The sequence below is a fragment of the Xyrauchen texanus genome, chromosome 44 (assembly GCF_025860055.1).
Source record: "Xyrauchen texanus isolate HMW12.3.18 chromosome 44, RBS_HiC_50CHRs, whole genome shotgun sequence".
Classification (NCBI taxonomy): Eukaryota; Metazoa; Chordata; class Actinopteri; order Cypriniformes; family Catostomidae; genus Xyrauchen; species Xyrauchen texanus.
In genome coordinates, this window is record NC_068319.1 from 28,177,459 (window position 1) to 28,278,439 (window position 100,981).

Here is a 100,981-nt window from a genome sequence, read left to right on the forward strand (position 1 = left end):
ATTAAAGGAACAGTTTACCCTGAAGTGAGTTTTGGGAGAACTATTCCTTTAATGTGGAAAAATAAAAAAACCTCCAAAGTGAGATGGACTCTGTTTTCATGGTTTTTTTTTTTACTTCATATTGATACCATCCTCCATAATCTTAAAGTAGTTTATGCAGCATTTTATACTTAAATCAAACAGCTTGATGTTAAATCTTGTAATACATCTCTAACATTGGTCTTAATTTTGTACTTTGTACCTAAAACAATCATTCAATGAGAGTGATTTCACTGTTTTGGGGTGCAGGTTTATCTAAACATCAGAGGTATCCATTAGGAATTAAATTTTACAACAACATTTACTATTGAGTTTTACAAGACATATCGACGCATGACGTGAGGTACAATGACAAAAAAAATCTATGTCTAGGTAGTCAAGTACAATTACTTTTATTCAAAACTAACACTGCACTTAAAATGTTCGGAGCCCCTTAAAGGACAAGGAGGGAATTTATTTTCTGAAATAGTTTTATGTTCCCCCACAATACCTTTATCCATCCCTTATGAAAATGAACCATGGTTTTATTACAGTAACTATGCTATCTGTAGTAAAACCTTAGTAACCCCAAACTTTATCATGGTTTTAATACAGGAACTATAGTTGAACAATAGTATTTGTAGTAAAAACCATAGTATCCAAAATATGTACAGTGACTTTACTACAATAACTTCTGTATTGTTTAACTATGGTATTTTCAGTAAAACCATAATAAACAACATTTACTGTGATTTTACTACAGTAACTGTAGTTCAACTATAGTTTTACTACAAATGCATATTAATCACAAAATTGACCATGGTTTTACTACAATAACTAGTTCAGCTCTATTATTTCAAGTAAAACCATAGTAACTACGACATTTACTGTGATTTTACTACAGTAAATATAGATCAACTACAACAGTAACCATGGTTGCACTATAGTCAGCCTGCATCTAACTATGTAAACATTTATTGTTGTAAGACCCATGGTTTAAAAACCTTGGCACATGTACCACAAATTAACCATGGTCGTACTATAGTAAAAATAGAATTAGGTTTTTTTTTTTTCCCCCATAGTTTTGGTTTTCCTGTATTATTGCTACGGTTTTAACATAAATATAATGTTGAAAATATTGTTAATGTGGTAAAAACCATGGTACATTTCATGGTTATTGTTTAACTACAAAAACAATACTTAGTAAAACAATATTACATTTTGTGGCTGCTATGGTTTTACTACAAATACCTTCAACTATGCAATTAAACTTTAATTAAATTATCATTAGGGATGGATAAAGGTATTGTGAGGGAACACAAAACAATTTAAACAATTTCAGAAAATAAATTCCCCTGTCCTCTAAGGGGCTCTGATAACATGCAAGTTTCCTGACATTAGTATGTCATATGCAACACATTAATGCTGCATATAAAACATTAAGAATGTAGGCATGTTAAAATTCAAAGATGGGGTTTTAGTGTAAAAATACAAGCACCTGGGAACCTCAGCTCCAGCAGAATAGCAACACATGCTAACCATTGGATTTTACCCAACAATCCACTGTCATAAGCCCAGTTCTTTGCTGTCAAACACTCCCAATCAGTTCTAATTGGCTGAAAGATGTGATGATTTTATAATGGCTCCTTTCCTCTTCAGTTAACTCCATGTTACCAGGTCTTACTACAACGGCCACATTTACTCCAGCATCCTCTGCTGCCTTTGCCTCTGTAAAGGAGACACTAACTATATTAATTTCACACTTTACATTTAATATAGTATGTAAATAATTCTAATCATATTCAAGGCATTAGCATGTACCCACCTCGTGTGACATCGGTTAAGAACATGATTTCTTCTGGTTGGCAGCCGATCCTCTCTGCGATGCACTCATAGCTTTTACTTTCTACTTTGGCACCAATGTTGGTATCAAAGTGACCATTAAAAAGCTGAGAGAGACATTTAAATAGAAGTTCAACGCTTACAAAACTTCATCGATACATGAACATTTCCTTTGATGTTTTAAATCATTATCAAGCAAATGTTTTTCTTACATCTAACAGATCACCTTCAACAGAATAGCCAAACAGCAGTTTCTGTGCTTCCACACTTCCTGAGGAATAGATGTAGACCTTCAGACCATGATGTCTCCAACTTCTGATGGCTGGAACCACATCCTGGTACACCCTTTTAGAGAGAAAAAAAAAAAAAGCAAACCAATAGTCATCATAACCTAGCCAATTAATAATGCTCAAACTGCATGATTTACCACCACATAAAATCAGTAGTCAATCCATTGTCGAGATTCCCTCATCATTGATTCAGACACATGAGGGGCTATGCATAAGAATAGATGAGGTTACTTACTCGCCTTTGATTCTGCCTGTCAGATAGGCGGCTCTCCACATGTGGCCCTGCAGTTGTTTAAGTGCAGTGGTTTTCCGGTCCGCATCCATCTGCCAAAGCACATTCTCCACAACCTCACGAATGGCCTTCTCCTCATCTGTGTGTACTGTCTGATCAACTGCATGGACCGCACATGCTTTATGTTGCCTCACATCTTCTTCAGCCTAAAAATAGAGACACTTCTTTCAGTTTGAAAATTCCAGTTCTGTCACTTGGGGTGTATTTTCACTGTGGAGAAACCATTTCTTTAAAGTCAATGTGAAATTACTTTCTTGCCGTCTTTATGTGGGAAATTCATTGATTTGTGTTGTTCCAAAGAAACAAAAAAATTTTTTAATTAGGGATATCCCATTACGATACTAGTTTCGGAATGCTCAGATTTGTAAAAATGCTCAGATACCAAAAACCGACATCCTCTGGCATGCGAATGTCATACTGTTGACATTCAGCATGCAAATTAAAATTACATTACGTCCTTGTGTGACTATTAAACCACAAAGGGTTCAATTTAATGAGATACATATATATATATATTTTGCATGTGCTGTGCGCTTCAAAGTGAATTTGTGGAGCCATTGTTGTGCCGACACCAACTGCTCATACATGGAAAACACAATCATGAGCATTGCACGCTCTGTTGTTTGTATCAGATGAGAGCAGACAGAGTGCTAATTCACTTTGGAGCGCGCAGCACATACAAACTACATCTTTATTTAATGAAATAGCAGCCTTCTGCGGTTTAATAATACATTTGGAGGATGTTTCATTCAGAAGTGATCCTCTCTAGGCACTATTCTCTTTGAAGACTTTCCCATCCACTGTTAAAGCTTTGGAGGGCTGAAAGGTGTGGGCCTCTAAAATTAAGTTAATTTGGAGCTCACATTTTAAAGGAGTAGTTCACCCAAAAACCTTCAAGCCATCCCAGATGTGTATGACTTTCCTTCTTCGGCAGAACCGAAGTGAAAATTTTTATAAGGACATTTCTGCTCTTTTTGTCCATACAATGCAAGTAAACAAATGCCATTAGACTGCTGGCAAAAAATTAATTGTTGTATTTTCATTTGATTAAAGATTTAATTGGTTTATTTAAACACAATTTTGATGATAATGTTTAAATAAACTGCAAACAAAAACTAAATGGGTATCGGTATCAGCGAGTCCTAAAAAGAACTATCTGTACTTGTACTTGTTCTCAAAAATATCAATGGGACATCCCCAATCAAAATGTAATTACTTGCTCTGCTTTTTTTCCTCCCAAATCCCCACCTAGCTCCATTCCAGTATGGAACAGCAACTTTTCATAATCCAATCAATTCCCCATAAATATAATTCCCATAAAATATAGTCCTGATAAAAATTCCTGCCTTGCATTTTTCTTATCACATATCCAGTTCACTGGAACGCCAGATTACAGAAGTAAAATGGGTTGCAAAAGGCATTTCATGTTGACTTTAATAGATCTGATTTCATATAATAATATAGTAATATTGTGGTTGGGTAATTATCTTAACCATTCTTCTATATATCGGTTTTACTGATATATCAGCGCCGATAGTTGCTTTATGGAACATTTACAGAATTTTTTTATATAATTCCTTATTTTAAGGTAATAAAAAATAAGCACTCCGAAGAGATGTTGTTGGTAAGTAAATAATGTTAATCATAACTTTAAACTGACGTTATCGGATAACTGTTGATCTCCTATTGATGAATTACTGCTCATTCAGTTTTTATTAGCCTATATGACCATGTTTACTTTAAAGTGTTTATATTGTAATGCATTGTAGATAAGTGTGCCTATTTTGTTTCCCTTATTTGTTTGAGAGAGCACACACATTTCAAAATAAGAGACCCCGGGCTTCTTTACTCTCCTGCATTGTGGATCAAATCTTATTTTTGTTTTTATGTTATGGCTATTATTGGGATTTTGGCAGCAAATTAACATGCATCTGCGATTTTATTCATTTTGGACTCTTGTAGCCTCTATGTCTGCACTTGTCACAGTAAGGACGGACGTTTTTTTAACATTCAATAAATCGATTTAAAAAACTACCGGCCGATCTGATCTGATATCTGCCATTTCCACCAGCTTTGTTATCAGTATCAGCCTTTATTTTCAATGTTCCTATGGTGTTACAAATGAACTGAAGTACAATTTAGCCTCTTAATTGATTGAGTTCATAAAACCTGCATGCACGTTCAATATAAAATATTTTTTTATTTTATATTTATAGAAGCAAAAGGCTGCTTAACATAGTTTTAGATGAAGTACAGCATGTCACCATAGGACATGTAAACTTTTCAAAAGTATTTTATGTAACCTATCCATACACCAGTGTTAGATGATTCACGTACATTATGGCACTCCAAGGTACTCCAAAATAGCATAGTACTAGCATATTACATGTCCACAAATCATTGTAAAATGTCCCAAAAACAGACCAGATGTACCATGGTAATTTTAGTTAGTGACTTTTACATCCCTAAAGAGAAAATGTTTCTCTTTTGCTAAGATATCTTGAGATGGACTAAAACGCAGTGTGGCTGTTTCCCATACCATTGTAAAACATGTAAAAAAAGATTCAGAACAATATATTTTACACTGACACCCAAGGCCTATTTGATATTTAAATATATTATTGGATAATTACGTCAGCATAGTTGTCTGGCCCATAATTTTGTGTTTTGATAGATGTTGACCTGTTTTTTAAGTAGATGTACATCTTGTTTACATTCATCCTCTTCCCAGTGAGCAGACAGATGCTCCTCCAGATTCTCTCTGATGTATGGAAATAAGATGTCCTGCGAGCAAGAGCAAAATTCTCGTACTGCATTCCGCACACACATAAATCATGAATCTGATTTTCAATGTTATTATTTCAATGATGGGCTCTTACCTTAACAAACGTGATGGGCGTCGTGGTTCCTTCGATATCCAGGAGAAAGACTCTAGTATTTTCTGGTATCGCTATCGCTGTCATTTTCATCAATGGCAAACGATATATGTGTCAGTTGAAATCGTGTTTAATTGAATTATGTCAGATGAGCAGCTCAGATTTTGACAAATGAATCAAAAACAGCATTCAGGCTAGTGGCGAGCTAACACATGGGGCGGTTAGAGGGTTGCCAGATCCTATTCATCACACTCCCCCGCTTTATCTGTCAATTTTATTGTAAGTATATTTAATAAATGCTATTTCATTGGGTATTTCATTGTTTACATGCTTATTTTACAACTTAAATTTTTATTTAAATGTGTCTGCTATATCACTCCATATGGAACAGCTCTAAATTTAAATGAAACAGTGTAAACAGTTAATGGAAACACAAAGCTCTAATGTTTGATTGAAACAGATGTATTGAATTTACAAAAACATATTATTTCTAAAGCATCTCTAGAATATTAAAGCAACGCATACAGGAATGGTTCTGTGCGACAACATATATATATACATACATATTTATTTTTTTTACATCTGGCAACACTGGCTGGGAAGGGCTGTTAAGAGAGGAAATGAATCAGGATGGATTGCATTCAGTTTTATCCATCCCATAAAATCCATTAAAAAGTCATAACAATTTTAGTGTCCGAATCGTTGACTATTTTTGATGTCTGCGTTTGAGTGTGAGTGTGAGTGAGAGAGAGAGAGAGAGAGAGAGAGAGAGAGAGAGAGAGAGAGAGAGAGAAAGGGGTCAACTATTGTGTTACGACAGTATGTCACCATTTGCGGATAACAAACAAATGAAAAGGGAGAGCCGTAAACCGACACTTGTTTTCTGTGTCTTCTCTTATAAAACATAGATGTTATTATTGTAAACACCACACATAGTTAATTCCAAAAGTGTTGTTTTGTGATAAACAAGTCGAAGATTAGCGGACAGGCGGTTTATTAATTAAGTGATGAGCTGTTTTCTCACAAAAGTTTCTTAAGCACAATGAAGCATCTCCACCATAGACATCCTCGCCAGTTTACCGCCAAAAGAATGTCTGTGGGACGGGACTGCTGTGTTATGCATTGCTATGCTAACTTTGTTTGTTGTTAGCATTTTATTGTGATAAAATCGTATACTAACCTTTCTGTGTAAAGTTATATCCAATTATACACGTGTTACCATAGCGACGTAACGCTAAACATAAAAATTATGATTTAAACAACTTTACAGCTCAACTGATACACAAGTTTTAAAAGAATAATTAATTCTAAGCTTCACATTTCTGCATTTAAGCCCTCAAAAGTTGGCCCCATTTAATTCCATTGTAAGTGCCTTCACGTAAACTCGATTTATTTTTAAAGAAAAAGGAGGGATGAGTCTATATATACATCTATAGTGGTAATCAACATCATGCCAAAAATTCTGTCAATTGAGCTTAACTTTCGATGGAGCTGAAATATTCCTTTAAATTTTGCATATTGATAATGAAGCCTTTTTTAAGTTGTTGTATTGTAACATTATTTTCATGCCAGTTACAGGGGCGTCGGACTGGGGGGTAAAGGGTACCGAGTACCCAGGGCCTGAGGCAGGGGGGGCCCCTTAGAAGTCAGTTTTCTATACATAAATATTTGGTACGGGGGCCCAGCAAGATGGTTTGTACCCAGGGCCCAAAATTTGGTGCTACGCCCCTGGCCAGTTAAGCACATTTCTCCCTGCATTTCTACATTACCGTAATGCAAAACGTTCCTGTAATGTGGAAAATGTATTATTTAAATTGTGAAGTATGTATACTATTCATGTAAGTATATGTTGTACCAAAGTCACTCAAGCAAGTCTGTCCACTGTCGGTCATTTTGGAATGCTCTTGGGAGGCTATTTCCAGTCATGCCAGTGCAGCTCCTATCTACTTGAATGGAGAAAGACCAAAATCTCAAAAACGGTTGGTCAAGATTACGATCAAAGAACATATTTCAAATCAGCAATAAAATCTGACAATAGTGGTATCATAAATTATTATTCTTTGCCTCATAGTACGCTTAAAAAAAGCGCAATTTTCCCAGCTTGTATTGTTAATGCGCAACGCTCTCTAGAGTTGATTAATAAGTGATGTCTGTATTTAAAAGGTGATTGGCTCTTTTATCTGTAAGGTAGGACTTCCTTTCTACATCTGTTGACCATTGGGCACTCAGAGCGCCTTGGTTGAGCCTTCCAATTTTTCCCATTCATTTTAGCAGAAGTGGCCAATCTGTTTGTACTGTATTTATCAGAATCAGAATGAGCTTTTTTGCCAAGTACGCTTACACACACAAGGAATTTGTCATGGTGACAGAAGCTTCCAGTGCAAGAGAATGCAACGGTTCGAAGAGGAAGTGTGCTGGATTTATGGGGACAAGAGTGATTTTACTAGCCCTTTTTGTCATTCTGGATGTGTACAGTTCTAGCAAGGTGTGTAGGGAAGCATCAATAATCCTCTCAGCAGTCCGAGCTATCCTTTGAAGTCTTCTGATGTCTGACTTGGTAGCTGAACCAAACCAGACTGTTATAGAAGAGCAGAAGACAGACTCAATCTTCGAGTAAAACTGTATCAGCAGTGCCTGTGGCAGGTTAAGCTTCCTCAACTGGTGAAGGAAGCACAACCTCTGCTGGGCCATTTCCAAAATCAATGTCAGAGTCATTGTGGGTCTCCCACTTCAGCTCCTGTGAGATGGTAGTGCCCAGGGACCAGAATGACTCAACTGCTGCCACAGTGCTGTTCAGAATGGTGAGCGGGGTCAATGTCGGGGTGTTCCTCCAAATTCCACAATAATCTCCACTGTGCATCTCTTCTGCACCAAGTTGTTTTGACTGCACCAGTGAGCCAGCTGTTCAGCCTCCCTTCTGTATGCAGGCTCATTGTCATCTTGGATGAGGCCGATGACAGTAGTGTCATCTGCGAACTTCAGGAGCTTTACAAAGGGGTCCTTGGCAGTGCAGTCATTTGTGTAGGTAGAAGAGTAATGGGGAGAGTACCAGTGATGATTGTACATGTGCTGGAGGATTTATGTATTTAAATAGATGATTTACAGTATTTTTGAGAATATAAATAGGAATTACCACAAAACTCAAAATTAAACTACAATATTTACTGTAGTCTGATGTGCCATAGTTTCTAGTTTGGTATTATAATATATATATAATTTCATTTATATTATATTACATTCAATGTATATTTTATTTCAGATTCTTTCATTCTCTTGCTAATCATGTTTTTGTATTCGTTTAAATAAGCCCCGCCCATTCCCATTTTCTGCATGCTGACGACAAATTGCGTCACTGATCTCTCCGTCCGCCATTTTACTCAACGCGGCACTTTATCTGTGTGGAAGTCTTCGACCTTTTATAACCGGTGTCATACAGTATTTCAACCCTTGAACGTCGGATCAAACACCATATTCTCCAAAATGCAGATAGAAGAACAGACTGACTTCAGCACCGACGAGTTTCCAGAGGGATCCAAAATAAACGCGAGTAAAAATCAGCAGGATGACGGGTGAGTGTTGAGGACGGAGGCCTTCACAGCCTCTCAATATAGTAGTCAACGGAGCGATTGCAGTACACACGGCTTCCTTGATGTTTCTCACAATACACTAAACTTTTGTCATTATTTACTCCTCTATTTTTCCGTGAAACACATAATGAGGTCTTAAGCAGAGTATCCGAATTGTTGTGCTCTATACAATGTAAGAGAATTACGAGTGAAGCAGTCGAGCTGCAAAAAAGGAAAGACAAATAAAAGCACCGTAAAAGTATACGATACCAATACTGCGATAACATAGTGTTAGAGGCACGAAAATGCCTACACAATTACACCTTATTTCGCTTTATATTTTAATTCAGGATGTTCCCCTAAACCAATTAACCACTTTTAAAGTACACATTTTTAACAGACACATATTCAACCCTTGTGCGTCAATAAGTTACTCGGAGATCCTTCGAGGACAAAAACGTCCACGTCAAAAACTGCCATATTTTATATTAAAATTACTTTCCACTTTCAATTAGTTAATTTTCTTACCAACATCAGTCCTGATCATAACTACTAAATGTTCATGATCGTTCAGGATTTTAACCCTTTAAATGCCATATAATGCCACTATTGTTTTTTAAACATGCACACACATTTCTTAATTTACACATACAAAACTCACTCTGAAATCCATAACTACACAATTTTAGCTGCATCATTTATTCAATTGGCCTGCAGTGCTCTATAATAGGGGCAGTGTTGGCTCAGCGGTTAAGGCTCTGGGTTACTGACCAGAAGGTCAGGGGTTCAAGCCCCAACACCACCAAGACACCCCTGTTGGGCCCTTTGAGCAAAACCTATCTGCTCCAGGGGTGCAGTATCGTGGCCCTGCACTCTGACCCCAGCTTAGCTGGGATATGAAAAATAAATAATTTCACCATGTATATGCAGAAATGTATGTATAATGTGTGACATTATACAGAAAATATGGGAAAAGCATGTGTTTACTCCATAAGCTAAACTTGAGAAAAATGGGGCCATCTGGTGGAACATAAAAAAATGTTTTAAGCCAGGGCTCCGAAATGAAAGCATAATAGAATTCATGATTTTATGCTTTAATGGCACTGGGATCAAATAGTGCCGTTTTAACGGGTTTCAATTGGGACATTTTTGTCCTGAAGATCCTGAGCGTAACTATGTTGTGCACACAGTGTGTTATAGGTCGGAAAAAAATTAAATTCTCCCAAAAATGCACACCTTTGGCAAAATTTATGCCCTTGGCATCGAGCCAAAATTATCACAACAAGTACTTGGCATACACCAATAGCAGATGTGTAGTATCACTATTTATAGTGATGCTTTGATTATTCACTGATTTATTTTCTGTTTGTTTTTGTGTAGGAAAATGTTTATTGGTGGACTCAGTTGGGAAACCAGCAAGAAAGACCTTATGGACTATCTGTCCAAGTTTGGAGAAGTCCTGGACTGCACTATCAAAACTGACCCCATGACTGGACGCTCCAGAGGCTTTGGTTTTGTGCTCTTCAGAGATGCTGAGAGTGTTGATCGGGTAAATGTTCTCTCACGGTTATATTAAAGTGCTGTCATACCTTTGACTACATGTTTACAGCATGTGCTTTTTGTTTAGGTTTTGGAGCTGAAGGAACACAAGCTGGATGGCAAACTGATTGATCCCAAGAGAGCCAAAGCCATGCAGGGGAAGGAACCCCCTAAGAAGGTTTTTGTCGGTGGTCTAAGTCCAGACATTTCTGAGGAACAGGTCCGAGAATACTTTGGGGCCTATGGTGATGTGAGTAACTTTGACAAGAATTTATCTCCTTTTGAACATTTATGAAGTCCTTGACTGGCCTCCAACAATTCTGATGGGAATGATTTTTTTATTTAATCATACGAACAGATTTGTTTATTTGTGTCTTTTTGCTTTCCAAAGATTGAGAACATTGAGCTACCCATTGACACCAAAACCAACGAGAGGCGTGGATTCTGCTTTATAACATATGTTTTAGAGGAGCCAGTTCAGAAACTTCTAGAGAACAGATATCATCAAATTGGATCAGGAAAGGTATGTTCACATTATCATAATATCTAACTTGATAGGGAAAGATTGTCGAGCCAAACTTTGATTTTGGCTAGAGAGAGCCTTTGTCTGAAAGTTTAAAAAAGATAGATAGTCAAGTTAAACCTTCAGATACAATCTTAAGAAAGATTGATGCATAGATTTTGTATTGTAAACTAATGCCATGAAATGGCTTGGCCTTGTTGAATCAAGGAGCATTCCGTTAACCCTTTTAAACATTCTGTCAATGTAATTGTAAAATTGATCATTTTGGTCTTTGTTTAGGCTGTCAAGCCAACATAATTTGTATGTAAAACTATACTTTAGCTCACTTTATTATTAACATATTTTAATTTATATTATTTCAGAAATACATGGCTAGAAAAGCAGTGATCGACCGATATGGGTTATTTAATTGCCGATATCTAGAGAGCAGGGTGGCTGATGCAATGCCGATATATCATGTAATTTAATATAGTAAATAACATAAAAATAAAATTGCAAAAAAAAAAAAAAGACTCTTATTTAGCACTATATTTACTCTATTTCACACATTAACTTTTGTAAAAAAAAAAAAAAGTCAAAAATTTTTATTAGTAATCAAAATGTTGTAAATTATTTGTATATTTGAAATTGATAATATATTAGGAAGAAGGAATTAACATTACACATAGTAGTCCAGCAACCATGTTGGCAATCACATTTTCGCAAACCAAATGCACATGCAGTTCATAGTGAATAAGACATTTGCTTTTACTTTGAAGTTGCACTCGTGTGGATCTCCTGACACTAAACGGCCTGGATTGTCATTGACTGGCCTTCATGATTTGTGAATCAGAGGAACTTTTGATCCTGATGTTTTTGATCATGGCTGATGGCATACACCAGGGGTGCCCACACTTTTTTGTGTGATCTACTTTTAAATGACCAAATCAAGATCTACCAACTAAAAAAACACAGTTTCATTTAAAATAAGAAAATGCTTGTTGGGACCACTGCATGTATCCCTACATGGAATTCATCTTCTAATTAATAAAAAATATATAAAAATGTTCAATGTTGATATCATTCAGTTTTAAAACTAAACCCAAAACACCTACAGAACAATAGATTACAATAGCCAGGGCATTTACCTTATTCTGATGACTTGCACTGAATGGAATCAGGCAGTTTTGCTTAATCCAGGCAGTGGTATTGCAATTTCGCGCTCTGTTCTCAGAAGTCCTTGGAAGGCGCGTATGCGCAAACCTAGTTGTCATGGCAACTGAATAAATAAAACCTTGCCTGGTCAATATTTACTCGTCAAGTGCAAGTCAGACAGAAACTAAAAGAAGGAAAGACATTATATTTATAAAAATTTAACGAAAGTACGTTAAAATTGTGCGATCTACCAGCATTGCCTTTGCGATTGACTGGTAGATTGCGATCGACGTATTGGGCACCACTGGCATACACGCTTCAGGGGAAGATAGTCGATGAGCACTCGACGCAGTTGTGTAGTAGTGTTGTAAGGGGTGTGAATTTATGAAGTTAATATTAGAGGTAATATTTGAAAAAGATCCAGGTCAAAAGTCTGCTCGTACTTGCGGCCATACGTATAAACATTTATATTAGGTGGGCATATGCAAAATCCTAAGAAAAATAGGTGAGCATAAGGCATATGCCTGCGTATGCTCTAGACTACTCTACTGGTTCAACAGGAAGAAAATGCTGAATTTTCGTGAGGCTCGTGATTAACGTCTTTTTAAATTAGATATCTGGATATTTGCAGATGGGTGATTATTGATATTTGCCATTTATCATTAGAAAAGTTACAGGGACCTGTTGAGGAGAGACTGTTAGAATATGTGCTTCAGAGGAAGATTTGAGTGCTCAGGTGCTGGATCTGTTGAAGTTGTGTGAGGTTTGTTTATTACATCTGTTTAAACTAGATATGTTCATATTTGCAGACAGTATATAACATTAATTTGATAGATATTTGCATTTTTATCATTAGAAAGGCAGGTAAAATTAAAGGAAACTGTTGAGGAGGGAGAGAGAGAGAATGAAACGGGCGAGCACTTGAACCGTATGAGCTGAAACGTGTCTGCCGCAGTTCTGATATGCGTACTGTTTAAATAACACTGTGTTGCACACCCGCCTATTATTGTAGTAACACTTTGGCTCGTAACAACAAAACAAACCTTTACTGGTTGTTTACACGTCTCAGTCTCTTCACATGCAAGCATGCAATTTTTTTTTTTACACCCTCAAGAAACAAATCGGCCAAAGGGGAAATTTATTGGCCTGTGCTATATTGGTCGACCACCTTAGAAAAGTGCAAATGTTGGCAGGGCAAGTACAAATCTGAGAAAATCTTTACCATTGAGCCCTGCACAATGTTGCTTAATTTTTTCACTAGCAAAATCATTGTGAATATTCTATATATCAACCATTCGTGCATGTAAGTATTGTTGTTTGCCTCTATTTTCAGTGTGAAATCAAAGTTGCCCAGCCTAAAGAAGTTTACAGACAGCAGCAGAACAGAGGGGACCGGGGCTTTGGAGGAGGAAGAGGAAGAGGAGGCCGTGGAAGAGGAGGTAAATTTAGATTACTGCTCCCACTCGATTGCTAATACATCCAGTTGTTTTGAAACTAATAAGGATTCTTTAAATGTTTCCGAGCAGGACAGAGTTATAATCAAGGGTACGACAACTACTACGGCCAGAACTATGGAGGCTATGGCAGTGAATACAACCAGAGCTATAATGGATACCCTAGCTATGACTATTCAGGATACAACTATCAAAATTATGGATATGGCCAAGGCTATGATGATTTCAATGGTACGTCTAGACACATTTTCATTACCTACATGTATTTTCGCCATATCAAATAGCCAAGGTTAATTATAATCTGCAAATGCAGATGTCCCTTTGTACTTGCTTTGATGCATTCTTGCATTACTGTGCATCGATGGTTAACTCTAATTGTGTGCCACTAAAAGCAATGTTGCTTTTTACAGTATAGTTTAACTTGCTTATCAAGAATCCCTTCATGTTGTTGCTCCACCATGACTGTTGACCAGAAAAACAAAAATTGACTGTAGACGGCTTAAGCCCGAAACATACTCCACACAAGTGTGTGAAGGCAGATGCGAGCACTTGGCTACCGCATTGCAAACACGTGATTTCAGTTGACATTTAGCTGACACTTTTATACAAAGCGACTTACAAAATGAGGAACAAAAGCAATTTGTCATACAAAACCCTATATCTAAATCTATATAGAGAGAGAGAGAGAGAGAGAGAGAGAGAGAGAGAGAATGTAATAAGGAATTCGACCTACCAGACTCAGATTCACCACAAAAAAAAAAAAAAAGCGACTTAAATCAGCTGTTTGGGAGCATTTAAATGACTGACTGAAGACAATGGATCTAAATTAAGCAGACAGAATTCATCGAAACATTCTCTGGATGGGATGCTTCCACTAGTCTTCTAACAACAAACTAGTAAGTTTAATATTTTTAGCTGTGGTGATTTTAAAGCGATTAATTAAAATATGCTACTTTTTGTCATGTTTAAGTGTAGAGGAAGTTTTGGCACTTATGTTGATGGCTGCTATAGTGCCCCTTGTGGCAATGTTGATAATGCAATCCGTACTTCCATTGCGTTTGTTTAGCAACCTAACTGATTTAGACTTGCTTAGAGTTATTTATCGTGTGTTTCAGGCCTAACACTGAAATGCAGTTTTGAGATCTTATTGTTGCACCTTTATTTTTAGGTCAACAAAGCAGTTATGGCAAGGCCTCACGGGAGGGCGGAAACCATCAGAACAGCTACCAGCCGTATTGATGAAATGACTAAAAATGTTCATATTAATGGGTAAGAATACTACTTTTCTACCTTCTGGCTCGACACCTTAATGTTAAAGATCAATAGACACTAAAAATATCAATGTACCTCAGTTGAAGACATGTCTATAGATCTTTAATGGCTAAAGTTTGTGTAGCCATTTTGCCTTTTTAGCATGGCAGAAAAACGTAAGCGTTTTTCTGTAGGTTTTCCTTTTCCTCCTCCTGCTTTTAACAGGTGATCATAATGGAATAAAATAGAGACTTGATAGCAATGCTAACAGGTAAAGTACTGCTAAGGGGTACAGAGTAAGGGCGCCTCTCCTTAATTTTCCTTTCTTTCCCTAATTCTGATTATTGTACCTTGTTTGTACCTGCCAGCGGGGACTTCATTGCAGGCCGTGTGTCACCCGAGCACGACATTCTCTGGGCGTCGCACATAGCGGGCAGAGAGCACGGCATGCACAAGAAAGCACTGTCCAGTGGTATGGTCTCTTCCAACTTCCTGTACCAGCGTAAAACAAACAAAAGGAGATTTCCCTCATTTTGCTTAAATTGTCGGTTCTTTTAACAGTTTAAATTGTGTTTTTTACAGGTATTTATTAATGTAACCTAAAAGTGATTGATAACTGCTTTTTTGTATTCTCTTTCAATTTTAGTGCTCTTGTATTTCAGTTGTGGAGCTTCAGTGAAATTATTTTTGGGGTTTTGTCTTTAAAACAGTCACCTCCATTGTAAATTGCATAAACTCATAATGCTTGCTTTTTCTTTAGAGCCCCTAGAGAACTTCAAATGGGTACACCTCCACTTTCCCTTAAACTTAGTTTTTAAAGATCATATGTATAGCGGGTTTATGAAGCCATTAAAAGCTGTTGCAAATCTGTATTAGACGGGTTAACTGATTGGCTGTGTTAATTACCTCCAAATTTTCAGTATACAATGCATTTGGATTCGCTCCTTAATGATCAGATTGTCGACTAACCACGTGGAGCTGTAGCTTTTGTTGGCTTATGAGCTGTTGTGTGATTTCTTAAGTTAAACATATGATCTTTAATTTTTAATGGTGATTTTCCTAGTTTAAAATTGGCAGCTCAAGAAGTTAAACAAACATGGACGTGCTGTTTTGGTCTATAAATCGGAATAATTCATCTTGTGTATCTTCTCTTTTAGGTCGGCATGCTGGCTTGAGTGTTTGACATTGTTCCTCGGAGGCAGCGTGTGGAATCCTGTCCTTAAACAACAATTAAAAAAGTTATTTGGTCCTCTGGAGAAACTTTGTGTCTAACCTTGTAAATAGCGAGGCGTTTTGTTTCAAAGTTTGGCTTATTCTGTGCTTCATTCTGATCAAACCTGTAGGTTTTGTGCTGTGTTCTTAAGTCTTGTTTAGTTAAGTGTCCTTTATTTTGTATTTTAGTTATTTCCTGCAGTTGATTTGGATAATGGGATTAAAAAAAAATATGGGGACAATATATCTTGTCATGTTTTTCTTTCACTTCTATGAGTAATGGCAGAGTATTTAACAGAGATGGGCCACTTCTATTCAATTGAATGGGAGAAATTGGAACGCCCAATTGATGTAGAACGGAAGTCTCGCCTTATAGATTAAAGAGCCAATCACCTGTCAAATAGAGACACCGGCTGTCAATGAACTGTTACGCGCATGCGCATTAGCCATACCAGACGATTTTTTTTTTTTTTTGGGGGGGGTAATAAGAGGTTAAAAATAACAATGATACACGTTTTCAGATTTTTCTGCCTATTTAAAATATGCCATTTGGTCGTAGTCTTGTCCAACCGTTTTTGAGAATTCGCTGATACCCCATTCAAGTAGATAGGAGCTGCACCGGCATGACAGGAAATCGCTTTGGTTATGCTTTATATGCCAACACCTCTGCTTTCAAATAGTAAGTGCAAACTCTGAGAATGTGTTCAAATCATAAATATATTTGCACACAATTTGAATTGTACAGATAGCTTAAAGGTGCATTCGAAAGGGGTTTAGTACATACACGTTTACATAAAAATAATGGTTGTTAAAAAAAAGCGACCCAAATAACTAAAAATGCTGCCTGCCTAGCCAGCGAAGATGGTTTAAAATGTAGCCAATGAGCGCTCGAGTAGCGTAACGTCCCTTGATGACCTCATCGCGTCAAGCTTCCGCCCCGCCGACATTTTGTGAATGGACGCCTTTACAGTTGTCAGGCTTTAAGCAAACGGAAAGGAAGGCGATTCTGACTGTAATAATCCCGATTTACAACCTATTTAACATTCATTTTAACCCAACAAATTTACGCAGCAAGAAGTCATTTATATTCGCGCGTTTTCGCCTCTAGTTGATCAAATATGACAGAGGAGCAGACTCCGGGCGAAGATCCGATGAAGAAGACTGAGGAAGATGATGGAGAGGCTCTGGGTGAAGAGCAGATCACGGAGGTCGGTGGGTCTGATGATGGGGGGCAAGGACAGACGGAGGGCTCAAAGATAGATGCCAGTAAAAATGAAGAAGATGAGGGGTGAGTCACGGCTGATTACCTGGTGATTACAGTCATAATTAACAACATCATTAATTTCTCAGTTCACTGTTCATTTGAGAGTCCATTCAAACATAAAGACCGCAGACGTGTTTTCTGTTCATTAAATGTTCAACACCAGTTAAGAACAATCGACAGCATTTGTGGCATAATATTGAGAACCACAAAATATAATTTCGATTCGTATCCACTGACCGGTGATATATCGATGCTTGCACCACGTTTATTTAAAAATCGCTGATACACTAAGGCACTTACGATTGAAGTGAAAGGAGCCAGTTCATTAATGCTATTCAAAAGTGCATCAAGATGACGTAATCATTATACACGTTAACATGATTTTAGTGTGATAAAATATCTATTCTATACGATTTTAGTGTGAAAATAAAATCGGTAAGGGTTTTAGCGCGTCAAGCTCTCCTTTTGAAAGATGCTAGTGATGTCAGATTCTTGAACGAGTTGTTCTTTTAAGCCGAATCCCAGCAAGTAACCGGTCGAGCCGGTTCAAACAACCGAACTTTAGTTCCGGGTTGATGACGCAAGACGCACAGCCAAAGTAGCACGCTCCGTGCTCTGCACCGAATGAGCCAATGGCTGTGTCTTGTTTGGAAGGCTGCGTGCTAGATAGGACCCGTCCTTTGAAGGCTGCAGTATACCGAGTGTCCTCCATTAAACAAGCCTCTTTTAAACGAGACAGGACAAACGGAATGTAACATTGCTATGACATGGTTACTATGACAGCATGCAACACTTTAACAAGCGCAAGTGCTTTGACAGAGAAGGTAACAAAGTCCCTCTGGAAGGGAATGCATGAGGTAAAACTAAGGAGGATTATAATGATGTAAAGAGAAAAGAAAATAGATTTTACTGTTGTATTTTAGTCTACTATTTAATTCTAACTATATATTAATATAATTATGCATATTATGTTTTTATTACTTTGTTAGCTACCATTTTCTCCCAATTTAGAATGCCCAATTCCAACTATTTGGTAGGTCCTTGTGGTGGCGCGGTTACTCACCTCAATCGGGGTGGCGGAGGACAAGTCTTAGTTGCATCTGCTTCTGAGAGAGTCAATCTGCACATCTTATCACGTGGCTCGTTTTGCATAACACCACAGAGACTCCCTCTGCGATCCATGCACAACTTACCACGCACTACATTGAGTGAAACACTAATCGCTACCATGAGGAGGTTACCCCATGTGACTCTACCCTTCCTAGCAACCAGGCCAATTTGGTTGCTTAGGAGACCTGGCTGGTTTCACTCAGCACACCCTGGATTCGAAATCACGACTCCAGGGGTGGTAGTCAGAGTCAATATCGCTGAGCTGCCCAGGCCCCCCTAGCATTTTACTTAAAATGTTTTGTAAAAAAAAAATATAAAAATAATCCTCATTAGAAAGTATTTTAGCCATTTTGTGTTTGTATTTTTAGGCCTTATTGTGTAGTTTGGGAGACATTTGCATACATTTTAATTTAAATAAAGTATCTGTAAGTGACCACATACAAAGCAGAATTAAAAACACACTCAGTTTTAATATTTTAAATACAACAAAGCAAAATATTAAAACAGTATATATAACATGTCAAAACCAAGAGACTTGGCATTTACAAGTGCCTATAAAATGTAGATTGTTTGTCATTACTAAACAATCAGCATAAACAAAATGCAAAAACAAAAGGTGCTCAGACAATCGATTGCACATGGACAATGATATTTTCCTGATTTCAGGGGAGGTTTGCATTTAGGAAAACAAGCTGTCTAAGGGCTAGTCCACACTAATAAGTTTTCACTTGAAAAAGCATCTTATTCTCTCCGTTTTGGCCACACTGAAATGGCGTTTTTGTCCGTGAAAACTGAGCTTTTTGAAAAGCACTCCAAAATGGATAAATTTGAAAACGCCGTTTTCGCATTGTAGTGTGGACTGTGAAAACGGATGCTTTGGAAAACGATGACGCATTTTTAGTCATGTGATCTATCCAATCAAGATGGCAGATACTCACTTTGATAGCGTTGTTAAAAAATAAATGTCACTTTGTACAACCTTCACATTGCATTCCTTCAAAGGCGAAGGGAAGTTTACTCGGAATTGGTGTCCGGCGACGGAACACGAGGACAATTGCTTTTCAGACCGTACATGCAAAGGGGATTTTCCGCATGAGCGATTTAAGCGTTTTCATACGTTTCAGTGTGGACGAACAACTTTTGGAAAATGCTTGAAAACGTTAGTGTGGACGGAGAGCGTATTGAAACAAAAACGCCGTTTTCAAATGTATCCGGATTAATGTAGACGTAGTCTAAATTTGTTGGGTTTCAGCCTGTTCCTCCTCTGAAATGATTTGCCCAGTTTTTGAAAATATTCTCTCTGCAGGCACACTATGCAAAGCCTCCTCTTCATAATGTCCATTAAACCTTCATAAACCATTTGCCGTGCTTTCCACCAAGCGAGTGTATCCTCAGTCCTTGGAATCAGGGACTCTGCCAAGTAAATCCTCATTGCAGCCATTGCTACTGATGTGGAGTTCCTGAAATTGAATGAATCGACCACCTTCTTGTCAAAGTCCCCCCCCAAACTGAATGTTGATCAGAAGAGGGGGTGGGAAGCCTAGTACTGTGAGCATGTGTTTCATTCACCTGCTTGCTGGATTTGAGTGCTGGAGCTGCAGTAGCACTTTTGCAGGCCTCATCTGCTGCAGCTGGATTGTGAAAGGCCTTCTGCTTAAATCTTGGGTCAAGCAGGGTTGCCTCTGCCAACAGGCTGTGGAAACATTTTTGCATGTCAGCAGCCAATGAAGTCATCATTGCCGAAACAGAGTCTTGCACGGTCAAACTTTCCTGCTGTTTCTGGTTGACTTTTTGCAGCCCCCTCACAATTAGAATAACGTAAGATGCTGTCACGTACCTGTGACGATTAGAAGCAAAGAAAACCATAGTCAAATTGTATTTAGAAAAACTGATATTTTCAACTTTGACAGACAATGTTTAAGTTGCAAAACAAAACAAAAATTATAGTATGAAGCTGAAATTATAGTCAAATATACAAACCTTTCTGCATTGATTTCAGCTGTTACTACTTCGAATTGCTTCAGTATCTTGCAGCCATTGTTCAGCTGGGGCTGACAAGGGCAGGTGTGTCAATTATGGCATCATTTTGCTGCCAAAATCTTTACAGTATGTAAAAAGAGTTCCACCTTGTTGCTACACCCTGTTTGGCTTTAACTCTTCAAGGCCCTACCTGAGTACCTGAGTTGATCTGAGATGCTCTGATGCAGTAGTGCTCCTGGGAATGTGATCAAGAATAGATTTGACCTTTGCCACAGCCCCCTGAATGTGTTTTAAACCTCCCCTCACTACCTGGTTTATAGTGTGGGCAAAGCAAGGCAAGTGTCTCCTTCCAGCTTTCTGAATTGCAGCTTTAATGTTGCTAGCATTATCAGATACACATGCAACAATTTTATCTGCAATGCCCCATTCTCCCCAAATTCTCTGGAGTCCTGCTTCCAGGTTGTCAGCTGTGTGTCTTTCTATAAATGAAAAACAATCCAGTAGAGAGGATGATGGTTTAAGATCCGGATCAGTGTAATGGCAGGTCTCAGCCATAAAAATGGTTGTTGTTAAAGATGTCCAACAGTCTGTTGTCAGACAAACAGCAGAAGCACTGCTCACTTTGACCATCAGCTCTGCTCTAACTGAGTTGTACATCTGTGGCAACAGTGTTGCTGATATGGTCTTTATGTTTGGAAGAATGTAAGATGGATCAAGTGCCTTTGTGTAAGCTCTAAATCCTTTGTCCTCAACAATTGTAAAGGGTTGCAAATCAAGAGCAATAATTTGTATGAGCTCTTCATCCACTTTACTCTTAATCGCGGTTACAATAAGGCACATGCAATGGAAGTGAAAGGGGCCGGTTCATTAATGTTATAATACACACGGTTTCAAAAGTGAAGCTATTGATATGCATATTTGAATATCTGGTTCAGCTGAGGCTTTATTCCTAACCTATTTAGCCACAGTAATGAATAAACACCTAGGATTTTTGTGGTTATTTTACATGAGTTTCCTAAAATATGCTGACCAGGCAGCTTTTAGTACCTGTCTGTGGCTATTCTTCCACTTGCGCTCCATTTTCCAAGCTGCTCTCTTGAGAGCTTGATTGTGATCATTGTACCATGGTGCAGGGCTTTTTTCTTTAATTTCATTACTCAAAGGGGGGTGACACTATCAAGAGTGCTAGAGAAGACTATGTTTATGTTTTCTGTTATTTCATCAAGTTCTTCTAGGCTTTGGGGTATGAGATAGATCAGGAAGATTAATTGTGAAGCTATCTTTAGTGGTCGAAAGAATAGTTTTACCTGAACTATAGCGTGGTGTCATTTGAGTAACATTAGCTGATCGCAGCATACAAGAAACGAGGTAATGATCCGAGATGTCATTGCTCTGCGGTAGAATTTCTATAGTATCAATATCAACTCCATATGACGGAATTAAATCTAGCATATGATTATAGTGCTGAGTTGGTCCTATCACATTCTGTCTGACTCCAAGAGAGTTGAGAATATCAGAATGTGTCGAATCCATGTACTAACACACAAACACACACACACACACACACACACACACACACTATCATATCTGCTATATAAACAGCATCAAAATAATTAGAGCACCATTTACTTGCTAAAAAATCTCTGGAATTATTATATTGAATTTATTGCTACACTTGAGAATTATCTGAAAATGAACACATTTGGCATTGACAGGCTTTTATTTGTGCTTAATGGATAAAACAACAGCTACATGCTCGGATTTATGGCTGCTATACATTTGAACTGCCACAAGGTGACACTGTTTTCAACACGCCTGATGCTTAAAATCTTTTACCGGAACGATCAATGAAAAGCGTCAAAGCTTTAAGAGTCATTATTTCTCCATCACTCCTGTATCCAATTGCAAGTTCTGACATTTGGGAAAGACAATTGGTGCTTCCACCCCTGTAAAGCAGTGTCGTTCTCAGTTAATTTACTGTTGCTAAGTGATAGAGATTGCATGCGCAGTGGAAAACATTGCGAAAAACGCTGACACTTGTGTGTGAATTTCTGTGGCTGGACATGACATGGTAAACAACACAATGCTCTGTCGAGTGTGTCGTCAATTCCCCACTATTTCTGACTCGACGAGTGTTTTTGTCACTGGAACCAGTAATTTTAGGAAAGAACCCACGACAAATCCCTGCATCACAAAAAATGCATTGGTGCCCAGTCTGTAGCGTCTTTACCAGAATGAACACCAATTGCAAAAAACATCCTAAAAATGAACCAAGCACAAAAAGAAAATGAAAAAACTTTTTAGAACAGCATACTATGTTGCAAAAAATGAATTACCGTTGGCAAAATTTAGCAGTCCTTGGTTCCACTTACCACAATGACCATGCTTGCAGAGCGTTTATTGGAGCAATAGAACAAACCTCAAGAGACCAGATTGAAAAGGAAATTCAAGAAAGCAAGTTTTTGTGAATCGTTGCAGATGGCAATAAAGACACTGATGTCATAGAACAGGAGTTGGTTCAAGTCAGGTATGTGAGCGATAATGGTGACATATCCACATACGTGATCAAATGTCAGCCAGTCAAGAGCTCAAATGCTGCAGGTGTTTTAGAAGCTATCGATGAGGCAGTGAACACCATGGGTATCAGGGAAGATACGTGGAAGGAGAAAGTAGTGTGTGCGAACTTTGATGGAGCTACAATGATGATAGGTGAGAAAACAGGAGTAGCTGGGAGGCTGAAACAAAGGATACCCCACATCATAACAATCCACTGTGTGGCACACAAATTAGAGCTAGCTGTACTGGATAATGTTAAAGGCTGTGAGTACCTGGTAAAATTTTAGGACACACTGAAAACCATCTTTAAGATGTACTACTATTCTCCAAAGAAGTGAAGAGACCTGACTGAAATAAGTGAACTACTTAGTGAGAAAGTTGCACATTTCAGTGGCCTTAAAAGCACACGGTGGCTCCCAAGCAGGGCACAGACAAAGACACCATTGGTGCAGAGTTTCTTGGAGTTTCAAAGTTTTTGACCATTCCACTCTTCCCCACCCCAGAAAAGAGCTGGCAAATTATGGGGATGAAGAGGTGGATTATCTTGTCACACATTTTGCCAGTTTGCTAAATGAGGAAGAGAAGGAGAAAATTCCACAAGAATGGATAAATCTAAAAATCCTTTCAGAGCACCGGGGTAGCAAGCTAGATTGCTTGTACAAAGATCTGAGAATCCAGAACACCTATCATATATCTTGTTGTTGATTTAAATTAATGCTGACCCTAAGTCCATCAACAGCAATCTGTGAGAGAGGATTTTCCTGCATGAACCGAGTGAAAACATCATATCGTACTTCTCTACATTCTGAAACTCTGAATGACCTCATGCAACTCTCTATAAATGGTGAATCGGTTGAATCTTTTTGCCCTGACAAGGCAGTTAGTTCCTGGATGTTTTCTGGAAGAGGTTCAAGACACCTGGAACATAAAACCCCAGCAAGAACAACGAGCAAAGAAGTGGAGACTGATGCACAGGAGGAGAAAGCTAATGACGGAGATGCTATGCCCTCAACATCGAGTGGCATTTTCTCATCTGTGACTTCAGTTGATATCTCAAAGTCAGAATCTGACACGGACTGATTAATGGTCCATACTGTACACACAAGTTCATAGAAATTTCAGTTTCTGTTAGAACCAGCTGCATATTTGTATTGATGATTCTAATTTGATTAATTTATATCTGATTATTGATATTTGAGTTTTGAAAAAGTTTTTGATTGATGTTTTGACTCCTAACCAATTTTCTACCTTAAAAGATTTTCTTTTTTTATTTGGGCTACTAAAATCTGAAGAGTGCCTGCCCGAAGGGTTACCAGAGATTTAGAAATTTTGCGAGCCCTGGTTTATAACAATAACCTGGGGGAGTAGATTAATTTAAACTTGTATATTCATCTGGTTTAACCCAGGTTTCAGTCAGACAGAGCACATCCAAATTATGATCTGTAATAATTTCATTCACGATTTGGTAGAAAGATATCTAATGTTTAGTAGCCCTATCTTCATATGAAGTTTATCTTTAATTCAAGTTTGACCTTCATAAAAAAAATTCTAAATGATTTAGTGAGAGTTTTGTGTTTGGTAGTTCGGGGAACAGGCACAGTCTCTGTGATATCTAGGTGATACAGTCTCTATGTGTTGTAGTGTATGTGACCTGTGTGACGTCTCATGTCAGCTAGCAGATGTTTGGATTAACCAGATTGTCTGCTTCCAGACCTGATTTGTAAAATCATCACACATTTGAATTGCACGGATTTTTTTCCAGTTTCATTTGAATTGTTAGTTAAAATAAATAAAAAATAAAGTTCTAAGTTTGAAATCAAGGCGTCTTGCTTTATGTTGGCTAAACCCTAACCCTGCATAGTGCAAATTACCCATAGTACCATCTAGCGTCCAACCAGCTGTTCCACAAAATAACTGTGTGAATGAAATGTGACCTAATATCTTACAACTAAATTGAACAAAATAGAGATCTGAATCCTTTAAAGTCCAGATACAAGTTGAAAAATGTTTGCAAAAAGACTAAACAAAAAGGCTTCTTTTCAACTGATGACGAATACTGGAATTACTGTTAATTTTGCTGCTACATTATCCAGTATACTAGTTAAGAATAAAGTTTTTCTTAATAAGCTATACATTTACATTAAAATAATGTGTAGTTAGAGGTTGGTGTTTCATTACATATTAAAGAGCATACTCCATTAGTTCCACACAATAATGTAAAGATTTTCTAAATTGATTATGCAAAGAACAACAAAACTGGTAACAGATCAGGATCAGTATTGGCCGATACGGAGATTTCCTATATCAGAATCGGATCGGAAGAGAAAAAGTGGTATTGGTGCATCCCTATTTACTAGTCTTGAATAATTACTTAAGAACTTGAACCCTTTCTTCCATAATTAACATATTAGTTAGGATTAGGTTAGTGTTATTATTTATTGTGGTATTGAAGCTGGTATTGAGAATCGGTTTGTGTCACAGGCGTTCCTTAGTCCTGTTGTTTAATGAGAGAATCTAACTTTTTTTCATGGTATGCCTCCCTATACTGGTACATTTGATCAAACAAGCCTATACTTTTTTTTTATACATTTAAAAAAAATATGAGATTTTAATATTTGTGTTGGAATGTACTCTTAAAAATAAACATCTGTTTATGGGAACTCAAAAAGCTTTATACATATGAAACTAAATCAGCCTGTGATCCGGGCTGTCCCACACACAAGATATTCTGTGAATCACCATCATCACCTGCTAGTGTCCATTCTCACGTCAGTCTTTTCTTTTACAGGAAAATGTTTGTCGGTGGGTTAAGTTGGGACACAACCAAGAAAGACCTGAAGGATTACTTCTCCAAATTTGGGGAGGTGGTCGACTGCACTTTAAAACTGGATCCTTTGACTGGCCGGTCCAGAGGATTTGGCTTTATTCTGTTTAAAGATGCCGAAAGTGTGGAAAAGGTAATCTGTGCAGATAGTTTTTTTTATAGTGAGCAATATTGCAAAATATAAAACCTAGTGAGCTTCCTATTCAGGCAGCATTTTAAGGTATCTCAGATATGCTCCAGAGATGCAACAAAGCAATTGCCTGTTTAATCTTGATAAATTTTTTCCCTTTCAAAGGTGATCACCCAAAAAGATCACAAACTGAATGGAAAAGTTATTGACCCTAAGAAAGCAAAAGCCATGAAGTCCAAAGAGCCTGTGAGGAAGATATTTGTTGGAGGTCTTTCCCCAGATACGCCAGAAGAGAAGCTCAGAGAGTACTTTGACGCTTATGGAGAGGTATGGTTTATATTCGATAACATTTTTTATGTATTCTAAGCTAAAATGACACAATGTGTGTTTGAGATTTGCTTGTTTTCTGTGGATTTTGCCCAGGTGGAATCCATTGAGCTGCCAATGGAGAATAAAACCAATAAAAGACGAGGTTTCTGTTTCATAATGTTTAAAGCGGAGGAACCAGTCAAGAAAATTATGGAGAAGAAGTACCATAACATTGGTCTAAGCAAGGTAGGATCTTACACAGATAATTCGGCCATTAGACATTTTAACGTAAAAAAAAAAATAACTTTCTGCAAAATTTGGAAAAATGGATTTGGAACTTTGGAACTTGTGTTTTTTGCTTTTAGACAATTAAAATGCCTTATAATGACAGAGACATTGACTAGATGTATTTATAGGTAGAATAGTCTTTATGCAGAACGTTCAGATCAGATTTACTAGAAAATACGCAATGAGAGGCAGTGTGCTACCATGATTTTACCATGGGAAAAGGCGTTCTTAGTCATGATGTAAAGGAGAGTACAATAAATTGGAATAAACAATTCTTCCATCAATTAAAATACAATTGGTCATTCCTAACAGTAGGCTTTTCATGATTGCCAAGTATTTCTCAACTGGTTTTACTCATTTCACCAAGCTGAGGATTATAATTATCAAAACATTTAATACAATCGTCAGAACAATGTTATTTTCCTAAAAATAACCTTTTCTCTGAGTACATATTCATGGCAGGTTAATGAGATTCATTCTAAAATGCTTCTCTTTGCTTCTGTGAATATAATTGTTTTGTATTTTTGTATTTGTAATGTGTGCAGTGTGAGATCAAGGTGGCCATGTCAAAGGAGCAGTACCAACAGCAGCAGCAGTGGGGTGGGAGAGGAGGATACTCCTATAGATCCAGAGGGAGAGGAGGTACCACATGACGATTATACCCCATTTAAATATCTAGCTGTCTCCAAATAAGGCCCGATATACAGATTAAGTCTACATACATGCAGAAGTTTATATCGGTGGGCACACAGCTGTCCTGTTAGCCAATTATACCAGTGGGCGTTTAATTCCAAGTCTGCAATCTGCCATGCCTATTCAAACGGTGTGTTCCAATGAGGGGGGTCAAAACAGGATAGAAAATTGCCTATTACTTCTAAATTATTATGTTTCATGTAAAACCCTGATAACATTATAAGTGGACCTCCGAGAACAGTACACACACACACACAAAAAAAAAAGGCAGTTCATGACCCCTTTAAAATACATCCACAGAGAGTGCTGTATTACACTTATAGCAGTTATATAATTTGTATTTATTTATTTATTTATTTAATTTTAACTACTTTTAATCAAACTTAACACTCAATTGGTACCTCAATTCAAATTCAGGATTAAACTGGTATTTTCTCTGTATTCTGTTTTGAATAGTGCACAAACCTGCATACTATACATTTCTTCAACATTCTTATGGAGCTAAGTTTGGAATTCCAAAGTTTGGAATCAGAATTTTATTCATTTGAATTCTAGGCATTTGAAGATTTTTGTGGCCTATTTTATAAATTTGTGTTTTTAAACAGCAGCTTAGATTTTTTAGGTGGAATTGCTGTAAATATACAGATTATAATATTATAGGTTTACATTTTCAGAATAACCCTATAACGCCGCCTGATACACTATTTTCTAAAGCCGAAAATCCTGTTGTCTGTAAATTACTAGATTACCACTCCAGATCCAAAATGGTGCTATTTTTGTCACATAGCCCAACTTTTACGGCACATGGACATTGGAGAAACCGGTGTGCATGTCTACCATTGACAGACACTGCTAAAATATACGATTAATGCAACAACCAAGCTGCATGATGATCTGCATGAGAAGCTACGCAAACTCGGCTTGCTGTGGAGATCAGGCCTCCAGTCCTTGCGTCGCCTGATGCCGGTGACCGGTGGAGGGGACGTGGTAAGCATAGAGACTGCTGCGTCTATGTTTTCACAGAGACGTGGCTCAGCGACAGAGTTCTGGACGCCGCCATTCAGCTAGACGGGCTAGCCTCGTTTCGTGCTGACAGAAATGCAGCTCTGTGCGGTAAGATTCGGTGGTGGTGGCTTGTGTGTTTACATCAACACGGAATGGTGCAATAACTCTATGCTAGTCTCTGGTTACTGCTCATCACTGGTGGAGCTTGTGACTGTTAGATGCAGACCTTTTTTTTTACCACGGGAATTCACTGTTATTATATAAGGGCCAAACTGTCCCAGGCCATCAGAGAGGCAAAGCGCGCACACGCCCAGATAATCCACAGTCACTTCCAGGACAGCGGCGACACACGGCACATGTGGCAGGCCTCCAGGCCATCACCAACTACAGGACAACATCAGTTGCCTGTGACAAAGATGCCTCGATTCCAGATGCGCTGAACAACTTCTACGCTCGGTTTGAGTCGCAGAACGACGTGGTGGAGAGGAAGACCAGTCCTCCACCCAACTACCAGTTGCTCTGTCTTACTACAGCTGATGTGAGGAAAACTCTACATAGAGTCAACCCACGAAAAGCTGCTGGACCAGACAACATTCCTGGCAGGGTGCTCAGAGAATGTGCAGACCAGCTGGCAGATGTTCTTACCCATCATCTCACACCCATCATCATGAAGTGCTTCGAGAGGCTCATCATGAGGCACATTAAGACCCAGCTGCCCCCTCACTAGACCCACTGCAGTTTGCGTATCGTCCCAACCGTTCAACAGACGATGCCATCACCACCCTCCATCTGGCCCTCACGCACCTAGATAAAAAGGACACATATGTTCGAATGCTGTTCATAGACTTCAGCTCAGCATTCAACACAATCATTCCTCAGCACCTGATTGGAAAGCTGAACCTGCTGGGCCTGGACACCTCCCTCTGCAACTGGATCCTGGACTTCCTGACTGGGAGACCTCAGTCAGTCTGGATCGGGAACAGCATCTCCTCCACCACCACCACCACCACACTGAGCACTGGGGCTCAGTCCACTGCTGTTCACTCTGCTGACTCACGACTGTGCAGCAATGCACAGCTCGAACCACATCATTAAGTTCGCAATGACACGACCGTGGTGGGTCTCATCAGCAAGAATGACGAGTCACTTTATACCTGGCTGCAACCTCAATAACTCTGTGGCAGGGCGGAGGGCGGTGCCGGAGTTCATGATCATACACACCCGGTCCCGTATTAGGCTAATCAACCCTCCGAGGTATAAAGGTCGGCTGCAGGGTGTCGTGCGGGAGAGAGAGATCGTTAACGGACATGTCCGTCGTGTGTGTTTGTGTCTTCTTTTAAGTTTACTATTATTTATATTGAAAAGCTGGTTCTCGTCGCCTCCTTTCCATTGAACACCTTTACACTGGTGCCGAAGCCCGGGAAGGAGGAGGGATACGCCGTAGTCGAGTTCTCACCACTACCGTCCACCCCAACGGAGCAGCCGCGGCCATCTGCCAGGGGACGAGGAGCCCAGCCGCCTGAAGAGTACGATGGCCGCCGACCGCGAGGGGAGAAGGGGCTCCTAACCGACCGCCTGAAGCGGTCGGGGCCGCTGCCAGGGGCGGAGGAGTTCCCTACCAGCCGCTGAAACGCGGCAGGGTTTAAGACCGCGAGCGGGGAGGGGCTCACTGCCGACCACCTGGAGCGAGAGAACCGCTGCCAGGGGCGGGGGAGACCCCTTCTGTTCCCCAAGAATGCGGCGGGGCGTTCCGTCCGCCAGGGGCTGGAGGACTGCCTCTGATCTGCCCGGACAGGCTCTGCTGTCGTCCGATAGAGGGTGGAGGAGTGGCCGAGGAACAAGCTGCGGCATATCGGAGAACTGGCGAGTAGAACTCTCCTCTCTCTCTCTCTCTCTCACTGTCGCTCTGCGTTGGCCTTTACCCTCTTTTAAATTTTAGTGTTTTGGGGGGGTACTACACTGTTACAGGAAGTACCCTCCATTTAAATTATTTCTGTTTCCCTCCCCTTGTCCCCTCCCTCGTCCAGGTAGATGGGGATGACCTGCTGGCAGACAGCGTAGAAGGCGTGCCCTCCCCCAGGGAAAGGGGGGGAGGGGGGGTGTACATCAGGCCAGGAGCTCCCCAGGCCGGGAGCTCCCAGGGCAGAGGGCGGGGCCGGGTCGTGATCATACACACTCGGCCCGTATTAGGCTAATCAAGCCTCCGAGGTATAAAGGTCGACTGCAGGGTGTCGTGCGGGAGAGAGACCGTCATGTGTGTGTTTGTGTCTTCTTTTAAGTTTACTATTAACTATTATTTATATTGAAAAGCCGGTTCTCGCCTCCTCCTTTCCATTGAACACCTTTACAAACTCTTATGACCATAGAACACTATCTCATAGTATGTTATGTTTACATTTGTCATTTTTAGAAACTGTAATCTTTTTGCACTACTGTGTACTGGTCTCTCACTGTGCCTATTTTACTGTTCATTTTTAGTCATTTATTGCTCTGTCACTTTCTTTTTGCACACATTTGCACGTGCACTTTATATAGGTATGTTATTTAGTCTGTGTAGTCTCATGTGGTTCTGTGTTTGTCTTATGTTTTTTTATGTAGCACCATGGTCCTGGAGGAACATTGTCTTGTTTCACTGTGTACTGTGTTAACTGTATATGGTTGAACGACAATAAAAACCACTTGACTTGAAGTCAAATGACAAAATTCTGATTCAAATAATTTATGTTCTAGCTCCATAAATCCTTTTATATATTTACTTGTGGTTACCTCAACTGTTGTTCTGTCTTGTCAAATTAATTTGGTGTTTATTTTCAGGTCCCAATCAAAATTGGAACCAGGGATACGGAAATTACTGGAATCAAGGTTATGGAAATTACGGAAACTATGGCTACAACAATCAAGGCTATGGTGGATACGGGGGCTATGATTACTCGGGTTACAACAACTACTACGGATATGGTGACTACAGCAGTATGTAATACTGTTTGTGAACGCAGAGAGAAAACTAAGGATATATTGTATCATGGATTGTCAGTACTCTACCTGGACTATGACAATTGTGCACTAAATTATGAGAGCAGAATGCACATGCTTGTATCATATATGCCTTGCGCTTTGAGATCAACCTCTAGATAATTGCTGCAATTGCTTATGTCTTACAGGGAAGGCTTGCTTACACAAAGCTATATTGTACATATGTATTATAATAAGGATGGTGCTAAATAGAAAGGGATGTCTGGAAAACACCTTTGTCAAAGTGCCTTTGAATCCATTGGACAGTAACTGAATATGTAAATGTGTAGGCCATGCAAAAATGACCACTGGCCAGTGGCCAGTTTTATAAAATAATAAACAACTTTCAAACATTCACTCCACAAATTTTTGTCTCTCACCATATTTTCAGAATACAGTATTTTGCAAAATGTTTGAATACAATTAACGTAAGTATCTTACAAGTATCACGTCAAACTAAGAGATTTATCTTTCAAAATTGGCTCATTAATTCCATTCTGAGGGTTTATTCTGTAATCATACATGGCTGAACTTCTTTTTATTGGTCTTTCTCAGACATATTCTCCAACAACCGTACGCTAACATATTTAACAGTCGTCATTTGCATTGTTTCTGTTTTCTGCTCCCATCTCTTAGATCAGCAGAGCGGTTACGGCAAATCACCACGGCGCGGTGGCCATCAAAACAGTTACAAGCCATACTAACGTTTAAACGCTACCAGAAACACGCAGGTACGTCATTGCATTGCTTACTGCAGTAAGCCATAGTTTATAAAACAAATCATATTTGATCTTTTTGTTCGTTGCTTAATTTTTGTTTTTCACAGCACCCTGATGTGCTTTACAGTAGTGGTAACATAGAGACCTCGGTCTTTTGGCAATAATGTAACAGCTGGTTTTTGGGGGTTTCTTGCCATTTTGTAACTGTAAAAAATAACAGGTACAGTACTGCTAAATGGGTACCAGAAAATATGGATTTACAACCAAAGAAAACCGAAGAATGTTGTCTCCTAACTCTGACATATACCTTGTTTGTACCTGCCAGCGGGGACTTCCTTGCAGGCCATGAGCTGACTTCCCGATTGTCTCACGCCCGCTCATTGCGGACAGGGTACGAGAGGCGTACGCTCTCGAATTCTCCCATTTGGTATGGTCTTCCAACATCCTGTATACGAATTGTACAACAACTACAGCAACAAAAACCATAAAAAGGACACCTCAAGCTTTTGTCTTTTATTTTTAAAGGAATAGTTTACCTAAAAATTTTAATTCTCTCATCATTTATTCACTCCCATGTCATTCCAAACATATATGACTTTCTTCAAAGTCCCCGTCAAGGCAAGTCAATCCACTTGGCGGCCATCTTTGGAACATTCCCGGGCAGCTATTTTCTATGCATACAAGCGGCATAAAAGTACAGCTCCTATCTACTTGAATGGGGAAAGACAGAAATCTCCAAAACAATTATGATCGAAGAACATATTTCAAATCAGCTGTTAAATTTGACAAGAATAGTACGATAAATTGTGCTTCTTTAGCTCAGATCACACACACACCAAAAAGTTTTTCAGGCTGGTCCAGCTAACATTCACGAGTTGACTGACAGGTAATGTCTGTATCTAAAAGTTGATTGGCTCTTTTACCTTTAAGGCGGGACTTATCCACCATATTGTTATTCCAATTCCTCCCGTTCATTTTAATACAAGTGGTCCATCTCTGCTAAACTGTCTTTGTTTTCTTCCATGGCACATACAATTACTCAAAAAGCTTCAAAAAGGATGCATAATATATTTAAAGTAGGGCTGTCAATCGATTAACATTTTTAATCGAATTCATTCGCATAAAAATGTTTTCTGAGAAATCCCTCAAATAACAATATTTCAATATTTAATGAATAAATAACTACAAATAGTTATATTTAAATTAGAAATAAAATTTGTATTATAAAAAGAAATACAGATAATTTAAATGGATTACATTATTTTGGCACATAAGTGAAGCATTCAAAAATACAATACAAAAAGTGGCTTTAGAATGCAATATATTGTTTATTTCCATATTATTGAACATAAGCCAATCATTGGCCTCCAGTTCACAGCAATCCATTTTGCAACGGAATTTGTCAATCAGTCCGAGATTTATTAAAAATGCTTGTCTAAGGATGCATCAGTGTACACCTGCATCAGCCGTAAGCTTTTGGAGCATCTCACTTTGGTTTGTTGCGTCATAAAGGTTCAGTTTTTAGGATGCTGTGTCAAGCTAAAGAAGTTTGAAACTTAGAACACGTTTTGAGATCACTGTGTTCAGATTTGCACTCCATCAAGCTGTGTTTGAATGCAAGAATGTGTTCTTATCTTGTGTTGTCTGCTCTCAGTAAGTGTGGTTTGTTCTCTGTGTAAGCTGCGTGTTGCCTATACATCTGGAATTCCGCCTACTGCCCCCTGGAGAAAACAAGTGGTACTACAAGCTTGAATTACTCAGATGGTAGGAATATTCCGTATTGCGGTCAGGGAACATGAATAACTGCGTAAATGTTTTTAACCCATTATTTTATGTAAAATTAAATTGACAGCCCTAATTGAAAGAAGTCCATATGACTCGTGCGCTGTATTTCAAGTATTCTGAAGCCATACGATAGCTTTGTGTGAGGAACAGACCAAAATGGATTCACTTATATACTAAAAATATGACATTCTGATTAATTAATTGTAATTAATCACATGTCATTGTTTGTTGAAAAAGTCCCCCAAATAAAGATAATTATTATTTAAGATAAACAAAGTTGTAAAAAAGAATTTACTTAAATAATCGTATATAGGCTAACAAGACTTGGAGACTAATAGTTCTGACTTGTTTTACATATAGTTATGAAATAATATATATGAATTTACATATGTTGTCATTTGTGACAGCTTAAGGCCGTTGATTTAGTGGAAAAACAAAAGGTTTTCTGTAAAAAGTGTATTAGAAAGTAATTTGAAAGTATTTAAAATGTAATTACTTTTTTGATGAAATAATCAGTAAATTCAGGTATCTGATTACAATTTTAGAGTAGTAAGTTGTAGACAATTACTGTTTTTGTGTAACTTACCAAACACTGCTTGAATTATCCTATGGTAGAAAAGTAAGTTTATATGTATATATGGTTGGATATAAAATGGGTTTGAACTGTTGCCACAGTTGCTGACAGGTTAAAAAACACTATTCTTAAGGGGAAATTCAAGCATTACAGATGTTATATTTGCAGTCAAAACGATGTTACACCAGTCTAGGTTTTTGTGCCTGTTTTAGATGGGTTTAAAATTCAAAATTGATTTTTTTGGAGACCACACAATTTGTAAAAATTCTAAATTTAAATGCACAATCCAGAAATAATACTTTCCAAATAATGTAGAATGGTTGGCACTTCTAAGAACATGTAATATTTATTTTTAATTAATTGTCATTTTCAGCATGATCGTAGTAAAAGCAGCACTTAGAGAACATGTAAAGAGAAAACCATCCAAAATGTTTTGAAACCTGCTGACTTTGATCTCTAAGATATTGGTATATCCATCAAGGAAGCATTATGGATTGAATTAAGATTGAAATCACACAATGCGTGAGCTAGCGGCACCCTCTAGCGGCTGTGTGCGGAACAAGCTGAACAGCGCATCAATATAAGATGATCCAACGTTTATCAAATTACAATTCACATCGCAAGTTGGGGTTGTTCGCTATGCTACAGTCTTTGAAAATATTCCTGCTTTTTTTGTCCTTTTGCTGATCACATGCCTATTAATTATGTTAATTCAATGATTATTGCACTACGTTAACACATCAAATCAACAACCCTAGTCTGAATTATTGGTTTATGGATCAAACCGATTTGGTTTTCACGTTCAGTCGCAGAGGTTAACAGCTCAGAGGAAGGGGATATTATTAGAGAATAAAGACTTTATCTCACAAATGATTCACATCGACCACATTTATGATCTTTTTGCATCCTTTTTGATGCTTAAAAGCTTCAGTACCTGTTTATTGTAATTGCATAAAAAAAGAGGGACCAACAGTCTTTAGAATTTCTCTTTTTCTGTTCTACGGAAGAAAGTAAATCATTCAGCTTTGGAATGACGTGATGGTGAGTAAATGATCACAACATTTTCTTTTTGGGGTGAACTATTCCTTTAAGCTTTCTCTTAAATCTTCTTGGGATTGGTTTTATGTAATAATATATTTTAATGTAATGCCATTTTTTACAGGCACCAAGTAATGGTAAAATATGGCGAGAGCCAGAAAATAAAATTAACTGTTTACTTTTTGAAGGATACGGCTTTCTCTGGACTTTCTCCAGTGTTAATATATGCACTTCTAATCTTACCTGTAATGCTTGCTTTTTCTTATTTGTAGCCCGTGTAGCTGTAATTTCCTGTAGTCCATGAGCTTAAAGCCGGTTTGTACTTGGATGCCGCTGTGCTGGAGAAGTGCTTTTTTATATTTGTATTGTGTGATTTTCTACTGACAGTGGTGGAAAAAGCGTCACCTGTAAATATTGTTAATTTCATCTAACAAATTCTCTTTTTTTAACCTTTCGAAATCTGGGAAAGAACATATTGTATATGGGAACGTTGCTTGTAATGCTTTCCTTTTGTGTTTTAATTTTCATCCAATTGAAGGTTGTGCATTAATGTTATGAATTATCAAACATGTCTATTGCACTTAAGTGTATTATCTAAAGGAATTTAATTAATTGCACATTATAATTCTATTTGAAAGCCATTTCTTATCCATTTATTGACATTTTAAAGAATTGGGATTCCTTTTACATTTAATGAGTTTATTTTTTTTCTAAAACATGATTAATATTTTCTTTTTTGTTTTTCAGATGGAATGACGGAGAAAGTCAAGTAAAGAAGAGAAACCAAGAAGGTGATACATTTGAAATACGGAGTCAGTTTATCAGGACTTTTTGCCACATTTATAGTCATAAGCTACAGTCTTTGGTCGCCAGTTAATTTACCATGTCATTCAAAGCCAGACATTTCATTGAAGTGTGCACCCTAAAGAATATTTCAAGTGTTGGATGATGAACTTTTCCTGAACTACTGTTTTTGTGTTGAATTTGTTTGCCATTTGTTATATTAATGCTTGTGTTGTTGTATAATTCCCTTATGTGTAGCTCTCATACATGTCTGCCTTGAGTAAAATAACTCAATTGTTAGAATTTAGTATGGGCGGCGGTGGCTCAGGTGGTAGAGCGGGTTGTCCACTAATCACAGGGTTGGCGTTTCGATTCCCAGCCCACATGACTCCACATGCCGAAGTGTCCTTGGGCAAGACACTGGACCCCAAGTTGCTCCCAATGGCAGGCTAGCGCCTTGCATGACGGCTCTGCTGTCAATGGTGTGTGAGTGTGTATGTGAATGAGACACAATGTAAAGCACTTTATAGAACCGCTAAGGTTAAAAGGTGCTATAGAAGTACAGACCATTTACCATTTGAAAAATACAATGGATAAAAAATAAAGTGTATTAACTTTAAGTCTTTCATTTCATCATTGATTAAAGGAATAGTGAACCCAACATTGAAAATTGTCATTATTTACTCTATTTTGTTCCAACCCTGAATATCTTTTATAAAAGAGCAACTTTCTGGCCTTGGTATTTTTTGATACATATTAAAAGTGAAATGGGCACTGGGGCAGTCAAGTATCATTAATACATGCCTTTTGATACTTTGTTTCAGATTTGCCTCAGTGCTCACTGGCGTCAAACCTTATGCAACTCATCTAATGACACCATATTTGATTTGAGAACTACAACAAAGAGGAAGATTTTAAGTGAATAACAGCTAAGAGTTCAAATAACGAGGAGTCGTATTGAATACTTTTGCCTTTATTGTGTTTTTGAGCAGTGTGACCATTCTTCAAAATCTCTTTTTGGTTCTACAAAAGAAAGCCAGTCATTTGTGTCTGAAACAAAAGTCAATTTGACTTTTTGGGTCAACTATACATTTAACGGGATTTTCCGGGTTCAGTATGAGCTCAATCGACATTTGTAGCATGTTGATTACCACAAAGAATTATTTCAACTCGTCCTAGATCACAATGGTCATAAACAAGTCCATAACTATCAAAATACAGTCTTTGTTAAGTAGAGTCGTCGAGTGACGGCATGCGGCAGGGCTGGACTGGTAATTTGGCCAAGGTGGATTTTGGGCCGTCACACTTTGTTGCCGATCAGGGGCGGACTGGCCATCGGGAGAACCGAGCGGGCTGGTGGTTCGGACGCGAAACTTGCCGAATGGGCTGCTATAAGCGTTATGCAGACCGGAACACAAAACAGCGCTGCGATATGCAGAAAAGGACAGTGAACGGTTGCCATGTAAAATCCCGGGCCGATTTCTCTTCCCAGCCCTGCCATGCGGGGTTCAGACATATGAACGGCGAGCTCTGCGCACTTTGCTAGTTTTAACACTATTAATGTCATAGAGTGTATCGAATCTCACCTGTTTGTTCCATAACTGTTCTGACACCCCCGTGGAGGCCCCGAGCCCGGGAGTCAATTTTGTCAGATATATGAGGCAAATTCGGCAAGAAATGTTTAACATGTCGGCAATGCTGACGAAGGTCATTACTGACTTGGAGGATCTTGCTGTAATATGTCACGGCCATGGAGGTGAAATTCACTGAGGTGGTTACAATAGTGGTGCAGGTCGAGATACGGATCGATTATCTGGAGTCATCGGAAAGGGAATTATCTGCTAGTCCGTTAGCGACCAAGGTGGATTTGGAGCATGTCTGGGAGAAGTTGGAGGACATGGAGAATCGTAGCCAGCGGAATAACGTCCGAATTCCTGAGGCGGAAGTGGGTCAGGATATGGTGAAATTCCTGGACGGGCTCTTTCAGTGTCTGATGCAAGTGTTTCAAAAGTATAGCCACAAGACGTAAACATAATACATGTTAGCATGACTCTAGTGTGATAACATCTGTTCTACAGGGACTCTGACGTGATTTCAGTGTGATAACTTTGTGGGTTTACCGGTTGCGTAGATCTGAAAACGAGGTTGTGATATTGGATATAGCTTTAAATCGATAAGGTTAGTAAGTGATTTTATCACACTGAAATCATGTCAACATGTATATTATTTACATCTTGTGGCTACACTTTTGAAACTATGTGTATTTGAATGTTTACGGACGCCCCATTCACTTCTAATGTAAGTGGCATATTGTAACGTGATTTTTGGTTTAATTATTTTCAGCCAACGAGTCAGTTTGGAGGTGATTTTAGTCTTGTGTGTTATTCTAATACTTATGCAACAAATGCTGACCATTGAGTTGAACCCAGAACATTCCTTTAAATGCTTCACTTCCAATCTGTTTTACAATATAATTACAGGCCAATCAGTATTTCCAGAACAGTTATCACAGTGGTACACAACGTTACATTCAAGAGCTTGAATTAAACTTTAAAAGCAGATTCCACATTAAACCCAGAGCATATATTTTAGCAGGTTTATATTCAGTATCCTGAGTACAAAGTGATTTTAACAGTAGTTTAAAGCTTGAAATTGCATTGCAGGAGTCACATTTTCATAAACTTTACAACCTTTCAGTCATACGGAGGACTCAAAGGTCTACTGGAGGTGTGCAACGTTATAATTCCCTTATAATATTTTTGATTAAATATAATGATTGAAATACTTCTGATTCGCTTGGGATGAAAGTGTCATGTCACAGTGGTTAATCTCGAGCTACAACTATAAATACTTGGTGAAACTTATTTTATAATTACAATGAATTCTGCAGTGTTTTGGCCAATCAGAACGATACATATCAGATCAAGCATATGTACATAAACTCTATTGACATTCTTCACAGATTTATATATTATATCCTATTAAATGTTTTGGACACCGATGAATAGCACTTTATACATACATTCATCCAGATCTAAAGCTACTTTATATGTAAAAAAGCCATCCATTTATTCTTTACAAGGAAATGGATCAATTGTACAATAACATTGGTTCATATTATGTGGGAATAACACCTGTTGCTAACAGAATGATTAACACAACAATGGCGAGCACCACCACACCGATTATAATCATCATCTTAGTGTTTTTCCACCACATCTTTCTGGCGACACGCGTAGACGTCTTTTGAAAAGAGTCAGCCTGGACGAGGGCACATAATTACAGAAATGATCAACTGTCAAAATATTGAACATCTTTTGTTTTTTCACATGTATAATCAACTGGGATCATGTTAGCTTTATTAGCTATTATAAAAGATTAGATTATTTAGGAAAGGCGTCAGAGGCTCACCGTGGCCTGAAGGTCATCCGTTTTGCCGATTAGGTCATCTAACCTCTCGCCTCTTTCCAGTACTTTGTTGATGTTGTCTTTGAGAATCACTTGAACATCATTGACTTGATCCTGAACTTGACTCAGTTTACTAGGTGCCTGTGCCTCTGTGTTGTGGTTAGCCTATGTGAATTTGTTAGCAGATGAGTAAACAGTCAGGGACAACAGAATAATAATATGTTTATCAAATGTAAGATAAGCAAGCGAAGTTGCCAAATCTTTTTATGCTTTTGTGTCAAGTATGGAAACCGATTTATGCCACATAGAAAAATAAACATAATAATTATTAGATATTGAATTACAATAATGAGATACTAGGTCATAATTTTTAGACAGAAATCTAAATTATGAGAATAAAAAGTCAGAATTATGAGTTATTTAATAATTATGACTTATCTCTTAATTTTGACTTTTTATTTCAACATTTTGTTTTTGTGTCAAAGGGTGTATGGAAGTCAATTTCTGTCACATAGAAAGAAAAACATAATTATGAGATACTAAATTATAATATGTCATAATATTTCGATAAAAGTCATAATTCTGACTTTAATCTCATAATTTTTACTTTTAACTCATAATTTTGATTTTTCTCTCATAATCTTTACTTTTTATTTCAACATTTTGTTTTTTGTGTCAAAGGGAGTATGAAAGTCGATTTATGCCACATAGAAGAAAAAAAAACATAATTATGAGATAAAAGTCCATTTTTGTACATAAGCCAAAATACCACACATGCCACATATATAATTATGACTTTTTATCTTGAAATAATGACTTTATCTCAGAATGTTTACTTAATATTTCAACATAATGAGATTTATCAATTATGTAAATTATGAACTTTTAATCTGATCATTTTTATTTACCAAAGCACTTTTTCATGTGGCAGAATTGGGCTTCCATACACCACAATGGAATACTTCAACAAAAATGAAAATTCTGTCTCTACACAAGTCTTTCCTAACCCAGAATTTGTGTAACTCATTTCTGAAGAATCTTCACACAGCTTTTTCCCATTCAACAAATGGAATATCAGTTCATTGTGCCATAACTGTCAAGCTCCAAATAGGACAAACATAATAATGTAACAATCATACAGTAAAGACCAGAAATGTATCTAGTTTTCTGTTCAGTGTTGGGTGTAATCTGATTGCAAAGTAAATATTTACTGTATATAATTATGTTTTAGCCAACAAAGTAGTGTAATGCATTACATTTTAAATGATTGTAATCAGATTACACTTTCAATTTATTACATTTGTTTTAAGTACATTTCTAGGGTTACACATATTTCTAAAATAATAATATTGATGTAGAAAACATTTGAAACAGATTTAATATTCATAAACAGAATTATATTCATATGTATGTCTATTTGTGTTTGTGAGCGTTGAAGCATGTGCAACAATGAATAAGGAGGAAATAGAGAAAATGTTTTAAAAATGTAATTTAAAGGTAAAGTAATTAGTAATGTGGTTACTTTTCCCACTTAAGTAATCAGTAAATAAATCTCACTACAGTTTTAGAGAAGTATTTGACAATTTGTAGTGGATTACTTTTTTCAAAGTAATTTACCAAACACTGTTTATGTTACATTTCATTACTTTTTCAATTTCTGAATGCTTACTTGAATTAAAAACTTAAAGTTTTTCACTGTTTTCTTCATTTTCACTATTGTTTTTATTTGTTCTATTGCTTGTCATTTGTTTATTTGTTCTTATTTTATTACTGACTGTTCTCCTGTCTTGAATAATTACTGAAATTAGTTAGTATTTTGTTCAAAATTGGTACAGAGAATCGTCAAGTTGCTTTAATATGCAAGCAAAATGGACATTATAACCGAGGCCGCGTCCACACTAAGTTTGAAACTTACGTTTTCAGTTTTCTAACTTCATTGTTTTTTAAAGTATGTGGTCATTGAGAGCGTTTTCGGTGGAGGAAAACGGCATTCCAGTGTTGATGAGAGGTGTAAATGTTGCAAAATCAATGTTTTTTCAAACAACAGACAGATTGTTGTGGACATGGCCTGAAAAATGCCAAAGTCTTTCTAGCAAGTCAGTCCACTGTCCATGTTTGGAATGCTCCCGGGAGTCAATTTCCAGTCATGCCAGCACAGCACCTATCTACTTGAATGGGGAAAGACTGAAATCTCCAAAACGGTTGGTCAAGATTACGATTACGAACATTTCAAATCAGCAGTAAAATCTGACAACACTAGTATCATAAATTGTGCTTCTTCACCACAGAATACGCAAAAAACAAAATATATATATAATTTTCCTGGCTTGTATAGCTAATGCACATTCTCAGGTTGATTGACAGGATGTCTGTATCTAAAACGTGATTGGCTCTTTTACCTGTAAGTCGGGATTTCCAATTTCTCCCATTAATTGTAATAGAAGTGGCCCATCTCTGCTAAACAGTCTTTGAATATACCCAAATTAATCAGAATTGAAAATGAATCAAAATCAGGAGCTTGTGAATTGGAATCAAATTGGGAAATCTGAATTGATACCCAGCCCTAAAGACAAATAATGACATAAATGTGCATAAATTAATATTTTCTTCTCTCTTGTAGTCATGTTTGGACATTTACAGCCCCTGGTCAACATTGACTTTCATTGTATGGAAAAGAGCAGTATAAACATCCCGCCTATCATCTCATTTTGTGTTCCGCAGATTCGCAGAATAAGAAAGTCATGAAGGCCTTTGAATGACATGAAGGTAAGTACATTTTTGTTTTTGGGTGAACTACTCCTTAAAGGTTTGGTGGCAACACAAGAAAACCAAGTGAACAGATAGTATTTGTAATAATTACGAGGGTGGATCTTCCAAATTAATCTAAAAACCAATGACTCATCCTGTTTACTGATAGCCCAATGCTTTATCTACAGTAGATTTGAAAGTGTTCAGACAGAACCTCCCTATTTGTTAAAGGCATACATTTTTATAAAGTTAAGCCATAAGGTGGGATAATATTTTTGGTTAGACAGAATAACCACAGAAAACGTCACTGTATACATTGGCATTTCTTTATTGAGTTTTCTGTGCCATTTCACCACCATTTCCTTTAAATGCAGGCCATGGACTTCCTGACTAAGTCATATGTTGCTGAGTCCAAAGATCTAGATGAAGCCGTACAACGTTAAAAAAAAGGTGATGTCATGATACTATAAAACTCTTAAACTGAACTGAATGTGTTAGTTGATGTAACTCTTCACCTTTAAACACTCACATCGCATCAACTGGTTGGTCTAACCCTTGAACAAATAACCATTTAAATAAACATTTCACTAACAAACATCTCCGACTCTCTGGTGTACTTACCATACTGGTACTTGTTAGTAACTTCTTCAAATTCCTAAATGTAATTGCTGGTGTTTTTCAAAAGTTCACTCCAAGATTGTAACCATTTCTTATAGAGAATACAGTTTATAGAGGCAACTTCTCATTCCTATGCGCTTCAGCTCGACTTCAAGAGAACAGGATGAAACATTACAGAACTAATTTGCAAACAAAGCTTCCCCTCCCAGTCAGATTGCACATTAACCACAAACTGACAACGCAAGACTTCCGATTGTCTATTCATGAGCCTGTCACATGGACCAACCCACTAGCTGCTTTGCAAGCATTGAATTGGCAAAGAGCACAGTATTTGATTAGGGTTGTTAACAAGCGTAGAGCAGAGCTAGGTAGTAAAATAAAAATAAAAGTGCTAGTAAAAATAGCTGAGCACTTGTTTTTGCGGTGGGTGAAATGACTGGGTTTGGCGGTTTGTAATAAGTACATTTCTGTTGGGTCATGAGTTTGAGGTCAGCAGTTTCCGTTTTCTAAACTACATTCATTGATGTCTTTTCTGGAGGACATACAATGGCAAATTAGTAGACAGTTGACAGGTGGTACACCATTCAGAAATAAATTGATAATGCCAATTCCTGATTATAAAGTGATATGTAAACAGAACTTGAATTTAAGGAAGTAGAATTCAAATGGAATAAAATTCAAAATAGATGAATCTAACTGCTTATATTAAAACATTAGCTAGAAAATATTATATATTATAATATATTTATATTTGTTTGTTTATTTAGTTTTTAATTGAGATATACAGATAGACTCATAAATAGCATACTCTCTATGTCAATATGTGATTGTTATTGATTGGTTATTATAGTGCAATATCAGTATTATTACCATTGTAATGAAAACTAAATTCAATGATTGAAATAAAAGGCACTGTACTGAATGTTATTATTATTATTATTTTAAACAATATTGGCAAGCATTGAGTCAGAGATTAATTAGCAGAGATGGGCCACTTGTATTAAAATGAATGGCTCAACCAAAGGAGCTCTGAGTGCCCAACGGTCAACGGATGTAGAAAGGAAGTCCCGCCTTACAGTTAGAAGAGCCAATCATCTTTTAGATACAGCCATCACCTGTCAATCAACTCTAGAGTACGCATGCGCATTAGCTATACAAGCAGGGATATATATATATATATATATATATATATATATATATATATAGATAGATAGATGATAGATAGATAGATAGATAGATAGATAGATAGATAGATAGATAGATAGATATTAAAAACTCCGTTTTTGAGAGTTTGGTCTTCTCAAGAGCTGCACTAGCATTACTGGAAATAGCCCCTCGAGAGCGTTCCAAAGACACTTTTGCACTATTCTACTTCATTTGGAAGTTTAAGTAGTACGAGTAGTATGTTAACCACTGATCTATATATAGATATGTGATGTTAACACAAAAAATTGTAAAATAATAATAATCCATGTGTTGTAATCACAAACAGCTGATTGGGTCATCCTGTTCAGCGCTGAGAAAAGTAACGTTTACACATGACACCGTCATCTACTTGCCGCTTCAGCAGCAGTCTGGACAATGATTTATACTTTGAACTATAAACACTGACAAACTTTAACACCCAGTGGAGATTTAAAACAAGACTATTATTATTTCAACCCACCGTATCTGACCAATTAGAAACAACTTCCGGGCCGCTAACCCACGTAAATACACATGTTACGTGGCCATTCCCGCTGATATATTTCTACGAATGATATTCATTGAGAAAATTAGTGTTGTGCTACCCTCTAGCGGCCACTGTAACACTCCAACATGAACGTCCCGTTAGAAAAAAAACGCCAGACAGTTTTATATATTTCACACTCAGTTAGCATTTGAGAGTGTTTTAATTAAACAATGGGACATTTTGTTTTCAGGTCACGTCTGTTTATCTCTTTGATTGACAGAAGAGTTGCTTCTGATTGGCTGAAGCGAAACTTGATCTGAAAACACGCCCACTAAAGTTCCTAAATACTTTAGCTCTACTGTAAAAATCACACTAGACGCCAAATTTTTTGAAGTTTCATTTGTTGTAAAGTTGAAGTTTGGTGCAGTCTGCATTCATCATGAATCCTTCTGGATATAACAAACCAAGGAAGACTTTCCTTTTCACATCTGAATCTGTCGGAGAAGGACATTCAGGTGAGTCCATACAGTATGACACAGTTTCATTTAATACATGTTGACATTAGCAGATAACACTATATTACTATTTTTCATGTTGTATTAATGTATTTATGACTTTAATACAAACATGATTATGTATGCAAATGCATGTAATCTAGTGATAAACACCCTTAATGATGCCGTACATGTCTTGACATGCCTCTACAGTCAGTGTTATTTAAGATCAAGTAATCACGCCCTCATACGATTCATAATAACTATCTTTATTCATGACAGATAAAATGTGTGATCAGATCAGTGATGCTGTTCTGGATGCTTATCTTACACAGGACCCTGACTCCAAAGTAGCCTGTGGTATGTAATAACATGATAATTAATGACAAATTGTGAACATGTGAACATCTCTCTTCATTTACTCACCCTCATGCCATCCCAGATGTGTACAACTTTCTTTCTTTAGCTGAACACAAAATAATTTTTTTAGAAGAATATCTTAGCTCTGTTGGTCCATTCAATGCAAGTCTACAGGATCCAAAACTTTGAAACACAAAAAAGCACATAAAGACAGCATAAACGTCTCCAGTGGTTAAATCCATGACTTAAGAAGTGATATGATAGGTGTGGGTGAGAGACAGATCACTATTTAAAGGTAAAGCGTGTAATTTCTGCACTACTAGTGGCACCAATCAGAATTACAAAAATAAAGTATGTTTTCAAACAACCGTTACCAACGCCCGTTAGACTCCTCACAGCCTTTCGCAGTCTCTGATTCCCTATGAACAAATGGGCCATACCAAATAAAAGGTGATAAACCTTTATCGTCGTAATGAACAAGACCACTATAAAATTTACAAACCAGACAGAAAGCGTGGCAGAGGAAACGGGTCGTCCGATAACATCGCCGGATTTAATGGCAGCTGGGTGTGCTGTGCGAGGGATTCAGCACATGGGGTAATATGGATCTTCTTGTAACTAAGTGTAATGACAACACTGTTTCTGACCATTTTGGCACCCTAGACAAGATCACTGTTGTTGATGTGGGGAAGGCAGCTGTGTATTAGCGACACGTCTACCATGGATGTTCATATTAACTACTGAACAAGTAGTCATAATACTTAATCTGGCTATAAGTTCAGCCAGAAGGATGGGTGGAGCTGAGCAGGCTGCTCAAAATATAAACATCATTGTTTTCATAGTGCCTGGCAGGCTCAGTGTTTATACATTTGGTACACGAATGGCTTACTTTTAGCTGTCAATGTACAATAAACTGAATATTAAAACATATTTTGACTTTGATAAGTTATACATACTTCACCTTTAAGTCCTTTTTACTATAAATTCTCCTTATTGCCCAGTAGGTGGCGATGTGCTCAGAAAATGCTAAAAAGCAAAAGAAGAAGAACACTTATGAGAGTAGAGCGCTTATGAGGGGTGTTTGAAAGTGGATATTTATAGTAAAAAAAAAAAAGCAATTTTATCATATCATGAAATATCAGTATTTTGTCATTTTTATACAAAGGCACATTTTGTTCAGGTAATTTGATGTAACACTGAGAAAACATTTTGAAAGTCTTGACTCAAAAATTCATAAAAATATTACCTTGAAAATAAACTCTTGAAAACATTTTTTATATTAATTAAGTTTTTTACACTCATGTATTCAGTGTGCAAGAAAAGTATTTTAATACCTATAAATTTATGTTTAAACAACAGGACATTATTAAAGTCATTTAATTGTATTTAAATATATATATATATATATATATATATATATATATATATATATATATATATATATATATATATATATATATATATAAATACAATTAAATTACTTTAATAATGTCCTGTTAAACATAAATGAAATATTAAAATACTATATATATATCCATATATATATATATATATATATATATATATATATATATATATATATATATATATATATATATAATTATTATTATTTTTTTTATATAATATTTATCTCAACAATGTGTCTAACCAACATGGACTCAAAGATTACATTTCTACAAACTTGACACGTTTTAAACTAGATTTCTCATTTTTATCACCTCGGAGAACCTTATTTGTCAATAGCACTGATATTACTGTTTAATTTTATGCAATCTTTACACAATGTCGTTATAATTTCTGGAACAGAGTGTGTGTCAAAGACTGGTATGATCCTTCTGTGTGGTGAAGTGACATCAAAAGCTGTTGTGGATCTTCAGAAAGTGGTTCGAGAGACTATCAAGAGTATCGGATATGACAACTCATCGAAGGGTAACATTCCATCCATCCATCCATCCATCCATCCATCCATCCATCCATCCATCCATCCATCCATCCATCCATTCATTTCCATGCATACATACGTAAGTTTAAAGTCTGTTTCTCTCATGTCACCCCTCCAGGTTTTGACTATAAGACGTGTAATGTGCTGGTGTCTCTGCAGCCTCAGTGTGCTGAGATCAGTGACTGTGTGTTTGAAGGCAGAGATATGGAGGACATTGGTGCAGGGGATCAGGTTAGAAAAAAACTGCCCTGGGGAAATAATTTGCCCAACATAATTTTTCATGTTTTAGTTCATGTTTATATAAGGAAGTTACCAAATGTTAAGGATAAGGTGGACGCAGTTGTAAGTATCTGCCATTTAATAAAACATTGATAATCCAATAATCAGTACATAGGGGAGGTATGTGTCCCTCTCGATTGTACATTAATATTGGTAGTTAAAATCGAGCTACTGCAGGCTTTTGCATAGTCAAGCTACAGTCTATATCGAATATTAAAAGGAAGGACATCAACTGAGAAAGTGGTGGTCAAGGCCAATAGAGTGCAACGGTGCCTACCCAACCGTCTTGGTTCCTTAAGTATTTTCCCATTCATTTCTTAAATAGGGATTTCATAAAATCCTTCAAAAAAGAGTTCTAAGCCATGAACCAAACCAACCAGCTCCGAGCTAAATCACAACAACAAAAGTTTTGATTTGAAGCAAAAAAGTATTTGAAAATTTGACAAAAAGAAAAAGGTACAAGACAGTGTACTTATCGTCTTAAACGAGGGAATGAACTACAATCCCATGAGACGTAATCGAATTAAACAAATATTAAACTATGCATTTAAAGTTATTGATTATGAGTGTAGAATCAATATAGTTTAATTTTATTGCAAAATATTTGGAAATACATGTTTAGTTTGAGAGTGTAGGAAGTCCGACTCGATTGGGTCATTCACGGTGTCACGGAAGTGTGCGGTCACTGCAGAACTTTTTTGGCACTCTTTGCTGGCTGCGATTCTCTCATTGGTGGATCTTTCTCTTCAGGATCATGGGTAGTGTAGTTTTTTTAACAGGAGTTCCACTATTAAACAAGTTGAAATAACATGGATTGATGGCTTGAACAGATCATTTAGCAACCTCGGAGCTCTTAGTAGGTCTGTTTTTAAAGGTTAACAATCTATCTTTTATTGGTGGTGGTGGCGTAGTGGGCTAAAGCACATAACTGGTAATCAGAATGTCGTAAGTCGTTTTGGATAAAAGCGTCTGCCAAATGCATAAATGTAAATGTAAATCTTTTACAAATTTGCCTATGGAAAATATGAATGAGATTTTTACTTCCAGAACTGACTCTGTTGCTCTTTATTGTCTGGGTTTGGATTTTTCTAAACAGCACAAGTTAGATTGTATTCTAAAAATGTACAAAAGGTGATATATGTTCTGTCTGGATATAATTTTCCAACAGGGTTTAATGTTTGGTTATGCCACTGATGAAACAGTAGAGTGTATGCCTCTCACCATTCTTCTAGCTCACAAACTCAATGCCAAGATGAAGGAACTTTCAAAGACTGGAGTTTGTCCTTGGATTCTCCCAGATTCAAAAACACAGGTGAAAGGTTCCTTTCAAACTACAGGTGTTCAAAGAAGTAAATTACTAATCACCCAATATAATTCTCCTGTATGTTGTTATCTCTGTAATTTAATAGGGCAGGAAATGGCAGATAATGTTGAAGTTTTTAATCATTAACCGCAGCTGTAATGCACTTGCACAGGTGACAGTGGAATATCGAGATAATATGGGTGCGATGGAACCTCTCCGCGTTCATACCGTGGTCATCTCTGTTCAGCACACGCCTGATATCACCCTAGCGGACATCCGTCAGAGTCTGATGGAGAAAGTTGTGAAGGCGGTTATACCTGCAGAATACCTGGATGACAAGACAGTTTACCACCTGCTGCCGAGTGGGAAGTTCCTCTTTGGTGGTCCACAAGTAAGAAAGTGGAACACCCCACTGAAATACTAGAATAAGTTAAATGAAAGTGAATGGGGAAGGGGTGTGTCAAGCTCCAAAATGACAAAAAAACAACATAAAAGTATCATACAAGTGGTCCAAAAGTGGACTTGTGTGCTATATTTCAAGTCTTCTTAGAAAAACAAGTTATGTGTGAAAGTAACAGACTAAAAGTCATATTTCATTGATAATCTAACCCACCAGTGAGTTATAAAATACCATGATCAAGTGAGTTGAGCATGAACTGTCCAATTTGTAAATTAATTGTTAAAACCATGGGTCTGGAACCTTTTGCTTGTGAGCCAGATATGGCTCTTTCAGTGATTGCTGATGTCTCGATGAGGAAAAACAAACCAACAAAACAAAAACACAATTCTACGTCAAGGTTATTAGGTTTACATTTATAATTGTTTTTACATCTAAATGTGTATTGGTAACTTTCCACCTGTTGTCGTTGGAGGATAATTGCGTGACGCAAAAGGGGCCACTGGAAGAAGTTGGAGGCGTTAAATGTTTGGATTGAGGGGATATTATATACCCTTTTTGTGACCACTTCGTTATTTTAATTGCTTTTTTATTTAGTTTGAAATGCATAGTAATGTAGAAATATCTTTGGTTTAACCTTTCACGTTTCAATAAATGTAATTAATTTTGAAAGCAAAATTGACCGGCGAAAGTGAAGTGCATGAAAAAAATAATCACCTATCCCTTGGCAATGGGGTTGACTGTCAAGGGATGTAACTGGATATTACAATATTTTTTCAATAAAAATATTTCCCTAGCAAATATTTCCCTAGCAGAGACTTGACAAAGAATGATTTGTTTACGAATTGGACAACGCTAAATTTAGATGGGAAAATTATGCCGAAATTATTGGGTTAATTTATTTGATCTAATTATTAGTGGTGCTTGCCACTTGACGATACAACACGCAGAAAAATTGTTACATTAAAGGAGGGACCTGAGCTCTTTGACTTGGTTCAGTAAGCAACCTCTTAGCAACCACCCAGAACACCTTGGTAACCACTTACCAACACCCTAGCATCCACCTAGAACACCCTAGTAACCACCTAGTGACAGAGACACTTCATCCAGAAATGTGTGCATTGTCCTGTGACCCAAATATATGATGTAATAACAACAACTTAAAAAAATTATTAACTCTGGTTTTGTTATATATATTACAAATATATTTAACCAAACGGAACAAATTTCGTGGTGTACACCAATGAGCCAAAATGTATGACCACTCACAGGTGAAGCGAATAACGTTGATCATCTCCTAACAAGGCCACATGTCAAGGTCTGGGTAGATTAGATGGTAAGTGAACAATCAGTTCTTGTAGTCAACATGTTGAATGCAGGAGAAGTGGGCAGGAGTAAAGACCTGAACGACATTGACAAGGGACAAATTGTTATAGCCAGACAACTGGGTCAGAGCATCTCTGAAATGGCAAGGCTTGTGGCGTGCTCCCGGTCAGCAGTACCTACCAACAGTGGTCTGAGGAGGGACAAACTACAAACCAGCGACAGGTTGTTGGGCAACCAAGGCTCATCAATGGCAACGAAGGCTATACCATCTGGTCTGAACCAACTGAAGGCCTACAATGGTTATGTGAGCTGGTCTGATGAGTCTTGTTTACTTTTACATCACAGGGATGACCCTGTACATGTGCGCTGTTTAACTGAGGTAGTGATGGCACCAGGATGCACTGGCAAGACGACAAGCCAGTGGAGGGAGTGTGATGCACTGGGCAATGTTCTGCGGGGAAACCCTGGGTCAGGCCATTCATGTGGACGTCAATTTTATACATGCCAACTCCCTAAACGTTGTTGCAGACCAGGTACACCCCTTCATGGTATTGGGATTCCCTGATAGCAGTTGCTTCTTTTAGCAGGATAATACGCCCTGCTACACTGCACACATTGTTCGGGAATAGTTTGAGAAACATGATGAAGAGTTCAAGGTGTTGTCCTAGCCTCCAAATTCCCCAAATCTCAATCCGATTGAGGATCTGTGGGATGTGCTGGACTAACAAGTCCGATCCACGCTGCTCCACCTTGCAACTTAAAGGACTTGAAGGATCTGCTGCTACTGTCTTGGTGCCAGATACAGCAGGAAATCTTCAGGGGTCTTGTAGAGTCCATGCCTTGGCGGGTTGCTAATGTTTTGGTGGCACACAGAGGACACACAACATATTACGCAGGTGTTCATAATGTTTTGGCTCATCTGTGTATATTGCACTTACAGTTGAATAGAGCTGACCAATTTACGGTTCTCCGCCATTTTTAAATATAACGTCTCCTCAGCCCCGCTTCATTTTGGGATAGTACATGTCCAGTGGATGCACACTTTAGAATCTCTACTACATCCGGGCATTTCTCGCCTACTTTTTTATGAATACTGAGGATTTGGACACCCTAGTCCATTGGCATACCCCTTTTGGCATACTATAGTAGGCAAGTATGCATATTCGAATGCACAGCCACTAAGAGCACCTTAGAAACTGCATAGCTTCATGGCACCACTGAATAAATACATTAAATCAACAGCTTTAGTAAAAATCTAGAATAACACTTACTAGTAATTTTTGTAGTGTTTATGAGCATTACACAATCATATTTGTGTGTGACTGCATTAGCTGTTTTTAATTAATGAAATTAATGCTGCTGTCTTCTTCAGGGAGATGCTGGTTTAACTGGCAGGAAGATCATTGTGGACACATATGGTGGTTGGGGTGGTCATGGTGGAGGAGCGTTCTCTGGAAAAGATTACTCTAAAGTGGATCGCTCTGGAGCTTATGCTGCCCGCTGGGTCGCCAAATCACTCGTCAAAGCCAAACTGTGTCGCAGAGTTTTGGTTCAGGTAAGAATGTTATTGATTGGTATCTTAGATCCCCACGGCCACCACCATTGTGTCCTTGAGCAAGGCACTTAACTCCAGGTTGCTCTGGGAAAATTGTCCCTGTAATAAGTGCTCTGTAAGTCGCTTTGGATTAAAGCGTCTGCCAAATGCGTAAATGTAAATATTAACTGTTGGCATTTACGAGAGATTTTTAAATCAGAGATTAGCTGGCTTTGTCTATGACTGTGTTGTTAATATTTAGTTTTTGTTACAGGTCTCTTATGCTATTGGTATTAGTCACCCTTTGTCTGTGTCCATATTTCATTATGGAACATCGACAAGAGATGAGGATGAGCTTTTAGAGATTGTAAAGAATAATTTTGACCTGAGGCCCGGGGTCATCGTCAAGTAAGTTACATTTAGAGGTACCTACTAGAGCTGTTCATTTTGTAGTCCTAAAAGCTGTAAGTGAATTAATATTTCAAGCCATAGGTTACCTCAGGAATTTCCTATGGGTTTGTGAATAGCACTTTTCGATTTATGATGAAATAAGGAAATGTGGAAATGAGGTCTACATGTGTAAATTCAGTATAATTAAGTATATGTTAATACCCTTATTAAAAAATAAGATTATTTTTAATTGTATTGCTTCAGGAAAAACATTAGGCTATTTTGTGTACTGTTTGAATAATTTAGCTGTTTCTAGTATTATACTGTATTTAATTTCATTTTACAGGGAACTTGATCTGAAGAAACCGATCTACCAGAAAACCGCCTGTTATGGACACTTTGGACGAGAGGAATTTCCTTGGGAAAAGCCAAAGAAACTAATCTTTTGATCTTTTTTGACAACAATTAATTAAAATGGAGCATCAAGATCAACTTCAATTCTTTACATTCCATTTAATGTTTGCTGAGGAAAATGTATTGATTGTATTTGTGCTACTGCATCTTATAAACACTATACTTTGATCATCTTAAAACAATCACGTGGTTACATAATTACTACATTTGTTGAAACTATAAATACATTTACTTGTCTAAATTAAAACAAATCTAAAACAGCTATTGATATTCTTTCAGACACTAAATTAGAACAGAGTATCTGTTAGATTACATTTATATGAATGAATAGACAACAATTATAGTTATTGATTTATGTGAAGTAATCTAACTTTTTGTAATTCAGAGTTATACTTGGTCATATAGTTAATGGAAACTGTGAAGGCGACAAAACTCTTTCAACTAGTATGTCATTATTATAACATGATATATGAAGCATGTGTATTGATATACACATTGATATCTAAAGAATTGCCAATTAAAAACTTTATGTCATGAGTATGAACACCAATGTCTTCTCAAATATAGATACATGCATTATTCAAAATGCAATTGAAATGAAAAAGTTCCTCACACATCGTAAGACATTAAAAGACTTGGAATGTAGTGTTTTTAGGAGCTTGACAGACCCAATCTCCACTTTCATTAGACATATTTTCACTGTTGGGTCACATGAGGGCGTGCTAATGCATGCTATGGCCAGTTGCATTTCCACTGTAATTTCCGGGGCTTTCTCGTAATGATTACCCTTGGGCCAAACAAGGCTAACTGGGAAGTGAGGCGGGGTCATTGTCAAAGGCGGAGTTTTGCAGAAGTTGCTGGGTTGTGTATCCAGTGCACAATGGTACAGGTTTGGGAAAAATTTAAAAATTGTGGGTACAGTACAAATCTGTTAAAACACAATGGACAAAGTAGTGCTCAAAGAAAGAACTTTCCATGGTTTGTGATCATGGACTTTGTGCTGGGACATCGTCCCACTGTTAGTGAAGAGATCAATCAGGACACAATGGCACTTTCAGTCGGTGAGTTCTCATCGTAAACTTATCTTGCTAGCTGGGGTAGGGTTCACGTTTTGTGGCCGAACCACCGACCATTCCGCCCCTGATTGGCCCAAAAGTGCATCGGCCCACCAGGAGTATGCCAGATTACCAGTCCAGCCATGGCGCTACGGGATTATTTGACTGATGGTGGGAATGCAGATCGATTTTGGTCTTGAAGTCCGAGGCTATTGGCCCTATCTGGCAAGTTAATAGCCCTGGCACGCACTGGTCCGATAGTGGAAACACGGCTATTGGCCCGCTGATTACCCTTGAGCCATAGAACGCCAACTGGGTTTTTAGGCTGGGCCAATATCAAAGGCAGAGTTTAACTGAGCCTCGATCTTCTCATCACTTTGTTGTCTCGCTTTCCACCAAGCAAAGACCAACATAAGCAAAACAAAAATGGCACCTTCAGTCCCCACCATGTTCATCATCTCCGCTTGAGCTTCCCTCTTGCTTGTGAAATGGCTGGGGTGTTTGAAGTTGACAACAGGCGATGTATTAAGGGCACGTTTTAGGGCAACACTGCGTGGCTATTGGCTCGATGGTGGGAATGCAGATAGTTTTTGCTAATATTTTGGCAACCATTACAAAAATGGAAAGTTCTGGCAAACTTGTTAGAAGCTTTGACGGAATATGCCACTCATTATTTTCAAATTCAAACAAGCTTTGCGGCAAACTCTGTATTGTCGGTAAAGGTTTGCTGCAGGTTTACCATTGCTGGTGATGAGCTACAAACTTCTAGCAAACATTTGCGTCGATTAGCAACCTTATTTGGATGTGAAGATAATGTGTGGGAAATTTGCAGCAAGTTTGTCAGAACTGTAGATTTTTTTGTAAGGGTAAATGTTAATTTTGGCTGTAGTATTCCTCTATATTGTAGGGAAATCAGTTAGATTTATATTAAACACCTATTCAAATTGAAACACCTTTTAAATTGAAGATTTAGTCTATTTTCGGTTAGATTGGAAATTATAACAAAAATTCATAATCAACGTAGAACTGTATTATATCTTGAAATTAAATAAATATCTTAACTATTTTAGCATTTACGAAAAGAGAACAGCCCATAATCATTAAAAGCCCCTGAATGTAAAATAAACGAAGACGTGGAGTCCTTTGCATTCTCCGGTACAGCAGGTGGCGCTGTGTAATTTTCTTATCAAAAACACTACCAGAAGAGTGAGACTTGTACAAGATGGGGACACGCTTGAAGGTGAGAATCAAAACAAATCTAAAACAAGTGCTACTGTATTTATGTTTTGACACGACATTATTAAATGTTGTTTTGTTTAGTTAACACGGTGTGTTTGGCATGTTTATTTAAAAGCTCAGTTTCCCAATTAATCGCTTTTGTTTTATTCAATTCTGGCAGTAGCTTTATAAGAGCAAATCATTATTTAATTATGAAATTTGAAAATTGTTTATAGTCATTCATCTATATCAGTTTCCTTCAAAAGGTACTTCGAGTGTTCAAAGATCTCCACAAAACACGGAGAAATGTATTTAAAGATGACGACAGAGCTCTGACAGGTATTTCCGTTAACCTGCATCCACCAATATTAAACACTTGTGACGCATTATATTTATGATACAATACTTTATAGTGAGCATTTCAACTGACGACAAAAAGCAGCCCATATAATGTTTAACCCTTGTTAACCGCAATATTTGATCCCAGTGCCATTAAAGCAAAAAATGATTTCTTTGTTATTCTGCTTTTGTTTCGGAGCCCTGGATTCAAATCTTACATTTGTAATATTTTCCACCAGATGGCACAATTTTTCTCATGTTTAGCCTATCGGGGGAATACATGCTTTTTTTTCCTATTTTCTGTTTGCTGTGTTATAGAGCTCTGCAGGCCAAATTAATGATATAGCTAAAATTGTGTGGGTGTGTTGGTATGGATGTCAGAGTGTGTTTTGTTTGCATGTATTGTATCATATCTCAGACTGTGATAATAAAAAATTCCCCTTATCATTATATAAACAAACTGGCATTTAAAGGGTTAAAATCCTGAAAGTTTATGAATATTTGGTAGTTATGATCAGGACTGATGTTGGTTAAATTAACTTAAATTAAATGTTTCTACAACTTGATTGGAGTCCACCTGTGGTAAATTCAGTTGATTGGACATGATTTGGAAAGGAACACACCTGTCTATATAAGGTCCCACAGTTAACAGTGCATGTCAGAGCACAAACCAAGCTATGAAGTCCAAGGAATTGTCTGTAGACCTCCGAGACAGGATTGTATCGAGGCACAGAAACATTTCTGCAGCACTGAAGGTCCCAATGAGCACAGTGGCCAATTTTTTCTTTTGCACTTTCACTAGTGGTCTTAGACTTTTGGACCCCTCTTAATGTTTGTGAATCTTTCATATTATGCAATAAAATAAATAAAAACTAATAAAATAAAGTTTGCATAGATGTGTTAAATGAAATGTAATATGCTTTTTCTTTCTTGTGTTGGACATGAAGCTTCCAGGTTAAAAATAAATGAAGAATTCAAAAGTAACAAGAATGAAACTTCAGAAGAAAATATTAAAGAGGTGAGTGACATTTTCAGACTGCATATTGTTAAACTGGAAATTAAATGACGAATTATGGATACCCTTTGAATTCTAGGACACAATATTTACTGTGTAATACACGTTTTTTTCAGATGCTTAAAATGGCCCGAGCAGTTGAGACCATCCTTCGTGAAAATGTAATACAGGCAGAGCATGTGGAGGAAAATAAATTGTGTAAGTGAAGAACTGTATGTGTAATTATACAGTGCATCAAAATGATTAGTGACTACGCTTTATAATTGTTGCTTTTATTTTGATTTGTAGTGTTGCGGCCCCGCAAGAGTCTACTGCTAGAAAATGTACCTTACTGTGATTCACCCAGGACAAAGACATGACCCAAAGGATTTACAGTTACTGAAAATCTTCATTTTACTTAACTGTGTCATTTATATTCCACAAAGATCTTCAATATCGGATAAATAACACGTTAATGCCCAAATAATCATTAATCTTACATCTCCTCTGAAAGATCACCGCTTTGGAGGGCCAAATTACTCATTAAAATATTTTTCAATATAATAAACCATTAAAAACATAATTCAATTGTTAAAAACTACTCAATAATTAAATTAATCATTAAAAAAGTCTCTTGTATTTCATTTTGGCTTTAAAAAACGAGATTTGCATCCATTTTCATTTAAGCATGAGCTTCGGCCTTTTCATTTTCAGGGTTACAGTTATCGGTCATGTAGCCAAGTTTTTTCACACCAAAACTATGGCTTAGATTGGTACAATAAGAGATTTGCAGATGAAGTTGCCAACCAAAATGTTGACAATCAATTAATTTTAACCCATACAGAAAATATTGGATGAAATCAATGCTGTAAATGACTAACATTGGCTTAGGTATTGTTTCTGTGTGTCATTATGGAAGAGGAAGTCCTACTTTGAAAGGTGACACCCACTGCCGTTAAGTGACATGCCGATAGCCGTAACCCTGAAAATGTCAAATAAAAAGACAGAAGGCTCATGCTAAAATGAAAATGGATGCAAACAAATGCTAAAATGGAATATAAGGGACATTTATTGATTTTTGTAATGATTTAATTGATTGATAATTTTTATAGTTTTTTAAGCAATTTTATTACGTATTCAATCATTTAATTAAAATAATTATTTACTGATTAATTTTGAGTAATTTGTCTCTGCAAGCAGCACAGCAGCTATAAGTTGAATAATATCTGTTGGTTTTATAATGATACAAATGTGTTGAATTAAATGCCATGTGTTCTGCTCTGAAATAGAAACTATAGCCTCATTGTAAATGCGGTTTGTTTGGCTTACTGATGAATAAAGTAAACCAAAACATCATACCATTAATAAACGACTCATAAGCGTTTATCAAATATAAAATCAATCATTATTGCTGAATATTCAGGTATTTGTGAATATATAAGTTGTTTAAGAGTGTAGGGACTCCGAGTCTGGATTGCGTCATTCCAAGTGCTTGATGGGAGATGGTGGTCAGGGCGATGCTTATTCGAACACCAGATATTTCACTATTAAGCAGATTTTTAGGTTTTTTTTTAAAAGAAGAGTAAATAATTCAGTCGGATAGCTTCAACAGAAGCATATAAGCATTTCTTTGGAAATCATTGTAGGTCTGTCTTTAAAGCTTTATAAGCTAAAAAAAACATTTCTCTCTGGAGACAGTGAATGGAGTTTTACTAAAGCTGGCTCTACACTAGCAGAATCAAAACCACTCGTTTTGGCCAAGGGTGTCACACATGCAGATTGTTTTGCTGAGATCTCGCGCTCTTCAGTCAGAGGAATGACACACTTGCCGATTAAAAATGGTGTAGGGGTGACACATAATGGCTCACCCCAACTATGTTTGATCCCCGTCATGTGTAGTTCGCCAAAATAACAATACGAGTAAAAGCACAATAGAGTGATTTGGGGCATCTTCAGAACTGCAGCTTGCTTAATTGTCCTGAAAGGGGCTAAAATAGTTACAACATTGCATCTTCATGGTTCGGTTGGCTTTCACAAGGTTATACTTTAAAACGCACCAAAACTGTAAAATATCCATCAAGGTTATTTTTATCCGTCATTAGATGCTATTAGAATGACAATCAATGTGGATTTTAATCAGCGTTTGTGGTGATATGCAGATGTGTGAAAAAAGAGAAGTTCCGATCAGCTTGTCATCTTGTCTTTTGATTTTTTTCAAACAAAACATTTGTGTCTTTTCAGTGCTTGAAGCCATTAAGTCAGTCAAGTGATCAACTCCTCCCACTGCCAGGTGCTAGTGGGTGCTCTGTCTCCCTCTGCCTGGCCGGTGGTTATGTTAATGAAGCAAACGCCTGAAAATCATTGGAAACATCAGCTAGTGTAGAGCCAACTTTAAGGAACCAGACTGTTGCACTATATTGTCTTCTTTTTTATTATTATAGTGAATGTTTTTTTAATGAGAAAGTTCTGTCATCATTTATCATCTTGTTGTTTCAACCTTGTACTCAATTGAAACAGTTGGTAATCCATTAGGCAACCCAATGGTTGGTTGATGTAGCTCAGACATCCTTGGGATATTTTAACTCAATTATTATCATTTTGTTTTGCGAGGTTCGTGGCATCATGTCTTAAAAGAGTTTTGCAAATATTTCGGCTTGTGACTTTAATCGCAAATTGTTCGAGCACATCTGTATGTATTCTTTGTTTTAGGGTTATATATCTAAATAATTGGTACTTATGCTGCCTTCATGTGCTATAAGAATTATTGGTTTCCTACTCTAAAATTGCACATTAACAGCCCCTCAAGTCGTAATTACAACTGTGAAACTCTTGAGATCATTTTGATAGCTGTGTTTTAAGGCCAAATTATACTTTGGTTATCCGGGTTGCTGATTGGAACGCACACAGTATTCGTCATTAGCGCGGACTGTTTTTTTGTTTTCACCTTCTAGATTTTCTGGACACGTGGGTAGTCTTCACCTGTGCGCATCGTCCGCGCATGTGCCTTTTGTTTACTGTAATAAGAGTATCACAAAGCTGTTGTAGTGCGCATGCATTGAACGCTTTCCTATTTGCTTGTGGTCAACCAAAAATCTGTGCTGCGGAAAACAATTATAATAATCTGTTCTGGGATGATGACAATTTTTGTGACGCATACTGTGCGCGTTCCAACAAGCAACGCAGACAACCCATTTCTCCTGCATTCATCATGTTGTATACGAGAACTGATTGTTTGCCTACCATGAAATCTACCCAGACTTTGACATGGGGCCGTGTAAGGAGATGATCAATATTATTCCCTTCACCTGTTAGTGGTCAAAATGTTTTGGCTCATCAGTGTATATCGACAACCATTTAATGCATATTGTACATTTTTTACAGTATAAATAGTAAGTGACCAAAATTCCATTAATGTTAGTAAAATGAAGAACGTGTATTACGGTGTCAAAATAAGAGTACTCCCAAAAAATATGCAAGAATGAACTTGGCATCGTCCATGTTTCCTGTTCTTTCAGACTACAAAACAATTGAACACAACGTACTCATAAAAGCCACTTCAGAAGTGGAAAGTATGATAATTCCGACAGCATGAAGGCATCATTGCTGAATCTTGAAGGACCAACTCAACTGTTTTCAATATCTCACCAAGATATGACCATTTACACACAGAGCAGCAATCACAAGTGTCCTTTAACTCAGCAGGAACTCCCTATGGTCTGGCAGACTGTTATAACAACTCGAGGCAACTTTATTTTATTTGAACATGTTCAGTTCAGTGGTAAAGTGACGAGGATCATTGTATAAAGACTTAAGCTTGTATCGGTCTCTCACACAAAGCTATTACATGGCTTCCGAAGACTTGGACTATTGCACATGAATAGATTGGATACTTTTATGATTATTTTTAAACAGCTGAAAACTGTCACATGGCAAACAAAATAAAAACATATTTATAAATCAATGAGTTAATGGCAGAATGTTAATTAATTAAAAATCTTGTATTTTTTACACCAAATAGGCTATAAAGAAACAAAAAGCAAATGCTGATGCGAGGGACTTCATATAGAGGAACTTTACTTACGCCTCTTTCACTATTACTGTAGGGCAAAACATTTGTGGCTCGAGCACCCAATGATTTTTTTGGGAGTTATCAAGTAAATGTTAGTTATTGTTACTTAACAATACTTGACTGGTTACATTTTATTTTTTTAAATGCTTCCTGTCACCTGTTTAGAATAAGAACTTGCGATGCTCAGAAATGAATCACTCGTTTGAGTCGGTTCTTGTAAAGCGTATCTGTCAGCATCTCGCAAGACTACAAGGAACACCCACTTTATGACACGGCCACTACACGTAACACCCCCTTGGATCGTTAAGTGATTCTAATGGCTATACAAACTTTTAAAATCCTATGCAATCAATCTATGATTCATTTTCTCTTAACTTTTAAAATATGACAAAGAATAACTTTTAAATTATATGTCATATCATATTATTTAACCGAAGATTTAAATGGTAAATCGAAAAAAAAAAGTTTATATTAACATATACAAATGATCTACTGACGTCAGTGTATTATTAACATCAACTTTGAACAGAGTATTTTATTAGCTTATCTTATGTAGACAAAATACATTAAACTGAAGTCTAGGTTTTTAAATATCCTGTAAGAAATTTTCCAGTAGTTCAATGGATCTATTCTTCATTTATTTAGGTAACAGCAAAATGTATATTGTCTTAATAACTTCTTACCGATGGGTGGCGTCTTCAGACGCAGCATGAGTGACAGAGAGTGTATCCTGATTGGTCGCTCTCCACACCCTCCCCGTGTTTTTGAAGGATGTGCTGTCTGTAAATTAATTGTTTAATATGAAATGTTGCTATTTACTCTATTCTTCAATGTGGTTGTACAATTTCTGCTAGTTAAATAATAATAGTAAAAATATATGTATATATAAATGGTAAGATATATGTGGTCTGTTTCTCTAGTTAGCTTACAAGCTAATTATCGGTTAGCCTATTAGCTTCGCATAGAGCTAGCTTCTTCACTTTCATAAAATTTCTCCTCACTAGCACGTAACTAGTGATATGGCAGGACGATTGAATTCAAAATAACTAAATTTGTGGTTTGTTTGATTATATTTAAAATCTTTATTGTTAGGTTTAATTATGTGTAAATTTAGGTTTATGGTTACTGCGGGACTAAGTAAACACTACAGACTTCATTATTTCACCTATTATTTTAAGGGGGCGTAACTAGTAGCGGGCGTGTCTATTAGCCTTACAGGAGGAGACAGTGTCCTTTTGTTCTTTTCAATGCATTGCTCAAACAGATTAGCAAAACACTCTGAATCTGACACCGTCCTCGTAGACTGAATCGTTTGGTAAATAGTACTAAACAGTAAAAGGTTCATTTATAACAATAATATACCCTTACTGCCTGAAGTTTAAAATCTCTAGAAACTGCCTGGGCCCTGAACATCTGAATAAATCAAATTATATATTTTTTTTAAATACACATTTTTATTGTATTCTACAGGCTCACACAAAACAAACTATACAACTCTGTCTCTATAACAGACACTTACAAAAAAATATGTTGTGAATAATCAGAGTCAGAACAAATTTTGATAATCTCCCACACATGTTGATGCATCACGTCACTAGACTGTCTGAAAAGAAAGAAAAATAAAGGAAATGTTAACACCGCAACCAACAGGATAATCAGAATCAAAGTGACCATTTATGAGATTGACCCTCATATCAGATAAATAATCTTTCCCCTGAGTTCAAGGTCAGATGGGTAGTGAGTTAAATCATTGGGTCAGTAAAACTATTCAAACTTTAAATACAAGCATCATTCGGATACACTTAATATCAACCTAAATGAACCTACAATCGCTATAACACATTTCACTGTTAAAAGTGTAAATGTTTCTGCTTGTAACGTACCTCATACAAGCGTGTAGCTCCACATTGCTCGCACATGGACGGAAGTGTTCTTCTTCTGCATGTATCTAAAGCAGATTCGACTCTCAGTAAGCACATTACTGCGTCCTCTGGTAGCACTGCTAATTACATAAAACTCTAGGGCATAAACTTTGAAAATACAAGTGAAAATGTGAAAAATCACTCTCTAAAAGTGCTAGGAATGATAAACATGTAACACACTGGTGTGTGTCTTCACATGAAAAAAGAATCATGCTAATAAAGTAGCTTCTTTGTTGAATGGATAGTTTTATAGGTCTTCTCATTGACACTGACTTCTTGTTGTCTTTTCTTCACCCCTTATTTATAATTGTATAGTTCTCAATGGCAAAAAAGAAAAGAAAAACAAGTTCACCTACAAAGACGACTTGAACAATACAAGTTAAACTTAATCTACAGCATTTGTAGCATAAAGTTGATTACCACAAAAGGGTGTTGTACTTGCTTATTTTGATTACCTCCCCCAATCCCCCCTGGAAACTACAACTACAAGTGCCATACAGTAACCCAGATTTAGTGCTTTTTTAAGTAATCGAGAGAGTTCAACATATATAACAAATGCTGACGATTGAGCTTAACTTGAACCTAAAATATTCATTTAATGTCTTATTAAATATAGTGTTAATATTTTTTTATAAAATGAACATTCAGGGACTTGGGAAGCTCAGTGATTAAAGACACTAACTACCACACCTGGAGTCGTGAGTTAGAATCCAGGACGCGCTGAGTGAATCCAGCCAGGTCTCCTAAGCAACCGAATTGGTCCGGTTGTTAGGGAGGGTAGAGTCACATGGGGTAACCTCCTCATGGTCACTATAATTGGGAAAAAAATAAAAATAATAATTATTTATATATATATATATATATATATATATATATATATATATATATATATATATATATATATATATATATTATCTTGTTTTGTTATTTTTATTTCATGCCGTGCTCTTTTTTGTGCTGTTTATGTTTTGTTAATTTTGTATGTTTAACACCTCCCTAAACCCTTATTTATCATCGTACCTTCACACTTTTGTGTAGTTACAAAAGCATACAAATGAAATAAAATCGATATTTTGTTTTGTTTTTAACGAGTGACTTTTAACATGAAAAGTGTCGATGTTTTTCCGGAAGTGCGCGTGCATCTGACGCGTCAGCTGACTGTTTTACTTCCGCAGCTGCGCGGTGTCAGTCAGCTGACAGATGTGTTTGTGTTTGTGCAGCAGTGAATTCAAACACCTGCACGATCAAACAACAGCAGCGCGATGAGCACCGGCACCCCCAAACCACTGCCGTCTTCCGGGCAGAAATCTCTGCAGGACATTTGTCACCCGCTGTCCGCTGACGAGTCCGCGCTGAGTCTCCACAACAGCAGCACCGTAGAGAAGGTGAGCTCATCAGGGCTGCGCTGCCAAACATACGGACACAGAGAACATGGTTTAAAGCATCATTGGTGGGTGCATATATATATAATTTGTGGGCATTATAGCTGCGTCCCACCTGTGATGCTCAGAAGTGCTGTCTAGATAGGTTACGTTTCAAAATCTCAAGCAATAGTGATGTCCAGCTACCTTGTGCTGCCTGAAAGAATGTCATTATATTGCTTAACTGGTCAGGGTTTTTACTGTGTAAAAACAAATTAGAATGCAATTTCATTGAAGCACTATCAAAAAAGTTAAAAAGCTACAATGTTTATTGTTATCTGGACATGCAACATAGTACTGTCATACAAGGGCGTAGCACCACAATTTGGGCCCCCTGACCAATTTGGGTTTGTGGTGGGGATATTATCCAGTATAAAATGGAGGTCGGCCGAAATATCGGTTTTGCCGATTTAATCGGCACAATAACAGATTTCTGGAATCAGCAAAAATCCAATTGCGTGCTGGAGCGGCTGGGAATGGTTCGCTGTCGTTATACAGTATGAGAGCGGCCTCTAAATGCGAAAAAAAACCTGATCGCTTCACTGATGCCTTGTGATGTTTGTTTCGACACGTGAAACTGCACACCGTATGGAGCAGAACACTTCAGATACAGATTTAAAACATCAACAATGAAAAGCTATATGTCTACAGTAGACTAGATTATACATTGTCATATCATTATAAAGTAATTCATTTGTTGACTAGATGCTGCATTAGTAGAGAACATCAGTATGTTTGCCGACAAGGCTGAGAGGACGCTAACCTCAAGCGGTTAGAACAGTGTGACAAAAATACATGCAAGTCCTACCCAAATGTTTAAATGTCATGATTGTTACCATCTATTTGCATTAGTTTATATCCAGGTGGTCACATTTATGCATTCATTAGCCAGCTAAGTTGCATATTTAAAGCTAGTGACATGAGAAAGCAAATTCATATTTTCATGCAGCTGAGAGAAACGAATTAACAAATCAGAAATCCATCTGATTTCAATTCAGTCTTTTAATCCTCACTGTAATACGATGGTTTCAGTTTGTGTTCAGTCTGTTTGAACAGTCCCTGGCCTGTTGGTTGTGGGGAAAGTTGCGATCCTCCTTATTGTTGTTGCTGTGATGATTCATGAAGCATTCCATTCAACTAGGAGAGTCGGAATTTCCACCTTTCAACTGGGGAAAGTGAAACGGAATGACACTTTGTTTCTGAATTCTAACTTTTGAAACTCCTGCGGAAATCGTCAACTCCCATTTCATGTTGGTACCCAGGGAAGGTATGATTACAGTCCGTGACAAAAATTCCATTTATTTATTAGATAATATCCATTTACGATTCAAAGGTGTAAAATGTGTTTAGCAAACATTTTGGAGAGACAGGTGTTCAAAACACGGTTACTTACACTCTCTTCGTTTTGAATATTGTAACAATAGCATTGCAGCATCGTATATAAGTTTGGTTGCTATGAGACGTCTCTGACAATCAATGCTGCCACGTCCGAGTACTCGAGTACTCGTGCCCATTCCTACTCTCAGGTAGTTTTAAAAAGTCTTATCTTGCTAACTGATATTTTGGTTGCAATGTCCATTTAACTTAAATATAAAATACATTATTCTCAGCTCATGCTGTTAATTATGAAGGGCACTTCAGGTAACCATTCTAGTTAAACATTTTAAAATAATAATTTTACAAATTATATTTTGTCTGTTTTTTTATCATATTGGTTGCATTTTAGCTTTTGAAAAATTGTCAGATTTATTATATTCCATCAATAAATGTCTTTAAAACTTCATTTATTATTTACGTTTATTGTTTACATGCATAAATTGTTCCCTTTACAATTATTTACATTGATACTCAGAACACACGCTAAATCGGTACTGTCTCTTTAAATAGAGAACTGCATCTGAGTGCAACGACAGGTGATTTTGTTCCTCACATATTCTTTTGGTGGCTTAATGTGAGGAAAATTTCATATGTATCTCATGGAGTTCTGTAAATAAAAAAACAGTTAGGCTTCATAGATGAACATCTGATGGTAAAATTTGCACTTAAGTAAATATGTTTATACAGTAGATGTGTGAGTACCGGCAGATGTTGACAGTTTGGTTTGAATTGTGCACGTCACGTTATTAAGCTAAGAAAAACATTTTAATCCCCGAAATATGGTATAAAGTTAAGGTACTTTTAGTGAAAAAAAGCAGTCAGAGAGAGAGAAAATATATGAATATGAACTCATAAATTAATATAACACTTTAATAGAAGCATTTCAAACTGTTCTGAGGCCAGTGCAGACAGACAGCTAACAGCTGGGTAAGTCATTCACTAAATAGGGAGCATCCTATAGCACTCTATGCACTGCATTCACTCCAAAAATCTGACCAAAAGTTCAGTTTAAGGCTGCAGATGATGGTTGGATCACTCAACATGTTTGGTAGACATGAGATAATTGTAACCAGTTCTTAGATTCAGAATATATTATGTATAATTTTATATGAACACGGTTGGCAGTGATTGGATGATGCTGGCCATTACTTTGAATCAGAATTAATTATGCAAATTTCTGATGTAATGCCCGTAATGTCTCAAAAATCAGACTTTCTATAGCTTGGTATTATAATGTCTCAAAAATCGGACTTTCTATAGCTTGGTATTATTTAAAATTTCACAACTTCGTCCCACTGTCCACATTTTTTTTAGGGAAACGATTAGCTTGTTTATTATGTGCTACTATTTACAAATCAAAAAGGGAAATGGAAAATGCACACAGCAGTCACACCAGGATCTCAGGAGGATTACGTTAAGGTACTTTTAGAGAAAAAAAATAACAATCAAAGAGAGTAAATGTATGATCACAAACTTCTAAATAGAACTAGCAATATAGATTTTATATATAAAGTATTAAAATATATAAATGTTTAACATTTAATGGAACAATTGATGTTATAGGAAACTGTAGTAACACTAAAAAGAATTGTGTTGGAATGGAACCTGTAAATAGTGCACATTGAAATGAAATCAGATGGCATTGTGACGTGTATGTCACGACATGTATCATGACAGTATTCATTAACGAACCATTGCAAGAGTCTGATAATAGCGCTGGGTTCAGCTTGGTTTATCTCACTGAGATGCTGTCCTGTAATGTTTAGGCACACAGTTTTTAACTGTCAGGGGCGGTGGTAAGAATGAGAACAGATTTACCAAGTAATATTAAAAGGTAAATATATAATTAAAAAAATAATTGACCATAGTCCAGCTTAAAAGACCATAGCTACATTTCCATTGCTCAAGCACAAACCTAGATGTGCTGCTCATGCTCAGAGAGTGTGTGCACTCAAAATGTATTGTTTAGGAGCTACATCATTATACGTGGTAAAATTTGTATTGTAAAAATGATATGCTGGTGCTTGCTGATGAAATAAATAGTCAACTAAGAATATCTGTTGCACCTTCTTATAACTTTCACCTCTGTTGATTTTGGAAGTGTATTTAGGATTTTCTCAGAACTCATGTGTCGGCAGGCACGTATGCAGAAAATATATGGAACAATTTCATGACGTGTCCATTATTAAGAGTTCAACATGATATTGGGTCGACATGTCCATGTGTTTGTGACAAGTGCAGTTTCACAGAGACTGGCTCATGTGATGCGAGTTTATCACAAATTTTGGCTTAAAAATAATAGTACACTGTAGAGTTCAACCAAAATGAAAATTCTCTCATCATTTACTCACCCTCATGCCATCCATGTGTATGACTTCCTATCTTCTGCTGAACACAATCTAAGATTTTTAGAAGAATATCTCAGCTCTGTAGGTCCATACAATGCAAGGGAATGGTGACCAGACCTTTTGAAGCTCCAAAAATCACATAAAGGCAGCATAAAAGTAATCCATACGACTCCGGTGGTTTAATATACAGTTGAAGTCAGAAGTTTACATACACTTATGTTGAAGTCATTAGAACTAATTTTTTTAACCACTCTACAGATTTCATATTAGCAAACTATAGTTTTGGCAAGTCGTTTAGGACATCTGCTTTGTGAATGACATGAGTAATATTTCCAACAATTGTTTACAGACAGATTGTTTCACTTTTAATTGACTATATCACCATTCCAGTGGGTCAGAAGTTTGCATACAAAAAGTTAACTGTGCCTTTAAGCAGCTTGAAAAATTCCAGAAAATTATTTTTGGCAATTAGCTTCTGATAGGCTAATTGGAGTCAAATGAAGGCGTGCCTGTGGATGTACAGTATTTTAAGGCCTATCTTCAAACTATGTGCCTCATTGCTTGACATGATAAAATCAAAAGAAATCAGCCAAGACCTCAAAAAAATAATAATTTGTAGACCTGCACAAGTCTGGTTCATCCTTAGGAGCAATTTCCAAATGCCTGAATGTACCACGTTCTGTACAAACAATAGTATGCAAGTATAAACACCTTGGGACCACACATCCATCATACCGCTCAGGAAGGAGATGCATTCTGTGTCCTAGAAATTAACATGGTTTGGTGTGAAAATTGCAAATCAATCCCAGAACAACAAAATTATATATTGAAGCAACATCTCAAGACATCAGCCAGGAAGTTAAAGCTTGGTCGCAAATGTGTCTTCCAAATGTACAATGACCCCAAGCATACCTCCAAAGAAAATTTGTGGGCAGAACTGAAAAAGCATGTGTGAGCAAGGAGGCCTACAAACCTGACTTGGTTACACCAGTTCTGTCTGGAGGAATGGGCCAAAATTCTTAAAACTTATTGTGAGAAGTTTGTGGAAGGCTACCCAAAATGTTTGACCCAAGTTAAACAATTTAAAGGCAATGCTACCAAATACTAATAACTATGTGTATGTAAACTTCTGACTTTGACTCGCTTCATAAGACATACAGTTAATCACTTGAGGTGACTGAAAGATCAATATTTCAGTCCTTTTTACTATAAATCTCCACTTTCACTTTCATGTTCTTTCACATTCTGAAAGTGAAAGTGGAGATTTATTGTAAAAAAGGATTGAAATATTGATCTGTTTCTCACCCACACCTATCATATCACTTCAGTAGACATGGATTAAACCACTGGAGTCATATTACTTTCATGTTGCCTTTATGTGATTTTTGGAGCTTCAAAGGTCTGGTCGCCATTCACTTGCATTGTATGGACCTATGTAGCTGAGATATGAAAATTCGTTATTTTTGTTCAGCAGAAAAATTTAATTCATACACATCTGGAATGGCATGAGGGCGAGTAATGATTAGAGAATTTTAATTTTTAGGTGAACTATCCCTGCATGCATGAAACAGAAGACCATTTATCATTACTCAATTTGAGTTGCTCTGCAACTTCCCTATTTATTAGATGTATTATTAGTTAAAATGCTGAGAATACTGTTGTGTAAAACCTACTCAGAAAAAATCTTGCTCTTATTAAAACGTGAATACTTGAAGATTTTAGGAGCAGAATAGGGAAGGCTTATTTTTGATGAATTGCATTCTAGCACATTAAAGTCATTGGGGATAGTTATGATGATCCGTCCATGCTAAGCATTGACAAGACAATATGTGATTGAAGACTTTTATTCATAGTAAGAATGATTATTGCCATTTATAGAAAAAGTTTATGAACTGTGACAGACATACCAATATTTCAATTTTATTACGTTTATATGTAACGGCAGGAGCTGTCAATTCATGTGAAATCTTTGACCAAAGAGGCGGGTTCTATGTTGGGGCAGTGCACTATTTTCTTTTACAGGGCCTCATTTCTGCAGCTCAGCAAAAAGCAGCTCTAAGAACTTGTTTCAGCACTCAAAATGGGCATGTGATCAGGAAAAAGCGTCACAGTTTCCTCAATGCTGGATCTGAAAAAAGGATGTTAGTTATATGTAACATTTTATGCAACTTTCCTGTTTTATGTCCAAACTTGTTTATAGCTGGTTCACATTGAAACATTGATTTATAGTGGAATTTTTTTTTTGTATCTTTCTTTTGTAACAAGTTTTTAAAATAATGTATCTTATATAAAATTACTTGGGCTGTCAATCGATTAAAATGTTTAATCAAATTAATTACATGGTATGCTGATTAATCGAATTAATTTTGTATATATTTGCTGAGTAAACCCCTCAAATAACAGTAATCAATATACACTATAATGATAAAATTTTTATTAATTATTATATTTAAATAATTATAAAAAATATATATATTATAAAACATTATGATTCAGATCATTATAATGCATTACAGTATTGTGGCAGACAAGTAAATCATTGATAAGACAATATAAAATGTGGCTTTAGAATCCAATATATTGTTTATTTTCATTTTACTGAACAAAAGCCAATCATTGGCATATAGCTTAAAGCAATCTATTTTGCAACTGAATTCTTCAATTAGTCAGAGACGGATGTATTATAAGGGTTTTTCTTAGGACGCGTCAATGTACACCTGCATTTGATGGACGATTATTTAAGCATCTCACTTTGTTTACGTCACGTTATAAACTGTTTTTAGGAGGCTGTGTCAAGTTAAACATCGTTTGAAATTTAGAAAAACAGGGCTTGAGATCCCTGCATTTGGATTTGTGTTCCATCAAGCTGTGTTTGAACGAATGAGCTCTAAAAAACAGTTTGAACACATTCTTATCTTGTGTAGAAATGTTGGTGGTGAGTGTGGTTTGTTCTCTCATTAAGCTGCAGGTTGCCTATACAGCCGAGGTTTTGCTTACTGCTCCCTGGAGAAAGCAGGTGGTACTTCAAGCTTGAATTGCTCCTTTGGTAGCACACCCTTCAGCTGTCACAATTAAAAAATTTTAGTGCGTTCTACTTGTATATTTATTTTGAAAATATGTATAACTAATAAGTACTGTGCTTAAAAGAAATTTACTTGATTAAAAGTGAGTTACTAAAATCTAATTACAGAAATTTAAAATGTAATGCATTGCACTACATTTTATACTAAAAAGAATTTAGATTACAGTAATGAATTACTTTGTAATCAGATTACATCCAACACTTTCTTTAATAACAAACATTTATGGTTCTGTAAATACTGAAGATATTAATATATTTAAAATCAAACAAAATAATGTGTATTAGCGCTGACCGATATGCAATTTAAAAAAATAAATAAATACCAATTCGTCGCAGATTGCAGTGGTTCCTCCGACTCCCGCTGGCTGGCAGTGACTTCTCCGTCTGCCGGCTCCTCCCCGGCAAGGACTTCATGACTGCGCATCCCTTCTCCTTTCCCAGGTTTCGGCACCAGAGTAACGGTTAAAGGATGGGCATGGAGAAGTTAGTCAATGTAAACTTAAATTACATAAATTCAACTTTGTGTCTCTCTCGAACTGGCATCTCCGGCTCCCCTTTATCTCTCTCTCCCACTGATTAGGTGACTCTGTGCCGGCCATGCACCCTCACGGCCCGGCCATGCCCTCCTCCTCATCATAGAATCTAACATGTAAGTCAGTGTCCTGTCTCATATAAAAACGATGTGTTTAAGGTTATTGGCCCATATCTCAAGACACAGGAAACAGTTTGGTATTGCACCTTACCTGAATAACGCATCCAAGCAAGTTTAGTGGTTAATTTGTGAAGATAACTCTTGAGTTTTGAGATTTGTTTTGTTATTTCTACAGTAACACAAATAACAAGCATACTAATGTTGGCTAGTATGCTCTCTGAAAATTGACTAACTAGCCAGAAAAGTTTCATGTTTAATATGACAGTTATTAAATTGAGGTTTGATTTTAAAATGAACCAGTAATATTTCAGAGCTACATGTGTGGATCATGCTGCTTGTATTAATGTGAACTGCAGTTACCTCAAAGCAATGTTATTGTTTCTGCAAGGCTACATGTCACACATATTGCGTATGAGGTGGCCTTCATTTTGTTGCTGTTTTAGGAATATGTTTTTGACGAGGAGAGGGTGGCCGGGCCGTGAGGTGCACGTGGCCACGCTGCGTGTGTGTGTGTGTGTGTGTGTGTGTGTGTGTGTGTGTGTGTGTGTGTGTGTGTGTGTGTGTTATATTTTTTTTTAAGTTGAGTTTTACCATTAAACTTTACGTTGACGTTTCAGCCAGTTCCCGCCTCCTCTTTGCCCACCTTTACTTGTCACATTTGTGCTGAAACTGGGACTTTGGTGGAAGACAATTCTGCCCTGGATACCTCGCTGCTGGCTCAAGAACGCGATGCCGAGGATACATGATCTGTTAGTACTAGAGCGGTTCATCAGCAGGCTAACGAAAGGGACAGCTGAGCGAGTCCAGTGCTATCGCCCGGCATCTCTGATGGAGGTGTTCCAGCTGGCTGAGGACCAGGTGGGCGGTGTGTCCGGGAGCTGCCAAGTTTTAGTTTTTCCTCCTCTCTCTCACTCTCTCCTTCTCTTGCTCCTCTCCTTCCTCTAGAGTTGTTCCTGTTTCCCGGAGGCGAGGAAAACCATCCAGTGCTGGGGCGACCGAAAGGGCAGCGGCTCCTCTCCATAAATGGGGGGTGTAAGGCCAGAGAGCTCCCCGGCCTTAGTCGGGTGTTAGTGATATATGATGAGCGACAACAGTGCGGTGCGAGACCATAATGGACACCTGGAGCGAATTATCTCGCCCAGCTGTTGGTGATTGCGGTGTTGGCGGCGAGGGATAAAGCCGCAATCAGAGCTGCAGTCGAGAGAGAGACAGAGAGAAAGAGACACAAGGAAGCTGTGTGTCTTTCTGGAGCTGAAAAGTACCCCGTTAATGTGTTTGTGCTGCTGAAAAGCAGTGGTGTTGACAGTTTTGTTACACTGAAAAGTGCTAAAAATAAAGAGTCTTGCATTGGAGGTTTGCCCGGCTCCTACATCCTTCAGAGAGTTAAAGAACTTTGTTGCAAAGTTGTTGTAAATAAAGGGTTGAAAGTGGTTTCATGTGCTAAAGAATGTAATATTTCTGTAATCACAAATTTGGTACTGCATTGTGATTATACGAGTGGTGGTTGAGTTGTTGACTATTTATGGAATAGTTCACCTAAACTGAAAATTCTTTCAGGATTTACTCACCCTCATGTAATTACAAACCCACATAATTTTCTTTCTATATTTCTTGTCAACGCAGTAACTCTCTTTGAATGAAATATCAGTGTTTCATTATATTTACTCATTGATTATTTTGCTCCGCCCCCAGGACCTGATCCTGCCCAACGGGACTCCATTAGACACATCAAGCCCCGCCTCCTCCTCTTCTCTACTAAACCGACTACAGCTAGATGATGATTTGGACGGAGAGACACGTGACCTGTTTGTGACTGTAGACGACCCCAAGAAACACGTATCCACCATGGAGACATACATCACCTACAGAGTGTGCACAAAGGTCAGAGGGCAATACTCAAAGCAAATCCATTGAGATATACATTACTTTATAACAATGTGCTTTTGTCTACCACCCCTGGAGTTGTAAGTTCGAATCCAGGGTGTGCCGAGTGACTCCAGCCAGGTTTCCAAATTGGCCTGGTTGCTAGGGAGGGTAGTCACGGGGTAACCTCCTCATGGTCGCGATTAGTGGTTCTCGTAAGTTGTGCATGGATCGCGGATAGTAGCATGAGCCTCCACATGCGGAGTCTTCGCGGTGTCATGCACGATGAGCCACGTGATAAGATGCGCAGATTGACGTCTCAGAAGTGGAGGAAAATGAGACTTGTCCTCCGCCACCCATATTGAGGTGAGCAACTGCGCAACCACGAGGACCTACTAAGTAGTGGGAATTGGGCATTCCAAATTGGGAGAAAAGGGGATAAAAAAAACAATGTGCTTTTGTTACTGGTGCAGTCCTATTAGTGTGATATCAGAGAGATTTATTCAAATGTTCTCAAGATAAGAAGTCTTTAAAGGGAGTGTTGTGGACTAGTGGTTGTAAATCTGTGTGGTAACTGAAAGACTGTGGGTTTGAATTTCAAGGGTTAATATAAGTTATTTTGTATTATTTACTAATTATTTTTATAATTATAGATAATAATTAATGTTTAATTTCATCATCAAAATGGCATCTAATCAGTAAATTCTTAACTTTTGACATGTGAAAATAGATTTCATTGCATTTTTTTTTGCCAAATCTTTTTCAATATTTTTTCTAATTATTGTTATTATTATTACTACAGTGAAAATTACATTTTACTCTATAGTTGTAGTATATTTTAATTTAATTTCTTCAATTTCAGGCATCTAGATTTTATTTTGAATCGTGCTTTTATTATGTGTTTTTTGCCAGAAGCTTCACTTTTCCTTATAAATAGTTTGTGACATGGCCCAATGTGATCATTAAAGACTTTTAAGTCACATCTGAAATCTCATCTCTTTACACTGGCCTTTGAGTCTGACAAATGAAATGTAGGAAACAGTTTTGGAGTGTTTGTTTTTAGATTACTGGTGTATGTGGTAATTTTGAAATGTTATGTTTTAAATGTTATTACTGTGAAGCACTATGGTCAACTCTATTGTTTTAAATGAGATCTAAATAAAGCTGAGCTGAGATTAAAGTGCAAATGCTGTGATTTTAATTATATAAATATATATTTAGCATGTGCTGCATGGTTCACAATGGATAAGTGCTCTGCTCTGTCATCTCGTACAATGTGAATGATTCTCAATGTCTGTGGAGTTTCTAGTGGATAAGCAGTCACATTTATTTAAAGTACGCAGCTCGTCCACACTAAGATTGCAGCCTTTAACGGTTTAATAAATCACACCAGGACATGTCATTTTAATTTGATTGTCAATTTCAGTATAAGCAGTAAATGCACATGTTCAAAATGTTCAAATGCACATGTTCAAAATAAGCCTATGAGCATTGTAAAGCTGTCATGTGTAAGTCACACTGCGTGCTGGTACCGGATTAAGTATGGGTTTTGCAGTGCTTGTTCAAGTAAGAGCAGGGGAGTCATCACTTTGATCAGTAATTATTTAAAATTCAAATGTCTCATACGGATCAAAGATAATTTAGGAAGATTCATTATTGTTTTAGCTGAAAAACAGGGGCAAAACATTATTTTGGCTAGAATATTTGCACCCAACACTGATGATCAGAACTTTTTTATAGATCTAGAAGGCAAGCTACAATCCTTTATTATATGAAAGAGAGCTGCAGCACCATATGTCATCCAATTGTCTTAGAGAGTTGAACCAGCTAAGATAAATGTACAATACTATACTGTCGCTGAAGGTTGAATTCAGGGCAAAACGGACATATTTTGAGTCTGGCGACAAAGCAGTGAAACATCTTGCCAGATACATATTTAAGAGAGGGTGTTTTCCACCATTCTTTCAGTGAAGTCTTCTGGAGGCAATATATTTACTTCTGCCAAAGATATTCATAAAGCCTTTCAAGATTTCTATTTCAATCTTTATAGCTCCATGTCTTGATCTACTGATCAGGATATTAGCAACTTCGTAGATCCATTAGAACTTCCCAAATTGTCGAGTGATCAAAAAACTATCTTGACTCCGATATTAATTTGGAGGAGCTTGTTGAGGTAATTAAAGCCTTGCCAACTGGGGCCAGATGTTTTTTTTGCAACAGAATATTTTTTAGATCTTATGTCACAGAACTGGCTCTAATTATGTTGGAAGTTTACACAGAGTCATTAAAAAAAGTGAACTACCATCAACCATGATACAAGCCCTGATCAGTCTCATTCTTAAAAAAGATAAGGACCCAAATTAATGTAAAAGATATCATCCAATTTCCCTGATCCAGTTAGATGTAGAAAATATTGTCTAAAATTCTGGCTAATCGATTAAGTAGAGTAATTACATATACATATAGATCAAGTGGGGTTTATTCATGGTCATAGTTCTTCTGATAATATTAGATGTTTTATAAATATTATGTGGCCTGTAGCGAATTATCAGACCCTGATCGCTGCCATCTTAGTTGACGATGAGAAGGTGTTTGATAGGGTGGAATGGGACTACCTTTTAAGATTTTGGAAATGTACGGGTTTGCGAACACTTTTATTGGGTGGATTAAGTTACTTTATAAACAAGTGTTGGCAGCAGTGCTGACTAATGTATTCATTTCAGATTATTTTTCTCTTGGTAGGGGAACCCGGCTAGGCTGTACTCTCTCCCCTTTATTGTTCTGTCTTGCCCTGGAACCATTAGCAGCCGAAAAACGAAAAAAGGATTTTCTTGGTATTGTAGCAGGAAGTGTGGTGCATAAACTTCAACTCTACGCAGATGATATCTTATTATTTGTCTCTGAACATAGTAGATCTATGCCTGGCCTCCATAAAATTATTAATTCCTTCTCCAAATTTTGTGGATACAGGGTGAATTGTTCTAAATCGGAAGCTTTTGCTCTGACAGCATATTGCCCTGCCATGGCTTTCTAACTGGTGCCTTTCAATGGCCCAAGCAAGGCATTAAGTATTTAGGCATTTTATTTCCAGCAAAATTGAGAGATTGAGTTAATTTTGACCCATCAATGAAATGGTTCTTATGTGATGTGGATAGGTGGGCTTCACTACATTTGTCTATGGCTGGGAAGGTCAAATATATAAAAATGTATTGTATCCCAAAATTAAATTATCTGTTACAGTCTGTCTACTGAAAGTTCCTCTTTGTTATTTTAAAAAAAATGATAGAATATCTAAGTCCTTTATTTTGAATGGTAAACAACCTTGGTTGCATTTCCTAGCTAACATAATTTCACTAATCATCAGCAGCACCTGGGAAAGTGTGAACGAGTACTAGTCAGGTCAAATCGTTCTGATTGGATTATAAGAGCAGACTGATTGCTATAAAAAGAGGGAAGAAGTGCTTCCAATCATTGTGTTCTTGTTTGCAAAGTTCCCTCTAAAGAAAGACGTGCAGCCATCATCACTTTGCATCAAAATGGCCTCACATGCAAGAAATTGCTGCAAAGAATACTGCACCTGAAAGAACCATTTACCGGATCATCAAGAACTTCAAGGAGAGAGGTTCAACTGCAGTGAAGAAGGCTGCAGGACATCCCAGAGTATCCAGCAAGTGCCAAGACCGTCTCCTCCTGAGTCCACTATGGAATCGTGTCACCACCAGTGCAGAGATTGCTCAATATTGGCAGCAGGTTGGTGTGAGTGCATCTGCACGCACAGTGAGGTGAAGACTTTTGGACAATGGCCTGGTGTCAAGAAGGGCAGCAAAGAGGCCACTTCTCTTCAAGAAAAACATCAAGGACAGACTGATTCTGCAGGAAGTGCAAGGATTGGACACAGAAAATTGGTGCAAAGATATTTTCTCTGATGATGCCTCCTTCCATCTGTTTGGGACATCTGGAAAATCGATAGTCCAGAGAAGAAAAGGTGTACGCTACCATGAGTCCTGTGTCGTGCCAACAGTAACGCATCCTGGGACCATCCATGTGTAGGGTTGCTTTTCATCCATGGGAGTGGGCTCTCTCACAATTCTGCCCAAAAAACACTGCCATGTATAAAGAATGGTATCAAAAAGTCCTGCAAGAGCAACTTCTCCCAATGACCCAGGATAATTTGGTGATGATCCGTGCATTTTCCAGCATGATGGAGCACCATGTCACAAGGCAAGAATAATAATGAAGTGGCTCGGAGATGTTTACATTTTGAAATTTTGGATCTGTGGCAAGGTAACTCCCCAGATCTTAATCCCATAGAGATAATTTTGTCAGTCCTCAAAAGGCGAGTGGACAAGCAGAAGCCCACAAATTGTGATCAACTCCGAGCACTAATAAGGCATGAATACATCGCCATCAGTCAGAATTTGGCCCAGAAGCTGATATCCAGCATGCCAGAGTGAATTGCAGAGGTTATGAAGGACAAGGGCCAACACTGTAAATATACTCGTAATAGACTCTGCATATATTGAGTGTTTTTGCCAATAGAAGCCTTTAAAACTTATGAAATGCTTATCAATGTTTTCCAGTATACCATAGACACATGTGAAAAAAATTTCTACAAATACTGAAGCAGCAAACTTTGCAAAACACAAAATTGATGTCATTGCCAATACTTTTGGCCACGGCTGTATATTAGACACTTAATGGCTACTTTTTTATTATTATTCATTCCAAGTCATCCATTTCAAAAGCATTTTAAATTTTTTTTGGACCTTGAGCCGCAAAACCAAAATCGATCTGCATTCCCACCATCTGACCAATAGCTACACAGCATTTCCCTAAATCCTGCCCTTAAAATGCCGCCCTGGTGCCAATGCCACTCACCCCGCCCATTTCACAAGCAAGAGGGTAGCTCAAGCTGTGGTATCATGTTATCTAGAATATCGAGTTTAAATCAACTGTAAACATAAGCTAGCTAGCTAGCAAGAAATGTTAGCGTTGACAATTCACAGATTGTAACTGCCATGGTGTCCCAAGTGGTCTCTTTACTGCGGCACAATGTCCCAGCACACCGTCCATGATCTCAAACCATTGAAATGTATTTCTTGGGCACTGCTTTGTCCATTGTAGATTTTAACAGGTTTGTACTCTGCCTGCAATTTTGTATTTTTCCTGAACCTGTACCGTTAGCACTGGATACTTTTGAAGATCTTTGTGCTGACCCTCTGACCTGACTCCGCTTTTGACCCTGCCTCAATCCCCAGTTGGCCTTGTTTGGCCCAAGGGTCAAAGAGGCATGATGAAGCCCTGGAAGTGACTGTGGGAACACAACTATCACGCACTAGCATGCCCTAATTTGGTCCGATAGTGGAAATACGGTTATTGAACCTTGTGAACACAACTCAAGGTGGACTAATGAAAAATCCTGTGTGCTGCTTCTCTCAGAAGTTCCATCAAAGCAGCCAATCAGATAAGGACTGATTAACTTCAGAAAGCATTTTCCAGTTTTGTGTGGTATGCGCATTAGACATTAGAGCACGGTCCGTGAGACTAGCTTGACCCCAGCGACAGCACCAGAAGAAGATGCATTCTTGTGTTCAAACACAGCTGGATGGAGCGCAGTTCTGAATGCAGGGATTTCAATCCATAAAAAATGTCACACAGGGATTGTGTGAACAATTTTGAAAGATGTAGTAAACAAATTGTTAAATCAGAGTTTTGATTCATTAAAATGGACAGTTTGAACCGATTCATAGAAATGAATTTAACGTGCCAACTTGAAGACCATTTATGCTACGCTATTAAAAGCGCGCTCATTACTCAAGGAGTAATCACGAAACTAGTCTAATGACTGGCTGTTTAGGAAACAAATAAAAAGTGCAGAATAATTACAGCAATATTCATCATGGTGCTTAAATTTATATTGGCAGCAAAACCATCGTGAATATATTGAAATTATATGATATATCGCCCAGCCCTGTCCCGTTGACTACAAAATTTTTGTTGTTGTGACGACCCTACTGTCATCAGATCAGTTTCACTAACCACAGACTTAAATGCTGTTGTGTAGCTCTTGTGTCAGTTGTTGGCAGATTCTGCATCATATAGATGTATTAATTAAAACAGCCATAAACCACATGAAGACCTGCATTTCCTATTAGGTCTTTGTAAAGTCATTGCTGTTTTTTGTGTATTTCGAAAAACAGTGATACGCCACAGCAAAAACTGTACTTTATGAGGAGATTGATAAACTTTGGTTAAAACAAAGAATTAGAGATGTTTGTGTTTTAGTGACTGATTGTGTTGAATTAAATGAACCGTTCAACCAAAAATGAAAATTCTCTCATCATTTACTCGCCCTCCTATCATCCCAGATGTGTATGACCTTATTTCTTCTGCAGAACACAAAGATTGTTAAAAGATTATCTCGGCTCTCTGTAGGTCCATACAATGCAAGTGAATGGTGAACAAATTTTGGAAGCTCCGAAAAGCACATAAAGGCAGGATAAATGTAATCTAAAAGACTCCAGTGGTTTAATCCATGTCTTCTGAAGACATTCAATTGGTTTTGGTTGAGAACAGACCAAATAGTAACTAATATTTCACGGTTCATCTTTCCATTGCGGTCTCTATGCAGGGTAATGTTTTGTAGCTCGATTATACTTTCAAGTTTCCTAGCGCTAGAGGATGCTAGTAAGTGTAATCAAGCTTGATATCGTGATTGCCAAGGATACTGCAGATATCAAGATTTATAGTTACAAAGAAGTTGCATTTTATTCTGTTCTCACCCAAAACCGATCGAATTGCTTCAGAAGACTTGGATTAAACCACTGGAGTCATATGGATTAATTTTGTGCTGCCTTTATGTGCTATTTGGTGCTATAGAGAAGCAAGCAATCTGGTCTGGAAAAACAAGCTCAAAATAAGCCACTTGCCCCATTTATCACAATAGAACTTGTACATTTTAATTACAGATCTGCTTCTGAGTCAAAACCCGGCCGCATCAAAACTGAATTAATGCATCATATCTAACATTAATACAGTGAAGACTTGGAATCAACTGAGAAAAGTACTTTTTACATCTAATAATGTTTTCCTTCTATATGAATTAGCCATGCATGCATATGTAGTAATTAGACATAGTTGTTAAAAAGGTCTTCATTCACAGAATATGACATCAACAATGGGTAATTAGACAAAGAAATGAGTGATGGAGCAGTTTCCTTCAGGCTCAAAGTACGTTGAATTTTTTCAGGCAACATGGGGGAAATGGGGTAGTTCCAAAAAGTGTTACAATAGAAATTCACAAGTTATTCACCTGTTTCTTCTTGTGTGCAACCAACAGACCACCAGAACAGAGTTTGACCTGCCCGAGTACTCAGTAAGACGACGCTACCAAGACTTTGACTGGCTGAGGAACAAATTAGAAGAGAGTCAACCCACCCACCTTATTCCAGTATGTAGAGGAAGACTCCCTATAACACTGCTCCTAAAAACACAGCTGTTGCTGCAGTGACACTCTGCTTTGATACATTTCTGCTTTCAATGCTGCTTTACATTGTATTTCACAGTTCTCTTCAGTAATGTCCTTAATTATAGGATTTTTGTACTGAAGCCTGTAATATAGAACTTCAACAACAAAGTGTCTAAAATAAAGTAGGTGCCAATAATACTTTTAAATAGATTAGTTTTGACATGAAATAATACTGTATATTTATTACCTGCGTAGATTGTTCTGTATATCCATGCAATTAAGAGCTCTCTAAATCCTGTCGAATATTGTGACCTGATGGCTTTTGAAGACAGTTATGTTTTATGTCACGTGATGGACTCTGCATTTGTGGTTGTTTCTCTGTAGCCCTTGCCTGAGAAGTTTGTGATGAAGGGAGTGGTGGATCGGTTTTCAGAGGAGTTTGTGGAGACCAGGAAGAAGGCACTTGATAAGTTTCTCAAACGTGTAGCAGACCACCCGGTCCTCTCTTTCAACGAACACTTCAATGCCTTTCTTTCAGCAAAGGTCAGTACTTTAGTGTTTTTACTCCACTTTAAACACCATTATTAAAAATATAAAGGTATTGAACAAATAGCACTTGTTTGGAACACCATGGTCCTAATAATGTGCCCGACGTGGTCTTCTACTCTTGTAGACTATCCGCCTCAAGGTTTGATGTGTTATGCATTCAGAGATGCTATTCTGCTCACTACAATTGTACAGAGGGGTTATCAGAGTTACCATAGTCTTTCTGTCTGCTCTAACCAGTCTGGACATTCTCCGTTGACCTCTCTCATCAACAAGGTGTTTCCGTCCACAGAACTGTCGCTCACTGGATATTTTTTGTTTTTGGCACCATTTGGAGTAAATTGTAGAGACTGTTGTGCATGAAAATCAGCAGTTACAGAAATACTCAAACCAGCCCATCTGGCACCAACAATCATTCAATTGTCGAAATCACTGAGATCAAATTTTTTCCTCATACTTATGGTTGATGTGAACATTAACTGAAGCTCCTGACCTGTATCTGCATGATGTCCTGCCTTACACTGCTGCCACATGATTGACTGATTAGATAATCACATAAATAAGAAGGAAGTTACAAAGATTTCCTCACATCAACATTGAAATGTATTAATATAACTATAAACTGCATAGGCCCAGCAATGTGCAACATAATTAATTAAAGCTGGGTATTGATACAGATTTCCCGCTTCGATTCAAAAGCTCTCGATTCCATTTCACTCAATTAGATTCCAATTAATTTGTGTATATTTCAGTTGTGATGTCCATTTTGCTTCCATACGAAAGAAATTCTCTGTAAACAAAAATGTACTGTGATATGTAGAACAAGTGCTGAAATGGTACTTCCACTTTAAGAATAGTGGCAGTTCAATGAGTCTCACAGAAAATTGTCAGTTGAGCCGATATTAAGGGGACTGGATTTGAATGGCTTCTTTACCACATTTGAGCTGTGTTATTAGAATTACATTTCTTTTTTGTTGTTTTTGTGTCTTTTTTTTCTATATTTTTATGTAGTCCTACAATTAATATCAATCAACAATTTTATAAGTTCATGAACAACAGAAGTGTGATTTACCCATGAACCTGTATTATGTAGTCTAGTTTACCTTGCGTAGTTTTGTTAATAGTTTTTGATGATGAGGGCTTGTCAAGCAACCTGTCAAAGTTAACGTCTGCCTTCGCAAACTTCAACCGAATGACAGATGAATTTCCATCAAAATATTGTTAAGAGTTTGATTGGAAAAAAGATATGGTATGATTAAAAGATTTTAAAATATATTTTTGGTTTTCTTGATTTGCCATTTTATTTATAGCTATCCTAACTGCCCAATTATGTGTTGCATATTATTTTATGCATTCATTTGTTTTTCCTAACTGTAATCAACTAATTTTTGGGTCCCGACCCACCAGTTGAGAATCTCTACAGTATAATATTTTGCCATTGCATGACAAATAGTACAAAATGCAACAGGACCAATAATACCTCACAGGGTTAAACCTAAACTAATGCTTTGGTTCACAAATAATTGTAAATTTCCATTTATGCTACATGTTTACTGTCTTAGGTCTCTTTAGAAACACAAAACCACTGTGTAAGAATTGTACATGTAGTTTTATATGTGTCCTGCTTCAGGGCTGTGTAGTTGGTCACAGTGCAGTGCTCTGGCAGTATGTTGGAATGCAAATACTGGAAAAATGATTCATTAAATACTTACAAGCTGTTTATGACCCCAAGATTCAGATGTTTAGGTTTCTGTTGGGAATGACTTTACAGCTATGAACATTTGCAATATGTTGACTGTATATATTTCAAAATTGAAAGCATGTTTGTAAGTCAGTTTAATTTTGTTGTTTTTACAGTTTTTTTTTTTCTTCTCTTGGCTGTGAGACAGGACTGATGTATGCTTTTCTCTTCAGGACTTGAATAAGCGTCTGGGACTGGCTCTGCTCACTAAAATGGGGGAATCGGTGAAGTATGTCACTGGCGGTTATAAACTGAGGGGGCGGCCAATAGAGTTTGCAGCCATGGGTGACTATCTGGAGGTGTTCACACAGAAACTGGGCACCATAGACAGGATAGCACAGAGGATCATCAAAGAGCAATTGGGTAATTCCATCCATCCATCCATCCATCCATCCATCCATCCATCCATCCATCCATCCATCCATCCATCCATCCATCCATCCATCCATCCATCCATCCATCCATCCATCCATCCATCCATCCATCCATCCATCCATCCATCCATCCATCCATCCATCCATCCATCCATCCATCCATCCATCCATCCATCCATCCATCCATCCATCCATCCATCCATCCATCCATCCATCCATGATTATTGGACTCTAATAAACTTAAGTTCATTACAGTTCATCATGTTGTTAGCTTAGCAACATGCTAAAGCGAGAGTTGAGTCTCACATGCAGAAGTGTAGAATATATTCCCTTTATAATAAACCATAAACTTTTGCCTGATCTCCTCAGAGTACCTGGCAGAGTTAAGAGAATACAGGCCTGTGTACTCTTCCTGGTCGTCTTTTGAGGAAGATCTTCATGATCCTCTGGAGGGTGTGGCGGGACACGTGTCAAACTGCTCCAGCGCTCTGGAAGAGCTCACGGAGGACATGAGCGAGGACTTCCTGCCTGTGCTCAGAGAATACGTCCTCTATATCGAAGCAATGAAGGTGAGCGGCTCTTAAATGGGTCTTTGAGTCACATTTTCCCTTGTTAGTGTGAATTTAAAATGATTTAACATTAAAACTGCACTATGTAACTTTGTGCTCTCAAGCGACATCTGTGGTTGAAACATAAAATTGCAAGCAATTTGCAGAAGAATACATTACATCAGTGAAGCTTGAGGTTGACGTCAGCGGTTCATCTCATGTCTAAAGGGGTTCACACAACAGATATGGATGTCATACAGCAACCTAAAATTGTTTTAATTAAATTAGACCCAAAAATGTTTTTTTTTAGATAGACACAAACATAAAGAATAGCCTGTCGAATAGCATGTCAGGCTATCTTTTTAACGTTAGCTAACTAAATAGTACTTAGTACTACATAGAAAAATGCTGGCAAAATTCCCTGTATTAAATTAAATAAATTACCAAATGAATAAAGCATTAAATACAATTATTAATTACCAAACAAAACTCCAAATAATTATATTTTTAGACCTATATATGCCTTTTCTTTACTTTTCCCTTCACTGTTGGTAGGTCTGATGGTTGCCGGGTCTCAGCTGTGCGGCCAAAAGCTGAGACACTTCCTGAAAGACTTTTTCGTTTTGTTTGTCGCTAATGAGAGGAACGTCTACACCTCGTTTATGGTGTAGACGCTTTCCATCTAATCTACACAGACCTTGATATTTGTCCTTGTAAGGATGTTCAACGTTATTCGCTTCACCTGTGAGTGGTCTTAATATTTTGGCTCATGTGCAGTATGTCTGGATTTTGAACGCACCCCTTTTATGATGAACAAAAATGGTCAATTGCTAAATTAAAATATATTTTTCAGTTTTTGTGAAAGTAAAAAAATTTGTTGTTTTGATTATTCTGAGATCCTAAAGGAAAAAAGGCACAAAGGCTGATATTTTTTAAAAACAATATTATTATTATTATTTCTTAATAAAGGAAGTAGTGATGGAGTTTTGTTTTAACATACTATTAATATTTCTACTACTGTTGTACTCCTAAATAAATATTATAAATACATTTATGTGACTCAATTTCCAAGACTATGTGTTACTATATTGGAAATTAAAAGGTAATTCCATTTCTGCTGACTGTTATGTTTTTAGTGTTTCAGTTCTCTGTCTAAATGCTTTGCATTGGCGTTTGGGAGAGGAGAAATAATACCACAGAGACACCCAGACATGGATGTATGAGATGAAACCAGAAGCAGTTTTAATAGCTTCCAAATTCGTGCCATTGCTCCACTGCACAATATAAAGAAGTGAACAAATGTTTTGTTCTCACAACTGGATGTATAAAGGAAAAAGTCAAATTAAAGAATGCAGAGATGTTTGACTAACCTGTTGTTGCCTTTTATTGCAAACACATGCAATTCACATGATACCTTTTTTTTATAATTCAGAATGTACTTAAGAAGAGAGACCAAGTCCAGGCAGAATACGAAACAAAACTGGACTTGGTGGTGTTCAGAGAAGACAAAAAGACACCGGTGAGTTGCATTTGTTTGCTGGTTCTCTTATATTAAGTGATTTAAAGTGTTTTATTACAATTGGTTCTCACAAATGGTTTAGCCAATGTTGTTGTGTCAGGCTGGTTGGGATTCGCAAACAAATAGAGCGATGATTTGAAAGTGACACAGTGTTAACACTTTTCAGCAAATCAACCTACAAATGCTTACTTATAGATGTCTTTGGATATTATGGAGAGATAGAATAAATTATTTGAATTAGAGCTGTCAGAATTAACACGTATTTAATTTAAAAAGTTTTAGGCATGCATTTTTCTTAATTGCGATTTAACTAATTTACCGTTAATACTGCATAAACCAGGATAAATGCTGGTCATCAAATGCTATTCATGTGGAGTTCAAAGGGGCATTTGAAGCTGCCACCCTAACAAGAATCATGAATGCAGGTTCATGATTGCTTTAAAAAAAGTGGATGGCCACATTCTGCTGGCTGGTTAATATTGTGGAGGATGAGAGTTTAAGAGATTTAATATGCATTGCACTGAAAATGGGATCTATGGGGAGACTTATACTTTCAATTAGTCAAACTCCCACTTAGACTTTATGAAATGTTTATTGCTACTTTAATTGGTGATATTTTTGTGCATTTCTATCTTTATACTGTGGAAGGCTTTGTTTGGAAAATGTTAATAAAGCATTATATTGTTACATATTGTTTTCTTTTCTTTTTTAAAGAAGGAAATAAATGCATTTTGACAGGAAAATAGTATATTTAGTCAAATTTCTGCACTTAAAAAAAAACAGATTTATCACGATTTACTGCAAAATATTATGCGACTAATCACTATTTAAAAATTGTATTGACTGACAGCACTAATTTTAATATAAAATCGTAAAACATTATCGTATACTTTGCAAAATTATGTTTTGGCCTGCCTCCTGTGCATGGAAAATGCCTGTACATAAGAAAGGCAAGCCAAGCTTTTTCGTGTTACATGGTGTAAAATACCCTTAAATGTGGTGTTTATCATCACATCTCTGTCTTACAGGTGCCCACTGATGTGGAGAGATGTCAAGACCGTTTGGAGTGCTTCAATGCCGACCTGAAGGCCGACTGGGACCGATGGCAAAACAACAAACGACAGGACTTCAGACAGCTGCTCACAGGCATGGCTGACAAAAACATCCAGTACTATGAGAAGGTAAGAGAACAAGGTAAAACGAACTAAATATAGTTCATACATGTGGACTTTAAGCCTGAGATAATAACCAGCTTCCTTGCTTTGGCGATCTGTTGGTATGCATGCATTATGTAAGATATACGATTTGTAGATTGAACACTGAGTGTTCTGCATTTAACTGGGGAGTTGTCCTGAAAAGCTCAACTGTGGCTGGAACTAGAATGAGAAATCTCGCACCTTTTAGTCCTGCTGTAATACCAAACACTGTCACAGCGCTGCAAAATTCCAAACACTGCTGCCAAGTGGGAAGAACCAAAGGAAACTAAAACCAGGCAGAAGGTTTAGTTAATGCTGTGAAGGAATCAGAGGACCTTATTTATTTCCTTTCTAACTTGATGAATATTCACATTTCAATATTTTATTTATTCATTTTTTCACTTTTCATAAACTGTCAAGAAATGTCTAGGCAATATTTTTTTAACCCCAAAATTTAAAGGAAAAGTTAAGAAATTATATTTTACTTTAAGAAAATTCAAACTTTTTATTCATTATAATTTTCATGAAAATTCAAATTATATTAATTACCGTGCAAAATGAGTACATTTGTAAAGAACAATTGCATGGTGTACATCACAGTTATGAGAGTAATAATAATACGTTTTTGGGCAATATGGCAATGAGAATGCATTTTGTTTTATTATTATTATTGTAATGAGAATTTAATAATTTTTCACATTAGTTAGTTATAATTAAAAGCATACAAACTGAAAGGACCACCTGTTTTTACACCAAAATAAAAGCTCTATTTAAATAGAAATATATCACGTGTATAGTTATGTAGTAATAATAAAAAATCAATAATAATTGTATTATATTTAAGCAATATCTTGCATCTGTGATGCTTTGTTGTGCAGCAATTCATTTGATAAAAATAACTCCAATATTTGATTTTGAATTGTGCTGTAAGCATCTGTATATGAGTACTTCTTATGATAAAAATAATGCAATGTTATGTTGACAATTTTATTCTATTTTCATTTGACTAAAGTTAAACCTATATGTTAAAACGATAGTTCACACACAAATAAAAATTCTCTCATCATTTACTCACCCTAATGCATCCAATATGTGTGACTTTTTTTCTTCTTCTGAACACAAATTAAGATTTTTAGAAGAATATCTCCACACTGTAGGTCCATACAATGCAAGTGAATGAAGGCCAGAACTTTGAAGGTCCAGAAAGTACACAAAGGGTACACAAAACTAATCCATACAACTCCAGTAGTTAAATCCATATTTTCAGAAGCAAAATGATAAGTGTGGGTAAGATACAAATCAATATTTACATCCTTTTTTTACTATAAATCTCCTTCCTGCCCAGTAGGTGGCGATATGCACAAAGAAGGTGAATTGCCGAATATGCAAGAAGAATGTAAAAAAGTGGATATTTATAGTAAAAAAGGATCCGTTTTCAGTACACATTGGCAGAAAATTGCACATACAGGAATCATTAACGGAACCGAAAGTCATAAAAATCATACGGTTCTTTTTTAATTCTCAGTACCCAACTAAAGCTAAATATGACTTTTTTTATGATATCTTTTGAGTAATAGTTGCTAAAACATAATTAACATGCTTTCCTCAAATCATCAGTCTCACAGTATTGTTTTTAAATACTTGCAATATTACAAAAAAGAAATCATAAAACAGGCATCGTATTGGCTAGTACTGAAAAGATAGTATCGGTAATTGTACTTGGCCTCCAAATATAATATTTTTTCACATTTTGGGATTGAGAATGAGGTTTTTTGCATATTAATGAGAATAAAAGTTTTTTTTGTATTGCAGTAGAGAGAATTAGATATTTTATGCATTACAGTAATGAGAATTAAAAATACATTTCCATCCATCTTCAACCGCTTATCCAAAGTCGGGTTGTGGGGGCAGCAGCTCCAGCAGGGGGCCCCAGACTTCCCTATCCTGAGCCACATTAACCAGCTCTGACTGGGGGACCCCGAGGCGTTCCCAGGCCAGTATGGAGATGTAATCTCTCCACCTAGTCCTGGGTCTTCCCCGAGGCCTTCTAGCTGGACGTGCCTGAAACACCTCCCTAGGGAGGTGCCCAGGGGGCATCTTACCAGATGCCCAAACCACCTCAACTGGCTCCTTTCGACGCAAAGGATGACTGAGCTCTTCAACCTATCTCTAAGGAGAAGCCCGCCACCCTTCTGAGGAAACCCATTTCAGCTGTTTGTACTCGCGACCTAGTTCTTTCGGTCATGACCCAGTGTTCATGACCATAGGTGAGGGTAAGAACGAAAATTGACCGGTAGATCAAGAGCTTTTTTTTTTACATTTTCTTTAAATGTAATTTCTGGAGCGAAATTTGAACCACACATTTCTGCGTGAAATTCACCCATTTAAAATACATGATTCTCGGGGTTGTTAAATGTAATGGGCAGCTTTTCCATAGGAAAAATATTTTTGTAAACTGAAATGACCCACAAACGTGCATGTGTCTGGTTTACACACAGTTGTTTTAAAAGAACCAGACTTTAATTTCGACCTCTGATTTTTATTCTGCATCACAGTGCCTTGCATCATGGGAGTCCCTCATTCCTTTGTTACAAGACAAACAAGAAGCAAAAGGTGAAACGAACTGAGCATGTATTTCACCTGCTGTCTCTGTCACTGTTAAAGCTGAAAAGTCACGAACATGTGAGCTGCCTTTGGACCCGTCCAGCACGATCAAAGATTTCAAGGGACAGCCAGGAAAGGAAAGCTACCGGATGGACAAGCTATAAGAATGACATTTTTGTAAAGTGTCTCTATTTGTGAAACCTCACCCAGCCAAACCCTCTCTCATTCTCTGACGGTTTGATGAAATTATATCTTATCTGAAGCTAGAACTGCAGAACTATGAATTAGGGAACATTGAAACGGTTGTGGCAAGGAGGGGAATACGAAAGTGAAGGAAGTTTTGTTGAAGTCAACAAATTTGTAGTTTTAGTCGACTGTTTGCCAATAATCCTTTTGTAAATGCTTGTCTTTTGAAGATGTCCATCCAAGGGAACAAAGATGTGTGTTTTTGCTTAGTTTTTTGTTGAGTCTATGAAGAGTCTGCCAACATTCCTCTTGCCAAAGATGTGGAACTGAAGTCTGATATCTCATTTAATAACAAAAAACACTTGCCTCATTATAAGCTCAATTTGGTCGATAGTTGAAATCAAGTCTTTTTATTTTTTTGCTATTCTTGACCTCATTAAATATTCATGATAAAATGTGTGTCAATGATTTGTACCTGTCTTAATAGAGCCAGTATACTTTTTTTTTTAGTAGTCTGTGATGTTTTTATGTCAACAGACGGAACTCGCGAAACTCTGGGATGGTAATGTGGAGTGGTTTGTCACCAATGGTCTACTGTATATACACCAATTTCGAAAAAGCTTTTCATAAATGTACAATATGTTTGGGGCAAGTGTAACACCAAAGGGTGAGCTACAAAATGTCTGTTAACCTCGACATTACGATCACTTGCACATTGTGTACAGATACCATTAATACAGCGTTGATCCAAATGATTCTGTCATTGGTTATTTACCCTTACGTTGTTCCAAATCTGTTTTGAGTTTCGTATGTGAACACTTTCAATCATTTCATTAACCAAAAATGGAGTCACACAATCGTTCTAAACGCTATTGTTGGGGTCAAGTGTCAAAAAGTCTATAGAAGCAATTCTGAAGGTTCTTAAGTACTGTTTCAGATGTTATTAATATGATTCACATTAACAACAGTGACTCCAATAAAGCTCTATATTCAGTTTTTATAAAGTTATGCCTGTTTCTGAGGTAGTTTTCTTCAAGTCAAAACACAGCAGCAGGAATCATGGAATGGTCCCTGAACTCTTGATCTTTACCAAATAATTCAAGCTAGTTAACTTCTCATGTTAAATGTTGACAATTTGTGGTTTATCAAAGACCAAGCTATTAATCAGAACTGGCATCTGGTGTTTACTGCAGAGTAACTGCAGCATACAGACTGAAAACGAAACATTCCAGCATCATCACCTGTTGGTAGGTGCAGTTACAGCAGCAGCATTTCTGTTTCCAGGTATCTTCAGTTATTGCCTTTTGACTTTCTTTTCTTTATCCCTTCACCAAACAGGAGCAAATCCCCAAAGCATATAGGCTGTTTCTGTATGGCTGAATGCATTTTTTGTTCATAGTGGTCTTATTCATGTCATTTTGGCAAAGATGCTTGGCCTAAAGTTTCGCCTGTCAAAACCAGTAAGCCTTACATTTGTCTCAAGTTTCCATTTGATTTGATCAGATGATCTATTTATGTTACAAAGGCAGCTATATGACTTTGTATTGCTTTGATGCATGTTGTGCTTGTGACGATGTAAAATACTGTTTATACTGGCGATGGTTAATTTTAAGTAAATGTGTAATCACTGTAGAGTGATTCAATGAATTGTCGACAGGAACAGCTAAAATAGCAGTGGTCCATTTGTGTGATTCTAACATTTTACAACCTTCAAGATTGTGTTTAAAACCATTTCTTGCTGTGAAATAACGTTTAATCATTGTAGCATGAGTGTCACTTGTTTACTTACAGATCAGTCCACGGGGTGTAGAAGCGTATACTTAAACTCCTCCAGTAAATTAAATGAAACTTAAAGCAAGTACTGATGGTGTATGTTTATTAAGATGTTATTCAATTTGTATTTTTTTATAAGTCAAATGCAACTTGTTTTCTAGCTCTTCTGGCTTCCATTAGCATAAACGGTTTATTGTTAAACATTTTAAATTGGGTCTCCAAAAAGAGGTATAGCGTGTACAGAGTTGTTGTTTGATGCTGTTACTTTTACTTAAAATGATTTTAAATATTTGACCAATACTAAAAAAAAAAAAAAAAAAAATCATTCATTGTATTTTGTGCCTTTGCATAAACAAAACTAAAGACTATATTGAACTTCAATTGGACACATGAACTAATTACGGTAATTATGTGTATAGTTTTATTATATTTTCCAGTAACTTCAACCATGTAAAAAAGTATGCATATGATTAATAATAAGATTCCTGCAGATGTACAAATAATTGAATTTATTACAAAACTGTACAAACAATTAAAAAATTCTAATTAAAAATGCCATTATAAATGTCAAATAAGCAGTGCGGATCTCAGAAATATCTATTAACAGAATATCAGCAAATGTCAGCAGTATTTTGTACACATTCTGTCCATTGTTATACTAAGACCCATAAACATGACATATGTGACACTAAACAGATTACATTACCAGTAAAGCAAAGTGTAACTATAGGCTACAAAATGTACCATTACCTACCAGTCACCTGAGTAATATATATTACTATAATATGTAACCGTGTGTTTCTACAAATCATTTATTGTGCAAAGATGCCCATTTCAAACACTTTTCTTAGAGGTGTGTCATGTTTGTATTTCCGTTAATGGGTCCTGATGCTGTCAGTTCCCTTGAATTGTCTCATATCCATTGTGTCTTGCAGAGCGACATCCTACAATACTTTGTGTAAAAATCAATAAACATGAATTACTATTTTTCTGAATTCAATAATGAAAGAAATATTACACTTTCAGAAACACAATTGCAACACATGTACCTTTAGGGGTGCAATGGCTTGTCACTTGGGCAGTACCCTCAAAGGTACACCCACTATATCCTCTTTACACCTTAAGGTAATAATATGTACCCTTCAGGAACAGATAAGACACTTAAGGTCTTAAAATGTATCCTTTAGGGACAGATAAGGTACAAATACTTTCCAATTGACTTAATAAGTATAGTGGGTGTACCTTTGACATTACTGCCCAAGTGACGAGATGTTTTTGCAAAAACAAATTTCTGACAAATGTATGCAAGGATGCCAAAGAATCTGCTTACCTGATGGGTATAATAGAAAGAACAGTGAAGATGCTGGACAGTATGAAGACAAACCCTGGGAATGTGTCAAGGGAGATCTGGTAGATTTTGGTGTAAATGGGTGTGGTCACCAAGCTTGCAAGTTTGAAGGACAACTGGAGTAGTACGAAGGTAATGCCTACAAGAACAAAAGGAACTAACTGAAAATTCCAACATACATGCTTCACTAAAATACTTGCATTGGGCAAAATGTCCATCTATATATCCATATTTCCATCTCCAAAGCTACCTCTGAAGAATTCATCCACATTTTGCTTGTCCTGTATACTCTGCCCCTCATTGATTAAGTCCTACCTAATTGGCAGATTCTTCATGGTATCTTATGCGGCTTTTCCACTGCAAGGTACAACTCGACTCTACTCCGCTGGCTTTTTGGGGGTTTTCCACTGTGGAGCGTACCTGGTACTTTTTTAGTTCCTCCTCAGTCAAGGTTCCAAGTGAACCGAGCCGATACTAAATGTGATGTCAAAATCCTCACTGATTGATCACTGACTGGCCAGAAAGAATCGTCACTACCAGTGTCACTGGATTTGCGACATGGGACACCAACCCGCTAGTTTTAAAGTTAGCTACAGTGATAGCAGGATCATTTGTTCGCGCAACTTTTGAATTGTAAAAAGAAATGGCTGTGCGCAAAACCATGCCGTGACCAATAAATGAGGTGCAGACGTTTCTCTCACTAGCGACGAACGAAACGACGTGAAATGAAAAAGTCTTTCAGGAAGTGTTTCAGTGTTTGCCGCACACGGCTACCACTGGACCTACCAACAGTGTAGGGTAAAGTAAAAAAAAACACTTAAAAGTGACCGCAGAACTATTAAGGATAAGTGGAAGTGGTTTGACCAAATGGACGCTATCTACACCGGCAAGCAATGGAAGGGTGAGTGCCCTGGACTCCGCCATGGCTGGAGTCCACGATGGAGGATGGTACGTTTTCTCTATACCCTGCTTGAAAGCTTCACATTATTTAGTTGACCAGCTACTGGAAAGCTTGTTTCTAAAACAACCACGCCAATTTAACTGTTGCACTTGTGTAAAATCACCATGCAACAACTGCTTTATGCAGCACTATGAGCTAGTAGCTAACAGCTAGCGGTAGTGTTATTGTTTATTGTTTTGTGTCACGTTTAAGATGACGATCAGCCTATACTCCCACCCACGTTGAGGCAGCACTAAACGGCACTGGAAATGCATACTCAGACAAGTAAAGCGAGCAGAGTTGAGTCGAGTCAAACCGTAACGTGCAGTGGAAACGTGCCATTAAAGCGGAGAGTACCTACAGTAAGTCACATCAGCAACCACTAACTAACTAACCAGCAATGTACCTCAAGGTTCAGTACTTTGCCCTCTGCTTTTCTCAATACACACAATGGAAATCAGTTCCTACCTGTCTGAATAGGCTGTTCAGCAATTGGACCAGGATCTTGTCATCACGTGACTGGACTACTGCAAATAAGCTTCTACAGATGATCCAGGCACAGAGGTATTACAGGGATCATTGCTTGGTCCTCACATTTTTTCGATATACACAACATAAAAATGAGGTCCTACCTCTCTGAATAGGATGTTAAACTCCAAGACCAGGTTCTTGTTACCTCAAGACTATACTACTGTAATGTTTATCTGGCAAGCAAAAATAAGCTTCTACAGATGATCCAGGCACAGAGGTATTACTGGTCCCCTCCTTATTTTAATACACACAACAGAAAAATCAGACCCTACCTGTCTGAATAGGCTGTGCAGCTCGTGGACCAGGCTCTTGTCATCTCATGACTGGACTGCTGCAATGTTTTATTACCTGGCAAGCATAAATAAGCTGCTACAGATGTCAGATATCCCACCCCTCTTAGTTTCCCTCTACTGGCTACTTGTAGGTGGCTGCATCAAATTTAAGGCTCTAATGCTTGTGTTTAGATGGGCCTCTGGATCTGCACCCTTTAAGGGCTGTTTATCACCAACTACCCCATTGTACACCTGGCAATGCACGTGTCATGATTCAATATAAGGCATCATTATATCATATTTGGATTACAACTGAAACTACGGCAAAAGCACTCAAGAGACCTAGTGGTGTCCACGAGTGAGACTGAATCTTGGGATCACTAACATTTTTTTCTGGTGTGGTTCGCTTCAATACATCCAGTACACTATTATTATAGAAATGCTGGTTTCAGTGTAATGAACAGCATAATGTAATTTTGTGAAAATGTTGCCGCATTCACCGAATTTTCATGACATCAGGCTGGATTGTGTAGTAGTACAGCCCTCAACACAAACACCAGATACTGATAGGCTTAACAGGACACCTAAATGAACAGAGGAGCTTTGGAGAAAAGTTTGTTATAAACATCCCGGCTTGGTACTAACATACAGATCCACTCTGCTTTTGATTGTATGATTTAGATTGAAATTATTTTACTATTCAATTTATGGTTCAATTCTAGGTTAATTGTTTTTCAGTTTATTCAATCGAATCAATTAAATAATCAACACCATGTCATATATAACATGATAAACGATCTTCTGGGTTCATTTCTGATCTTGGTGTATGCTGTTAGAATAGAATACAGTAGAAATGAAGTGCTCAGACTTACCATATGAGGTTCCCTTGACCTGTTTGGACAGCAGCGAGCGAATGGTGGGCATTGGAATCAGAGCAAACAGAGTGAGAGAACGAGCTAGAGAAGACAGAACAACATTTTACATTAGTGCATTAGTGATTTATAGATAGAGATTTCCTGCTTTATGCAACGTTTACACACTGTGATAAATTTGTCTCCACATTAGTTATTTATTTGAGGATCTATTGTTGGATTCCAGTTTATGGAAGTTGTATATTCTGACCTTGCTAATTTTCAGTCAGGATACAAAGATGTTATTTAGCACAAGTTTCCCAAAGAAACAGAAATTATCTGTATACTTCAATGGTAAAATAAAAAAAAATACATACAAACACACTTATGCTGACACACAAAAATGGTGAGACTATTGTCAGAAAAACCAATCAGTCACAATACCAAACACACACACTTATAAATGAAGGGGTGAGACGATAACGCACTCACAATGCAGAACACACACACGGAACCAGGGCATCAATAAGTGGAGGTCTACAGCCATCGTTTGGTCATTGTTAGCATTACAAGTCATCTGTTATTTTCCAGCTGATTACAGCAATCTGATACAAACACAACACACGCGTTTGCAAAATATGTTTTTAATATAGAAAGTTTGAAATTAAAATTTTTAACACTGATTCTTCTGTTTTAAACTCTAATCGAATTTTCTGAATTTTGCAGTTCATTTCTGATTTATTCCGTTCATTCTCTTGACATTATTATGCATTTTATTCTTTGTCTTCTTGTAACACCATGGTCAGGTTTGATTGCAAGCATAATGATTTACACTAACACGTCAAATCAGTATTAAAATGCTAAACTTTGACAAATAATAATTTTGATCTAGTAATCATTTGATGTATATATATCCAAATGCATTATTGTGATTAAATATGAAATTAGGTTACAAGTCATCACACAGTAGGTGGTTGCAGCCATCTGTTGTCTGTTACTGGCATGACATGATTTTGAATCATATTATTTATATTGTGTTCACCAGATGGCAGCAATCTGCCTCCAATTTATGTCACATTCTCATATTTTCTTCACGTTTCAAAACTTTGCTTATTTGTATATGCAAATGAATGGAAACATCTAGAAATATACATGCAAATAAAATCAAAATAGCATAAAGTCCAAAAATAAATGCTAAAAATAAATAATAAAATAAATAAATTGTATTGTTCTTATATCAGGAAAGAGGAAATTGCATCATCACCATATACATACATACTTAATCAAGTAAATGATAATAACAAATGACATTATGTAGCCTTTTAGAACTTACCCAAAAAGTAAAGTGGAGTTGTGGTCACAAATGCCATGAAGTAAATCCCCGCGGCAAATGACACCATCCCGATCATGATCATACTCTCATCTCTCACAGAACACCTCGTGAAGATCTTCACACCCACAAAACTGGTGATGAAGATCAGAGATCCAGCCGCGTTTCCATAACCCACCTCCGTCGCGCCCCAATTCAGCGGCTCTTTGAGCACATACGCCGCCAACATCTCTATCCCTCCTGCCACTGCTATATCATACAAAATCCCACCGGCGAAGAGCAAAACGATATTCAGCGTATCACGAGCTTCTTGGTTTATGATTCCGATACTCTCGCGTCTCTCCTGTCTGTTTTCAAGCACTATGTTATCCACCCGCAGGATAACCGCCGCATAAATCAGACAGAAGAAATAGAAAAGAACACTCAGTCCAGATAAAATGACCCCATGCTTGAGATCTACAGTATATAGGTTAAACAGGTGACCAGAAGCCAAGCTGCCAATGAAACCAGCGATTCCATACACCAGCTCGGTCCTCATGATGCGCAACGAGCGCTTATCCTCAGTTGCACACACCGAAACAAGCGCCATCACACCGGCCCAATATGACGCGAAACCTCCGCACAGTCCATGAATAACCGGTACCGCGTACAACACCTGGAGTGGCCATTCCAGAACGATATCCAGCAAAAGTAAAGTTCTGGACACCAAGTAACCGATCAGAGGAACAAAAATAGGCACTTTCCTGTAACCTTTGTCGCCAACCTTTGCCAAGAGGATCGCAGGCACAATGGGCACGAATTTTAATATCATATTGAAGATCATGTTAAAGTTGGTGATGGCTTTCTGCTCGCTGTCCGGATCGGTGGTGTTTGCGCATCTTTCTTTCACGACCATTTGGAGAGCGGTGTCAAAAAACGAGCTGGCCACTTGGGCGCAGAAGACCAGAGGTGCTATGTATTGACGCCAGGACATCATGACAGTTTTAAAAAATCTTGAAAACGAGTGAAAACGTCCAAAAATGTCTTTAATCTTCGTCGATACGCCAACATTAAGGGAGCTTAAACTCACTGGGGCAAGTCCATGGCGTCATTGTCTTAGGGGAAGTAGAACTCTGAAATACTTTCAGCGGTTAGTCATGATTCATCCTGAAACACATGCTCACATGTTTACTTAGCTTTCTAAATGAGAACTGCTGTAGCTTTGCATTGTTCATATAAAGAGAAGTAACTGCTACCCTAAGCCAAACATGAACCCTACCCCTAAAAGGAAACCTTTTTAGATTTAAAAATGAACACACTTTTTTTTTTAATTGTTAAAAGTCCCAAAGTAAACGTAAACAAAGTAAACTAATTTAGCAAAAATATTTGACTGCAAACCGGAAGTGTCTGCCAAGACCAACTTGGTAATAACAATGCAAAACTTGTTCTATATAGTGATCAAATATAAGCATAAAGTGAAAGCAGTAGTTTGGCAGTTGGAATATATGTCTCAAAGTTGATCTATCCACGGGAAAGTCCAACTGATGCAATACATGCTGGGCTTCTGAGAACCAGACAAACAGGAAAAACAGACTTGAGGAAATGGTACAGATTGCTCTTACATCATCTTAGTTAAAGTAGAGGAGAAACCAATAATCTCAGTTCATGTCACATTTCACAACTCAGTCTGAGACCTCGTGACCCAACCCGAGCCACTCAGCACTGGCGTCATGTATGGGTGGGACGGGTGGGTCATGTCCCCACCTCTTTTTGCCTTGGCCAGTTTTGTCCTCACCACTTATTGAAATAGCTTTGATCAGGTAAGTGTCTAATGCAGAAGATCTCCAGTTCTTGAGCAGGAGTTTTAATTTGTATGTTATGGGGATCCAGCAATGGAATGTGTTATTTTAAATGTTAAGATGTGTGTTTGTTGTGGCTATTATAAAAGACACTGCGACAATGGTGTCTTGTGCACAAAGATGCGCAATCTACTCAGTCCACTGTTCCGCAGTTTGCACTCATGTCTAGTTAAATTGTAAAGAAAAATGCAAACAAATGCATCCACTGATGTACAGATGTAATCTTGGTTTATTAAAATAACAAGTTATATTAGGGCAGATAAGAACTTGTAGTCCTTTTACTAGAGGTGAAAGTTTAACTTTCAAGCTTCAATTACTATTTACTATTTAATATGACTATACAGTAGTGATATATGCATTTCTGTCGTACTTTTTTCCATTTAAATTGAGCTTTTATTATGGCAGAAGCTTTTGTTTTGGAGTGAAGCACTTGCATTTCGTTGTGTTTTTACATTTACATTTATTCATTAAGCAGACGCTTTTACCCAAAGCGACTTACAAATGAATAGTACAATAGAAACGATTCATCCTAAGGATGCAGAAATAAGAGAAGTTCTGTAATGCAAAGTTGCAAATTGCTTAGAGAAGCACAAGTAGAGAGGAAGTTGAGGGACCGTGATGAACAAGAAAGAATTTAGATTAGAAAGAAGAGGATTAGTGGGATTGAGTTAAGTGCTCGCGAAAGAGATGTGTCTCTAGATTTTTCTTGTTGGTGTCTAGAGAATCCGCTTCTCAGATGTGGTTTGGAAGGTCATTCGACCAGTGAGGAATGGATGAAGTGAAGGTCCGGGAAAGTGATTTTATGCTTCTGTGAGGCGTTTCCTTGAGGCACCGCTCACCTGCTGATCTTAATCTTGTGGAGGGCATATAGACTTTAAGTAGCGAGAGTAGATAGGGGAGTGCAGAGTCAGTGGTTGTTCTGTAGACCTGCCATTATGCTTTGAATTCGAGGCTAGCAACCATTGGCACCCAGTGCAGTTTGATGAAAAGAAGTGTGACATGAGCTCTGTTGGTCTCATTAAAGACCAATCGTGCATTCTGGATCAGTTGTAGAGGTTTGACTGTGCATGCAGGAAGTTCTGCCAGAAGAGCATTACAGTAGTCCAGTCTAGATATTACAAAAGTCTGGAAGGGGTTGAGTAGCATGCTCAGATAGGAAGGGTCTGATCCACCTTATGTTATACAGCGCAAATCTGCATGATTTGACTTTTATTGCAATGTGGTCTATTAAGTTCCACTGATCGTCAAACATACCCTAACCCTGAGATTTATGGCTGTCCCGGTTGGTGTAATTGTTGATGAGTCTAGTTAAATGGAAAAGTTATGAATTTTTGGACGTTAGCTTCTCACTTTCAGAAAAGCAGGTCATTGCATGATCCAATGCGATTATTAAACCACAAAAGACTGCTACTGAATTAAATAAATATGTGGTCTGTATGTGCCTTATGCTACAAAGTGAATTAGCGCTCTGCTTTCTGTCAGCTGCAACAAACAGTATAGGACCAGATTCAGATACCAGTTTCAGTAGACATCCCAGTTTTCACTCAATATGTGTCTCATCAACTGTAACATTAAATCCGATAAGCCTGGATCATTTCACTTATGAATACTCAGCTTTATCCATGCCAAAGTTTCTGTTATCTGATCTTTGAAAGTAGTGTTTCTGTTCAGGTTTTTGGCCGCACTTTTTGGAAAAAGTGCGTCCCTAACACTGTGTCCTAACCAGACGCAATGAGATGGCTCAACACATGACAAAAGGTATCTTATCCATGTTAATCAGAGTTTTTGTCTACCCAGCTACATGCAACATGCAATGAGTGACAGGCATCTTTGAATTGTTTTTATTTCTGTGACATCGCGCTGGGCAGCTCCGTCCACAAAATAACTCTCATGGGTCTAAAATCCTTCTCATAACAGTATATTAAAGCCGGCATCTCACTAGCTGGTTCACAACAACTCGATTTTGGCCAAGGGTGTCACATCTACCAACTGTTGTCCTTGAAGTTGCGTTCTCTACAGTCAGAGGTCTGTCTCACACACATACACACACACACAAACACAAAAACACAGAGAATGAACTTGCGTTCTTATAAAGACCAGTCTTGCCAAACCACCTTGGAAGAATGAACTCAGGAGGAAAGGAAGACATAGAATGTGTCTATTGCAAGCACATTTGAAGCCAGTGAGGGAACTACTGGCATTATTACACACCAGTCACAGCATTAGTAACATAATTTCATTTACATTTATTCATTTAGGGACTTACAAAAAGGAATAACACATCATAAGTGATTCATCTTAAGTAGACAGTAGTATGAAACGTGCTGCATTACAAAGTTTCACTTGCATCAGAATAATAGTATCCAAGACAGATTAGAGAGTAACAAAGATGTGTCTTTAGCTGTTTTTGAAGACAGAGAGTGAGTCTGCTTCACCGATGGAGTTGGAATTTGGTGCCTTTTTGTGTTGGTACAACAAGGCAACACTCATTAGTCGACCACAGGCTAATGAGGTTCTGGTGAGAACGTAGCTCTGCTGGAATGATTTTACGCAGGAGCAGGTATGCAGGAAGTACGCAGGAGCAGACCCAGTGACTGTTCTGAATGCCAGAATCAGAGCCTTGA

The 100,981-nt window shown here is 37.4% G+C and overlaps 7 protein-coding genes and 1 long non-coding RNA gene across 15 annotated transcripts; 5 read left to right on the forward strand and 3 right to left on the reverse strand.

Moving 5' to 3' along the window:
• Positions 1-1,591: 1,591 nt before the first annotated feature.
• Positions 1,592-15,234, reverse strand: enoph1 (enolase-phosphatase 1). Of its 2 annotated transcripts, none has more exons than XM_052117253.1 (6): positions 15,136-15,234; positions 5,125-5,226; positions 2,386-2,588; positions 2,073-2,205; positions 1,844-1,967; positions 1,592-1,746 (listed from the first exon to the last, which is right to left on the reverse strand). In XM_052117253.1, exons 1-6 carry the CDS (start codon positions 15,232-15,234, stop codon positions 1,607-1,609), a joined length of 801 nt encoding a protein of 266 aa, XP_051973213.1. In that variant the 3' UTR covers positions 1,592-1,606. The 2 variants fall into 2 exon arrangements, with proteins under 2 accessions (XP_051973213.1, XP_051973212.1); XM_052117252.1 differs by lacking the exon at positions 15,136-15,234 and adding an exon at positions 5,322-5,569.
• LOC127636609 (heterogeneous nuclear ribonucleoprotein D-like) lies at positions 8,697-16,089 on the forward strand. The gene is made up of 8 exons (XM_052117251.1): positions 8,697-8,887; positions 10,265-10,433; positions 10,512-10,673; positions 10,815-10,946; positions 13,414-13,519; positions 13,607-13,765; positions 14,703-14,803; positions 15,943-16,089. The coding sequence occupies exons 1-7, from the start codon at positions 8,799-8,801 to the stop codon at positions 14,771-14,773; spliced, it is 888 nt and encodes a 295-aa protein (XP_051973211.1). The 5' UTR covers positions 8,697-8,798; the 3' UTR covers positions 14,774-14,803; positions 15,943-16,089.
• Positions 16,090-16,941: 852 nt separating this feature from the next.
• Positions 16,942-36,721, forward strand: LOC127637001 (heterogeneous nuclear ribonucleoprotein D0-like). Of its 5 annotated transcripts, XR_007969657.1 has the most exons (9): positions 16,942-17,285; positions 25,696-25,864; positions 26,027-26,188; positions 26,285-26,416; positions 27,004-27,100; positions 30,971-31,126; positions 31,805-31,899; positions 32,213-32,314; positions 36,032-36,721. XR_007969657.1 is itself a non-coding variant. In XM_052117830.1 (8 exons), exons 1-7 carry the CDS (start codon positions 17,116-17,118, stop codon positions 31,870-31,872), a joined length of 954 nt encoding a protein of 317 aa, XP_051973790.1. In that variant the 5' UTR covers positions 16,942-17,115; the 3' UTR covers positions 31,873-31,899; positions 32,213-36,721. The 5 variants fall into 5 exon arrangements, 4 of the variants coding, with proteins under 4 accessions (XP_051973790.1, XP_051973791.1, XP_051973793.1 ...); XM_052117830.1 differs by having other exon boundaries at positions 32,213-36,721; XM_052117831.1 differs by lacking the exon at positions 32,213-32,314.
• Positions 36,722-44,641: 7,920 nt separating this feature from the next.
• mat2al (methionine adenosyltransferase II, alpha-like) lies at positions 44,642-53,422 on the forward strand. The gene is made up of 9 exons (XM_052117054.1): positions 44,642-45,028; positions 45,290-45,367; positions 47,174-47,296; positions 47,428-47,540; positions 48,757-48,900; positions 49,064-49,282; positions 51,987-52,169; positions 52,423-52,556; positions 52,885-53,422. The coding sequence occupies exons 1-9, from the start codon at positions 44,953-44,955 to the stop codon at positions 52,985-52,987; spliced, it is 1,173 nt and encodes a 390-aa protein (XP_051973014.1). The 5' UTR covers positions 44,642-44,952; the 3' UTR covers positions 52,988-53,422.
• On the reverse strand, positions 44,933-63,862 carry LOC127636519 (uncharacterized). Its single transcript, XR_007969615.1, has 8 exons — positions 63,786-63,862; positions 63,240-63,359; positions 62,511-62,575; positions 62,147-62,230; positions 61,311-61,407; positions 46,329-46,393; positions 45,434-45,550; positions 44,933-45,007 (listed from the first exon to the last, which is right to left on the reverse strand). It is a non-coding gene; the product is annotated as an uncharacterized LOC127636519 (long non-coding RNA).
• Positions 55,208-57,947, forward strand: lyrm7 (LYR motif containing 7). Its single transcript, XM_052117055.1, has 5 exons — positions 55,208-55,247; positions 55,492-55,564; positions 56,512-56,582; positions 56,696-56,777; positions 56,868-57,947. The coding sequence occupies exons 1-5, from the start codon at positions 55,230-55,232 to the stop codon at positions 56,936-56,938; spliced, it is 315 nt and encodes a 104-aa protein (XP_051973015.1). The 5' UTR covers positions 55,208-55,229; the 3' UTR covers positions 56,939-57,947.
• Positions 63,739-91,315, forward strand: snx30 (sorting nexin family member 30). The gene is made up of 9 exons (XM_052117052.1): positions 63,739-63,934; positions 73,122-73,310; positions 80,632-80,742; positions 81,145-81,303; positions 83,221-83,410; positions 83,791-83,990; positions 85,402-85,488; positions 86,517-86,669; positions 89,240-91,315. The coding sequence occupies exons 1-9, from the start codon at positions 63,812-63,814 to the stop codon at positions 89,309-89,311; spliced, it is 1,284 nt and encodes a 427-aa protein (XP_051973012.1). The 5' UTR covers positions 63,739-63,811; the 3' UTR covers positions 89,312-91,315.
• A 354-nt stretch (positions 91,316-91,669) lies between these two features.
• LOC127636516 (thymic stromal cotransporter homolog) lies at positions 91,670-98,013 on the reverse strand. Of its 3 annotated transcripts, XR_007969613.1 has the most exons (5): positions 96,523-98,013; positions 95,211-95,294; positions 94,339-94,414; positions 92,578-92,734; positions 91,670-92,199 (listed from the first exon to the last, which is right to left on the reverse strand). XR_007969613.1 is itself a non-coding variant. In XM_052117053.1 (4 exons), exons 1-4 carry the CDS (start codon positions 97,493-97,495, stop codon positions 92,142-92,144), a joined length of 1,272 nt encoding a protein of 423 aa, XP_051973013.1. In that variant the 5' UTR covers positions 97,496-98,009; the 3' UTR covers positions 91,672-92,141. The 3 variants fall into 3 exon arrangements, 1 of the variants encoding a protein (XP_051973013.1); XM_052117053.1 differs by lacking the exon at positions 94,339-94,414 and having other exon boundaries at positions 91,672-92,199; positions 96,523-98,009; XR_007969614.1 differs by lacking the exon at positions 91,670-92,199 and having other exon boundaries at positions 92,597-92,734; positions 94,004-94,414.
• Between the last annotated feature and the right edge of the window lie 2,968 nt (positions 98,014-100,981).

Coding starts and splice junctions, on each gene's coding strand:
- LOC127636609 (XM_052117251.1), top strand. CDS start 8,799: ATGCAGATAGAAGAACAGACTGACTTCAGCACCGACGAGTTTCCAGAG. Junction 10,947..13,413: donor ATCAAATTGGATCAGGAAAG/GTATGTTCACAT, acceptor CTCTATTTTCAG/TGTGAAATCAAAGTTGCCCA. Junction 13,766..14,702: donor AGGCTATGATGATTTCAATG/GTACGTCTAGAC, acceptor CTTTATTTTTAG/GTCAACAAAGCAGTTATGGC.
- enoph1 (XM_052117253.1), bottom strand. CDS start 15,234: ATGCCGTGCTCTCTGCCCGCTATGTGCGACGCCCAGAGAATGTCGTGC. Junction 5,227..15,135: donor CGCTGGCAGGTACAAACAAG/GTACAATAATCA, acceptor TCTTGCTCGCAG/GACATCTTATTTCCATACAT. Junction 2,206..2,385: donor ACAGGCAGAATCAAAGGCGA/GTAAGTAACCTC, acceptor TCTCTCTAAAAG/GGTGTACCAGGATGTGGTTC.
- LOC127637001 (XM_052117830.1), top strand. CDS start 17,116: ATGACAGAGGAGCAGACTCCGGGCGAAGATCCGATGAAGAAGACTGAG. Junction 25,865..26,026: donor ATGCCGAAAGTGTGGAAAAG/GTAATCTGTGCA, acceptor TCCCTTTCAAAG/GTGATCACCCAAAAAGATCA. Junction 26,189..26,284: donor ACTTTGACGCTTATGGAGAG/GTATGGTTTATA, acceptor GATTTTGCCCAG/GTGGAATCCATTGAGCTGCC.
- mat2al (XM_052117054.1), top strand. CDS start 44,953: ATGAATCCTTCTGGATATAACAAACCAAGGAAGACTTTCCTTTTCACA. Junction 45,029..45,289: donor TGTCGGAGAAGGACATTCAG/GTGAGTCCATAC, acceptor TATTCATGACAG/ATAAAATGTGTGATCAGATC. Junction 48,901..49,063: donor TCCCAGATTCAAAAACACAG/GTGAAAGGTTCC, acceptor GCACTTGCACAG/GTGACAGTGGAATATCGAGA.
- lyrm7 (XM_052117055.1), top strand. Junction 55,565..56,511: donor TGACGACAGAGCTCTGACAG/GTATTTCCGTTA, acceptor TTGGACATGAAG/CTTCCAGGTTAAAAATAAAT. Junction 56,778..56,867: donor TGTGGAGGAAAATAAATTGT/GTAAGTGAAGAA, acceptor TTTGATTTGTAG/TGTTGCGGCCCCGCAAGAGT.
- snx30 (XM_052117052.1), top strand. CDS start 63,812: ATGAGCACCGGCACCCCCAAACCACTGCCGTCTTCCGGGCAGAAATCT. Junction 80,743..81,144: donor AACCCACCCACCTTATTCCA/GTATGTAGAGGA, acceptor GTTTCTCTGTAG/CCCTTGCCTGAGAAGTTTGT. Junction 85,489..86,516: donor GAGAAGACAAAAAGACACCG/GTGAGTTGCATT, acceptor TCTGTCTTACAG/GTGCCCACTGATGTGGAGAG.
- LOC127636516 (XM_052117053.1), bottom strand. CDS start 97,495: ATGATGTCCTGGCGTCAATACATAGCACCTCTGGTCTTCTGCGCCCAA. Junction 95,295..96,522: donor AACTCCACTTTACTTTTTGG/GTAAGTTCTAAA, acceptor TGTCTTCTCTAG/CTCGTTCTCTCACTCTGTTT. Junction 92,735..95,210: donor GGTCAAGGGAACCTCATATG/GTAAGTCTGAGC, acceptor TTGTTCTTGTAG/GCATTACCTTCGTACTACTC.